The sequence below is a fragment of the Mustela lutreola genome, chromosome 1 (genome assembly GCF_030435805.1).
Source record: "Mustela lutreola isolate mMusLut2 chromosome 1, mMusLut2.pri, whole genome shotgun sequence".
NCBI classification, from domain to species: Eukaryota; Metazoa; Chordata; class Mammalia; order Carnivora; family Mustelidae; genus Mustela; species Mustela lutreola.
This window is the reverse complement of record NC_081290.1, coordinates 185,292,679-185,434,721: the sequence shown is the minus strand read 5'-3', so window position 1 is coordinate 185,434,721 and position 142,043 is coordinate 185,292,679. Positions and strand designations below refer to the sequence as shown.

General features: G+C 50.2%; 2 protein-coding genes and 1 long non-coding RNA gene across 5 annotated transcripts; 2 read left to right on the top strand and 1 right to left on the bottom strand.

Annotated features, from left to right (window-relative positions):
• Window positions 1-34,238: 34,238 nt before the first annotated feature.
• Window positions 34,239-38,267, top strand: LOC131820308 (uncharacterized). The gene is made up of 3 exons (XR_009349574.1): window positions 34,239-34,410; window positions 34,752-34,814; window positions 37,824-38,267. It is a non-coding gene; the product is annotated as an uncharacterized LOC131820308 (long non-coding RNA).
• A 17,294-nt stretch (window positions 38,268-55,561) lies between these two features.
• Window positions 55,562-122,305, top strand: DRD2 (dopamine receptor D2). 3 transcript variants are annotated; one of them, XM_059181066.1, is made up of 9 exons: window positions 55,562-55,705; window positions 57,086-57,270; window positions 112,711-113,017; window positions 113,980-114,089; window positions 115,121-115,257; window positions 116,364-116,554; window positions 117,429-117,515; window positions 119,063-119,390; window positions 121,062-122,305. In XM_059181066.1, the coding sequence occupies exons 3-9, from the start codon at window positions 112,733-112,735 to the stop codon at window positions 121,253-121,255; spliced, it is 1,332 nt and encodes a 443-aa protein (XP_059037049.1). In that variant the 5' UTR covers window positions 55,562-55,705; window positions 57,086-57,270; window positions 112,711-112,732; the 3' UTR covers window positions 121,256-122,305. The 3 variants fall into 3 exon arrangements, with proteins under 3 accessions (XP_059037049.1, XP_059037044.1, XP_059037058.1); XM_059181061.1 differs by lacking the exons at window positions 55,562-55,705; window positions 57,086-57,270 and adding an exon at window positions 66,503-66,633; XM_059181075.1 differs by lacking the exons at window positions 55,562-55,705; window positions 57,086-57,270; window positions 117,429-117,515 and adding an exon at window positions 66,503-66,633.
• A 2,246-nt stretch (window positions 122,306-124,551) lies between these two features.
• On the bottom strand, window positions 124,552-139,056 carry ANKK1 (ankyrin repeat and kinase domain containing 1). Its single transcript, XM_059170112.1, is given in 23 exon segments — window positions 124,552-124,650; window positions 127,514-127,580; window positions 128,678-128,878; window positions 128,880-128,928; window positions 128,931-128,994; window positions 128,996-129,036; window positions 129,039-129,116; window positions 129,119-129,191; window positions 129,193-129,311; window positions 129,314-129,427; window positions 129,430-129,655; window positions 129,657-129,922; window positions 129,925-129,951; window positions 130,914-130,949; window positions 131,574-131,654; window positions 132,344-132,393; window positions 132,395-132,438; window positions 132,756-132,870; window positions 133,106-133,257; window positions 134,576-134,796; window positions 134,799-134,875; window positions 138,858-138,883; window positions 138,886-139,056. Coding segments are annotated over 23 exon segments (2,397 nt in total).
• Window positions 139,057-142,043: the final 2,987 nt, after the last annotated feature.

The following is a 142,043-nucleotide window of genomic DNA, read 5'->3' as shown; positions in this document are numbered from 1 at the left end:
GGAGTTCCATAGTTCTCAGTGAACTTGGTCTTAGTTGGATGTTCTTGTTGATCTTCTGGGGGGAGGGGCCTGTTGCAATGATTCTCATATGTCTTTGCCCAAGGTGGAATTGCACTGCCCTTGCCAGGGATGAGGCTAAGTATCTGTGTGGTTTTGCTCTTGTAGCTTTTGTTCCCTGAACCTTTTCCATACAGCGTTGGAGGATGAGAATGAAGATGGTGGTCTCCCAGTCTCCAACCCCAGAGGAGTCAAGAGCTCGGGGCCCCACTCCTCACTGCACCCTCAGAGAAAAGCCATCAATCCTTCCCACTCCCTGGTCTCTGGCCACACTCTGAGCTCACCTGAGACTGAATATTTCTATCTTTGGCACACAGCCCCGTTTGGAGTCTCCAAACCCAGCAGTGCACTCCTGTGCCACTTCTCCCAGGGGAGAAAGGTGAGTCTTCCTGGATCTGCCACTTGTGGCATCCCTGCTTAAAGAATGTTGGCCCAACTGTCCCTTGGATCCTGGTTTAAGGTAACCCGGAGCTGAGAGCCCCTCCTTGGCTCCATCTCTGCAGCAGCTTCCCTGCTCCGATACCTGGGAGCTCTGCCACACTCAGACACCCCCAATGGTTCTGTGACCCTGAGCATCCTGAGACCACACTGTCCCTGCAAGGGCTCCATCCCCTGCTCAGCCTCTGGAGTGACCTCCATTAGTGGAGCAGATTTCTAAAAGTTCCAATTTTGTGCTCTGCTGCTCTACCACTTGCCAGGAGCCTTCCCCTCTCCCCTATGGCCTCTCCACCTCGGATTCACTTCTCCACATGTCCCACCTTCCAGAAAGGAGCTTTAGGTAATGTAAGTGAAGTGCAGGCTATGGTGCATAGGCATCCCAAATACATTTGGAGGTTCATCACCTTGGGTCATCCACACTCTGTTTCTGTGTTGACAAGGTTCAAACAATGTGAACGAAGTGTGCTTTAGGAGGGATTCGTGGCTGTGTTGAGTCTGTCAAAGATGGGAGCTTTTGGGATTGACTGGTAAACTGGAATAGGCGTGTGTAGTGCTCTAGTCTCAGACGTCCATCCAATCGATCATAGGAAGTTCTGTTTCAGGGAAACTCCTTCAGGTGGAATTTCATTTCATACAGTGTCTTTCCAGTGGAGGAAAGAAGAGAGAACAAGGACGGACAGAGGGAAGGTTGCATACTGTCAGTGAAGGGCAGGGTAAGGCACTAAGGCCTGTAAGACACATACTGGTAGTTCACCACCTGGGAAGTCCCACAGTGTCTACCTCTGCTCAAAACACTTCAAATGTCATGAGTTAACTGTGCTATCAGACATACCCACGATAGGGTTGTGTCTGTGGAAGGTTGGATTCTGTTGAAGCTCTCTGAGTTGAAATCATGAAGTGATGCATACAGGGCCCTTACAGGTGATTGCTAGGAAGGTATCTGTTCATGGAAAGTACTTCAGGGGGATACTCATTCACAACAATGTCTTCTCCTTTGAGGAATGAAGATAGAACAAGGATGGACTATAGGCACTTTAGGTACTGTGAGTGAAGTGCAGGCTATGGCGCTTAGGCATCCCAAACACATTTGGAGGTTCATCAACTGTGGTCATCCACACTCTGTTTCTGTGTCGAAAACACTTCAAACAAGGTGAAAGAACTGTGCTCTAGGAGGGATTTATGGTTCTGTTGAGTCTGTCAAAGAAGGAAGCTATTGGGAATAACTGTGTGGTAAAATGGAATAGGCGCGTGTAGTGCTCAAGTCTCAGACGTCCATCCACTCGAGCATAGGAAGTTCTGTGTCAGAGAAATTCCTTCAGGGGGAATCTCATTTCAGACATTGTCTTTCCAGTGGAGGAAAGAAGATAGAACAAGGACGGACAGAGGGCAGGTTGCATACTGTGAGTGAAATGTAGGGTAAGGCACTTAGGCCTCTAAGACACATACTGGTAATTCACCACCTGGGATGATCCAGAGTGTCTACCTCCGCTCAAAACACTTCTAACATCATGAGGGAACTGTGATATAGGGTGTATTCACGACAGGGTTGAGTCGGTGGAAGGTTGGATTCTTTTAAACCTCTCTGAGTTGCAATCATGAAGTGACGCATATAGGGTCCTTGCAGGTGATTCATAGGAAGGTATCTGTTCAGGGAAACTACTTCAGGGGGATACTCATTCACAACAGTGTCTTCTTTGAGGAATAAAGATAGAACAAGGACGGACTATGGGCACTTTAGGTACTGTGAGTGAAATGCAGGCTATGGCGCTTAGGCATCTCAAACACATTTGGATGTTCATCACCTGTGGTCATCCACACTCTGTTTCTGTGTCGAAAACGCTTCCAACAAGGTGAAAGAACTGTGCAATTGGAAGGATTAATGGCTCTGTTGAGTCTGTCAAAGAAGGAAGCTATTGGGACTAACTGTGTGGTAAAATGGAATAGGCGTGTGTAGTGCTCAAGTCTCAGATGTCCATACACTTGAGCATAGGAAGTTCTGTTTCAGGGAAACTCCTTCAGGTGTAGTCTAATATCAGACGTGTCTTTACAGTGGAGGAAAGAAGATAGAACAAGGATGGACAGAGGGAAGGTTGCATACTGTCAGTGAAGGGCAGTGTAAGGCACTTAGGCCTGTAAGACACATACTGGTAGTTCTCCACCTGGGAAGTACCACAGTGTCTACCTCTGCTCAAAAAATTCAAACGTCATGACGGAACTGTGCTATAGGACATACTCACGACAGTGTTGTGTCTATGGAAGGTAGGATTCTTTTGAACCTCTCTGAGTTGAAATCGCGAAGTGACGCATACAGGGCCCTTGCTGAAGATTCATAGGAAGTTATCTGTTCAGGGAAACTACTTCAGGGGGATACTCATTCACAACAGTTTCTTCTCTTTTGAGGAATGAAGATAAAACAAGGACGGACTAAGAGCACTTTAGGTACTGTGAGTGAAGTGCAGGCTATGGTGCTTAGGCATCCCAAACACATTGGGATGTTCCTCACCTGTGGTTATCCACACTCTGTTTCTGTGTTGAAAAAGCTTTGAAAAAGGTGAAAGAACTCTGCTATTGGAGGGATTCGTAGCTCTGTTGAATCTGTCAAAGAAGGAAGCTATTGGGACTGTGTGGTAAAATGGAATAGGCGGGTTTAGTGCTCAAGTCTCAGACGTCCATCCAATCGACCATAGGATGTCCTGTTTCAGGGAAACTCCGACAGGCAGAATCTCATTTCAGACAATGTCTTTCCAGTGGAAGAAAGAAGATAGAACAAGGAGGGACAGATGGAAGGTTGCATACTCTGAGTGAAAGGCAATGTAAGGCACATTGACCTGTAAGACACATACTGGTAGTTCACCACCTAGGAAGTTCCACAGTGTCTACCTCTGCTCAAAACACTTCAAACGTCGTGAGTGAGCTGTGCTATAGGAAATACTCATGACAGGGTTAGGTCTGTGGAAGGTTGGATTCTGTTGAAGCTCTCTGAGTTGAAATCGTGAAGTGACGCATACAGGGCACTTACAGGTGACTGATAGGAAGGTATCTGTTCAGGGAAACTACTTCAGGGGGATACTCATTCACAACAGTATCTTCTCCTTTGAGGAATGAAGATAGAACAAGGATGGACTATGGGCACTTTAGGTACTGTGAATGAAGTGCAGGCGATGGCAGTTAAGGCATGATAAACACATTGGGATGTTCATCACCAGTGGACATCCACACTCAGTTTCTGTGTGGAAAACGCTTCAAACAAGGTGAAAGAACTGGACTATTGGAGGGATTCATGGCTCTGTAGAGTCCGTCCGAAAAGAAAGCTATCAGGACTAACTGTGTGGTAAAATGGAATAGGCGCGTGTAGTGCTCAAGTCTGAGACGTCCATCCCCTCGACCACAGGAAGTTCTGTTACAGGGAAACTCCTTCGTGCCGAATATCATTTCAGTCAATGTTGTTCCAGTAGAGAAAAGAAGATAGAACAAGGACCGACAGAGGGAAGGTTGCATACTGTGAGTGAAGGACAGGGCAAGGCACTTGGGCCTGTAAGTCACATACAGGTTTTTCACCACCTGGGAAGTTCCACAGTGTCTACATCTGCTCAAATACTTCAAACGTCATGAGTTAACTGTGTTATAGGACATACTCACAATAGGGTTGAGTCTGTGGAAGGCTGGATTCTCTTGAAGCTCTCTGAGTTTAAATCGTGTTGTGACACATACAGAGCCCTTACAGGTGATTGATGGGAAGGTATCTGTTCAGGGAAACTACTTCAGGGGGATACTTATTCACAACAGTGTCTTCTCCTTGGAGTAATGAAGATAGAAGAAGGACGAACTATGGGCACTTTAGGTACCGTGAGTGAAGTGCAGGCTATTGCGCTTAGGCATCCCAAACCCATTAGGAGGTTCATCAACTGTCGTCATCCACACTCTGTTTCGTTTTGTAAACCCTTCCAACAAGGTGAATGAACTGTGCTATAGGAGGGATTCGTGGCTCTGTTGAGTCTGTCAAAGAAGGAAGCTATTGGGACTAACTGTGTGGTAAAATAGAATAGGCGCATGTAGTGCTCAAGTATCAGATGTCCATACACTCAAACATAGGAAGTTCTGTTTCTGGGAAACTCCTTCAGGCGGAATCTCATTGCCAACAGTGTCTTTCCAATGGAGGAAAGAAGATAGAAAAAGGACGGACAGAGGGCAGGTTGCATACTGTGAGAGAAAGGCAGGGTAAGGCACTTAGGCCTGTAAGACACATACTGGTAATTCACCACCTGGGATGTTCCAGAGTGTCTACCTCTGCTCAAAACACTTCTAACGTCGTGAGGGAACTGTGTTATTGGACGTACTCATGACAGGGTGGAGTCGTTGGAAGGTTGGATTCTGTTGAACCTCTCTGAGTTGCAATCGTGAAGTGACGCATACAGCGCCCATGCTGAAGATTCATAGGAAGATATCTGTTAAGGGAAACTACTTCAGGGGGATACTCATTCACAACAGTGTCTTCTCCTTTGAGGAATAAAGATAGAACAAGGTTGGACTATGGGTACTTTAGGTACTGTGAATGAAGTGCAGGCTATGGCACTTAGGCATCCCAAACTCATTTGGATGTTCATCACCTGTGGTTATCCACACTCTGTTTCTGTGTGAAAACGCTTCCAAGAAGGTGAAAGAACTGTGCTATAGGAGGGATTCATGGCTCTGTTGAGTCCGTCAAAGAAGGAAGCTATTGGGACTAACTGTGTGGTAAAATGGAATAGGCATGTGTAGTGCTCAAGTCTCAGACGTCCATCCACCCTACCATAGGAAGTTCTGTTTCCGGGAAACTCCTTCAGGCCGATTCTCATTTCAGACAGTGTCTTTCCAGTGGAGGAAAGAAGATAGAACAAGGACGGACAGAGGAAATGTTGCATACTGTCAGTGAAGGCAAGGTAAGGCACTAAGGCCTGTAAGACAAATACTGGTAGTTCACCACCTGGGAAGTTCCACAGTGTCTACCTCTGTTCAAAACACTTTAAACGTCATGAGTTATCTGTGCTGTAGGACAAACTCACGATAGGGTTGAGTCTTTGGAAGGTTGGATTCTGTTGAAGCTCTCTGAGTTGAAATCGTGAAGTGACACATACAGGGCCCTTACAGGTGATTGATGGAAAGGTTTCTGTTCAGGGAAACTACTTCAGGGGGATACTCATTCACAACAGTGTCTTCTCCTTTGAGGAATGAAGATAGAAAAAGGATGGACTATGGACACTTTAGGTACTGTGAGTGAAGTGCAGGCTATGGCGCTTAGGCATCCCAAACACATTTGGAGGTTTATCAACTGTGGTCATCCACACTCTGTTTTGTTTTGAAAACGCTTCCAACAAGGTGAAAGATCTGTGCTATAGGAGGGATTCGTGAAAGATCTGTGCTATAGGAGGGATTCGTGGCTCTGTTGAGTCTGTCAAAGAAGGAAGCTATTGGGACTAACAATTTGGTAAAATGGAATAGACGCGTGTAGTGCTCTAGTCTCAGACGTCCATCCAATCGACCGTAGGAAGTTCTGTTTCAGAGAAACTTCCTTCAGGCGGAATCTCATTCCAGACAATGTCTTTCCAGGATAGGAAAGAAGATAGAACAAGGACGGACAGAGGGAAGGTTGAATACTGTGAGTGAAGGACAATGTAAGGCACTTAGGCCTATAAGACACATACTGATAGTTCACCTGGGAAGTTCCACAGTGTCTACCTCTGCTCAAAAAACTTCAAATGTCTTGAGGGTACTATGCTATAGGACATACGACAGGGATGAGTCTGTGGAATGTGGCATTCTCTTGAGTCTCTCTGATTTGAAATCGTGAAGTGACGCATACAGGGCACTTACAGGTGATTGATAGTAACGGATCTGTACATGGAAACTACTTCCGGCGGATACTCATTCACAACAGTGTCTTCTCCTAAGAGGAATGAGGATAGAACAAGGATGCACTATGGGCACTTTAGGTACTGTGAGTGAAGTCCAGGCTATGGCGCTTAGGCATGCCAAACACATTGGGATGTTCATCACCTGTGGTCATCCACACTCTGTTTCTGTGTCGAAAACGCTTCAAACAAGGTGAAAAAACTGTGCAATTGGAGGTATTCATGGCTCTGTTGAGTCTGTAAAAGAAGGAAGCTATAGGGACTAACTGTGTGGTTAAATGGAATAGGCGCGTGTAGTGCTCAAGTCTCAGACGTCCATCCACTCGAGCATAGGAAGTTCTGTTTCAGAGAAACTCCTTCAGGCGGAATCTCATTTCAGACAGTGTCTTTCCATCTTTACGTGGAGGAAAGAATATAGAACAAGGATGGACAGAGGGAAGGTTGAATACTGTGAGTGAAGGGCAGGGTAAGGCACTAAGGCCTGTAAGACACATACTGGTAGTTCACCACCTGGGAAGTTCCACAGTGTCTACCTCTGCACAAAACACTTCAAATGCCATGTGGCAACTGTGCTATAGGACATACTCATGACAGGGATGAGTCTGTGGAAGGTTGGATTCTCTTGAGTCTCTCTGAGTTGAAATCGTGAAGTGATGCATACAGCGCTCTAACAGGTGATTGATAGGAAGGTATCTGTTCAAGGAAACTACTTCAGGCCGATACTCATTCACAACAGTGTCTTCTCCTTTGAGGAATGAAGATAGAACAAGGACGGACTATGGGCTCTTTAGGTACTGTGAGTGAAGTGCAGGCTATGGCACCTAGGCATGCCAAACACATTGGGATGTTCATCACCTGTGGTCATCCACACTCTGTTTCTATGTCGAAAATGCTTCAAACAAGGTGAGAAATCTGTGCAATTGGAGGGATTCGTGGCTCTGTTGAGTCTGTAAAAGAAGGAAGCTATTGGGACTAACTGTGTGGTTAAATGAAAAGGCGCGATGAGTGCTCTATTCTCAGACGTCCATCCACTCGAGCATAGGAAGTTCTGTCTCAGGGAAACTCGTTCAAGTGGAATTTCATTCCAGACAGTGTCTTTAGAGTGGAGGAAAGAAGATAGAACAAGGACGGACAGAGAACAGGTTGCATACTGTGAGTGAAGGCCAGGGCAAGGCTCTTAGGCCTGTAAGACACACCGTGGTAGTTCACAACCTGGGAAGTTGCACAGTGTCGACCTCTGCTCAAAACACTCAAATGTCATGAGTTAAGTGTGCTATAGGACCTACTCACATTAGGGTTGAGTCTGTGGAAGGTTGGATTCTGTTGAAGCTCTCTGAGTTGAAATCGTAAAGTGACGCATACAGGACCCTTACCGGTGATTGATAGGAAGGTATCTGTTCAGGGAAAGCACTTCAGGGGGATACTCATTCAAAACAGTGTCTTCTCCTTTGAGGAATGAAGATAGAACAAGGACGGACTATGAGCACTTTAGGTACTGTGAGTGAAGTGCAGCCTATGGCGCTTAGGCATCCCAAACACATTTGGTGTTCATCAACTGTGGCCATCCACACTCTGTTTCTGAGTCGAAAACGCTTCAAACAAGGTGAAAGAACTGTGCTATAGGAGGGATTCGTGGCTCTGTTGAGTCTGTCAATGAAAGAGTCTATTGGGACTGACTGTGTGGTAAAATGGAATAGATGCATGTACTGCTCTAGTCTCAGGGGTCCATCCACTCGAGCAAAGGAAGTTCTGTTTCAGGGAAACTCCTTCAGGCAGAATCTGATTTCAGACAGTGTCTTTCCAGTGGAGGAAAGAAGATAGAACAAGGACGGACAGAGGACAGGTTGCATACTGTGAGTGAAAGGCAGGGTAAGACACTTAGGCCTGTAAGACACATACTGGTAATTCACCACCTGGGATGTTCCAGAGTGTCTACCTCTGCTCTAAACAGTTCTAACGTCGTGAGGGAACTGTGCTACAGGACATACTCATGACAGGATTGATTCGGTGGAAGGTTGGATTCTTTTGAACCTCTCTGAGTTGCAATCGTGAAGTGATGCATACAGGGTCCTTGCATGTGATTCTTAGGAAGGTATCCTTTCAGGGTAACTCCTTCAGGGAGATACTCATTCACAACAGTGTCTTCTCCTTTGAGGAAAGAAGATAGAACATAGACGGACAGAGGGAAGGTTGCGTACTGTGAGTGAAGGGTAGGGTAAGGCACTTAGGCCTGTAAGACACATACTGGTAGTTCACCAACTGGGAAGTTCCACAGTGTATACCTCTGCTCAAAACACTTCAAACGTCATGAGGGAACTGTGCGATAGGACATTCTAAAGACAGGGTTGTGTCTGTGGTAGGTTGGATTCTGTTGAACCTCTCTGAGTTGCAATCATGAAGTGACGCATACAGGGCACTTGCTGAAGATTCATAGAAAGGTATCTGTTCAGGGAAACTACTTCAGGGGGATACTCATTCACCACAGTGTCTTCTCCTTGAAGGAATGAAGATAGAACAAGGACGTGATTGAAATGCAAGCTATGGCGCTTAGGCATCCCAAACATATTTGGAAGTTCATCACCTGTGGTCATCCACACTCTATGGGTCGAAAATGCTTCAAACAAGGTGAAAGAATTTTGCTATAAGAGGGACTCGTGGCTCTGTTGAGTCTTTTAAAAAAGGAAGCTATTGGGACTAACTGTGTTGTAAAATGGAATAGGCGTGTGTAGTGTTCAAGTCTCAGACGTCCATCCACTCGAGCATAGGAAGTTCTGTTTCAGGGACACTCCTTCAGGAGGAATTTCATTTCAGATAGTGTCTTTCCAAGGGAGGAAAGAAGATAGAACAAGGACTGACAGAGGGAAGGTTGCATACTGACACTGAAGGGGAGGGTAAGGCACCTAGGCCTGTAAGACACATACTGGTAGTTCACCACCTGGGAAGTTCCACAGTGTCTACCTCTGCTCAAACACTTCAAACGTCATGGGGGAATTGTGCTATAGGACATACACACGACAGGGTTGTGTCTGTGGAAGGATGGATTCTGTTGAACCTCTCTGAGTTGAAATCGTGAAGTTACGCATACAGGGCCCTTACTGGTGATTGACGGAAAGGTATCTGTTCAGGGAAACTACTTCAGGGGGATACTCATTCACAACAGTGTCTTCTCCTTTGAGGAATGAATATAGAAAAAGGACGGACTATGGGCACTTTAGGTACTGTGAGTGAAGTGCAGACTATGGCGCTTAGGCATCCCAAACACATTAGGAGGTTTATTAACTGTGGTCATCCACACTCTGTTTTGTTTTGAAAACGCTTCCAACAAGGTGAAAGATCTATGCTATAGGAGGGATTCGTGGCTCTGTTGAGTCTGTCAAAGAAGGAAGCTATTGCGACTAACTGTGTGGTAAAATGGAATAGGCGCGTGTAGTGCTCAAGTCTCAGACGTACATCCAATCGACAATAGGAAGTTCTGTTTCAGAGAAACTCCTTCAGGCGGAATCTCATTTCAGACAATGTCTTTCCAGTGGAGGAAAGAAGACAGAACAAGGACGAATAGATGGAAGGTTGCATACTGTGAGTGAAGGACAGGGTAAGGCACTGAGGCCTGTAAGACTCATTCTGGTAGTTCACTACCTGGGAAGTTCCATAGTGTCTACCTGTGCTCAAAACACTCAAACGTCATGAGGGAACTCTGCTATAGGACATACACAAGATAGGGTTGTGTCTGTGGAAGGTTGGATTCTGTTGAACCTCTCTGAGTTGAAATTGTGAAGGGACACATACAGTGCCCTAGAGGTGATTGATAGGAAGGTATCTGTTCAGGGAAACTACTTCATGCTGATACTCATTCACAACTGTGTCTTCTCCTTTGAGGAAAGAAGACAGAACAAGGACGGACTATGGGCACCTTAGGTACTGTGATTGAAGTGCAGGCTATTGCGCTTAGGCATGCCAAACACATTGGGATGTTCATCACCTGTGGTCATCCAAACTCTGTTTATGTGTTGAAAACGCTTCAAACAATGTGAAAAAACTGTGCTATTGGAGGGATCATGGCTCTGTTGAGTCTGTCAAAGAATGAAGCTATTGGAAATAACTGTGTGGTAAAATGGAATAGGCGCGTGTAGTTCTCAAGTGTTAGAAGTCCATGCACTCGAGCATAGGAATTTCTGTTTCAGGGAAACTCCTTAAGGTGGAATCTCATTTCAGACAATGTCTTTCCAGTGGAGGAAAGAAGATAGAACAAGGACGGACAGAGAGAAAGTTGCATACTGTGAGTGAAGTGAAGAGTAAGGCACTTAGGCCTGTAAGACACATACTGGTAGTTCACCACCTGGGAAGTTCCACATTGTCTACCTCTGCTCAAAACACTTCAAATGTCATGAGTTAACTGTCCTATAGGTCATACTCACGATAGGGTTGAGTCTGTGGAAGGTTGGATTCTGTAGAAGCTCTCTGAGTTGAAATCGTGAAGTGACACATATAGGGCCATTGCTGAAGATTCATAGTAAGGTATCTGTTCAGGGAAACTACTTCAGGAGGATACTCATTCACAACGGTGTCTTCTCCTTTGAGGAATGAAGATAGAACAAGGATGGACTATGGGCACTTTAGGTACTGTGAGTAACGTGCAGGCTATGGCGCTTAGGCATCCCAAACACATTTGGGTGTTCATCACCGGTAGTCATCCACACTCTGTTTCTGTGTCGAAAACGCTTCCAACAAGGTGAAAGAACTGTGCTATTGGGGGGATTCATGGCTCTGTTGAGTCTGTCAAAGAATGAAGCTATTGGTACTAACTGTGTGGTTAAATGGAATTGGTGCGTGTAGTGCTCAAGTCTCAGAAGTCCATCCTTTCGAGCATAGGAAGTTCTCTTTCAGGGAAACTCCGTCAGGCGGAATCTCATTTCAGAAAATGTCTTTCCAGTGGAGAAAAGAAGATAGAACAAGGACGGACAAATAGAAGGTTGCATACTGTGAGTGAAGGGCAGGGTAAGGCACTTAGGCCTGTAAGACACATACTGGTAGTTCACCACCTGGGAAGTTCCACATTGTCTACCTCTGCTCAAAACACTTCTAATGTCATGAGGGAACTGTGCTATAGGACATACTCACGACAGGGATGAGTCTGTGGAAGGTTGGATTCTCTTGAGTCTCTCTGAGTTGAAATCATGAAGTGAAGCATAAAGGGCCCTTACAGGTGATTGATAGGAAGGTATCTGCTCAGAGACACTACTTCAGGCGGATACTCATTCTCAACAGTGTCTTCTCCTTTGAGGAATGAAGATAGAACAAGGACGGACTATGGGCACTTTAGGTATTGTGGGTGAAGTTCAGGCTATGCCACTTAGGCATCCAAAAACATTTGGATGTTCATCACTGGTGGTCTGTTTCTGTGTTGAAAACGCTTCCAGCAAGGTGAAAGAACTGTGCTATAGGAGGGATTCGTGGCTCTGTTGAGTCCGTCAAAAAAGGAAGTTATTGGGACTAACTGTGTGGTAAAATGGAATAGGCGCGTGTAATGCTCAAGTCTCAGAAGTCCATCCACTCGAGCACAGCAAGTCCTGTTTCAGGGAAACTCCATCAGGCGGTATCTCATTTCAGACAATGTCTTTCCTGTAGAAGAAAGAAGATAGAACATGGACGGACAGATGGAAGTTTGCATACTGTGAGTGAAGGGCAGGGTAAGGCACATAGGCCTGTAAGACACATACCAGTCGTTCACCACCTGGGAAGTTCCACAGTGTCTACCTCTGCTCAAAAACTTCAAATGTCATGAGTTAACTGTGCTGTAGGACATACTCACACAGGGATGAGTCTGTGGAAGGTTGGATTCTGTTGAAGATCTCTGAGTTGAAATCGTGAAGTGATGCATACAGGGCCCTTACAGGTGACTGATAGGAAGGTTTCAGTTCAGAGAAAGTAATTCAGGGGGATACTCATTCACAACAGTGTCTTCGCCTTAGAGGAATGAAGATAAAAGAAGGACGGACTTGAGCACTTTAGGTACTGTGATTGAAGTGCAGGCTATGGCGCTTAAGCAACACAAACACATTGGGATGTTCATCATCTGTGGTTATCCACACTCTGTTTCTGTGTCGAAAACGCTTCAAACAAGGTGAAAGAACTGTGGTATTGGAGCGATTCATGGCTCTGTTGAGTCTGTCAAAGAAGGAAGCTTTTGGGACTAACTGTGTGGTAAAATGCAATAGGCGCGTGTAGTGCTCTATGTCAGACGTCCATCCCATCGACCTTAGGAAGTTGTGTTTCAGGGAAACTTCTTCAGGCAGAATCTCATTTCAGACAATGTCTTTTCAGTGGAGGAAAGAAGATAGAACAAGGACGGACAGAGGGAAGGTTGCATACTGTGAGTGAAGGGCAGGGTAAGGCACTTAGGCCTGTAAGACACATACTGGTAGTTCACCACCTGGGAAGTTCCACAGTGTCTCCCTATGCTCAAAACACTTCAAATGTCATGAGGGAACTGTGCTATAGGACATACTCACGGAAGGGATGAGTCTTTGGAATGTTGGATTCTGTTGAATCTCTGAGTGAAAAATATGAAGTGACGCATACAGGGCCGTACAGGTGATTGATAGGAAGATATCTGTTCAGGGAAACTACTTCAGGCGGATACTCATTCACAACAGTGTCTTCTCCTTTGAGGAATGAAGATAGAACAAGGACGGACTATGGGCACTTTAGGTACTGTGAGTGAAGTGCAGGCTATGGCGCTTAGGCATCCAAAACACATTTGGGTGTTCATCACCGGTAGTCATCCACACTCTGTTTCTGTGTCGAAAACGCTTCAAACAAGGTGAAAGAACTGTGCTATAGGAGGGATTCGTGGTTCTGTTGAGTCTGTCAAAGAAGGAAGATATTGGGACTAACTGTGTGGTAAAATGGAATAGACACGTGTACTGCTCTAGTCTCAGGCGTCCATCCACTTGAGCATAGGAAGTTCTGTTTCAGGGAAACTCCTTCAGGCGGAATCTCATTTCAGACAGTGTCTTTTCAGTGGAGGAAAGAAGATAGAACAAGGATGGACAGTGGGAAGGTTGCATACTGTCAGTGAAGGGCAGAGTAAGGCACTTGGGCCTGTAAGACACATACTGGTAGTTCTCCACCTGGGAAGTTCCACAGTATTTACCTCTGCTCAAAACACTTCAAACGTCATGAGGGAACTGTTCTATAAGACATACTCACGACAGGGTTGAGTTGTGAAAAGTAGGATTCTGTTGAAGCTCTCTGAGTCGAAATCGTGAAGTGACGCATACAGGAACCTTACAGGTCATTGATAGGAAGGTATCTGTTCAGGGAAACTACTTCAGGGGGATACTCATTCACAACAGTGTCTTCCCCTTAGAGGAATTAAGATAGAACAGGGAGGGTCTATGGGCACTTTAGGTACTGTGAATGAAGTACAGGCTATGGCGCTTAGGCATCCCAAACACATTTGGATATTCATCAACTGTGGTCATCCACACTCTGTTTCTGTGTCGAAAATGCTTCAAACAAGGTGAACGAAGTGTGCTTTAGGAGGGATTCGTGGCTGTGTTGTGTCTGTCAAAGAAGGAAGCTATTGGGACTGATTGGTAAACTGGAATAGGTACGTGTAGGGCTCTAGTCTCAGACTTCCTTCCCCTTGACCATAGGAAGTTCTGTTTCAGGGAAACTCCTTCTGACGGATTCTTGATTCTGACAGTGTCTTTCCAGTGAATGAATGAAGACAGAACAACGACGGACAGAGCGCAGGTTGCATACTGTGAGTGAGGGCAGGGTAAGGCACTTAGGCCTATAAGACACATACTGGTAGTTCACCACCTGGGAAGTTCCACAGTGTCTACCTCTGCTTGAAACACTTCAAATGTCGTGAGGGAACTGTGCTATAGGACATACTCACCACAGGGTTGAGTCTGTGGATGGTTGGATTCTGTTGAACCTCTCGGAGTTGCAATCGTGAAGTGACGCATACAGGGCCCTTGCAGGTGATTCATAGGAAGGTACCTGTTCAGGGAAACTACTTTAGGGGGATACTCAAGCAAAACAGTGTCTTCTCTTTTGAGGAATAAAGATAGAACAAGGACGGACTATGGGCACTTCAGGTACTGTGAGTGAAGTGCAGGCTATGGCGCTTAGGCATCCCAAACACATTTGGATGTTCATCACCTGTGGTCATCCACACTCTGTTTCTGTGTCAAAAATGCTTCAAACAAGGTGAACGAAGTGTGCTTTAGGAGGGATTCGTGGCTGTGTTGAGTCTGTCAAAGAAGGAAGCTATTGGGACTGTCTGGTAAACTGGAATAGGTACGTGTAGGGCTCTAGTCTCAGACATCCATCCTCTTGACCATAGGAAGTTCTGTTTCAGGAAAACTCCTTCAGATGGATTCTTGATTCTGACAGTGTCTTTCTAGCGGAGGAAAGAAGATAGAACAAGGACGGACAGAGGGCAGGTTGCATACTGTGAGTGAAGGGCAGGGTAAGGCACTTAGTTCTCTAAGACACATACTGGAAGTTCACCACCTGTGATGTTCCACAGTGTCGACCTCTGCTCAAAACACTCAATTGTCATGAGGCAACTGTGTCATAGGACGTACTCATGAGAGGGATGAGTCTGTGGAAAGTTGGAAGCTGTGGGACTTGTCTGTGTTGAAATCATGAAGTGTCACATAGTGGGCCCTTGCCGGTGAACATGGGAAGTTCTCTGCTCAGGGAAACTCCTTCAGGTAGATAGTAAATTATGACAGTATCTTCTCTGCTGAGGAACGAAGATAGAACAGGGACGTACACTGGGCAGTTTGCATACTGGGAGTGATGTGTGGGCTATGGCGCTTAGGCATCCAAAACACATTTGGATGTTCATCACCTGTGGTCATCAACACTCTGTTTCCGTGTCGAAATCGCTTCAAACATTGTGAAGTGTTTACATTATCTGCTGACATTATCCTGGAGGGTTTGTGTCACTCCTTTGTATTCATCCTGCACAAATGCATCTCTCCCCTTCAGAGTCATTTGCAATTGGATTGTTGGATTTTCATTTTTGAAAGTCATCCCTCCCGAGCTGTCTTCCCAGAGTGTGTGAAGTCATGGGACCAGCCTCTTTCCTGCAAAGGCTTTTGCAAGCTGCCTTCAAGTCTGAGTTACATGTCAGACCTTGCCCGGCTTTCCCCCCATGAAGAGTGTGACCCGTGAGGTGACCCAGCTAGCAAGGCTCAGGGTTTTCCCCCCTGTTCCTTCACCAAGTTGTTCCCCCACGCGCTGGAGCAGAATTAGGTTCAGAATAGATGCCATGCCCTGTCCGTATCCCTGGCTTCCCGAGGGGTGAAATTGCTGAGGCGAACCACGGATGTATTGAATGTTTGCTGCTTTTCCCTGCAAGGATATTTCCTACAATGAAACGCAGGTGTAAATAAGATTGATTAAGTGACTGAGAATGGGAAGTGATATTTCAGTGGGGATTTTCTGGGGGGCAGGAATTTGGATTTATCTGTATGACAGCTTGCAAGGGACCCACTCGGATCTCTACCTGTGCGTGCTTATATAATTCAAGCCTGCGTGGCTCTAAGAAGAACTATATTGGAGTTTATGTGCAATTTTACGTAAAATCATATAAAGGAAGGGTAAGCGCATTGGTTTTGGAGATAAACAGACATGGATTCCAGTGTTTCCTCAAGCCTTGATTAGCTCGATTAGAGTCTCGGCAAGCTCCCTACTTTAGCTGTGTTTTTCTTACCTATAAAGTGGTGGGATGGCATCTCCCAGGGTGTACGAGGACTAAATGAAATAATGCAGGTAAACGCTGCCCCCAGCACAGGACATGTAGTAAAAAGCCCCATTAACGTGGGATATTATTATTATGGGCACCTGCTTCTGCTCCTTACGGGAGACCGGTCTGGTTTGCATTCATGGGTGTGAATCTGAATGTGCAAATCCAGGTATGTGCTTTTGGCGGTGTTTGCATCTCACTGCTCCTGTGTGACTCAGACATTCAAGGGTGCACCAGTGTGTCCTGAGGGCAGGGACGAATAGGAGTGGGGTCCTTCCTCAGCAAGGACTTCAGAGCAGCGGGAGGAGGAGAGAGCATCTAAGTCAGAGAAGAGAGTGCAAGGTCAGAATGTGAAAGAGTCTCCCAGAGATGAGAAGGGTCTCAGTGGGGAGTTCTTGCATGTTTTCTCCAAAGCACAGGAGGAAAATGGATAGGTGAAGGTCGTTTTCCATTCAGAAAGAGGAAGAGGGTGCTCTGACCGCCCAGGCAGCTGTGGGACAGGCTTATCCCCCTGGAAGCATTCACATAGAGGCCGGGCCTCTCTCCCCCAGGATGGGGAGGCCAGGCCAGAAATCTCGGAGGAGGTGTTTTCCTCTCTGGGTTTCTGGGGAAAAAGCAGGGGTCTGCCTATGGGTATTTCCTCAACTGAAACTCCAACTTTTATTTCCAGGCAGCACAACATTTGTTTTTAGAAAAAGGAAAAAAAAAAAAAAAAAAAACCAGCCTGCTCAGAGGTGACAAGGGTGACAGAGCTACAATTATCACCAGCTTCTCAGCACCTAGAGTATCGTGGGAAAGGTACTGACAGCTCTGAACTCTCTTTGTGTGGGGAGCTGAAGCCCCCAACCTCTGCTCAGAACATTTGACACAGACAGACAGCTGGGCCCCGCGAGGGGGCGGGGCGGGGGTGGAGGGGGCTGTCACCTCCTCCCTTTCTCTTGATGCTGTGGGAGGGCCCTGAGAGGCCTTCCACGTGCTTCCATTCTTGGACAGATTTTTATAAGACTCAGCCAAGAGTTTTCTCCCAGTGCCAGACGTTGCACAGCAGAAAAGGAAAGCGACGGGTGTTCCTCTGAGCGAAACGGACCTCTGCGAGGGGGCAGGATGGAGGAGTGACCTCCAGAGGGCGCCAGAGGGATTCAGTGTTAAGTTTGCTGCTAAAGGCGACCTTTGTCATAGCGGCTTGGACACAAAGATGCAGGTTAAAAGCTGATTCTACCTGCAACGGATATAACCCTCTCAGTTAATGATACTTCAATTTAAAAAGTGGATAAGTAAAACATATATATACGTCGTCTGTATGTATGTATGCATGTACGCGTGTACACACACATACACACAGACACACCCCCAGATTCTGCTTATTTGACATGTGACCTTGGACAACTCGTTTCACCATTTAGAGCTTCAGCTTCCTCACCTGTAAAGTCGGGGCGGCAATACTTACTGTGAAGACTAGTTACGAAGACTAGATGGGATAAAGTAGGATTTAATGAGATCATAAAGTAGGATTTAATGAGATCATGCAGACCAGGGAGGGAGGGACGCGATGAAGTCACTGCCAAGGACTTGGTGTCCTGGGCACAGCGAGCCCATTGTCTCCCCATTGAACGAGCACTGCCGCTCACATGTGCTCAACCATTCCTCCCATGTCCATCGGTGCTCTTATCAGGCAAAAGCATCCTGAATGCAGGCAAAAGCATCCTGGACTGTCTGATAGGTCTGTGATGATTTCTTTAATCAACAGACACAAAGCAGCGGCGCTCTCCTGGGGAAGTCCGGAGGTCCGTGGGTGTGTCTGCTGTGAGATGAGAGTCCTCAGAGGCTTCCAGGAAGGTTGGGAAGCACGGGGATAATGCATGGAAAGTGCTTGCCCCCTTTCTCCTGAAGCCAGAAGAAAAGGCCCCCTTGGCCTGGGTAGGGCTCTGCTTTCTCTCCTCCCAGGCTGCTGGGTGACAAAGAATGTACCACACACCCACTGACAGGCCCCAGAAGGCTTGGCTGAGCTCCTTGAAAAGTCTGCGTGGTTCCCCTTCCTTTTCTACAATAGCCGCTCCCAGCTAGGGCATGACTTGGGGAGGATGCCCAATCCATTAGAATGATGTTAGGTGTTGGCCTCCAACTGCAATGATGGCTCTTCTCCACCTTCCTGTAGTACTGGGCCATGGAGTGGGCCCTCAGAGACTTGTAGCTGGGAAAATGTGCAAACTCCCCAAACTCCCCAGCAGAAGGCTCCCAGCTCCCTCCCACTCCCACCCCTGGGAAAGGAACTGCTCTGGGAGCTCTCTGCAGTTCAGCTGTTTGGCCTCTAGAGGGGCGCCCTAGAGTTACTCGAGTCAGGTCCCTCTACCCACTAGCCAGGGGAATGGGTTCCTCAGAGCAGCTACAACCATGGCCACCCCACTTCCAGTGACCACCCCCCTGTCCCATGGTCCTCTCTGTGCTCCTCCTGTAACTGGCGCTGTAGCCTCTTGCCTCTCAAAGTGTGCTCTCCCGATCAGTAGCATCCTGACATTGGAGTGCTTGCTAGAAATGCAGAATCTCACTCCTCCTCCCTCCACAGACATACTGAGTTAGAATCTGCTTTCTAACAAGATCCCCAGGGAATATGGATTCACATTAAGGTCCGAAACATACCTCTGCTTACCTATGGGCTCTCATCACGGCCCTGTGCCTTTCTGGTAAGGGTAACTCTCAAGATAACTTCTGGCTACTCAGCACCAGGGGTGGCGAACATGACACAGAGAGAAGGTCACGGGCACCTTGGCCTGAAGTCAGAGCCAGCCAGCATCGCTGAGCCCTGAGTGGGTGTCAGACATGTTTAGGCATCGTCTGACCTCAACCCAAACCCTCCCCACAAGGTAGGGTGCAAGTCCCCATACACAGAGGATCAGAGAGGCTTAGAACTAGCTCATCTCTCCAGAGCTCGCAAAAAAGCCAGATAGACAAGGAGAGAAAGGCAATTTCAGCACAAAAACAGCCAGCACAGAGGCACAGACACGGGAGACCCAGTCATCGGCCTCATGGTTAAGAATGCTCTATGCATGGCACTGGGCTGGGTAATTCATTTGTCCATTCACTCAACCCACAGCAGCTTACTGAGTACCTACTACACGCCATGCTGTGTGCGGGGCAAAGTAGTTACCGCTGGATTAAGACAGACATGATCTGTGCTCTCAAGGATCTTTCTATTGGGGAAGAAAGATGCAAGAAACATGATTTAACTGTAATTGAAATGAGAGCTACAAAACATACAAAAGGACTCTAGCTTGGTCTTGGAGGAGAAAATACTGTATACAAATCCATAGGAGATACCTTTTGCCTTCAAGCTCCCTGCTTCTCAGGACTCCCTGCTTTGCGGTCTTCTTTCTGGGTTGACTGTTCCATCTCCTTTTGCTCAGAAGCTGAAATCCTGGGTTTCTACACAGTCCTGGCACACAGAGATGCTGGACAGAGGGAGAAGGGGACCAGAGCCCAGGGCTCCCCTTGGGTCTCTGCACGGAGGGGGGTTGGTGTTGAACAACACTTTGTTTTTCTATCGAAAGCCCTGGAAGGCTGCAGTTTCATGCATTTCCACTGCCAGGCGTCCTTGTGGGGAAGTTCCAGAGGAAGGCCACGTCCAAGTGGGGCCGGATCCTTGGTTCTTCTCTGTGACAAAGGCTGTTCACACTCAGACACACCTGTAGTTCTTCCCCAGGTTTCTCTTGGGTGGTTGTGCTTTGATCCGGTGGCTCCAGTTCTCTCATGTGAGTCCTAGCAGCCTGCAAATGACACAGCAAATGGTTCCAGCAGATGACCTTGGCATAGAGGGCAGCAGTCGTGGCCGGCCAGGATTACCAGGGAGGCTGTGTTGCTCTTTCCCTGGAGTCAGGAGCTTTGGAGTTTCCATATGGTTCTGCTTCAGTTGTCTGCTGCTGCTTGAAAAATCGCCCCAATACTTTCAGAACAAGTTGTGGCTGAAATGAACAATAACTTCTTATTTCTTGATCCGTGTGTTGACTGGGCTTAGCAGGGAGGTTCTTCTCTCTTCTACAAGGTATAGCTGAGATCACTTATGAGGCTGCCTTCAGCTGGGAGCAGGATAGGGCTGGCATGTCCAAGATGACTTGTCATCCTTCATGTACAGGGTCTCTCATCTTTCAATAGTTTATTCCAAGCTCCTCTACAACATGGCAGGCAGCTTTCAAGAGGTCACGCCCCAGGGTATAAGCACTAACCCAGCCTCTGTGTGCATTGTGTTTCCTAATGTCCCACTGGCCAAAGCTAGTCACGTGACCGGGTCCAGCATCACTGGGGAGGGGGGCTGCACCAGCGGGTAACTATCAGAAAGTGTGGCACAGTGGGGACCACCAATGTCGTAGTCTACCATGTGGCCTTTGGAAGCCCAGTTGTCAGTAGCTGCTCAAAAAAGCAACACAGGGCTTGATGAGGCAAGTCTAGAAAATCCAAGGGGAGATAGAGCGTGTCAAGGCCTAGCAGTAAGAAATACCTTGACAGCACCAGAAAATAGGACTTAGTTCTTCTTCCACACATCTAGAAGGAAGAAATGAGCCAAGAAAACCTAGAACATGAAGGTTCATGTCCTTTATTAAGCCCTGATCCTCTGAAACCAAGGGAGTGCCTTAGAAATACATCTTTTTGCATAATGGCATTTAAATCATTTCCTGTAATAAAAACATTTACTTTTGTAGAATATGATACAAAGGGAAAAGCATTATTCTAGCTTCTACTCAGTGAATGGGAAGACTGGTACCAAAACACAGTTCGGATGTGATGGCAGCCTGACAGAGTCCACGGCAGGTGGAATGCAGAGCAAGGGAGACATCAGAGAGAGAAGCTTTGGAAGTCACAAATGTGAGATTTGGTGCAGGGGGAGTCGGAGGGCGAAAAAGGAGGAGATAAGGATTAATGCCTCCTCCTGTCCCCCCATTCATGCACCTGCCTACACAGGGCACAAAAGTGTACAACCAACCAGGGGACTTGCTTTGAAGTCCGGGTGCCTCGATAGAACATGTCTCTGAAAGGGAAGGACTTCTTGGAGAGGACAAGGTTGATCCTGGCTGGCGTATTCACACGCCGTCCACCTTGTAGGCAAGCACCCCACAAACAGATGTGGCCCAAACAGGATGTGTCTCTGAGTGGCGAACAGCTGGGGCTCCTGAGTTTCCCCAAGTAGAAATACTGATGTTCTGTCCTGGCTCAGGTACTGGGTGCATTCTAGCTCTGTGATCTTAGGTAAGCCATCGGAACTCTGTATGTCTCAGTCTCCTCATCTGTGGAAAGAAGGATAGGGTTATCACAAGAATGATACAAGAGGAATAATTATTAACAGTTTTAGTCTATTTATGGAACAGGCACAGCCTTCAAATGGTTCAAAAATCAGAACATATAAAATTATGGGTACAAGGAACCCCCCTCTTTTTTAAAGCCACTGCTTTCTAAGTAACTAGGTTTTCTCCTGGCAATGAACAATGTTATACTGGCTTCTTGGGGATTATTTAAGTGCTTATTATATAAGTGCAGATATATTTTCTAGTGCCATAATGCACTTCTATCCCGACTTTTTGTCTACAATTTTTCATGATTATAGAAGCCCATTCTTTAAAGTCCTTTCTAATGTCCTACTGTGCAGGCTCTTGTTGTCACACATTACTGTGTTCATGATGGGGTGGATAAGGAGACATTTCTGGAAGGAGAATTTCTGGATCAAAATGGTGCATGCATTTTTAATTTTGTTAGCTCTTGCTAAGTTCCAAAGAAGTTACACTAATTTACACTTCCACCAACAGCAAATAAGCCCTTCATACATCATTGGATGTAAATTGGGATAGCGTCTAAGAAAGTAATTTAGCAATAGCTAGCATTCTGGTGTTTGTCAATGTGATAGGTAAAAAGTGAATCTCCAGCCTTGTTTTATTTTGGAATTCTCTTACTGTTGGGGAGATAAGCACTTTTTTCCTTAGGTCTAAAACCCCTCTTTTAAGGCTTTTGAGATTCCCATCAATTTCAGGCCATTCAAAAAGTTCCATCATCTTTTCTTCTGGTATTACTAAGGTATTAGTTTTGCATTAAAAACTGTTACTCATTTGGAATTTCTTCTTATGTAGATATGGTAGGAATAAAATTTAATTTGTTTGGGGAGGTTCCATCCTATTTTCCCACCATCGTTTTTTTTTTTAATCCATTTATCCTTTCTGACTTGAGATATCTCCTTTATAAAGTATTGATTCCGTAAGTGATTTAGGTTTATTTCTGGTCTTTTCATTCTGTTCCAATGATCTGTCAGTCTATTCATATATCATATCACAATGCATTCATTTTTATAGCTTTTGATATATTTGAATATATAGAAAGACAATTGTCTTCATGATGTTCTGAACTTATTTGCTCGTTTTTCCATATGAACTTCAAAACATCTAGGTAGTGCTTTTTTACATCAATTTAAAATTCATAGATCGGGGAGAATTTATGTCTTTATAGTGTTGAGTGTTGCTAAGACCATACATAGCATGCTTTTCCATTTGTTCAAGGCTTCTTGTGTGTTTTTGTTTTCTTCATGACAATCTTGCATATTTATCATGGATTCTCATCACTTGGTATTTCATATTTCTTTGCATGTGTACTTTTTGGTGTTGTAAATGGAGTCTTGTCCGCTATTATGCCTTCAGATCGCTGTTTGCTTATATGAAGGCTTTGCATGCTAGTTTTATTTCCAGCCTACATAGTGAGTTCTCTTACTGCTCGCCTTAGTTTATTTTGTGTTTTTATTCCTTGTTGGATCTTTGGAATTCCCGTATGAAAATAGTACTAATTTTACCTCCTCCTTTCCAACATCTATACATCTATTTTCTTTCTATGTCTAATTGTATTGGCTAGTATTTCTAGAACGGTGTGCTAACTGGAGATAGTGCACATCTTTTCTGCATTCCTACTGTTAATGGAAATGCTTCTGATGTTTCCACATTAAACTCTGGGGTTCAGAGAGATATATTTTATCATGTTGAGGGAGTATTTGTGTATTCTTATTTAACCAAGATTTTTTCGTGAATGAATGGGTAAAGACATACACTGTATGATTCCATTTATGTGAAAGTTAATGAGTGGACAAGAACCGAATCAAAGGTAACAAAAGTGAGGACAATGGTTACTTTTGTGGAAGGATTATTGAACATGGAAGAAGAACATGAGGGAGTCTTCTGGAGGCCTGGAAATATTCTGTCTATATTTTAATGGTGATTATATAAATGTCTCTGTGTGTGTATATATATATATATATATATATATATATATATATATAACTGAACTGTACACTTAAGTTTTGTGCTCTTTACTGTATATATAGTATATATAAATTAAAAAGAAAAAGAGAAGAATGATTGTTGAATTCTATCATATGCCTTTTTGGCATCTGTAGAGATAATCATATCATTTTTCTCCTTCTAGCTATTAATACAGTGAATGTGTTAATGGATTTCCTAATAATGAATCTCTCTTACATTCCTGAAAAAATATTACTTGGTTTTGGTCTGTCATTTTCTTTAGAATTTTTACAAATGACATTTATAAGGGTGCTGGTCTGTAGTTGGGTTTTAGAATCAGTATTATGCTCATTTTATTTGAAATAATTTGGAATAATTTTCTGTACAAAAGATTAAGAGCTTTTGGAAATCTGTTTTTCTTTTTCTTCTTTTAAAAATGGCTTAAAATTACCTTACAAAAATTTCTGTCTTGTTAGTTTTATGAAGATAAAGTTTGCTAATGTTTTCTATTTGCTCTTTCATATTGAAAAGATTTTCTATCTTTCATAGAATCAATTCAGAAAATTACATGACCTGTGCAATTATTCATTCCTTCAAAATTTTCAAATGTATTTACATTGAATTGAATAAAGTAGTGATTTAATTTCCTTTAGAACCTAGGTCCCCACCCCTCCTATGTGTGCCTTATTTGTTTGACTTTTGCTTTCTCTCTCTTTTTTATTAATTAGATTAGTTACTTACTTATTCATGCTCCTAAAAGCCAGCTCTCAGATTTATTCTAACATTTTCCTTTTTAAATTAATATATTTATTTCTGCTCTTAGCTCCTAAATCCTCCCTTCTGCTTTCCTAAAAGTGGTTTTATTATTTTTATAGCTTCTAGAATTGAATGTTTAACTCATTTATTTTCTGTAACCTTGATTATTAGTACTATTTAATGAAATAAATTTCTCTGTTGATATTACTTTAGCTGTGTCTCATAGGATTTATATATATTGCCTTAATTATCATGGTCTAGCTATTCTGCCATATTTATTTGCATTTCTTTTTTGACTTAAGGGTTGTTTTTCAAAGACTTGAACATTTTCCCCCTCCCAGTGGCGAGGATTTTAAAAAAAATTTTTTTTAATTTTTTGGTTTTAGTGCAGTATGACCAGAGAATGAATTTTGTACTTTTTTTTTACTTTAGGTACATTGCAGATAAAAAGAAGTTTTCTCTGTTTAGAGGATAAGGAATTGGAAATACATAAATTAAATGTACTTGTTAAGCTATGTTATTTTTGTCTTTCATAAACTTAGTTTTTATGTACTTGATCTTTGATCTTGGAAAGTTGAATTACAACCTTTTAGTACTGATGTGCTTTTGCCTACTTCTCTTTGTATCTTCTTTTTTTAACTTCCTTTGTTAGTATTATTATGCTGTTTATGCATAGGTAGTCATAATGAATTTTACTTCGCTGACAGTTATCTCTTTTAGTACTGTAAAGTGTTATCCTTTGTCTGCTTCTTATCAGAATCCAACTTCTCTCTCATTTAGATCATGCCCTCTTTTATCTTTCTGTGCATGTATCTGGCATAGCACTGTTCATCCTTTTATTTTCAACCTTTTGGATCCCTTTGTTCGAGGCATGGCTTTTATGTGTTTTCTGATTTTTTTTGGGGGGGGGGGATCTTTCTCTGTGTGGACCCCCGTTGCCCTCCTAGTGTAATTTAGAAGGTTTGTATTTTTCTGGTGGTCACCTCCATAACCATGTCTTTATCTAATGCGTTTAAGCCTCCATTTCTTTAGACAGTATCTGTTAATTCTCTATATAATACATTCAATCTTCTATTTCTTTGGATAATAGGTAGTAATTTCTTTCATATCTTTGTTCAATGCTCTCGGTTCACCGAGATAATTGCCTCATTACTTTCTTTTTAAAAAATCATGTGAAATACTTAGTCAAAATTTATCCAGCCCTGTGAAAACATTTTCCTGTTGATTCTTCATTTACTACCTGTTTTTCCTCTTTCTTTCCTCCTTTTCTCTTGGGTTTTCGGTAGGAATCCTGGGCCGGTTCCTTACCGAATACTCACTCCGAAGGAGGGGAGTTTTCCCCTTACCAGCTCTTGGCCGTTGGCAATTGCAGAGTTTAAAGTTTTACATCTCAGGGAGGGCGTCTCACCTCCCGGAAATGTATTTTGCGAGTTCTTTCTGTAAGGAACAGAAATGAGCTCTGCTGCTGGGAGCCCTGGCTCCCCTTTTCCAACCGGATCTTCATTTCTGGGGTGCCATTTCCACAGTCTGTCCCGCTTCATGAAGATGGAGTTTGTGTTCCTGCTTCTCATTTGCTTCTTGCACTGAGGTGATTTCTGAGAAGAGCAGAAGGAAGTGCCAACTTTACGTTGCTCTAATGACACTGGGAGGTGGCCGTCCTAGCTGGTACTATGATCATCACAGCTGTGTTGTGGGGGGTGGGTCACAGTCGGGGGGTGGGGATTGCTGACTGGAGACAGGCCTGACTCGAATGGCTCCCAGGAGCCCTGCCAGATGTCAGGAGGGCCCTAGTCTTCAGGCTTCCGGAGATGGGAGACCAGGTGAGGATGAGAACAGTCTTATAAGTGGGTCCTCAGCTCCTGACCACCACGCACCAGGGGGAGAGGCGAGGGGAGCTGGGGGAGCAGTTGCAGTTCTGCCTCCAAACCACCCAGAGTCCTCTCTGCTCACGGCAAGGACTCCACGACCTTCAGTGTGCTTCATGCAGGGCGGAGCAAGAGTGTTCATCTCGTGTTTACAGATGGAGCAACCTAGAGGGGAAAGCAAATGAGCCCGCTGACTTTGAGCCATGAGCTCTCTCTCTTCTTGACCATTCTGCCTCACAAAACCATCCCAGAAGCCTTTGGTCTTAAGCACGAGCACTTAGGAAGAACACCAGCAGTGCCCGGAAGGTTCTCCACACCCTCAGCTTCTGGGTCTTGCCCTCTCTGCGCGTAGACGTCTCCCGCCAGCTCCTTCCCCGGCCCCTGCAGGGCTCAGCCCTCTCACGCATCCTTCAGAGACCAGCCCTCCTTAACCCTTCTCCATTCTCTCTTGCCCTCATCTAATTAACTTCACCTTGAGCTTCCTTTGGATCTCTTATTTAGCCCATTATTTTCGAAGATTCTGTACTTGTTCCTTTGCTCTTACTCTTCCTTACGCTTCAAACTCCCTTTCCCTCTATTTTCCATTATTTGTTCCCTCATTTTGCTTAGGTCTCTGCTCAAAAGTTATCTGCTCAGGGAGGCTATCCCTGGCCACCCTGTATAAAATAACACCCCCAGTTACCCTCTGACCAATTTACTTGCATCCATAGCATGTTATTTTATAGATGTTTTTGTTTGTTAATTGTCTACCTTCCCCACTGGCATACAAGCTGTGTTCTCGGCAACCGGAGAAGTGATGGTACGTAAGATAGACACATGTAAATATTATAGGAAGGAAGGAAGGAAGGAAGGAAGGAAGGAAGGATTGCTATAATCACATATCACACTGAACTAGCACTTATATATATTTTATTTGTCTGTTTCTCCCTTTAACTTGTCCTGTCTTTGAGGAGAGTTCATTCTAGTGTCTTGGACAGGGGCTACCTCTGCATAATAAAGGCTCAACATGTATTTATTGAGTTGAATCAAACACAGCATCTCTGCCCCCAAGTAAATCTCAGAAGTTTATCTGCAGAGAGCTTGGGGGGTAAGCTAATATCCGCTCTGAGACCCTCTATCATCCACCCCATCTCCCCCTCAGGTGGTCTTTATTTGCAAAAGCATCAGTTGTGATATGGACATGTTTTTGTAAGCACTAGATGCCATTTGATGAGGGACCAGAGTGCGTCTAAGAAGGCTAGCTGAGGCCCTACCCCTCCCCCCGCCTCACCTCCCATGGGTGGAGGTAGGGGATGGCTCTACCCATCAGCCCATCCTGATGACTCCCTGCTCTCCTCACATACTTACCAGCGGAGTGAAGAAAGAGAAGCTTCCAGCAATGGTGAGAGCTCTGGGGGTTCACTGACAGGAGGGGGCCGCTGACGGAAGGGACTCACTGAGTCCAGAGTGCCTTGTGTTTTCCACTCCTTAAGGGGGGTTGTTCAGTCGCTGTCCTCGTCCCTTCACTCAGCCCCTGGTTTCCAGAGAAAAATCCGTGCTTGGTAGCCATCATCTGACAGCGAGTCTACACAGAGGATCCATCTGGTCATGTCCAGTTGAAATCCCCTCTAGGGTCATTCAGGCTCTAATAATTGATGCAGTGTTTACTTCCAGTGGGAAGAATACGACATCACTTAACACTCCAAGTGATTTGCCAAAAGAGGAAGAAGGGCCCTCGGGACTGGGGAACCAGGTCCCATCCACAGTCCCCTGCGCTGTCCCCACACTAGAGCTGGGAACATAGGACATGCCCTCAAAAGTCATCTGGCCCTGAAGTCCCCATCCAGGGTGCCAGGACAGTGAATGTGTTACCAGTACTTGGAGTATGTGCTGCACACCCTTGGGGACAAACCACCAAGTAATAAAAATTGCAAGCGGTTTATTGCATTTTAAAAAACCATAAACAGTAGCAGATCTGAAGTTACAGTTTATGACTCCGTTGCATTCTGAGAGTCTTCTTGGCTGAATGAGAAAGGGCCTTGTGCCATCTTGAATATCTCCAATTAAGAGCATCAGCACAGAGGTCTCTGCAGAAAAAGGTCGAGAATCACTGCTCTGGTCTGAACTTCTTATCGATGATGGATACACATGCTTGACACCTAGTTCAGGCTGCCTCTGCCTGAAAACTGCTGGGGGGCGTCGGCGGGGGTGGGGGGCGTCCTTCACACCCTCCCGAGGCAGCTTCCTCAGACAGCTCTCATCCCAATAGAATGGTCTCTGGTTTCCACCCATTGCTCTGATTTTTCCCACCTAGAGAGAAGGGTTCTCTCCCACAGGCTTCCAGAGGCTGTGCCCATAACTCCTGGATACCTTCACTATTTGAAATACCAATTCTTGCCTCGTTATTGTTGGGCTATCAAAACCCACCTGCCCAAATGTGAGAAGTGAATTGGGAATTATCTTCCCAAGGGCAGTCCTTAACCAATGAGTGGCAGATGTATGGGCTCCTTGTCACCAAGCAGGGGACAAGTAATTCTGAGGCGTGTGTATTGCACTGTTTTCCAGATTTATCCTGCAGGATCCTGTTCGAGTCACCTATGGGGAAGCTGATTTATTAACATGCCATTTATTGGCTCCTTTTCTCCTTCATACCACTCCTCTCTGTATTTCTTGTACTTTTCATTAAACTGTTTACACTTGAACCCTTGGTTTGGAGACTGCTTCTGGGGGAACCCAAACCAATAAACCTCACTGTGAAAGTACGAGACCTTTCTGGAGAAGATCATATTCAAACAAACAAATGGAAAGATGCAACATATTCTTGAATGTGAAGGCTCAGAAATTGCCCTTTCTCCCCAGTTAATCTTTATGTTCGGTGCAGTTTTAATCAGACTCCCAGTAGACTATTTCAGAGATTTGAGAAAATGATTCCAGAAGTCACATGATAGATTCAAGGGCACAAACAACTAAAATAATTCTGAGAAAAAAGAACAAAGAAAGGAGGCTCATCTGCCCATGTATCAAGACAAAGTCAAAGCTATAGAAATAACAGCAGCATAGGGCTGCACAGAGCATGGGGAAGATGGTAGCCAGAGTTAGGGATGAAGGTTTGGGGCGGGTGGGTCAGAGAGGAAGTGTGAAACCTTGACATGGGGGGTGGGCACCTGGCTGTTGCCCATTTCTAGAGGCAGGAACAACAGAAATAGGTTTGAATTTCAGCAGAAGTGATGCAGTCTAGGTGTTTTTAGGTACAAGGTCAGGCATGAGGTGCAACCCAGGTACACAGTGTCATTTCTCATTGAAGAATTTCTCATTAAGAGAAAGCCCGGGCTTGCCCAACTCTCTGTGTCCCATGGTATGTTTCTTGGTTTGATGAACGTATAGCCCTGTTTTTTTCCAGTCAGTTGAGCCCCCTATGAGTGACCTATTACCACGGTGTGAGGGCTTTGACAGGACAGCACCCACTTCAGGCTTCTGTGGTCTCGCGAAGAGAGCCCTGCACACTTTTCTGGACAGTGATATGTCATTAGCTCTGGGAAAGTGGCAAGTGGAGTGGACAACAAGAAACAGATGCTCTTTTTCCTGGCCAGTGTGGAGAGAGCTATCTGCTCTCTGTCACCAGGATCTTGCCACACCCACTCCTTGACCCCAGACCCAGACACAGAAAGACACCCACCTCCCACGCACAGGGGTCTCTGTTAAGAGACACACAGTGCTGCGCAGGCATGGGAACACACTCAGGCTCCCTGGTCCAAACATAATCCTGTCAGACTTGCTGAGGGACATCGGGAAAGATCTGGTTTCTCCTAGCTAAGTGCCCCAGCAGGGGCTTTTCATGGTGCCAGGAGCTGGTATGGGTGTGGGAGACATGATGCCCTTAACCCCTCCCCCAAGCAACACACACACACACACACACACACACACACACACACACACACACACAATATGCACATGCTCCATGATATGGGGAATTTTGTATTTCAACTTTTGTATTTATCTTGGGCAGCCCAAGATATTTAGTTAAACATTATCTTGGGTGTCTCTGTGAGGGTAGGTTTGCAGGAGATGAACATTTAGATCAGTGGATTTTGAATAAAGCAGATTATCCTGCTTTACCAGCCAGTCAAAGGGTCAAACAGAACAAAAAGCCCAGTCTCTGATGAGCAAGAGAGAATTCTCTAGTAGACTGTCTTTGGGCTTCACCTACAATATCAGCTCTCCCTGGTTCTGCAGCGGGAGGCTTTCAGAACTGAACTGCAGTGTCAGCTCTGTGGGCTCCCCAGCCTGCTGGACCACCCTGCGGATCTTGGACTTGCTAGCTTCCACAGTCATGCACGCCATTCCTTATAATAAATCTTTTTAGATATACACACCATTCTATTAGTTTCTTTTCTCTGCAATGCATACACACACACACACACACACACACACACACACACACACACACACACACAATTTGCCCCTACGGTTGTGGTCCAGAATGGGATTTGACAGCATTACTATTTCTCCTTTCCTTCTCTCTCTCTCTCTCCTGCTTTCATTCCTCTGCCTCACACCTATCTACACAGTTCTTATGGAGCCTAAGAATGGATAGGGGGAGAGATGGATCCAGCATCCCAAGAGCAGAAGGGGATCCTCGGGCTGACCCTAAGAGACCCATGTGGGGGGTCTTGGTGCCCATTGCATACCTGGAGTTCCTTCCCCCTTACCCAGACCTTCTGGAATGTTCCTGGAGGGTACTGCTGAATTACCTCTGCTGCTTGGGCGACAACAGGGCCTTCAAAAGCTCTGATCCTCTCCTGTACTCTCCCTCCTTCCCTTCTCTCTTCTGCTCCCCATATGCCTAAGCAATGTAATCACTGCTGTTCTCAGATCCTGGGGAACAGACCTGTGGTTTCAGTGAGAGCAGGGAGCTATTTAAGAGAGGAACCCAGACTGGGGGTTGGAGACCAGATCCTGCAACTTATTTCACCACTCCCTAGTCCGATGGCCTTGTAGCTGTCACCAAATAGTGTCCTTTTCCTAGCCCGTGAGAGGGGGAGAGTACATAGATGGTCTTCAAGGGCAGGCTTTTGGGGAGCCTCTGCCCCTTTCCAGCTGGGGTGTAGAGGAGAGAACGCTGGGTGTGCCCTTCACTTGGGGGTGCACAATGAACATTTGCTGAACATTCTTGAATGACAGAATCACAGAAGACTAAATCAGAGACCCAGCGGTGTGACCTGTGATACATCACTAGCTTTCTCTAGATCTCAATTTCAGCAGAAAAAAGTGTCTCAAAAATGACCACCCTGGGAGGCCATACCTGTGAAAAGGACCGTTGCCTCTCAGGTGGTCTAAATGCCTACTTCAGATGTCATCCTACAAGAACTTACACATTCAAGGCTGGCTTTTATTAAGGATTTCCTGACATGGCCTGAGTGTCAGGCATTGTACTAGACTCACGGCTCCCACTTTCCATCAGCTCAGCAGTTCTGGGTGGGACACCTTGTGACCACTGTGTTCCGGAGGGGGTAAGGAGAGACTCAGATGGTGAAGTGACCCTCCCAAAGTCACAGAGCTGGAAAATGACTGAGTTGAGATCCAAACATTCATTCATTCACTCTTTCATTCATTCAGGATTCCTCCAGGCCCTGTGCTCAACACTGGGCACATGATGGTGAGTCAGGGCGATGGGAGCTTAGATCTCTGAGTGTGTCATGCCCCCCTTCCAACACATGGTCTCCAGGGTGCTATTGTCCCAACACTAGGTCTTAGGACAGCTCTGGTTCTAGGTCCCATGATGGCTCTTGGGCTGGTACAGCTGCCCTCTACCTTAGGTCAGGCTGGGGAACAAAGTGAGCCTGTGTCCCTGCAATATGCTTCCCTCCATGGGTCTTCCCCCTTCAAACGTTTGCCTAGCTGCCAGGCAGGCCAACTCCAGAAGCCCCGTGGTGCGGGATCCTGGCACCAACCGTCTAACCAGAGGCCAGGCCAGGCAGGTTGGAGGAGGAAAGATAGAAGGCCCCAAGACGAGGGGGGAGGCCGTCAGGGGTGCTGGGTGCCATGAAGAGAGACGGAGCAGATCTGACCTCATGACTCCCCTTCTCCATCCTTTCAGTGGCTCTCGTTGCTGGAAAGGTAAAGAACCAGCCACTAAAGTGACTTAACAAGGAATTCCAGAGAGCTCTCGGTCGTCTGTCACCCCCAGGTTAGGATAGGAGCCCATGCTTTGGGCAAGTCTATCCCTGCAGATTCTATCTGAAGTCTCTGATTATGAATCTGTCTCCAATAGTCACCAGTCTCTGCCCCCGCCCCCCCTCCCAGAGCACAGACCTCCAGGCCTTAGGGGCCTTGCACACAGTTGGTATGTAAGTATTTGTTGAATGAATGAGTGAATATAAAGCTGAGTGAACATTCCTCAGGGGGATGTGCTGGCTGGGCCCAGAGTAGCACTCACCTCACTTTTCAGATGGCCAGCTCGGGTGCACAGCTCCCAACACACTTTCAGGAGTTCATAATTAATGCGGCACCCTCAGTAATAAGCATGCACCTTGTAGGCTCCAATCTTTCTCATTAGGGCCTGAGGCAGATTGCTGGTTTTCTCTTCCTGGTGCTAATGAATGAGTCATGCTGCCCAGCAGATGGCCTCGTGCTGGGCTGGGGGGAAGGCACGCCCCTTCTTCTAGGGTCTGGGCCTGGAGGCCAATGCACAGCCCCCACATCGAATGGATGTAGACCCAGTGTTGGTGACTTTCAGTGGAAGGTGGTCCAGGTGGTACCCCAGCCCTAAAGGGTTTTATGATAAAACCTCAATCTTCAACCTAACATTCAAGTCTCTCTCAGGTTTGATCTTGGCTGGCATGCTGGGTTGGACATTTTGTGCTCTAAACCGTGCAGTGCATTCTTCCTTCTGCAGGAGTTCATTCATGCAGTTCCCCTTTATAGACTCCTCTTCCTTGTATGCTGCTCTGAGGCTCATTGTGAAAAAGCCTATAAAAGGGACACCTCCTCCAGGAAGGCTTCCCTGACCACCTTCCATGCAGAATTCCCATGTCCTCCTTTTATACTCTAAGTAGATTGTCTTCTAGCCCCAGCTCTTTTGCTCTCCCTACCTCTGTCTCGGATTCCTTATCTTTAAAGGAAAGAAATATGCCTTCAGAGATTTTTCATGCAATTTCAATGACCTTCCTTCATTGAACATTGACAAACATTTATTCTCTCTTTGGTTCAAAACACACAGGACTAAGTGCAGAGGACAAAAAATGAATAAAACTCAGCTTCACTGTCAAGGAGTTTGTAGTTCAGTAGAAAATCACCCAAATTATAATACTAACAATAGTTTCACGTTTGTGTTTTCCACAGCACGTGGTTAAATGCTTTACATATAGAAAAATATAAAGGGGGTTATAATGCCAAGTAATAAAGTGCTTTACAATGAGGCAAAGTTGCAAATAAATCGAAGATGTTTTTGCTGTCACTCCTCATCTTTTGACGCCTGTCTGTCCCAGCTCTCCGCATCGGCTGCGAGCTCCATGAATCAGAATGGGAGTCATCCTGCTTTGTGACTGCCATCGCACCCTCCCTCAGCAAAGCAGGTCTCAACCCATGACCAATGGCTGAAGGGTTCATCTCTTCCCAGGACCAGGAGGACCAGAGGAAGTGCTGCCAGGTCAGAGGTAGACACGCTGGATGCCCAGGGTCTTACAGAGGTCACCTTGTGCAGCCCCTGCGGCAGGCCAGGCCTAGTGGGGCAGGAGTTGGTACCCTCCTACTCCCCCACCAAAGGACTTCAGAGGACCCTTTGCTTTTCCTGATAGGTTCTGAGCTCTGACTCTTGTTCTCTGAATATTCTCTTGGGTAACGTTCTGTCCTAAACATCCTTCGATTATTGTGGTTAGTGGCCCGTGGGCAAGGCTGAGCAGAGACCAGCACAGTGGCCTTCACGCCCCTCCCAGTCAGCGGCACCTGCTTCCCCCCCCACACACAATGGACATCCAAGGCTTTCAGCCGCTCCCGTCCACCTGAAACTCATGCACCCGACGCTGTGGGAAAGGACTGAGTGTCAGGAAACCTGGCCGGGGTCTTGATTCTGGGGCTGCCCAACCTCTGGGCTCTGGTTCTGCCTCTGGAAGTATGAAGAGCATCTCCTGTCCTTCCCCACTGACAGGACCATTAGGGAATGATTAGGGAATCAAACAAGATGACATCATAATGGGACTTTCCACCTGGATCATGGGAAACCTAGCAGACAGGTCATTGTTACTGCATTTTACAGAGAACCTTTAGGTTTTGAGTTTAAAGTGATTTTATTAAATCTAATGATGGAAGTTCAGACCATGGGAAGGAGAGAAATCTGGGGACCCCAGGACTACCTAGGCCCCATCAAATGACACAGACGAGTAGGCACATGTCTTTGACAGGTCTGTCTACCTTCCCTGTCCCTCAGGGTCAGTGCTGCAGGAGTGGGGAAGGGGAAGCACAAACCTGTGTTGTGCTGGGCCAAGAGAGGCAGGTGGGGAGGTCGCCGCTGTGACTGGCTGGGGGCAGCATGTTCCTTGGAGCGCAGCCAACCTCTGGGTCACATCACAAAAGGTCACAGCACCTGCATAGAGAATTTTCCAGTTATTAACAAGGCCACAGAGGCAGTGCGTCGGTAAAGTTCAGCCTCTAATCCCCAATTAAGGCACTAGGTCTTAGCTGCGTCCGGCATCTGCTTGCCAATGGCTATGGTAATTGTTTTTTGCTCTCTCTCTCTTTCCAGTACAATTTCCAGTGGAAGGGGATCCTTCCTTCAGGTTCCCGACAAGCGAAACCTCTCTCCAAGGTGATGTTTCAGAGCATGGGTAGGGAAACTTCTGGGTTCACCCAGCTTTCAGTTCTCCCCACTTACCTGACCCCCTGGCCCCTCTTCTGATCCCTTTGGGGTCCCCACCCTGTGTCCCTTATGAACTTGGGCCATTTATTTAGAACCTGCTCTAGACAGGAACTTTGTAAATGCGATCATTTAATTTTCTAAACAAACTTTGGAGGCAGAATGGCTCCCCATCCCCCTTCATCAGAGGGGCAGCCAGGGGTCCTAGGAGGCCTGACGTGCTCCAGCGCCACTGATGGAAAAGGGCAGAGCAGACCGTTGCAGAGTCTGTGTGATCCCAGTCCTTCACCATGCCAGGCTGTGATGTGGTCCCTGCAGCGACCCGGGCTCGGGCAAGAAAGGGTGACCAGATGGCTGTCAAGCAGCTCATTACCATGATGACTGCTGAACTTTGGGGGCCAGTGACCCAGCGCTCAGTAGATGCCAGGTTTCAGGTTTCACACGAAAGGAGTGTGTTTGGGTACCATGTGGGCACATTACTAACCACCACCTTTAGCATCGCAACAGTCCTGCTAGGTAAATAGACTTGCCCCCATTCCACATATGAACAAACGCAGACCTAAAGAGGTTATGTTTATTTGTAGAGTGAAACACATGAAATTTCTGCTTCTGTAGGTGTAATATGGAAGAGTATCATGAACTTCCTATGGCTTTAATTAGAAAGCAGTCAGAATTTAAAGCCTGGTGCTTCTGAATTGCCAAATTCCTGCCTTCCCTTATGTAGAGTATAGCCTTTCTTTTGTAGTTTTCAAAGGATAGGACAAAACAAAAGGGAACCGGTTCTGGGCAGAACAGAATATGAACCCTTCTAACTTTCTCCCTCAACTTCGGAAGGCCCTTTTCCTATTATAAGGAGCACTGGCCTGGTGAGACTTTCTTGAACAGGTGCCATGTCTAAGGGCTGCTAGGCAAAAAGCACGTTGGCTAGAATTGGGGCTTGGAACAACCACAACCACATAGACAAATAACTAAGTAGAAATGCATAGGTAATGCCAGAGTAGATAGAGTTTCTCGCACAGCATTGCTTTTGAGATAGGGCAGACTGGAGACAGGGACCCCCGAGAACTAAAAGGGAATGGGGTGGGGTCTCAACACATCTCTACCCCAGGCTCTGTAGAGTGGCACACCTCTCATTGGGGCTCAGCCCCTGGTTGTAGATATGTCATTGGGATTTAGTTTGATTTCCAGAAATGGATGATGGTTGGGTCATCCTCATAACACCACAAAAGTATATACATTATTCACCAGCCACGAGAAAAATCAGCTTAGGAGGCAAAGAATGTGTTTCTATTCTAACCCTTCATCAGAGTGTCATAGAATAAGTTATGTTAGAGCCTCTCAGAAGTCAGAGATTTCCCCCCATTATGCCCTCCATTATGGGTAAAGTAACTGAGACCAAGTCCTTATCTTGCTCAAGACCATGCAATCACTGAAGACACTGGGACCAGGTCCCCAGTGTCTGACAGCACACCTGACTCACTGGAGATGCTCAGAAATGTTGGCAAAAACATGGACAAAAATGTGGACAAAGGAGTGAAAACTTCCCCTGGCCTTCCCACGGCCATTCCCCCCAGCCCTGGTGGCTTCTCCATGAGCACACACTGCCTTGCTTCTGATCAGATTTCATGTTGTTAATGGGGAAAGGCCACTGCAAGTTCAGGTTTGTGGTCTGACCAACTCGAGGGGCTGTGATAGGCTTCTTTCCTCTTTGGGACAGCGCTGAGATGTGTCCTTTGAATTCTGCCCTGGGTCAGTCCTGCCCATCTTCTCTGTCTTGATCACTGCCTGATGAAGGATACTAGAGATAATTAGCTGATTGGAGTGTATGCTGTCACTGTGTCCATCTGTAGGGTGGCTTTGTTGGCCCCCATACCCCAGACAAGGCTAAGTAAGAACCCCCTATCCTCCCCCAATCCATGCTTTCATAGAATTCTTTCACCCTAAGCCACAATAGTGGAATTACCTGAAATACTTTTCTCTTTATGAGCTCCATCGTCTCCCCATTACCCAACACAGTCCTTGGCATTCAGGGAATGTTTGTTGAATGAATAAAGGAAGGGGTGATGAAGGAATGGATGAACGTGGGGCTTCCTACCCAAGACTGAGCTGCAGAATAACGCAGGAACATTTTGCAAAACACAGGAGCCCAGGCCCAGCAGCCCCTCCACTCTCCATGTGCCTCCATCCCCATTCCTCACTGACTCAGACTCAGTTCTCCTGCCTATCATCTGCGCCGGTGTTCTTTGCAGCAGCTCTCCGGGTGATTCCTAGGTGCAGCTCTGGTTTAGAAAAAACGAGTGAGTAACCGAATCAGTGAAAACGTGCACAAGACATCTGAGCTAATAGGAAGAGTGTTAGTTGGGACCAAGAAACTGAAGCAGCAAAGACAGAGGAGCGTTCTCTATGGTTTAGGAAATTGGTGGGTATCGTCTTCTGCTAGGCTTGTCTTCTTTCACTTGAGTGGCAAAATAAACAGCACTTGCTGGGGAAGCAGGAGGCAGCACTTTCCTCCTTCCTGTACCTCCTCTCCTCCTTCTGGAGAAGCCAACAGCTGTGAGGGAACAGGAGTCTGGACTTTTCAGCTTCCAATTCGCAGGTGGCTACAGTTGCTGCCTTATTGTTAGCACACGTATTAGATTGGAAATCGAGGTCATGGTAAGGAAGGGGAAATGAGAAGGGGGGTGGAGGAATGAGCCGATTGGGAATTCAGCCATCAATCCCCAGTGCTCAGTTCCATTCAGCAGGACCCTGGAGCCTGAGACCTTGAAAGTATTTAACCTGTGGTCCCTGGGGACTTGGGGGAGTGACAGAGAAAATCAGGGATGACAGAGGAAAGAGACTAAGTGAGCCCCAGGGAAGGTGGAAGATGGCGGGAAGTCACCTCTTTTGTCTTGTCTGCTGCTCTGGAAGGAGTCCCAGCACGCACTCTGTAGGCACACTCAGCCTCTCCTTGACCCGCAGAGCCAGCTGGGGACATGGAGTGATGCCGTCCCCGAGTCCGGGGAGTTGCAGACCGCCAACAGCTGGGCTTACAACGATTTAGAAGAATCAGCAGAAATGGACAAGCATGCAAACAACAAAACTACCCGAGTGGACCTGAGGCCATCAGCACCCAGGGCTCCTCTCCGCAGCGATGGACATGTCCCATCCTCGGAGGGTGAGCAGCCGGGGAACTGAAGTTTACATTTTGTTTCCTGTGAATGAACTGAAATGAAAATAGCCACCATGGCGAGCGGCTCCTTTATGGGAGGGCACAGGTCTGTGCAGTGAGGTCCCCGGCGGGGGGTGGGCACAGACGATGTGGGCACAGATGTCAAGTTGTTGTTATGTGGGGAGCAGCACTTTATAAAACACTTTCCCTTGCAGTGAGAGCCAGGTTCTCGGAGCTTCTTGGGCTGGGCTGGGGCGGGGGAAGCGCTAAAACAGTCCTTGTTTTCGGGGCCCCTCCAGCGCCGCGAGGGGACGCTACCACCGAAGAATCCTGCTGCACTCAAAGGAGAAACGGTTCTGTTCCCGCATTGCCACGGCTCCCAAAACCCTTTCTAGATGGGCAATTCTAAAGGAACAGTCTCTCCTGCCGGGCAGAGGACAAGCTGGGACCGGAACCCAGGGCTGCCCAGCCTCTGAGCCCCTGACACTCAGCCCTGGGAAGCCACTCACACTGGCTGTCCAGACTTCCTGGGTCAGATTCCGTTCCTCACTTGCTAAGAGCTGTCAAAAACAAACAAACAAACAAACAAACAAAACCACTTAGTTTCTCTGAGCCTTATCTGTAAAATGAGGGGGTCCAAAGTCCCTGAGATGCCCAAGGGTTTTTTGTTTTTTGTTTTTTTCTGGCTCAAAAACACTTATTTTAAGGCATTGAAAATCCATCCCCCTCCCCCACTAGACACCAGATGAGGTCAAACGTGCTGCGGAATGGCTTCTCTTTCAGCCCTAATTCCCCCGTTTTATTTATTAGTATTATCATCACTATTAGAGCGGCTTCTGCTCTGGGCTGCTCAGGCTGGGTCACCTGCAGGAAAACCAGTGAGCAGGGGGCCGGAAGCTCCCACAGTCTGGCCCTGAAACCAATAGGGTCCCCATAGCAAGAAGCACTTGGTGTCACCTCTCTGCCCTTCTGCTGCCACACTTTATTATTCTCCCCTCTTCTCTTGTCCCGCCCCCCCACCCGCCTCACTTCTTCTTTCTAGTCTTCGTCTTCTCTCCCCTCCCTCATCCTGCCCGGGTCTCCACCCCACCACCCTCTCTGCCTTCTCTTACTCCAGTCCTGGAGCCCTGGCTGACCCACGTTTGTGTGTTCCCCAGCCTCGGCTTGAGCTACCCTGGGCAGGTGGGGGGAGCAAGTGCTGTCCAGAAAGGCCAGAAGCATGAGCTGTGGTGGTCTTCAGGTGGGTTTCCTTCTCCATGGGCAAGAATGGAGCTAGCTCCATGAAAGCAGCTCTGGTTACTCACAAAAAAATTAAAAAAGGAAAGGGAAAACCTTCCAGCCCATGATGGACTGAGCGTTTGTGTCCTCCCTGAATGTCCTTGTGGGGGAGCTCTGTCACCCAAGGAGATGGTAGGCTTGGGGCTTTGGGAGGTGGTTAGATGAGCTGAGGTCATAGGGTGGGGCCCTCGTGAACGGGTTCAGTGCCTTTAGAAGCATCTGGAGAACTTGCTTCCCCTCTCTCTCTGCCACGCGAAGACACGAGGAGAAATCAGCAGGCTGCGACCCAGAAGGGAGCTCTCGCCAGAACCGGACCAGACCAACACCATCTTGGGCCTGTAGCCTCCAGAATGGTGAGAAGGAATTTTCTATTGTTGAGAAGCCATCCTCTAGGGCTGGGAATTAAAGTGAGGGAGGTTATCCCCTGTCCTCCAGCTCAGAGAGGGGGTCCTGCTCCCCAAACTCAGGGAGCCTCACCTTACAGACAGAGGCAGGCAAAGGAAGGATACAGATGTGGGAGGCAGACTGCAACTTCACCAGGGGAGTCCCGAAGTTGCCCGCCTGCGACTCTAGGCTTCACGGTCTGGCTGCCTCACTGTCCGGATGACCTCAATAGGGCGGCTGCCCCTGGGCCTGGAGACCTATGAGCCTGCATTTCACCTGGGCCTCTATTCTTGCCAACCCCCTCCATACTGGATGGTGAGAGGAAAGCTCTAGCTTACAGAGACCATGTCCTCGCCGAGTTTTGGGGATGGCCTGCGAGCTGGGCTCAGTCATGCCTGCTTGTCACCCAGCCCCTGCCACCCTCCCTCTATGAGGAATAGGAACGCTGCTCCACAGAGATAAGACCTGGGACTCTGCTGGCCTTTGGAGCAAAGGCTCCCTTTTCAAGTCCTATTCCATCTCCAGGAGGAGATGAGAAGCAGGGGAGGGGAAGCTGACCTAGAAGGTATTTCTCCAAGTCTGCAGGGCCTGTCTGGAGGGTGAAACCAACCCTCAGTGTGGGTTCCTGGCCTGTGCCAGCACTTACTAACCTTGTATTCCTGCCAACCCTCATTGTTTTCATCTGTAAAATGGGAATGGAATACCTCCTTCGCTGGGGGGCTTATGAGGGTTGAAAGGATAACGGTGGTGCTTTCTTCTTAGACACTGGGCAGGGGTCTTGTCGGCCCAGAGGCTGGAGAATGGGCTCGATGAGCTCTTGAGGTTACTGTCTTGCTTGGGAATCTCCGACTCTAGACACTGAAGTGAGTCCGGAGAGGACAGTGCAATTGGCCAAGGTAGGTGAGGCTTAACAGCTCATTACTGGCGCAGCTCACAAAGCGACAGAGCCCTCGAGCAATTCTGAGACAGCCAAGGAAGGTGCCAGTAGTGGGCATCTCTTTAGCATCCGGAGCAAGAAGCTTCTCGGGCATCACGCATCAATTTTCCAGCAGGCGCCCGCTGATTTGGTTTTCACGGTGGTGTGGTGTGGAACGGCTGATGCTGATGCACTGGGAGGAGGAGAACAAAGGGAGCGTTGTCACATTTGAGTAATGTCGACACTCAGCCAGGAACAAAGGCGCTTGTTATGCAATAGACATGATGGGAAGGGCCAACCCGGGGCAGCAGCCTTGAATCGCACAGCCACGGACCAACGACCTCGCCAAGGGAAAGAAAACCAGACTAAGCTCAGCCTGCAGCCTTAGGTAACGGGGGGGAAGTGGCTATGTCGACAGAGGTTGGCCAGCCTTCGAGAAGAGGATTGTGTTCAAAGACCACCCAGCAGGCAAACAGACCTGACGATGACAGGCGACCTGAGGAGCAGACCTGAAGGCCATAGGCGACGGGACACAGGGCTGTCAAAGAAAGGTGGGCAAGAGGCCAGCAATAGGGTGTTCAAGAAGCCAGTTGAGATCAAGACCGAGGCCAATGGGGAAGCCAAGGGAGTCAGAGCCCCCATACTCCGATTCTGCAGCCAAAGCCATCTGTCCCCTTCTCTGTCATCTTGCAGTGTTAGTAGGATTGAAACATGCTGGGGGACTATGGGACAAGGCAGAGGCTGGCTCATGATAAGGGCAGAGTTGTGACGAATCCACTGAGATCTGGACATTGTCATGGAGGACAGGAAGGACCTGTCCATCCATGGGCCCACCATCCAGTGTGAGGCACTTTATTTGAAGAAGGGTGACTTCTGGTGTTCTGCTTCTATCAAGGAAGGAGTTTAGCGGGGCAGTAGAATTACCATTGAGATTGGCACAGCATGGCAGGAAGTCGGGGAGGGGTGCCCAGTGGTTTCCAGGCACAGGAGGCTTGCTTTCTGTCTGGGAGGCTTAGGAGTAGGTCGTCTTGTAGGTCAAGGAAGACCCAGAACGTCTGTCGCAGCCTCAGGTTCTCCAGGGTTCTGGTCCACCCCTGCGTTTCCTGCTGCCTCACCCCTCTAACCAGACTGCCTGTAGGGTAGCGGCACACCGCGCAGCAGCCTTGCAACTTCTTGGAGCAGAACACACTCACCTAAACACCCCCGGCACTGACCGGTGTGCACACGAGGCTCAGTACCTGCTGACTTTCATAAATAACATTTTGACTAACGTGATTTTGCCTCCTTCTTCATTCTGCTTTTGTATGAAATAAGCCAGCCGTCTTTCTCCCGTCTGTCTGTCTGTCTCTCTCTCACTTACACACACACACACACACACACACACACACACACAAACACACACACACGCTGCAATTGGAACCGAGCCCGGGACCACATACCTAACTTGGTCCCCAAATCTGACGTCTTCATGGGCAGCGTGCACACATGAGCTGTTGGCGTGAGTGTTCAAGACCGGTCAATACCAGGCCTCTGGTGCGGGGTGTTCCTCCCATGGCTTTCTGCCATCCGAGCTGGGCTGCATTCCTCAGCTGCCTGCTGGCAGGATAAAAGAGACAGAAGGAAGTTCTGGGCTGTGGAGCAGAGAGCAAGGTGGGCAGAAGCAGGATTCTCCCTCCTTCCGTCTCCAGAAGAGACTAGGGGAACACTGCAGGCATTCGACAGTGGTCCCCGTGGCTGGGCACCTGCTGTTGAGTGGCCGGGTGCACAGGATCCTAAGGACAGGATCGCGCCTGAGCATCTGGGGCACGTGTTTTATATACACCATGGCATCAACTCCTCTCACCAAACCAGGACGTAGATATCATTCTGATTTTACAAAAGACAAAATGGGACAAGGTGTCTCCTCAGTCTCTCCGGCAGCAGGACGGGCAGAATTGTCAGACTCAGACTATTCTGGTTCTAGAATCTTCCGACTTGTTTACCCATCTCCTGTTCCTTGTTCCACTGCCCTCTCCCCAAGACCTGGACTTTCAGTGAACAAATCCCAGCTTCTTCACCAGACCTGAAGCCCAACTCAGTGTCCACCGCCACTGTGCTCAGCTGGCAGGAGGAGCCCATTTTGTCCCCTCAGTTTAGCCTCCTGGGCTGACTGTCCGTGCTCCCTTGCTTCAACCACCTGACCTTAGGGGAAGCAGTCTCAGCCTGGCCTGGGGCCTCTCCTCCTCCTAAACAGCTGGGGGGTGCAGGAACATGTCTGGAGGGCAAGAGGCTCGGGAGAGGGGTGACGGGGTGACTTCTTTCATTTAAAAAAACATGTCTTTATTATAAAAGCAAAAATACTCTACAATACAGGTTGTGTCGAAACACAGTATAGAGCAGAGGCTAAGGGTGGGGAAAGCAAGATAGCTTTACCTCATTCAAATAACGGCAGCATACTATTCCACAGACAGCCCCCCGGCCCTCGCCCCCCTGCCGCGTCAGCCTTTCCCCTGCTGAGGGGGAGGTTTTGGTCACTAAAAACAATAGTGAAGCAAGCACATACTTAGATGCTGGTGTTTTTATTCTTACAAGAGAGTCTCCAAGGTAGAACTTCCAAGCCAACGTGCAGGGATGTGGGTTGTGGAGGTATGTGCATGTGTCTGTGTCTGTGTGCACATGCGCATGGACATGCTGTTACTGTGGCAATTGCTGTATCTGACACTCTTTGATCTGCTCTGTGGGGTTTCCTAGTCACGGGACTCCTAGGAATGGTACTACCATTTGTAAGGGAATTGACTGTTCTTGCTTCTAAGGGAACATTTTTGTAATGTGCTCCTTTTCCTTCTCACATTTAAAAATTTCAAACCTATGACTAAGTTGAAAGGATTTTACAGTGAACATCCGAGTGCTTCGCACCTGGAGTTTTCCTCTCATTAACTTTTTACTGTATTTGTTTTATTATATTCCTATCTCTGTCCAAACCTTTACCCATCCACCAGTCTCACTGCATTCATTCCCCAGGGTCGCTGCACCCAGCGCCACACACTGGCTGGCTTGAACAGAGAGGAACTCATTGTCTCACAGTGCTGAAGTCTGGGGATCTAAAATCAATGTCTTGGCCATGATGCTTTCTCCGAGGGAAGAATCTGTTCCAGACCTCTCTCCTTAGCTTATAGATGGCCGTCTCCTCTCTGGGTCTCTTCATGTCATCTTCCCTCAATGTCTGTTTCTGCGTCCAAATTTCCTTTTTTTTTTTTTTTTTAAGGATATTGGGTATGTTGGAGCAGGCCCCCACCCCCTTTTTAAAAAGATTTATTTATTTGAGAGAGAGTGCAGAGGGGGAGGGGGGAGGGAGTAAGAGTCCCAAGCAGGATATTCAGGATATTATCTCTTTTATATCATTCTAAATATTTTTCCTATATTATTTTCTTTTCATTTTTCTTATCATTTGTCATAAACCAAAATGAAAAATTTGTATAGACAGCCTATCTTTTTCTGTGTCTCTATATGACTATTTTGTTTTTAGTATTTTCTTTTAAAGATTCGGTGCTCTTATAAATCTTCCTCACCAATATTTTGCATGTTTTGTCCCTTTTGGGAATGGGACTTTTATTTCCACTTCTGATTTTGTTGAGTACAAAGAAAAGACATGGATTGTTTTTGTATTTGTCTTGTATCTAGTCTTCATACCAAGTTATCAATTATATAAGTTTGTTTTTTAAAAAATGAATTCCTTGGGCCTTTTAGCTATAAAAGCACTGCAATTGCAAATGTTTTTATGTAGGTTATTTAATTTAGGGGACATTAGCTAATTCTTCCAAATAATATTTAATAATCTTGATGACAGCCCTGTCTTGTTCCTGAGTTTAGTGGAAAGAGCTCAGAATTTCACTGTTTAATATGAAGTTCACTATTGTGTTAGATATTATCATGTAGAAAATAATACATAAAATATGTGACATATATGTAAATAATGAAAATTAATAATGAGTACCTCTGAACCCACCACCTACTTAAAAACTACCAGTTTTGTTTGCTCCTCTAGTTAGCCTAGCTCCTCCTACCCCAGCTCCAGGAAGATAACTGCTGATTTGCTGTTGTTTTCGGGAAAATATTCATCTACCATCAATGATTTTTTTTTATTCCTATTACACTTAGCATTTTAATTAAGAATAATGTGAATATTTATCAGTTGTTTTCTTCAGACTCTGTTGTTATAATGTCTTGGCTTTTCTCTTTTGATTAGTGGCAGCTATACATTAATAGATTTCTTTTTTTTTTTTAAAGATTTTATTTACTTGGCAGAGAGATCACAAGCAGGCAGAGAGGCAGACAGAGAGAGAGGGGGAAGCAGGCTCCCCGATGAGCAGAGAGCCCGATGCAGGGCTCGATCCCAGGACCCTGAGATCATGACCCGAGCCGAAAGCGGCGGCTTAACCCGCTGAGCCACCCAGGCGCCCCCATTAATAGATTTTTTGATGTCGAACCTATATATGACTATTTCTGGAAGAGTCCCTACTTGGTTGTGATGTACTGAGTCTTCTCATACCACTGAGAGGTTTTGGTTGTTATTATCACGTTTATAACATTTATATCGTTTTCCATAGGTGAAATTAGTCCAATATTTTAATGTCATGTTTTGGTATTAAGTTCAACTAAGCTTATTAGTCTTAAAATAAGTTATAAACTTTCCATTTTTTCGGGGCACCTGGGTGGCTCAGTGGGTTAAATCCTCTGCCTTCAGCTCAGGTCATGATCCCAGGGTCCTGGGATCGAGTCCCGCATCAGGCTCTCTGCTCAGCAGGGAGCCTGCGTCCTCCTCTCTCTGCCTGCTTCTCTGCCTGCTTGTGATCTCTGTCTGTCCAATGAATAAATAAAATATTTTTTAAAAAAAATAAAAAAAAATAAACTTTCCATTTTTTCAATGGTTTGGAATATTTAAAATAACATGGAATTGATCAGTGTTTTAAAGGTTAGATAGAACTTGCCTAGAAACACATCTGAATCTAGAATTGCTTTTAATGTTACATCTTTAGTTGTCATTCCAATTTCTTATATAGTTATTGTCTGTTCAGATTTCTTTTCTCTCTTTGGGCCAGTTTTGGATATTATATAAGACTAAAAAAAAATCCTCTGTTTCCTTTAACTTTCAGCTATGTTCCACATAATATTCATTTTTTATATGTATTGCATATCTGTAGTTACTTATATCCTTTTTACCTGTGTTTCATACACTGCTTTTTCTGGTTTGTCTTTAGTGAATGATGCAGAGATTGTCTTATTTCACAACCCATTTTTTTACTGTTTATTCATCTAAAATCTTACTGTTTTCCATTTCATTAATTTACTTGCTAGTAAATTAATTGGTATTGTTATTAATTTTTTCTAGACTGTTTTGGTTTATTTTGTTATCATATCCTCTATTTTTTTAAGTTGAATACTTACCTAATTTATTTCCAATTTCATTAATAGTAAAAAAAAAGGAAATTTCTGTAAGTAGATTCAGCTGGATACATTTTGATGTATAATATTTTTTCTATTATTTCCTAGTTATAATTTAAATGTAGTCATTATTTAAGAGATGTGTACCTTACTTTCAGTTAGTTGTTATATTGTTAGGGTTTTATTTTTCAAAGGAGAGTGAGTATTGTTTATTTTTGATTTTCAGATTTTTAAAGATTACGGTCAGAGAATATGACTTATTACAAGTCTTATGTTTTGTAATCAAGCTTTGCTTTGTCCCAAATACATGAGGAATTTTTGCAAATGTTCTGCTGATGTAATCTATATGGAAGTATTGAATCAAGTCTGTTGCTTGTTTTACTCATCATTTTCTAGATATTCTGTACCACCACAGGAAAACATCCTGGTGGAGAGTCCTGAGCTGCCCTCCCACCACCTGATGAGCTGCCGTCACCTGGGGAGAAGGCTCAGCCCCAGAGACCAGGATCAAAACCCCCCGCAGCAGGGAGACCCTGAAGATCAGCACCTGGAGAAGCAGCGGGGAGAGGGGTTCACCTCCCAGGGCCAGGAAAGGCATCCCAGCGAGGTCTGGGGTCAGTAAAAGAGCTCAATTAAGAAATGGATATGGTTTCATCAGCAGGATGGACAGTGAGGAAGACGTCCTAGTCCACACGTTGCTCCAGCTAGAAGAATCCCAGTGATGCCTCCATGGTGCAGGGGATGGAGAGAGCACGGTGTTTGATGCTGTTGAGGAGAACGTGCAGAGCCAAAGCTCGCTGGCCCCAGTGGGCTCCAGGACAAGGCAGTCAATACCCAACAGACCCTAATCATTGTAGCAGCCTCCACAGGGGAGGATCTCATGCTGGATTACAGTAGGATTGCCAGAATTATGGGTGGGAGCAGGGACAGAAGGAGGGATAGGGAATGTTCCCGAGGTGGGAGCCCGCAGCGCCAGCCCCACTGCAGACTCTGTTCCCACCTGCCGCACGTGGACACCTTGTGGGCTCAGACCGGGGTGGTCCAGCCTGCCTGTGCAGGGAGAGGGAATGGAAGGACTGACTGCCAAGGGCAGGAAGGACTGACTGCCAAGGGCAGGGAAGACCAGCGACACAACAGTGGCCTTAGAGGCCACCATTCCGCAGGACCCGTGGCCAAGACAGAGAGGATGGTAGTGAAGAAGGGCAGGAAAACCGAGGAGAGCAGGCCCAAGGTCAGCAGACAGCTCAGCATCCACACCCCTGCAGAAAACCCTAAACCACAGAATGGCAAGGAGACAAAAGCAGCTCATTTACCAGCTGAGAATCCATCTGCTCCCTTCCAAGGCTGAGCGGGGTGGGGTGAGTCATTGCCCGCCTCCCATGGCTACCATTGTCGGGTGTAGTCAAACAGGAAGAAGTGAATATGAAATTTCAGCCATAAGCAATGAACAAAAAGACTGGAGGCAAAGACCTTAGTGCTTGCTTTTTCCCTGTTGGCCAGATCACTAGAACTATCTGCAATCTCTGTGCAGCTTGGAGTTTTAATTATTTTTCTCTGAAGGCATCTCTTTTTGGTGACAGCATACGTGTTTTGTCATCTTTCTTTTAAGCCTGGTTTTTCTCAATACATCTTTAAAGGTTTTAACATCATTTCACATCTGGTTAAGATGAAGAAAGAGCATTTTTCATTTTAATAAAAGTTCCTAACTTGATTTTTTCAAAAAAGTCAACAAACGCAAACACCTGATACTAAAGGTCTTAAATAATAATTTATTCTTATTTCATTTTTCCACATAGTACATGATAAGATTTATCAAACACTGATTTTAAGGAAGGACAGTTTTGATGCTGAAGCAGAAAAACTTTTCTTATCTTGGATGCCGTTATAGAAATGACATTAAGTAGCAGGACAAGTAGCCATCAGCAATGACTTCTCCCAGGGGAACTATCTGGATCCCACTAGCTCTCTCGCCCAGAGGCAATCACCCGCAGACACCCACTTAAACCCACAGTTATCACTTGAGAAACCAGTTACTGACCATCTGTGATGAGTCAGGTGCTGGAGTAAGCAGGGGACCACAACTCTCTGACTTCAGAGCTTCTGACTAGAGAAGGAGACAAAACTTAGAGTCAATCCACCAATTAAAATAAACCACAATATGGGCAGTAGCACACAATCCTCTGGAGGAAATTATATTTGAGCGTAGACTTGAAAAAGGAGGTAGGAGCAAACCGGGAGGCAGCTCAAAATTTCTGAACCAGGGAAGAGAAGAGGCTGGTAGAGCACTTTGGAAGGTCTTAAATAATAATTTAAAAAGGAAGTATCCTCTCTATTTCTATTCAGTCAAGGGGTTCTTCCTTAAAACTATAAATGAGTGTTGCATTTTGTTGGATTTTTTCCATATCTGTTGTGATAGTCACATGAGTTTTCTCCTAATCCTATTAATAAGGTAAATTAGGTTGATTTTTTTTGACGGTTGAATCAGCCTTGTATTTTTGCTTTAAGCTATACTTATTCGTGATTTATATCTTTCAATAAATTGTTGAATTTGAAAATTTTTTGAAAATGTTTACACTTATGTTCAAGAGTGAGATTTGTTTATTATATTCCTTTTAATATATCTGTCAGGTTTGGATATCAAGGTTATACATGAGTTGGAAAGTGTTCCATTTTTTTATTCCTCGTAATTATATAAAAATTCAAGTGTTTCTTCCATAAATTGTTGGCAAACCAAATGATAAACCGTCTGGATGGGAAGTTTTACATGTAGAAATTTTTTTTTATGGCTAATTCAATTTTTTTCATTCTTATATAGAATTATTCAACTTTTCTTCATAATTTATTTAATTGAATTATATTGATGGGAAAGTTAATTGCTTTCAGTTTTCACTGAAAACTGAAATGGAGCATTTCACTATTACAAGGAATCCTGCAATGAACACATTTATACAAACATTTTGCAAATACATATATTTTTATAAGGTAAATTCTTCCAAGAGGAATTCCTGGATCACAAAGTATGAACATTTTTAGCTATGTTTGTTTTGATATCAGAGCTTCTCCTGAAGAAGCAGTACTGGGGAGAGACGTGCTCTCTGTATTAGTTATTTACTATAGATAACAAATTACTCTAAGATTTGATGGCTAAATATAATAAGAAGCATTTACTATCCTCACAGTTTCTGTGAGTCAGAAATTTGGGAATGGCTTAGTTGGGTGGTCCTAACTTGAGATTTCTTATGAGATGGTCATCAACATGTCCGCCTGGGCTGTGTCATCTGAAGGCTTGTCTGAGTGTGGAATATCCACTTCCAAGATGGTGCACGCACATGGACAGTGAATTTGTGCCAGTGTCTGACAGACGGCCTCAGTTTCTTCCCCCATGTAGGCTGCTTGAATACTGTCATAACATGGCAGTTGAGTTCCCCAGACAGACAGACAGAGGAGGAAGCAGCAATGCATTTTGAGCTAGCTTTGGAAATCACATACCATCTGCCACAGTCTGTTCTTTAGAAGCAAGTCACTGATTGATTCTGGCCCACGATGACGAGAAAGGGAATTAGACGCCACCTTTTGAATGAACCAGTGCCAAAGAAATTGTGAGCGTATTTTAAGACCATTAGAGCCTCTCTGTAAGCCTAGTTTAAGTGGATTGATCTCCTTGGCATGAGCCTTCCAAAAAAAAAAAATGTTTCTAAGATGAAGTTCTCAGCCCGCTGAAGTCATGGCAAATGGAATCAGCAGGTGTGAGTGTAGAACTGGGGCTACAAGCTGTCAGGCACCTGCTGTCCTTTGTGTCCAGTGTCCTTAGTGTCCTGGCGACTACCCAGGCTCAAGATTTATGTCTTAATTATGTAAATGGAGTGATTATGCCATCAGGGGCTCTGGTAAGCTAATTACTGAACAAGAAATCGATGCTGAAGTCAAGATGAATGAATCCCAGGGCTCCCAACACTCTGACTGTAACTGCAACACTGAGGAGCTCATTTCCACAAACCATGCCCGAGAACTCAGAGGGAAGAAGGCCTTTCTTACAGTGATTGATTCACTGAAACCCTGTCCAAGCTTCCTTCTCTCCTGAATGCTAGGGGCTAGAAACAATCCTTAGCCATGCCTTTCCCATCCTGTGGCCACCTTTGCACTTACCCAATCAGCCTGTAAGGGCTCAGTGTCCAGGAAGTGGCCGTGTGGCTCATTATGGCAGGAGGGGCTTTGGACAGGCCATCAGCTCAACTGGATGTGACATTTGCATTGGGAAGACTGAGGGAGGGTGAGAGGCTTTCACTGAGGCCCCTTTCTTTCCCATTCTCCTCTTCACATGAGATGTCTGATTGTCCCTGACAACAGATGAGACTGGACAGAGAGGTCCCCTGACCCAAAAGGCCCCTGGAGGCACAAGAGCGCCTACTCTTCTCTCTGTCCACGCTTTGCCCTCCCCCACTCCCACATCACAGGGCTCTGGACTCTGTCTCTCTTGTTCCATGTGGCCATTTCCCCTGTAATTCCCAATTGCCTGGTCTTGCCCTCAGCTTTTATCTAGTGCTACTACAAGAAGCAGCCATGTGCAATCTGGTTCTGCAATTACTGTAAAAATACTGTTGAGGTCCATGACTGGTGCGCCTGCAACAAGACGATGAGGGAGATTTGTCTGGTGTCCCAGAATTGTGGCTAAGGTCCAAACCAAAGCAGCAGACAAGAGACACTGAAGAGGGGCACCTAGGTGGCTCAGCAGGTTAAGCCTCTGCCTTCAGCTCAGGTCATGATCCCAGGGTCCTGGGATCGAGCTCCACATCAGGCTCTCTGCTCAGCAGGAAGCCTGCTTCCTCCCACTCTCTCTGCCTGCTTCTCTGCCTACTTGTGATCTCTGTCTGTTAAAAATAAATAATTAAAATCTTTAAAAAAAAAAAAAAAAAAAGAGAGAGAGACACTGAAGAACTTGCTTTCTCAAGATGGCTGCCCAGGAGCAGAGCCAACACATCTGGCAATAGGACAAAGTAGTTTGTAGCCACGGTTCTAGGAACCAGCCTGCCACCTTCAACCCATCCTGACCCCTATTCCTGAGCTCTTGCTTATACAGGGAGAGGACTGGGCAATGTGGGGAGGTAGCATCAGAGGCTCTAGCTTCACAGTGTCCATGGTGAGAGGAAATTCCCTTTTCTCTCCATTGGAAGACATACGTTATCACAGAGACCATCCGTTATTTCTGGGTTAGAGATTTTTATAAGAGGCCTATGGAGGTGGCCCATGCCAGAGAAGGAGAAGGGGCTCTAGAGGTCTTTAGAAGGAAGTACTTGAGGTACCCCTTTTCCACATTCCCTCAGCCCTTGGAGAATACAGATTAAGTCCGCAGCATTTTCTAAGGTTACAGCTAAAGGAGTGCAGAATAAGGAGAGTGAGGAGCTGTCGTCTGCTCAGATAACTGTCATAACAAGTGAGGACAGGCTTCATCCAGAAAGGGTTGAGGGCCATAGTCCCAGTTGAAGAGGGACTTTGGCACTTGCTCTCTGATGGGGTCCTTGTATGAGATGAGACCCATGTTGAGTTAAGCATTAATCCAAAATTAAGCCCCCACATGGAGAATGCCATTTCAGAAGGCCCACTAGTCTCACATGAGAATAGAACCAGGCCAAAATGGGAGACGTCTTCTCGCCACCACTGGTCCTCCACCATGCTGAGATGCCTCCCACCTCCCTATCTTCCCTGCCTGCCCCTAAGCCAAGAAAGCTAGACACAGAAGAGGGAGGAGAAGGGGCAGAGGTGTAGGAAGAGCCCACATTGCCCCCTCCATCTCCATGTCCCGAGAGCCTCAGTCCGTCTGGGAGATAGGAAGGAAGAGCTTTGAATCAGATATGGATTCGGACTTTTAAACTGACTCGACTGAGTTTTTAATAACTGGAAGTGACAGGAACGTTCACCCTCTGCCAAAAATATCATTAAGTGATGGGGAAAAGGGATTCGATAGAACACAGCAGAGAGCAGTGACTGGAAAAAATTAACTTTCGTGTTTATACCCTTCTGAGTTGAGACTTTTCAATAACCCAATGCACATCATTCCAGTCAGTGCTCCCTAAATAAAACGCTGTGCAGGGAAATTATTCTCAGAACTTTTTGCAACCCAGGGCATGAGGAAATGCACACACACACACACACACACACACACACACTGGAATAAAGGTAAACTGGGAAGGTCTTTGGAGGGAGCAATGGCAATATGTGTCATAAGCCTTGAAAAGTGCATGCCTTTGACCCAGCTGTGTTGTTCTTAGGGATAGTGTATTTCTTGTCCAGTGGATTTTTATGGAGTACCATAAAAATTTTTATGGGCACTGTTCAGGTGCACTGACCAAGACAGACTGGATTCCAGTCTCTATGGACATCACGAGCTGGTGAAGAGGGGAGATAAGGAAACAGGTCTGATTCCTGCTCTAGTAGAGTGACACCAAGTGGCGGTGGCCAGCGCACAAGGGACAGCTGACCCAGTCCGTGGCGGCAATGGGGATGACGTGGCATCAGGGAAATTTCACCTAAAGCAGTGATGTCTGCAAGATGGTTGGGGAATAGCTCCATGTGGGGTTTCAGGTGGAGGAAGAATGTTCTAGGCTGTAGGAAAACACAAGGGGCAGAGAGAGCACAGTGTGTGCAAGGAACCCAAAGAAGTTCAGTTTGGCCAGAAAGAGAAGCAGGAATGAGGAGCCAAAAAGCAGGGAGACTGGAAAGGGAGGTGAGAGGCCCTAAGGAAATAATAATACATAGACTCACTGAAGCATCAGCCAGGATTATGAGATCTGAGCTCTGATGTCAAACAAGAGCTTCGCAGTGACTCTAACAGCACAGGACGCTGCACAGCTATGAAAAGATGCTGTGGAGGAATATTTACTGGCACAAACAGATGTTCAACGGGATATCATCAAATAAAAAAATCAGGATATAAATTGTGTATGTAGTAGGCTCTTATTTTTATTTTAAAAATTATCCAAAGATTCTGGGAAAAGTATTTCTCCACAGGTGCTAAGATTGTGGGTGAATTTCATTCTTTCCTTTTTGCTCAGTTGTAGTTCCTCCTGCAGTTGATCTGCGTGCAGGAACCTCGCGTGCAGTAAAGGAGGGAAAATTATAAGAGGTAAAGTCACTGAAAACATTTAGTGCTGGGAAAATCCTAGTCTCCTTGTTAAGTATGAAGTTATTCAAAACTGAGCTGGGGAAGTTGGAGTAAATGCACCTGAAATGGGGTACTAATTTTAACCCTTAGGGGTTTCAACTAATTCTGCAGCCTCGTTCAGACTGTCCCCCGACATGCACGTGGCCATTCCCAGCCCCAGGCGGCACTGGCTTCTCACCAATGTCTCCAATTCTTACTCACCTTGCATAACTGAAGTTTTATACCCATTGGAGGATTTGCAAACAGTTAAGCTCAAAACTTTACACTGAATTTTATTCAAGGCCTTATGAACTCCAATGAGTCACACAGCTTTGCCTAGGAAACAGGCATCTTCTGCTGGTCCTACGAAGCTACCCCACTGGGTTATGTGTGCACAGACACATCTAGCATTGTGCACATCTGCCAGTGTCTTATGGAGCCTTGTGAGGTTGAGGGCAGAGAAGCTTGTGGTGTCCTCTCTCCCCTCTGATCGCAATCCTTGTTTTAGTTATGATGTTTCCTTCTTACCCTAGATGCTTGTGATCTACAACCATTTGATATGCAGTTATTAAAGCCAAAGAGTTGCCATTCAGAGTCAGCTCTTGGAGTCCAAGCTGACCCTTGGACAGGATGTTTCCCCAGCCATGGAACCACCTACAGCAGACCTTCTCTTTTCCGTCCCTTGAAAGCAGGATGCCATCCCCTTTCCATTCCTGTGTTCATGCTGGTCCTTTCCCCAAGAATTTCTTCTCCATACTGCTTTGAGTCTATCCAAATGTGACCCATCTGTCATAGCCCAGCTCAGGTGTTCCCTGTGTGGAGGCCAACCCCGCACTTCATTTACAGATGGACTCTATGGACTTCAGGGAAAGAGCACAGGATCTGCTGTCTGTTCAGCATTTTATTGCCATCAGGCTTGTAGTAGGACTTTGGCAATACCGAAGAGTTAATTACAAAATACGGAAGTGTTAACAAGACCTTCACAGGTGAAACATGAGAAGCATAGAATGGAATGTTACTTGATGAGTAACAGGGAAAGAGCACAAACTCTGCCCAACCCCCCCCCCCCTCCCCGGAGCCCTAAGATCCAAGTAGTAAGTAGTGACTTCACTACTTACGGGTTGACTGACCTCGGGAAATTTACTTAACCTTTAAGAAATTCAGGGTTTTGTTTTTTTTTTTTTTCTCCAATGAGATGTTGTAAGGATTATAAAATATTGTAATTTAAGTCCCTTAAGTTACCAAACCCTACATATATTCAACAAGCAGTTATGAAGCACCAACCATGCAGCTGATGTTAAATTAGACATTACCCAAAGGCTAGTTTTGTGATAACACTCAATTATCAATAATAGTCTTCTAGGGAACTCAGCAAGTAACATTCTGCTTTGTACTTCTCATGGTTCACTTGTGAATGTCTTATTAATTCCTCCATATCTTGTTTAGTTAATTTTTCTGTATTACCAAACATTTATCAAATTCCTACCACAAGCCCCCCCCCGGGGGGGGCGATAAAATGATGCACAGGAACCTGCCCTCTGGTTGTTGTCATCTGGTTTCTTGTCCCTGTACCCCAAGACCATGAGCTTCATGAGGCTGACAGAGCCCATCCCCACCTTTTCCTACTCGTGTCCCTGATGTCCAGCTGCAGCATGGGTAGCACTCAGTATTTGCTGAAAACAAAACAAAACAAAACAAAACAAAACAAAACAAGAACCCTGGGAAAGCAGATTCGGGGCAGTAGTGGGAGCAAGCCAGACCACAATAAGAAGAAGCAAGAACAAGAGGTAGGTCCTGGGACCAGTGCCAAGAGACACTTCTTTCGAGCACCTTGAGAAGAGTACAGCTGAGAAGGGCAATCACTAGAAGAAGACACACGGACTGGGGGTTTGTTCTGTTAGATGGGAGAGACTTCAGCGTGTTTAACCAAGGATGGAAAGGTCTGGACGTAAGGAAGCAGATTAAGATACAGGGGATAGGTTCCGTCCAGTATTGCTGCAATCACGGGGTATAATAAACAACACCAAATCTCAGCGGCTTATGGTGAGAACAAACATTTCTCAAACATTTGACTCACTCGTGTGTCTCGCTGTGCATCCCGCTGGAGGTGGGCATATTCGGGTCGGCTCCATGTGCCTCCCAGCTGCCTCGGGCCCGTCAGCTGGCCAGGGCGTGTTCTCCTCGTGCTGCTTGTCGGCAGAGGCTGAAGCGGAAGGAAACACGACCGCCTCTTAACGCCTTGGCTGGGAGCAGGCACGTCATCACTCCTGCCCACGGTCACTCCGGCCCACAGCAGTCGGCTTCTCGCCGTCCACGGGCGGGGGGCGTATCCTCTGCCCACAGTGCACCACGGCAGCCAGCGGGCCGGAAGCAGCTGCGAGCCAATCAGAGAGAGGCGTGCGCACCGCGGAGCATGCGGGCGTCATGGGTAAGGTGGGTAACCTGCGGCCTGGGGCTGACAGGGAATAAACTACCCGCCAGAGAGCAGCTCGGAGCAGACGCCGTGGAGTCCGGGCGAGACCGAGAAGGGGGCGGAGAGAGCGGAGGCTGACGCGGTGAGTATGCCGGCAACAAGACAGGTCGACAGGGCGGAGGCTGGGAAGGGGCCCAGCAGCGGAGGGACAGGCTAGAGCTGAGAAGGCCAAGTCCGACAGAGTGCTTGTGCGAGAGCCCTGCGAGCTGCTGACTAGATCCTGGCCGTAGCCGGGAGGGCTGCGGTTGAGAGGAGGCGGCAGACACCACCTACAGCCGAGGTGTCCCAGCCCTGGGAGGCAGGTGACCGGGAGCGCCCGGTGTCGCCGCAGAACTGGGGATGGAGGGGACTGTAAGGCCGGAAGTCGCCAGGGCCTGGAGACGACAGGGGGGCGACGGGGTAGGGACACAGGCTCCCGGAGGACAGGCTGTGCCAGGGAGCATGGAGAAGGCCATCCCCACCTGCTGACAGAGACGGTTCTGGGCTGTGATGGAGAAACCTGCAGGGAAGCAGCATTTGGGGCAAGAGCCAGGTTTCCATGAAGGCAATAGGCAAGTTTGTTTACGGGAGTGGGTTCTACAGGAAACCATGGGGATCCCTTTGCCACAGAGGAAGCCCAAGACAGGGGAGAGGGGAGACCCGCACAAGGCAAAGACAGCGTGGACGTGAGGCAAGGCCAATCTGCTGCGGACAGAAACTGCCAGCTGTTTCTGGAAAGAGGGCGTTCCAAGCCAGGAGAATTTATTTCCAGAACACTCACCATGTGGGAAAAACAATAAATATCCTTGGAGGATAGGCGGTCCTAACTCATAATAAACGCACAAGGCCCTTAAAAAATGCTTAATAAAAGGAATAAATGTAAAAAACAAAACCAACCAAACAAAAAAACCCGAAAGCGAACCAAACAAACAGTAACCCAGACTGGATCTATGAGCCACCATCTCCCCTATTAGAAAGGGCAATGGATCTAATCTTCTGGCCCATGCAAGGAAAAGTACTTTGCTATGCCATAGACGCTGACCCCTCTTGCTTCCAAAGCTTGGGAATTCTCTGCCCAGAAATGTCAAAACCTTTGGCTATGGGTTTTGATTTCTCATTAACCTTTATAGGACACACCTTGATAATTAATTAAATTACACAATTTTATTTACCAGGTCATTCTCTCCAATTAAGATGGTAATTAGCTCCCATGTTCTATCGGGCATTTACTAGCCTCTCTATGAAAACTTGATGGCTCTACGGAACTTGATGAAATAATCAGGACATGTAATCATAGTAACAAGGTGGGGAGCCCCAGGGAGGATTTGAAATGTCTGACAGTAGACTGGAAAGGAATGGGACTTCAGGGTAAACACAGACCCCGTGCTGACTGCCACAGAACCAGCGGCACTTGAAGGCAAGCGTGGGCCACCTGGGAGTTTTCAAAGACTTGGAGCAAACTGGGCATTTTTTATCTTGGCAGATAGTGGAACCAAGGAGCTCGTATGTGCACCCGTGTGGGCACTGCTGCTTGAGAGCATGATGGCCAACAGCAGTAGCAACTTCAACAACTAGTCCTCGCTGTCAGGGGCTTACTGTGCGGACGGCACTGTACTAGGGATTCACACGCATTAAGATAGCTGATGATTCCTGACGTCTTGGAAGTAAGTAAGTGTCATACTCCGCTAGATTTTACCGACAGCACAACTGGGGCTCAACAGGGTATAGTGACTTGCCTATAGTCCCAGGGCTGGTCAGGAGCAGAGCTGAGACTTGAAGCCCTGAGAAGAGACATGCTCGTCCATGTGGCATGAGATGTTTTGGCTACAGTGGCACCTGTCACAAAAATGGCTTGGATCAAGGGCAGCAGCTCGGTGACCTCTGCTTTGCGGTCACCCTCTCCAGTTCTCCCCACATCTCTCACTCCTCATGATCCTCTCTCCCATTGAGCGCAGACATGGCTTCATCCTCCTCACCGCATGCTCCAGGCAGCTCCAAAGTTGATCCGAGCTGGTATCGGAGACAAAGCCTCTTTGCCTTTCCTGGTGTAGATGGTCGGTAAGGACATGCATGAGCAAGCTCTGGGCGTGGGGTTTGAGGTCTTTGAATCCGGTTCTCTCTCTTCTGGCATTTCCAGAGCCCCTTTCACCATGTGGGGGATCTGAGTGTTGGGAGGATGAAGTGAAATGCCATTGTGTGCACCACAGGGCCAGCCGCAGGGCAAGTCCCCGGGAGGTGTTTGCTTCCTTCTTTCCCAAATGGTGACTGGCACATTTAGACTTGGATCTGGGGCAAGGATGGGTTTCTCATAGTCTTAGATAACTCCCTGGTGGAGAAAGATAAGGACAGAATAGCCTGGATCCCAGGGAATACATGAGGAATCTCAGGGTCTAGTGGCAAGTCTCCACTCTCTCCAGTGACAGGAGTGACAGGTGTGGTGAAGAACAGCCCAGTCACGTTTGGTGAGGCCCCATAGAATAGAGAGGCAAGGAAGCCAATTCTAGAAGCCACTGAGAGCCCGGGGCGAGGGTGACCCTGGAGATATTTCCAAGCCTGTATGGGCCAAGGTGACCCAAGGTGAGCCTTCAATAACCCTGGGATGAAGCCTGTGTGCTCGACAAACAGGATGTGTCTTGCTTGGCCTTTTCATTATTTTCCATTTGGTCTGTGTTTGGTTTTCTTCCAGTTTTTTTAAAGTTGCAAAATACCAACTTATTCTGAGTTGATTTGAGAGGAGAGGGGACTGGAATGTCTACATCAAAAAGGAAGGCAGTGGTGGGGGGAGATTAGAGTGGCCTGGAGGCCAAAAGCCCCAAGGATGATGAGCATGATGGGGGAGATTGGCAGTGAGCCATGGAGCTGGGGAAACCAGAGAGGGGATGTCTTAGGGACGGAGGTGAGGTGACTGGGAAAGAGTCAGTGGTAGACTCCAAGGGTCTCTCCTGTCTTGGCTTTCACACTTGGCTTGGGAGGTTAATGCAGCCAAAGAAAGGAAACTGGGAGTCACCTGGCATGAGCCATTGGGCTGTGGATTATCATGGGCTGGTATAGGAGCGTGAAGACTCCTGTTGAGGCCAGCCTTATTTCTGCTCAGAGCATCCCGTCTGAGGCCTTTTAGGGAGCTCTAGGCTAGTCACATGTGAGGGTCCTTGATGTAGTCAATAGAAATGTGTCCTGGCTAGCTTCAGCAGGTTAGGAAATTGAGTAGAGGAGAATGGTGGGCTCTCAGAACAAAGACCTCAACTCAGAAGATGGGCAGTCACCAAGGCAGCTGTGATGAGAGGAAGGAAGGAGACATGGTAACCTTTAGCAGGAGCTGTCTATCTAAGGCATCCAAGCAGTCACTGCGGGACACCCCAGCTACCCCACGAAGAACTTGTAGAGATTTTTCACTGTAGAGTAAGGGCTCCAGGGTCAGAGTGGAGATGAGAGCATGCAACTGGCTGAACCCAGGTCCCATGTCAATGCCCTGCCTGCCAGGAGGTGGGGAGAGGAAAGATCCCTCCTCTCCTGTAGGCTATGGGTGAGACCCTATGGCTGGTAATCCCATGGAAGAGTCTCTCAAAGGGGGAGCAGGATTGGATGGTGGACACCAAAGGTAGAGTCAAATTCTTTGACAGCCTTGAAGATGCTCTCTACTTAAATTAGTTTGAACTGTTTTCTCCTCTACTGAGCTTTCCAGAACCTGCAGCATTGTTTAGTCCCATGGGGGTCTGCCCTTGGTTCTCATTCCTGACTATGATGGGGTTCCCGTACCTTGTCTTGCTCTCCACAGCCCCTGTCCTGAACCCTGGGTTTTTACTTCAGGTGTTCTACTAGTCTGAGTCTTGGCAGGAGACAGATCACATGCTCAAATGGGGTAATTCAAGAAGAGTTTGGTAAAGAAGACTGTTAGGAAAGTGGAGCTGGAGTGTAGAGAAACCAGAAAGGATAATGTAGCCTCTCAGGACTTGTGATAATGGGGCTCCGTTATCACTGGAGGGGCCTGGAGGGACCAAGGGTTGGAGGGGAGCGATTAGCAGGAGGGAAACAGAGACAAAGGTAGAGGCAGAAGCAGAGAGAAGCCAGACCAGAGCACAACTGGCTGAGCAGGGCCTGGAAAGACCAGCAAGGGGGTAGGGCAGGTCTGTGGGTCAGGCATTACAGATGAAGGGAGCCCTGTGGGCATGACCCTAGACTTGAACCAGGAACATGCATCTAGAACACAATGGGCAATTCTGATGTGTGAGGACGATGTTTCTGCCTGAAAAAGGCATTTCTTTAAGTCCATCTCTCAGTGTGTTCCTGCAGCAGGAGGACCTCAGGTCTATATTGCTTCTCCTCCCTCTTCTGATGCTTCCCTCACTGGAAGAAGGGGCCAGGTGCTGTTTTGGCTTTCTCCAGTCTTTACAGGCTTGTCTTAAATCACTGGCCTGCAGCCTAGCTCCCCCCACCAGCTCCCCAAATCTGTGGGCAGACCCACCTGCCATCAGATTTGTCAGAGCCCAGGTGGCAGACCTGGAGACCCTCTATGGGACCTCACAGAAGCCCCTCTGTCTTTCCCAATGGCCCCTTTCCCTTCTTCCCAGGTGGACCCCAAACACTTGGTTTCTATAACTGTAATAATAGTCCTCTCTCTGAATAACTTACCCTCTCTTCATGCCTAATTACCATGTGGCACAGTAATGATACATATAACACTAAATGTGTCAGGGTAACTCTGCTACGAGTCTTGTTTCATTATAACAACAAACTGGCTTTCCTTAGTGTCTCACCTGTCTAGGCCTCAGCCCCCACATGTACAAAAGGAGGGATTTGGATTAAGTTAATGTCTCCCCACCTGGTTGGTGTTTTAGAGATATGGACCCCTAGCCCCTACCCCCTAAATTCTGACCTAGTAGGTCAAATCTGTATTTTTTTTCTCTTCATTTCCCAGATCTTTCTATGGTGTCCAATTTAAGGACTGACATTTGTGAAACTCTGGAGCAGATCATCTCTGTGACACTTTCCCCAACTCATGTTTTCACTCAGTGATCATATACTTCAGAGGGGATGCTAGCAGAGATGAGGCTGGGACAGAGGTAAGGGACAGATACGGCAGACTTCGAATGCACTTTAAGAGAATTAGAATTCATCTCAAAGACAATGGGCTTTGGGGGTTTTAAGCAAGGACGACAGGATCAGATCTATGTGTTAGAACAGCCTTCTTGTGCAGTGTGGAAAATGGGTTGGAGCTGGGAGGTGGGGAGAAGGCTTTGGTCATAATCTGCCTGAGAGAATGGTGGGGACCTGGATTGGAGTGGTGGTAGCGAGTGTGGAGAGGGGACAGTTCTCTGTGGCATTTGGAAACTGGGATGGATACAGGACTCTGGTTTCTTTCTTCCTTTGATCTGGGATGTGGGGATGACTGTTGCTTGGTTCGGCAAGCCTTTGTCTTTTGCTAAGTTAGAGGACCACCTGCTGTGTGGTTCTTGGTTGGTTCATGACAGGCAGATGCCCCAGATTTTGACTCAAGAGCCAGTGACTCAGAGAAGCAGGGAGAGGGGAACATCCTTTCCGGAGGCTGCACCAGTAGCCACAACTTTCAATTTCCAGAAGCAGTGTAATAGAGGGCCAGGGGGACGCCAGGGTGTGCTGCCAGCCGCCATGGCCCGGCCGGCTGGTGAGCTGTGTTTACTTGTGCTAACTGAGCTCTCCCACTGGACTGCAGCGTGGGCTCCATTTCAGGTGAAGACCTTATAGCATCTAGCTCTTTTGTTCCTGGCTGTTTTAGAACCTTGGTTCTCTAATTTCCCCTGTGATTCTGTGAGCTATGATGATATTTTCGCTGAAATTCCTTTTCTGCTTAAATAGCCCAAATTATTTGTTCCTGCCAGATACCCCGACTGCCTCAGAGGCTGGGAGTATGTGAGCAGCCAGTTCCGTCCTCAGCCACAGCGAACCCAAGCAGGAGAGCAGCTCGTGAAGAAGAGAATCCCAAATGCTGCCATTTGGCTTAGAGACTAAAAATACCTTGGCTCCTGATTGGCTCACCCTCTATGCGGAAAGCCTGGATTGAGCTTTTCTTCACTATGTAGAGCTTTCCCTGAGCTGCACCACTCCATTCAAAACCTGAATGGTGGAATGGTCCTTGCATTTCAAACTATTGGAAAAGTGTCATCCAAATTCCATGGTCTGCTCCCATCTTCTGGAAGCTGGGAACTTTAAGAACCCTCTCAGGGCTCTCCGAAATTAGTGATCTTCTAGAAATCACAAGGCTACTGGGAGGTAAATGAGACCACTGATGAGATAGTGCTTTAATAGCTACAGAAAAGGCTGAAGGAATCCAAGGCTGTACCAATTATGTTTCTGCAAATACAGCTTCAGAAGTTCTATACAGATGGGTTGTTTTCTAAGTTCAGTCACTTTCCCACCTATCTACCATTTCAAGATGTTTTGTTTGTTTTCACACAAAGCAACTATAGTGGCCACTGAAACACTAGGTTTCTGTATTTTTTATTGCAGTAAAATATGCACCACAAAATTTACCATTTTAACTGTTATTAAGTGTGTAGGTCAATGGCATCATGTACATTCACCTTGTTGTGTGCCCATCCATCACTATCCACCCATGGAACTTTTTTGTTTCCTCAGTCTGAAACTCTGTACCTTTAAAAAAAAGAAAGAAACAAACAAACAAACAAAAAGATTTATTTTTTTATTTATTTGACAGAGAGAGAGAGCACGCAAGCACACACACACGCGCAAAAGCAAGGGGAACAGCAGAGGGAAAGGGAGAAGCAGACTCCCTGCTGAGAAAGGAGCCCAATGCGGGACTCGATCCCAGTACTTTGGGATCATGACCTGAGCCAAAGGCAGACCCTTAACCATCTGAACCATCCAGGTACCCCAAAACTCTGTTGCTTTTAAATACAAACTCCCTATTTACCTTTCCCTCCAGCCCCTGGCAACAGGCACCCCACTCTGACTTCTTTAGGTACCCTACATAAGTGGAATCATACAGTATTTGTCCTTTTGTGAATGGACAGTTTTACTTAGACAATGCCCTCAGGATTCATGCACCTTGTTGCAAATGAAAGGATTGTTCTTACTCCTTTTGCAACGCCTCTGAAAATGATAAGGTGGCAGTCCTTCTGGCTCAGAGGAGGTGGCCGGGGGAAAAGGAAATAAACACACCCTTCTGATACTTCCTGATTTCTCTCCAAGTGCTGAAAACCTGCACTTTGTAGCCAGGGTATTTCATTGTACGCACAGACCACATTTGGTCATCTACTCACCGTTCAGTGCACACTTGGGTTGCTTCTACCTTTTGGCACCTGTGAATAATGCACACTCTGAATATGAGTGTGCAAATAAGTGTGTATTTTTATGACCTATTCCCATCAAGCAATTAAGTTTATAAGATGGACATTTACACTTTCTCTATTTTGTAATTCTGAAGAATTTTAGAATAGACTTTCTTAAAGTGGGTCACACCTGTGTTCTTTACTCTTCCCAAATAGGAGGATGCAAAGATTGTCTACACATGTCCACTTCGCATGGATGTGGACAAACCCAGTATGTCTTCCAGTGAGGCCGTCATCCTCTAAGGGTGACTACACAGGCAGAGGTCAACACTCTCAAGTAACTCCCTCTGCTCTCCGGCCTTGATCAGAGACAGTTACCTGAACCTCTCTCCTCTTTAGAGGATCCTGTCCTTCCTCACCCTTCCTCAGGTACCCTAGCCTCTCTCACTGGATCACTCACATGTGGGCCTGGGGCTCTCAGCAGAATCGGTGACTGAGACCCCTGCCCCTTGAGTTTATTTTCTTTTTGCTCAACACCTCCTCTGATCCAGAAGGACTGCCACTTTATTGTTCTCAGAGTTATTTGCAAATGGCTTAAAAATTAAGTGACAAAAGAGGGGAGGATGAGAGAAGAAGAAATTGCTGGGAGTTCAGGGTTCATCTGTGAGCTAAGTTAGGAAATCTAGAATTGGAACACCTCATAGAGGGTGTCTGCATTCCCTTCAGTGCTTCTCTAGCTCAAGTTTTCTGTAAGATGGGAAAATGGGCAACATGGATGAAGCATCAGGATGTACTCGTTGTCATCCCCACTTAATCTTCATGCTAACACTGCAATATGGCTCTCTAGCCCCATTTTACAGCTGAGCAAACTAAGGCTCAGAGCTATTCAGAGCTTCTGCAAGATACGGGAGTTTGGACGTGAACAAAGTCCCATGTGACTCCAGTTCTGTTCTGCTTCTGACCCCCCCCCCCACCCCATTATGGCATTCCCCTTGCTTTCTGTGGAATGTTTTTCAGAAGGGTGACTGTGCCAAGGTGTGGGCACATCAGAGTTTGACAGAGGCTGGCAAGATACTCTCCTTCCAAGCTCCAGCCAGATCTTATTGTCTACCTCAGAGGTAGCTCTTAGAGCATTTGGGAAAGATCTAGATCTCCCTCATTCTCTGTTGACTCTGGCCTTTGTTTTCTCATTACCATGGGCCAGCAAAACCACTGCCTGCCTGAACCCATCTTCTACCCCTAACGCCCATTAGTAACCACTGGCTGAGCACCTTCAACAATAAAAACGTATAAAGATTTACGGAGCGCATCAGGAAGAATTTCTTGACCGAGGTTCAGGGACATACAGATGAGAATGTCAAAAAGACTCATGTGTCCCCTTTTCCAGGAAGGCTGGAAGGAAAAGGGCCACCCTGCCCCTGCCTGGCCTACTTGGACTGGGTACAGTTCTGCCTGGAGGCAGGGGAGGTGGCAAATGACCTCCAGAGGGCCTTGGCAGCCTGGAAAGTGGGAGCCTACAGGAAGCTGCCTGCCGCTTGGCCGCAGATGCTCCCTGTCATCAATCACTCAGTGCATCTGTTTGCTGTGCCGCTTGTTTAAAGAGCGAGGCGTTTGCTAATTGAAAACTGAAAGATCCATCCGTCTCACTCACAGCCAGCATGAAATCCACTCAGCCATGCAAGACTGGGGTAAAAGCAGGAGTAGGGAGCTAGGGTGCCCTTGGGTTGGCACACCCCATGGAGGTCATGTTCTCTCCTTCTGCCTCCCAAGGGAGCAAGGCTATTCTACCCCCCATCCACACCCCACCCATGAACAGCCAGGGGGTGCCCAGATTACAGTTTGTCTAACACTTCCTCATCTATTATCCTCAATGCTGCCCAGAGAGAATTGCCTTCTTAGCCCCAATGTAAAGATGGAGAAAGTGAGACTCAGGGATGGTAAGCTACTTGTTAGCCAAGGTCACAAAACTGCTATGGGACAGAGGCAGGACATCAGTCTGGGTCCTTTGACTAGTCAGGAGAAGGGTGGCTGTCTGCTGGATAGCTTCCCTGAATAGAAAGGTGCTGAGCTAGAAGGGACCATGTCCTTCTTTAGGTGGATTAAACCTGGAAACAAATGGCCTAGGGGTAGCCAAGGGGAAACACCGAAATTTCAAGAATATCTGCAATGTTTCATTGTTTTAAATGCAAATAGAGCAAAATACTGGTAATCCTGATTGCTAGAATTTCTCCCTATCAACCCTGCATGGATGGGAGCCAGGCCAGATCCACAGGAGAGTGCAAAGGCAAGGAGCAGGGGAAGAGGTGCCAGGCGTCCACTTATAGCTCCTGCCTTTCCCCAGTTGCCTCCAGAGATGGCTGTATTTGGGGAAAGTGCTGATGGGCACGTTGTACATGGGAGACTGGCCCAGCTCTGGATCTCTGTGGAATCTGGAAAGGCACTCCAGTTCTCTGCGACTCAGTTTCCCCTTCTAGAGTGATGAGGGTGGGGAGTTAGAGGAGTGCACAGTCCCTTCTGTGATCAAACCTAATCTTTGTGGCTCAGAGTGGCTTGACTCCAGCAGGGATGGACTGACATCCTGCTATGCCCAGTTCTTTCCCCATGCTGTTCCCTCTGCCTGGAAAGCAGTGCCGCCTTCTCCCTCTGACCCCCGTGGGAAAGGGTATTGCTTTATCAGCTCCAGTTCCCATGAGGTCTCCTTGCTTGTGCCCCCTAGCACCTAGCACCGCAGGTGCTGTGGTGCTGTGGTATGTTTCCTGGAGGTCTCCTCTGCATGAGAGCAGGGACCTGGTTTTATTCCTCTCTGTGACCCGGGGCTCTGACACAGCGCTTGGCAAAGGAAGGACAGTCAAAAACTGATTGCTGAAGACTCCACCTCCCTTTGGAGTCAGGGGTGAGCTGGAACCCTAGAGGCCCTTTTTTGAATTTTCACTTCAGGTCAACTCCAAGCAGGCTTTCCCCTGAAAGAGTCAAGCAACAAACAGAACTGACCCCAGGGGTTCCAAGACCGGAAGTCTGTAAACCAACACTGACTGCTCCTCCTTACACTACTCCCTGGATGGGCGGTACCTCCCCCAACCATTATCCTCTGACTTCTCAGAGGGAAATGACAAGCCACGATGAGGATGCTTGGTCACCGGCAGCCCTAAATTTACAGGGTCTCACTTTGGGGATAAGGGGCGAGCGCAATGGGCAGTGACCAATCAGTTTCCGCCTAGGCTCCCATCTGCTTCGAAGCCAGGGCTGACTCCATCCCCTGCCTGCCCGCTGCTCCCCGCAGGCCCGGCGTACAGAGCCCACACACCCGTGTGCAGTGGGGTGGGGCGGGGCCTGGCCCAGGGGCGGGGCCCAGGGGCGGGGTCCAGGGGCGGGGCCCAGGGGCGCCCCGTGGCCAGGCGGCCCCGCCCCTCCTCCCTCGCTAGGTGCTCCGGCCCAGCGAAGCTGTCCAGCCTCAGTGCGGTAACCCGCCGCCTCCCGCGCGCACCGCGCCGCCTCCGCTCCTCGTCCCTGCGCCGCACGGCCGCCCCGTGCCCGGCCCCGCCCCGCCCCGCCGCGGCCGGTCCACTGCTCTCCGCGGGCAGGAGCCGGCCAAGCGCCTGCCCGCCGGGGCTCTGAACCGCGCGGCGGGGCCGGGAGTCAGCGACCCGCCGAGGAGAGCGGCGGCCGGGACGGCTGCCAGAGGGGCGGCCGCGCGTGGATGAGGCGGGAGCTGGAAGCCTCGAGCAGCCGGCGCCGTCTCTGCCCCCGGGCGCCCTATGGCTTGAAGGTAAGCGCGTGCAGGACAGAGCGACAGGCGGCCAGGACCGAGGCAGTCGCAGGGAGAGGAGGAGGGAGCTCGGAGGGTGGCGCAACTGGGAGCAGAAGTTTGTCCGGCCACTCTGTTGCCGCCTGCCGGGGACCTACCCGGTTCTCCACAGAGAACCTCTCCATTGGACCACGGAGAGGGGGCGACAGGAACACAGCACTGCCATGCCCTCTGCCTCCCTCTTGGCGTCCCTTGCGCGGCCCGGGCGGGAATCCTCGCTCCAGGCATGGGCGGGCGGTGCCGGGACAGCTTCCTCGCGGAGCGCCTAGAGCCAGCCCTGCCGAGCTGAGGCTTCACAGGGCGGCCCGTTCCCGATGGTCTCGGGAGGGCACTTTCCACCCGGGACCCCAGGGCGCGCGGCCAGAGTTTCTGATTGCCTCGGAGGGAGAAGGGTTGTTCTTGGCAAGTCTACATTTGCGGGACCTTTGACTTTTTTCGTTTCTGAGGACAGACCCAAGGGAAGAGGCCGATTCTGCCTGTACTCTCATACTCCCGGTGTGCCGCTGTCCTTGGTACTGAATATACGTTCTACTTCGCCGTCTCTCCGAGATCCTGTAGAGTGGGGAGGCTGGGGTTTCGGACCCATCTCGGCCTTGGAATGGGGGTGACGTTTGGGGCAGTAGCGGAGGGTGACTGCTTAATTGTGGAATGGACCAAGAGCTTCGAGAGGGTCATGTGCGGAGACAAGAGGCAGCTCTAAGAGCCAGAGGGAGCGCGTCCCCATCCCTGTCTGCACAGGCGCCCTGTGAGTGGGTTCCTCTTGAAGAACAGAGGTAAGAGAGTGCGTGTGCGTCTACACAACAGGCTTCGCCATGGACACAAGTCACAGCGCCGCAGCTCACAGCTCCGTAGGGACAGGCCCTTCTCTCAGCCACAGGGAAGCTATCTGAGCGAGTGATGCTGCCCCACCTGGCACCCCACTACTTTTTTGTGCTGGGGGCTCCTGAGGTTGGGGAGGTACAAGGCACTTTGAGGATCCCTCTCCAGTTCCTTTGGCAGATCGGATCATTTCTGGATTTTTGACCAGGATGTAAACCTTTCAGGTTAATCCTGGCTCCTTCCCAGGAAGTAGGTGATCAGTGATTCTTCCCCTTGGGATGCAAATATTCAGCCTGTCCCTGATTCATCCCGCAGCATTAGGACCACTTGAAAAGGAATTCATTCTTCTCATGTTTCCCCTGTTGCTGCTGTTTGAGGAGGGTGGGCAGAAAGAGAGGCCTTGGTGAATGTGACCATTTGCAAGAGAACTTAGTGGGCTGATTTGCTGGGTCCCTGCATTTGACTTCTTTGCTTGATGTTCAGGATTCCTGGCATATCTGATAGGGACATGGGTGGTGGTAGGTATCTCTGAAATTGGGTATCTGACAGGGAAGACGTTTGAGAGGGTTAGACCTAGAGCTGAGGCAGGGCAATGGTAACCCCAGCCTTGGTCTCTCTTGAAAAACATTCTCAGTTCCTGCTACCTTCTCTGCACAGCTTGGGGATAAAAGGTACTGGGAAATGGAAGATTCTGATTTGTTATATGGGTCCAGAGCAGGATTTCTCTAATGGTTGTTTCATTTTAATGAACTCCCTATCTTTGAATCACCTGGGAAGCTGGATAAAAATGGAGTCTCAAGCTGAGACCCGGAATGTATATTTTAACAATATTTCTGGGTGATTCATGTATACGCTGGTTAAGAAATCATTGCTCATGAAAGTTCATACTTTGACTACAGGGAGCATGATTCAGGCCTTTATAACTGACTCTTGCCTCCTGCTGCTTATCATGTTAAGTTCTTCAGGCGTGGGGCTGTTGATGGAGGGACCACCCCCGGATTCAGTCCCTTTGCTGAAATAAAGTGTGTAGCCTGATCTCCTCTCCTCCAAGATCCTCCTGGTATTTTCTTATTTCTAAATCAGATTTTTAGGCTCTAGGAATCACCAATATGGCATTATGTTGACCTGTGTAAATAGTAACTGCCCTCCCCTGGGGGCCAACCCATTGTGTTCCTCTTGCCCACCCCTTCTGGGGGAATTACTGTCTTTCATTATATATGTACTGTGGTCTGCTAACCCAACTGCTCCTGAAATGCCAAGGAGTGATTAGTTCAGCTTAGTAGCACGTCATGTTCCCCAAGGCTGGTAGCTACTTGTGCTCTGCTCGCTGTGACATATTGGCTGTATTGATTTGGCTCTTTAAGCTAGCAAGCTTGTAGGGGTGAATAAGGCCAGGGATGATGCTCGTGGGCTAGTCAGTTTTCCAACTTTACTCACAAGGTTGGATTATCTCTATCTAGAACATGCAATGATATAGGAGAATTTGAACTTGAGAGAAACCCTGTGTTCCTCCTTCAACCAGAGGAAAGAAAGGGAACTCAGGGTCTCATAAAAAATGTAGTCTCATATTCACCTGGGATTGACGTGCTGAAGCTAGACTGGTCTGAGGTCTCTATTGTATAAGGGGAAATGTATGTATAAGGGATGTATATGTATAAGGGGAAAGACGTGTGGATTTGGCCTGGAAAGAGCTGTCTTTATCTTCCCTGCAAGTGAAAGTTGTATTTTGGTGTTGAGGAAGAAGCATGGCTGTGAAAATAGCAGAGTTTGTGAGAGGTTTGGCAGTGGGGGGAGAGGAGAAGAATAATGAGACTTCCTTGAGCCAACGCTGCCCCTTCTAGTGACTCATGTTTTCTGGTCTGCCAACCCCCCATGTCTCCCTCCCTTGTAGCTGAATACGTATGACTCTCCAGCAGTGAAGGTGTTTTGGCCCCTCAGAAACGACAGGCGAACCGATGTTGAGGTTTTATAAAGTCAGAACCCCAAAATGAATCTCCCAGAGTTAGGCTGCATATCACAGGTCACAGTAACCTAAGATTTGAGGTCTTGAAAAGAACTTAGCATGGCTACCTAGTCAGTCCCATATCCCCCTGGACATTGTAACTGGGATGTTAAATCCTTAGATTATTTGGGCTCCTCAGAGGTCATTCTGGATTCTCCTCACCCCTAAACAGGGTAGCTTTTCTCTTAGTCTAGAATACGGTGATCTCTCTTTTGTTACCAAAGTACTCCGAAAAAGGAGTGGTGTAAGCTTTCCAGTCCCAAGCCACCAGGACTGGGTTTGGCAGCCAAAGCTTCTCCATCTTGCTGGGAGCTCTGCTTAGCAGGAGAGCATCCTGCATCTAGCAAATGCTTGGAAGCCGCAGGCAGCTGGAAGGGCACAGCTTGGTGTGAGCTGAACCAGGCTCCTCGGTAGGTAACCTTTAGCTGTATATGGGCTCTCAGCTGAACCAGCACTGTGTTTCCCTTTCCTTGCCCCCATAGGGCTCTTATGACCCTGAGACGACTTGGCTTTGGGGTTCTGCCTAAGCTCTGCAGCTCTCCAGGACACTACATGGAGCCACCCAGGCCGTGCAAGTTGCTTATTTCCCGGTTTGGGGTGGTAGGCTGATACTCTCTCCAGCCTTTTAAATTACCGTAATTGTGTTAGAAACCAACATTAATACATCCCTGCCTCTCAACTGTCCCTATCACCATTGTAATTGAAGATTGCTTTCTTATTTTTTTTAAACAATAGAATCATATTATTTAAATGCATAGGTGTGGAAAATAGCTTGATTATAGTGTCAGTCCGTGTGGGAGGAGGAGTAAAACTACAAGATTCAGCCACAGGGTTTGTTCTAGTCTGGGTCCAGAGAAAGGGGAGAAACTTGCTATACATTTCCCCTCTTCTTGTCCCTTTCACTTCCACCTGATAAATGGGTTTATCATACAATCAACACATTTGGCAGCTGGGATGTCCCCTGGGGAGGCACAGCCTCTTCTCTCCCTAGGAGATATGGGAACGCTTCTCTGCAGAGAAGAGGCTCCCACTGGCTCTAGCATTCAGGGAGGAGCAAGAGATGATGCACTGGGGCCTGGGGACTCCCCTCTCCCCTAGGTGGAAGAAGCTGTGTTGCTGCAGTGCCCCAGACTCAGGGGCCCGAGAGTGTGAGGGGCAGTATATGGGGATGGGAGCTAATGAGAAGCCATCTCTTTGGGGGTTCCTGGAAAAGGCGGATGTTAAATACGTATGTATAAGACATCAGTTTGAAGCAGTTTGGGCAATTTTCTTTTATCTGATGTTCACAATTTCCAAGAGGAGATGGGGATTCTTTGCTGTCTACAGTGATGGGTAGGGGAAGGGGGGAGGACCTCTGGCTCTCCCTGGAGCACTCTAAGTGATGTCAACCTGCTCCCAGACAGAGGATGAGAGGTGAAGTCAAGCAGACTCATTCCCCCAGGGCACATGAATAGGCCCATAGCCAGCCTGGGTAGCCGGGCATTCCGGGGAGCTGTGGCTTAGCACAGAGCAGCAGCCATAGCCCCAAAGACTCTCCCCTGCAGATGTCTGTGAGCCAAAGTGAGTCCTGGGGCCTGTCCACACATCACTGGGCTCCTTCAGAACGTGCCTGCCCTGCTCATTTCCACCCCTGCCTTGTTGTCATTGTTTGGATTCTAAGTGGCTCAGCAGGAGAAAGGCATTAGAAATGAAATTATTTTCGTTACACGCTGTATAATTGCCTTCTCTCCTTCCTATTACCCCAGGGAGCAACATCACTAGCAGTTCCCCAGGAACCCTTGGTCTGGGAAAGTGGCTTCGTCTCAAGCTTCCTTAGAAGGACAATTGGCCGGGCTTACCAATCCTTCTACTGCTGCCCTAATCATCCTAGCAGCTAATGTTTACTGTGCACTTGCTGTGTGCAGGGTGCTGTTCCAAGCGCTTGCTGTGTGTTTTTTATATCAACTCTTGGTCTGGCAACAATGCTACAAAGTAGGCACTGTTGTTATCCCTCTTTCCCCAGAGCTGCCTCTGTGTGGAGGTGGGTGTGGAGAGGTAAGTGGCTTGCACAAGGTCACAGGGCCAATATGCAGGGGGAGACTTAAAGCCAGACTGTCCCATGCTAAAGCAATTGCCCTCTCTGACCTACCTAACAGAAGAATAAGAAAGGGTGGAGAATAGGACTAACAAGGCACTTTCTTGGGTAAACTGAAATAACAGCAAGCTTTCCACATGAGCCCAGGAAAGGAGGAGATAGCAGAGGGAGAAGAATGGGTGCAATAAATTCTTGGGATTCTTAATGTCAAGGACCACCTAAGAATTTGTTCTGTGCCTGGATCTCACTCCTTTGGGTACAGTGCACTGGGAATGAACCTTAGCAAGCAATGAGAACAGAGGAAAAGGGGGCGGGAGCAGAAGGAGGCAGAGTCACCTGAGTCTCGCTAGTTTGAGGGAGGGCAGGAGAAGGTGTGGATTCACAGAAGGGCTGGCTTCCTTGGGGAAGGTTCATCTCTTTGAGGTAAACCGAACTGTTGCAGAGGATGTAACTCAGACTTCTGCCCACCTTGTGGTCTTTTGGTGTTGCTTTCTCACTGCCACAGGATGGAAACTTGTCATATCTCCAGGACAAAGGGGCTGGATTTCAGGGCAAGCAGAGAGGATCTCCTCCCCGGGATCTTGCAGAGATGCGGGAGTAAGTCAGGCCTCTCCTAAGAACTAGCTGCTTGGTGCTTTTCTGCTGGACAGAGGCAGTAGAGGCCTGGGTATCCCTGGGCCAGGCCTTTGACCTGTGTATCAGGTTCTTTGGGTACAAAACAAAAGAACTTTTATCTGCTGCCCACTATCTTGGAATTTCAAGATTCCAAGTGCTGTTGGATTCAACAGCACTTAGGCTCTACTGATAATGGGGCTCACCTCCCAATAGGCTGGATAACTTCTAGCCCGTTGGTAAACCTCACCATGAATTTTATGAATGCCACTTAACAGCATTTAGTCCCTTTCTTAAGCCCTTAAAATACAACATAGTTAAGCCTGAGCGCTTAGGAGCAAGCCTGCAGGATTTGAATCCAGACTGTGTACCTACTAGCTATGTTAACTTAGGCCAATTGGCTGACCTCTATCGCCTGGGGTTCTCATCTCTAAGTGGAGACATGAATACCGAGATACTGGGTTGTGATGGTTACTTGTGGCAATAGATACAAGATGTTTTAGAGTCCCTGGCAAAAGTAAGCATTCCCTAAATCTTAACTGTAGTAATTGTTATTATTATTATTAAGGAACTCGAGGGGGAGCATTTATAGCTGCTTTCCTTTTGAATTCACTCAACACCTGATTTTACATCTCTGAAATTAAGCACATTTTTAAAACTTTCACAAAATTCAAGCTTACTTTCTTTCTTATGCTCTCCACTTATCTGCACTGCTGTCTTGGGCGCTTCCCACCCAGAAGCTCTTACACATTTTCGGCAAGAGGAAGGAGCTTTAGTCACTGGTCCATACGTTATGCTGGGCTCACCACAAGCGTAGCGGCCTTCTTGTCATCATACAACACTATTACAATACTGTTGACCATAATCCCTCTGCAGTACCCTTTATCTCCATGACTTACTCATCCCATTACTGGAAGCCCATATCTCCCACTCCCCTTCACCCATTCTGACCATCCTCCACCCTCACCCTTCTGGCACCCATCATTTTGTTCAGGTGGAGCCTTACTGATTGGCATTGTAACATGACATGATGCCTTCTGGCATAGGCCACTTTTTATTGAAAATCCCAAATAAGGAGAAAGTAGCAGTGCATAAGGACAAGGAAACTTTCCTTTCTTCTACCGTGGTTGAAAAGCCCAAAGAACCTCACGTTAAGATCCTCAGAACAAACATGTGCTCTTCATCTTTTGGGGTCATTAATGACAGAGGCAGGTGCCATCCGTGTTTTGGGTGAAGGATGGTCTTGCTTAAGATAGGGATGTAACATTATAGTTTCTGGCCCTAGGACTCTCCAATCCTGAAAGCTGTTCCCTTTCTTTGGCTCTTCTCCTTTTCTTTGAATCCTTCACTGGTGAAGACTCTTTCCTAATTGATGCATCTCTTTCTGGACAATTATGAAGCTTTACTGTTTAGGGAAGATAGAAGATTTCCAAGGGCGTGGCAGGTGTTCCCCTCCCTGGTCTTCTTCCTCAGGTTGAGTAGTCACTCCTCCTTTCTTGGATTCTGATTTGTTCTTATGTTCATTTATGGCAGATCAACAAGAGAATTGTGTTGACAAGCAGAGTCTAACAGCTAAGGTTCCAAGCCGAGGATGTCAGCCCCCCACAAAGGAGCAAAGATATTTCCATACACACCTTTCTTTGGAGAGTGTGTATAACTGAAGGCTTAGATTTCTCTCGATGACCAATTGCACAAAGTCTGCCTTTTGGACAGTCTTCTCTGGTGAGCTAGAGGAAGGTGGTAAGAGGTGACGACTGCTTTCCCTAGATTGGTGCTGCCATCCACACATTCTGAATCCTTCCTTAGTTACAATCTGTGGCAGCCAACTTCCAAGATGACCCCCAATACTCCCTACCTCCTGGTATTCATACTTTTATGTTAGCTCCTTCTACATGAAATAGGGAAGACCTGTGTACCAGCTGGACAATGCCTAAATGACAGATCGGGACTTCTGAGGATCGGTCAGAAAAGGTGCATGACTTCCACCTTATTCTTTCTTGGGTTGCTCATTCTGGGGAATGCCATCTGCCATGTCAGGACACTCAGGCAGCCCTATGGAAAGGTCTGCATGGCAAGGAGTTGAAGCCTCCTGCCAAGAGCCATGCGAATGGGCCGTCTTGGAAGCAGATCTTTCCTCCCCAGCAAGCCTTCAAATAACTGACCACTTCAAGGACTTAGTTTTAGCCTTGTGAGAGACCTGGGCCAGAACCACTCAACTGAGCTGCCTGAGTTCCTGACCCACAGAAATTCATTCAGATAATGCGATTTTGTTGTGCTAAGTCTGAGTTTGGGGATAATTTATTACTTAATAGTAGAAAATGAATACACACTCTGAGATTACTCTCCATGAAATCATTCACCCATTCCTGCCCCAGTGACATGGGAGTCACTTCACTGTCTGAGCAGAAGCTGGATTCCTCTGACTGGACTCAAGCTGTCTCTAGTGAGCTTCAAGGCGCACCTCTGATTTTGTTCCGAGATTTCAAAGTGCTTGTGTTTCACACATGATGGTCACGCACCTCTCAGCCCTCGTCCTACCCGACAGGCTGCCGACATCTGTACTCTGTATTCTGTCTTCCCGCACTCACTCCTCCCTGAATGTCTTCAGCCGTGGCTGCCATTCTGCATGTACCTCACTTTCTGTCCTTGCACGGAACCCAAATTACCGAGCTAGATACTAGGCACTCATTTTGGTCGCAAACCCACTAATGAAGAAAAAAACAAAACAAAACACAAAGATCCCCGCCCTCCTGGAACTTGCGTTGAGGAGACAGATGGTGTGCAATAAATATAAAACGTATGTGACTGAGTGTGCAAGAAGGCAGTAAGTAGTTGAGAAGAGAGAAAATTGATTAGGGCTTTGGGATAAGGCACACTTTGGGCTGGGAGGAGTGGGAAGTTTGCCTTGTTAAATATGGTGGTCAGGGTGGATGTCACTGAGAAAGTAACACCTAAGAAGAGATTTAAAGGATGTAGGGGAGTGGATTTTGCAGCTAGCAGAGGGAGAGCATCCAAGGCAGGGGGATCATGAGGTCTTCTTGCATTTTAAAACACTTTTAGTAATTTGAGTTGCTCCCTGTGGAGCAGTAGTAATACTCTGCCTTTTTAATTTTCAAAGCTCCTGAGGCCTTAGCAATCTCTTGCATTTGTAAATCACTTTCTCTGGCCCTACCCGGACTGATTGTTATGGCAAGCCATGGAGGTAGCTGTTACAACCTCTATCTTGCAGATGAGGCCACTGAGGCTCAGAGAGGCCTCGTGAAACTACTCAGGCTCACGGAGCTAGGAAGGACTAGAGTTATGGCCTCGGGGAAACTCTAGTGCTCCCTTCGTATATTGCTGTCTGAATGCTCAGTGCTAATCTTTCGATTGTGCATTTCTTGTCTTCCCTATGGAACTGATAGCTCCCTGAAGCAGAGCCTGTTTCATGTGTCTCCAGAACCTTTAGAGCAGAAAGGAATGCTGAGCACTTGGTAGCCACTTACTTAAATTGTGGCATGGGCGAGTATGAGTGAGTGGGTGGGCGATGGCTTATTTCCCCTCAGCCACACTGACTTGAAGCCCAGCAAGAGTGTCTGGCAGGGTTGGTGGTCAGCAGGATGCTTCTTACCTTCTTTCTTTCATCCTCACCTAGCATTCTCTGATTACCTGCAGCCACAAGTTACATTATACTGTGGCTGAAAATTGTTCACAGTTGTTGCAGGGCGTGGAATTCGGATGTTATTGCATATGGAAACCTGCTTCGATCAGACATACACATGGGGAAGAAGGTGCTGGGTGAGCTGTCAAGGAAACACTTAGAGATGTGTTGGTCTGGGTCTGTCTGGGGACTTGAGGACAAGCAGGATGGAATAGTCATTGGGGTTTCTCCTTGGAGCTCTGGATGGTTTGCTCTGAAGCTGGGATTTAGGGTTTTGGGAACAGGAATGATCCTTAGCTTAAAAGGTACAGAACAGACCTGTACCCCTGGGGATAAAAATATATGTTTATAAAAAATAAAAAAAGTATTAAAAAAAAAAAAAAAGGTACAGATAAGCATAATTTACCTGACACCCTTTGAAAGCAGTAACAATTGGAGCCAACCTTTCCCAAAATCACTTCTTAAAAAATGAGATACCCACCCTCTGCCCATCTAGCTACTCAGTATAACAAAGTGATTCAGATGATGAACTTGGAAGCCAGACCGACAGAGTTTCAGAGCTGTGTTCTGCCAGTAACCAGAAATGTGACCTCAGTCAGGCTACTAGAACCCTTTGAGATTCAGGTTTTTCTCCCATGAAATAGGGGTGACCATGACACTTACTTCATAGGGCTGGTGGAAAGTAAATAAATTGTGCATAGAAAGTGCTTAGCCTGGTACCTGACACATGGTAAGCTCTCAATAAATAGTCATTTCATAATTCTCATTGTAGTTAGTAGGGGCATTGATATGTCCACAGGATCCTTCCCAGTCTATGCTCTAAATTCCATCTCTCCTCTGGAGGGAAGAAAGACATCACTGCAAGAAGAGGAAAACAGACAAGGTGGGACCTGACACCAAGAATGTTATTTTTGGAAGAACCCAATGTCCTACAGCAAGACAGAATGGTAGAGCCCCACGTCCCTTTGGGCCATACCCTGTTGTCATCAACTTCAGTTCAGAGCATGCAGTAGTCAAGGAACCCAAAAAACTAAGAGCTGAAGCCTGGAGTTTGAGTTGGGGACGGTACAGGCTGAGGTCCAAGGGAGCAGGGCCAGACTGTAAACTCCAGAGCCTTGTGAAGACTTCATCCTGAGGGCAAGAAGCCGTTATGAAAGTTGGGTTTTAATCCAGAGAAGATCTCAACTGATTTCATTTGCATTAAAAAGAAATCATAGAGGCTGCCCTCTGGGAGAGCTGGTATGACAGAAGCAAGATTGAAAGAAGGGTGACTAGCAGGATTTTTGGTTGTCAAGATAGTGATGCTGGAGGCCTGGAATGAGGTGGGGCAGTGGAGATAGAAAGATGGGAGTGATTTGCAAAGTTAATTAAAATTCAATAAAATTTGGTGAGTGATGAGCTGTGGAGACGAAGGGAGGGAGAAGCCAAAGATGATTTAAGGATCATGAAGCAAGGCAACAAAGAATATTGGTATAAAGTATCTGAATATTGGGCCACAAACCTGAGTCTAGTAGAGAGGGCAGTGGATATTGGAGGATGGGGCACAAGGGACTGGAAGCAGTGACCCGGTAGTACTGATGAGAGACCTAGTATACTTGGAGGGACCGAGAGCATGAGCTAGAACACGGAGGCAGCTGTGGTCACAGAGCAGGGATAACTCCACTTCTGATTATGAGAGGAGCAGAGCAGTCCTGGGTGATGACAAGGTCCAGGGTGCAACCATGAGAACAGGTGACCGAAAGGGAGGGTGTCCTTGGAGATGAGGGCATCAAGGAGCTGAGAGGCCAAGTTCCAGACATGGATTCTGCCCAAGTCCATGGCAGGACTGGGGCTGGAGTGCAGGCTAGGGAACTAGGTGCCAGAGTCGTCGAGAAGCTGGGAAATGGCCCTGACAGGGACAGATGGTGAGGTTATAGATGGGTGGCATGCACCGTGAAGGAACAGGGATTTCACGGGAGGGCAGAGAAAGGCTAAAGAAGACAGGGAGGCTGTAGTTGCGGTGTTAGCAGAGGAGGCTGACACGGGACACACCTTTCCAGTCTCCCCACACTGGTGGTGTTCTCTTCTGCTCCCTCACTAGCTCCAAACTCACTAGATGACATTCCTCTCCTCATCTGCAGAGAATGAAGGAGAAAGAGAACAGAGGGTGATGAGTGGGTGTAAACTCTGGATGAGAGGTGGAAGAGGGGGCAGTTATAAGGAAGAGAAAAGCAAATGGATCTATTGACATTTGTCGGTCCTCTGTGCTCACTGTACCATATCCAGCCTTGGAGGATGCTTTCTCTGCCTAAATGCTCCAGCCCTTGGCCTTAGAAGCTAACTTCTAGTCGTCAGCCTTTAAAACTGAGCACAGACATCACCTCTTCCAGGGAGCCCCCCCCCCCCCCCACGATCCCACCAGCCTGGGCTAGGGACCTCTCTTCTATATTTCCATAACATGAAGTGTAAGATCTATCACACCATATTGTAATGTTTATAATTGCTTGTTGACTCTCTTTCCCCAGTCAATGACAAATTCCTTGAGGAAGGGGAATTACGTTTTTACCTCTCCAGGCTTGGATACCAGCCCATTGCACTGCACATGGTGGGACCGTGATCAGGGGAATCCTTTGCCCCTGACTACACAGTAATAACAGAAGAGGACACACTGTCTTCTGCTCATCCTTAAAATTCCGAGTCGGGCTAGAAAATTTCTCCAGTGGGACACCTGGGTGGCTCAGTTGTTTAAGCATCTGCCTTCATCTCAGGTCATGATCCTGGAGTCCCAGGACCAATTTCTGTATCAGGCTCCCTGCTCGGTGGGGGGTCTGCTTCTCCTTCTGATATTTCCCCCTCTTGTGCTTTCTTTCTCTCTTAAATAAATAAATAAAATCTTAAAAAAAAAAAAAAAAGAAAGAAAGAAAAGAAAAGAAAGAGAGAAAAGAAAGTCTCTCCAGCAATTAACATAGACTGAAGAGACCCCCAGCACGTCAAGAATCTTAGGGACCCAGACTAACTCTTGATTCATGGGTGAGAAATCTGTGCTCCCAGAGTGTCGTGGCTATTTCTCTGCAGACCACAAACCAAGGGCCTGCCAGGGACCCTGCTGATGTCCCACCACACCCAGCCAGTGTCCCGCGCTGTGCCCAATGGCTGGGCCTCTGGTCGCCTCATCGAAAATTCCCTCAGTTTTACCCATTGTCCTTTCTTCCCATTTCTGGGTCTCAAAAGGCTGAGCTGGTGATCCTTTGTACTTAGCTCTACTCCAAAGCTTGAGAAAAACAGATGAGTGAAGCAAACCGAGCTGGTACGTCTATATTTTGAGGGACTCACAGCTTTGAGGGACAGAGCTGCGAACTGTCAACATCTTCCTTGCTTACTGAGAAGCAGATTGTAAGCAGGTGGGGGCTCAGTGTATCAAATGACATGCAAAAGCTGTTAGAACATGACGTTATTGTCATTAATAATAACAGAATAGGGTGGACTGATGGCCCCTTTGTCATTGAACAGTCAGGAGGGGCAGGGGCAGGGGTGCTTCCCATGCTCTGTGCTGAGCACATGCTTCTGGGGAGAAGCGGTCAGTAGATCATGGTTGCATGTGTGGACGTACGCAGGAGTGAACGAATGAATACTGTTCTCTTGCATGGCAGGCTGAGATTGGCTGGAAAACTTAAACATCGCATCCTGAAGGGCCTGGAGAAAAAATGAGGCAGGTAGCTTGGAGAAATCAATGTCCACGACCTTTCTTTTTAAGGACTTTTGTTTGGTTCCCAAATGCACTAAGAAAAGCTCACGGTGTAGGATGGCTGCAAGCCTGTGTGGGCTCCCTGGGCCCCACACAGGGAGAGGGTCTCTAGAGGGAGGCGGAAGGTGGGCAGACCTCTGCAAAGTTCGCCAACCATTTGCCTTGAACATTGTAGGGCCCAGGGAACCTGGGGAATGTATTCATTTCCTCAGTAACAAAGTACCACACACAGGTCATCTCAAACAACAGGAAGGTATTCTCTCCTAGTTTTGGAGGCTGGAAGTCTGCAATCAAGGTGCCTGCAGGGCCATGTTCCCTCTGAAGGCTCTAAGATCCCTGGCCTCTTCTAGCTTCTCACAGCTCATGGTGTCCCCTGGTTTTAATCTCCACCTCCGTCTTCACATCATCTGTGTCTCTCCATGTCGCTCTCTGTCCTTGCCTCTTCTCATAAGGATACCAGCTATTGGATTTAGGTCCACCCCCGCCGCCAATCTGTTAGAATCCCGTCGAGATCCTTAACTAGTTACCTTTGCTAAGGCCCTGTTTCCAAATAAGGCCAGAATCTGTGGCGCTGGGTAGACATGAATTTGGGGGGACACCATTCATCCCATTGTAGGGAGCTCCCTGACTTGCTGGTTCCTGGTCCTGGAGGCATTCTTTGCCTCTTCCTTTTTTTTTTTTTTTTAAAACATTTCATTTATTTGAGAGAGAGTGAGCACAAGAGAGAGAACACAAGCAGGGGGAGAGGGAGAAGCAGAATCTCCCCCAAGCTGGGAGCCCAATATGGAGCTTGATCCAGGACACTGGGACATGACCTGAGCAAAAGGCAGATAGATGCTTAACCAACTGAGGCACCCAGGCACCCCATTTCCCTTCTAGTTACCTGTTGTTGGGACAGCTGCCCATTTACCCAAATGAAGCGTCATCTCCCATGTTGGAAGGCAAGTAAGGACAAGAAAGAAAGCAATTAGTACAGCGGGAACTTGGGGATTAACTGGGATTCATTGGCCTCCTGGCACAGTGGGTAGTAAGATGGGGAGGTAAAGGGAGTTTGGAGAAGAAAAGGGAGGAAGGGGGTCCCTTCAGAGTTCCAGAGAGGGGAGGCCCTATAGCTGTGGGCTCAGGACCAAGAAGGTGGTTGCTGGGGGCACATACTAAGTGCCGTGTATAGACCATAAGGAACTCAAGGATTTGTGGTTGTTCACTCACATTCATCCTGCAGGCATTTACTAAGGCCTCCTGTGTGTTGATGTTCTCATTTCATAAGTGAGAGTAATGAGGATCCAGAAGGCCAAGAGCATTCTTCAAGGTTTCTTGAGGGCAGAGCAGAACCAAAATCCAAGTCTTTTTACTCTCTGAGTGTACCTCCCACAAAGTAATGTCTGTTTGCCATGGGAGTCCCTGATCTCTGCCAGCCAGTAGGAATAAAGTCATCAACCCTTGCATCTGGCCAGAGTTTGATCATGCACAGAGTGTGTCCCCAAAAGCTCCCTGATGTGGTGGGGGTGGAGCCCCTGAGTTCAGCTTTGTGGGGGTGGAGGGAGAGAGCTGTGGGAGCTCCCTGCAGAGGAGAGCTGGGATCTCCCAGACAGAGGCTAGTGGAGACTCGCTCTGCACTACCAGCCAGAGCCTCCCAGGAAACCCCAGTATTAGGTGTGTCCAGCTGGCCAGTCCTTACAGACATGGAAATGATGACGATGGTAGGGAGTTTTCCAGGCCCCTCATAAATATTACATGTCTGCAAATATGGACCCTGAAGCCTTGCAGATTTACCTTCTTGTGATGAATTCACCTTCCTGGCTTCCTGAGAAGAGAGTGTGACAATACTTGAAACTGCTGTAACATATCCCAGTGGGACCAGACTCCCAAAGCTTGCCCTTCTGGGCTTTCCAATCTGGATGTTGGTCAGCAGTAATGATCAGGTTCACTCTAGATGCTCAGCAATTATGTAAGCCCTGAAAGAAAAGTGAATCCCCTCACTGTGACAGGTTGTGGTGGGGGTTAGGGAAGAAGGTACAGCTATCCCCTCACGGCTGCTCAGCATCGTGAAGCTCTCCCACAGGCCAGGGTCATGGCCTTCACTTTCTTTTTTCTTTTTTTTAGAAAATATTTTATTTATTTATTTATCAGAATGAGAGAGAGAGGGAGAGAGTGAGCACAAGTAGGGAGAACAGCAGGCAGAGGGAGAAGCAGGCTCCTTGCCAAACAGGGAGCCTGACATGGACTCAAGCCAGGGACTCCAGGATTATGACCTGGGCCGAAGGCAGACGCTTAACCGACTGAACCACCAGGAGTTTCCTGGCCTTCACTTTCATCACAGAGTTTAGTGAGACAAAATACAACCGAGTACATTTTATTTGCTTTTTAATTTTTTAAAGATTTTATATATTTATTGAATGGGAGAGAATGTGCACACAAGTAGGGAGAGGAGCAGAGACAGACAGACAGAATCTCAAGCAGACTCCACGCTGAATGTGGAGCCTGATGCAGGCCTCGATCTCACCACCCTGAGATCATGACCTGAGGGAAAATCAAGAGTCAGTCAGTTAAGTGATTGAGCTGCCCAGGTGCCCCTCAACAGAGTACACTTCAAAGATCTTACTGACTTTATTCAATGATTCATGCATGGGGCAGCATCCCATCAAGCAGATGGAAAGGGGCTCCAAGGAGTTGTATGAAATGAAAGATGTTTATAGGCAAAAAGGAGTGGGACAAGGAAGTTTTACTGGCAAAGACCAGTAAAACCAGTAAACCAGTAAAAAAGACCAATGATCCGTGGTGGCAAGGTTACTCTCCCACAGGGAATGACACAGGTCCTTCAGGCAGATACCTCACTGGGGAAACGAGGTGATCTCTGATTGAGCCGTTTAAGATTCCATTTCTTGGGGAGAAGCCAAAACTGTAACTGAGTCTAGGTTTCCTCCTTCTTCCCTTTCTTTTTTTAAAATTCTATTTATTATTTTTGAGAGAGAGAGAGAGAGAACAAGCCAGAGGGAGGGAGAAGCAGGCTACCTGCTGAGCAGGGAGCCCGATGTGAGGCTTGATCCCAGAACCCTGAGATCATGACCTGAGCCAAAGGCAGATGCTCTACTGTCCATGCCACCCAGACACCCCTGAGTCTAGATTCCATGACATGGGCCTTAACTTCAGTGATACCATTGGATCCTCTTGTCTTGCTTTTAACAGTGCAAACCACTGTGTGTTATCAGGACTTCCTCCGCATCCCCTGATCCCCAGCTTGTGAGATCAGCTAGAGCATCTTCCTGTCCTTCACACAGGAGACCCTGAGCTTCAGTAAGTGCTAATGCATATGCATAGGGATATGCACAGGGATACGAATGCACACACGAATAATCAGGGCTTGTTTGCGGCCATACACACACAGCATAGGTTTTGATGGACCAGGCTTTTTTTTTTTCTTTTTTTTTTTGAGGATCACCATGGATACATGTCCTTCCAAATAAGTTAGTGAGTGCATTTTGGCTGACACATTTGGAGGAAGCAGCAAGTGTGTGTGCTAACACAAGGGGGATCCCTGTGTTTTCTCCAGCAAAAACCATAATGGGTCGTGTTTCCCTGTCAGCAAACATCAAGAAGCAGGAAACACAAACCTTTTCTCGTTTTTTTCCAGGTGATATTTGTAGGCCTGCACCTGGCCCTTAGTGTCACCCTCGTGGCCAGAGATCACAGACTCGGGAAGAAGGAGAGCGAGACAGGGAATGGGGGAATTAGTGAGAGAAACATGTATCAAAATCTGAGGGCCGGAAAATCATTTTATAATTAAAAAAAAAAAAAAAGTGACATGTGTGTTTTACAAGGATATGTGTGTTTGTGCATGAGAATTGCTAAATACTCGGGCGACACTCAGTTTAACCAGCTGAGCTATGGCTCAGGCAGTTGTTTTTCTAATTGCAGGTCTGGGCTATATCACCAGCTGGGAGTCCCACAGGGAGGCTAAGGAAGCCTTGTTTTGCCCTTTTAATCTCTTTCAGGCAGTCTCCAGTTCCTCACTGTCAGCTCCTGCTGCCACTTCCAGGCTGGGGGTGCTCAGGGCCTCAGTGGCCTTCCTCCTCCGGGGCTAGTTCTGGCCCGCACGCCCCAGCCCAGTGAGCAGCCCCAGAACACAAAGCTGCTATTGGGTTCAGCCTCCACGACTGAGCCAGAAATTGGCCCTGGCTCTTATGAGGCAGAGCCAGGGGACACAGCCCGTCAGCTGCATGGAACTGCTCGCTTCGTAGTGACCAGGAGCAGTCTCAAATCATCAGCCTGGGGAGTGGCCATCGGGCCAGCACATAATTTCCAGATTAGGTGCTTTTGAGACTGGGCTTTCATGGTGCAGACTGAGCTCAGAGGCAGTGCTGGCAGAAGCTGCAGAAAGCAGAAAAATGCTAGCTTTACAGGGCAAGTGATTTCATTCATAGTCAATACCCCAAGCATCCCTCTCCCTCAGGTCCCTTGTCATTAAGATGCAAATGGAGCTTTTGTCCCAGGGATGTCCCCCTGTGGCTGTGGTCCTTGTGCTAGGGGGTGGTGGGGATGGAGGGCATGGTAGGGATTCCAGAGGGGCCTTGGGGACCTGGTTATTGAGCCTGGAGGAGGGGCAGGAGCCTTTTGGAGTCAGGGAAGCCAGAGCCTACTGAGAGCTGGTTCTAATGGTGGCAGTGAAAATTCTTTCAATCCTATAGCTTAATCCTCACATTTCCTCCCCGGAAACATACAGAAACACCCCATCCACCGAGAAGCGTTATACAGGAGAACGGGTTTTTTGTGTTTTTTTTGTTTTTTTTTTTTAAGGGAGAATGCTCCTTCTTTCTGTTGCCTGGTGGCTTTTTATGATCCAGTGAATGCTCATCAAATAAAGCCACCCACTGTGGTAGGCTCAGGTCCTTCCACAATCCAGACCCACCAGGGAAGAGTCCATCTCCATTCCGGAGGGGACGGTGCAGCCGAGCCTCCCAGAGGTGGAGGAATGGGTCCAAGCAAGTGGCCCAGCCAGGATGCAAAAGAAGCTCCCTTTGACCTTTCCCACAGCTTCAGAGTACTGTCTGCTGCTCCTACTCACATACAAGCTTCGGGGGTTGGGGGGACCGGGGAAGGAGACAGCTAGCTTTAGATCACCCCACAGGGTGTGCTTTGCACATAGTAGGCACAGATGTGTATTTGTTAGATCAAATGAGTGCACTCATTTTTAGAATTCTTATAAAACTAGTTACCTCCATCCTACTTAGTTCTGGAGACTGGTACAAATTACTGACAGTCTCAGTTTCTTCATGGGAGGATCTTGGACGATGGTCACCTCCAGAGCTGGTTAGATCACAGGAGGTCAACCTCCTGGCCCAGCAGCTTGCACAGAGGCAGTTGCCTCTCAGGGGCTCAGGGGCTCAGGGGATGCCCGTGAAGGCCCACAGTGAGCCCCAGGTTCTGTCTCTTCTTTTCATGGAGAGAAGGAGGTAAACTCTTTGGGAAGCCAACCTTAATTTCCTTTCCTTTTTTTTTTTTTTTATCATGGTAAGAAACACATAATAAAATGTGCTATCTTAACCATTTTTTCCCTTTTCATAAATTTAAATTCAATTGATTAGGGGCTCCTGGGTGGCTCAGTGGGTTAAGCCTCTGCCTTCCGCTCAGGTCATGATCTCAGGGTCCTGGGATGGAGTCCCACATCGGGCTCTCTGCTCGGCAGGGAGACTGCTTCCTCCTCTCTCTCTCTGCCTGCCTCTCTGCCTACTTGTGATCTCTCTTTGTCAAATAAATAAATAAAATCTTTAAAAAAAATAAATTCAATTGATTAACATATAATGTATTATTGGTTTCAGAGGTCAGTGATTCATCTGTCTTATATATCAGTGCTCATTGCATCACATGCCCTCCTTAATGCCCATCACCCAGTTACTCCATCCCACCTCCCTCCCCTTCAGCAACCCTCAGTTTATTTCCTAGGATTAAGAGTCTTTTACAGTTTGTCTCCCTCTCAGATTTCATCTTGTTTTATTTTTTCCTCTCTTCCCCAATGATCCTCTCTTTGGTTTCTTAAATTCCACATATCAGTGAGATCATATGATAATTGTCTTTCTCTGACTTATTTTGTTTAGCATAATGCCTTCTAGTTCCAGCTACATTGTTGCAAATGGCAAGATTTCAGTTTTTTGGTAGCTCTATAGGGTAGCTCTATTTTCAACATTTTGAGGAACCTCCATGCAGTTTTCCAGAGTGGCTGCACTAGCTTGCATTCCCACCAACAATGTACGTGTTTCTCCGCATCCTCGCCAACATCAGTTGTTTCCTGACTTATTAATTTTAGTCATTCTGACTGGTGTGAGGTAGTATCTCATTGTAGTTAACAATTTTTTGTTAACTCCAGCATGGAGCCCAGGGTGGAGCTTGAACTCACCACCCTGAGATCAAGACCTGAGCTGAGGTCAAGAGTTTGTCACTCAACCAACTGAGCCAACTAGCCAACTAGGCACACCCTCACCTTGACCATTTTCTAAGTGTACAGTTCAGTAGTATGAAGTATATTCACATTGTTGTGAACTTTCTCCTTTTGCAACACTGAAACTCTATGCTGATTAAACTCTCATACTCTGCTTCCGCACCCGCCCCCCAACCCCTAGCCCTGGCAGCCACCATCCCACTTCCTGTTTCTGTGAGTCTGACCACTTGATACACCTCACATAAGTGAATTATACAGTGCTTTTCTTTTGGGGATTGACTGATTTCATTTCACATAATGTCCTCAAGATTCATCAGAATTTCCTGCCTTTTTAAGGCTGAATTATATCCCATTGTATGTATAGGTCACATTTGAAAAAATTATTCACACATTTGATGGATACCTGAGTTGCTATGAACACGAGTGTGCAAATACCTCCAAGATCTGCTTTTCATTCTTTTGGTTATAAACCCAGAAGTTGTACTGCGGAATCATATGGTGGTTCTAGTCTTGATTTGTTTAGGAACCTCCATATTTTTCCACAGTGGTTCCATCCTTTAACATTCCCAGCAGCAGCACACAGGTTTCCATTTCTCCAAGTCCTTGTCAACACTTGTTACTTTCTGGGACGCCTGGGTGGCTCAGTTGGTTAAGCGGCTGCCTTCGGCTCAGGTCATGATCCCGGTGTCCTGGGATCGAGTCCCACATCGGGCTCCTTGCTCAGCAGGGAGCCTGCTTCTCCCTCTACCTCTACCTGCCATTCTGTCTGCCTGTGCTCACTCTCTCCCCCTCTCTCTCTCTGATAAATAAATAAAATCTTTAAAAAAAAAAAATTAAAAAAAAAATAAAACACTTGTTACTTTCTATTTTTAAAAGGCTCTCCTCATGGTGGGAGGTGATATCTTATTGATTTGCATTTCTTTTTTTTTTTTTTTTAAGATTTCATTTATTTATTCAACAGAGAGTGAGAGCGCACACACAAGAAGGGGGAGGAGCAGAGAGAGAGGGAGAAGCAGACTCCCAGCTGAGCAGGGAGCCCAGTTCGGGCCTCAATTCCAGGACCCTGGGATCATGAACTGAACTGAAGGCAGATGCTTAACTGACTGAGCCACCCAGGCACCCATGATTTGCATTTTTAATGACTAGTGACTTTGAGCGTCTTTCCATAGGTTCATTCATTCCTGGTGGAGCTGAACAAGGGGGCCCCCAGCAGCTAATAAACAGGGCAGATATTGTGCGGTTCCTACGGAACACAGCCTGGATCTAGGGAGTCCTGATTATTTCCGAGGAGATTGAGTAGACAGTGAAGCTCTTCTGCTGTCCCCTCTAGCCGGGACAAGATACAGAGGATGTGCTAATCTGCTCCTGATCAAGCCTGCTAGGGTCTGACAGAAAGGAGGCAACCATAAGTAACAGAGGGAAAGTCCAGAGCTTTGGAGTGAGACACATTCAAATCCTAAGTCTAGCTTCTAGGTGTGACTTGCAACTAATTGCTTCACCTTTCTGAACCCTCATTTCTTCATCAGTAAGGTAGATTTTTGTGAGAGATCCATACGGTTGTATGCTGGTAAATATTCTAACAACCAGGTCACCAAGGAAAAAATGATACCCTGTTGGGTAGCATTTGCCAATTTCTTTGTATAAATACTGCAACGGAGGCTGTTCTCTAGTTGCTAATCCAACATTGAAGGCAGCGTCGGGAAGAGAGGTCTATACAACCAGTCTGAGCATGTCACTGGCCCCTGTGTAGATGCCCTGCCTGGTGTTGGGGCTGTGTCAGCTTCTGCTGTGATAATATTGCTTGCCTTCCTCTCCTCGCCCCACCAGAGGGACTCTGGGTGACCTAGGTGATAGAGAGAGGTTAGTCAATTCTCCATGTTTATTCACCAAATATATATTGAGCTTCTAGTCTACATAAAACCCTGAGTTGGAAACAGAGGATAAGGGCCTGGAAGAACAGGGAGGGGATTTTTTAAAGCATGTGTCCTAGAGGCTTGCCTTTGGAGGCTCCAGCTTGGTTAGGCAACCTTCTCCTGTGCTGTTAGCTCTATCATGTGACATTTTAATCACCTCTGTGCCTGTCTCTCTCACTGAGCTCTGATCTCTGGGAAGGTAATGACTACGTCCTCCCTATTTCAGTGTCTACATTTCATCCCGTGGAAGGTATTCAGTGAGTATTTGTGAACTGATGCCATGAGTTTGACACTTACCCGAGGAGGTAAAAGTAACACATCTGAAATATTCAGAAGATAATATAATAGTCGATCATAATGATAAAACTCCTCATTTGATAAGCATCCTGCAGCCTAAGGCATTTTCAGTTCAATTGGCCTTTATTGAGTGCTTCTGTTATGCCAGGCATCAAAATAATCACTCAGCACAGTATCTCACTTAATCTTTGCAACAATCCAGTGGGGTAGGTGCTGTTATTAGCATCATCCTCTTTCAAATAGGAGTAGAAGAAGCAAGAGGAATTAAGTAGATTTCCCAATGTCTCTCCTTATTGATATCATACGTGCAGAGGCAGGATACGAACCTAGGATCTGATCCTTACTGTCCCATGAAGTAGAGAAAGCAGTTCATAGGTGAGAAAACTGGCTTTAGAGAATGAGAAGTTAAGTGATGCCCAAGGTCACACAGCTAACAGGAGGCAGCGCCAGAATGAAGACCCAGGCCTCCTGATGCCTGATAGAGTAAGCAGCATGATCAAGTGTGGCCTGAGGTACCGTGCACAACAAGGGCTCTTTCAGAGAAGGGCAGCTACCGGGATGCCACATGGTCAGGGGAGCCTTCCAGAAGAAGTGCAGCTTGAGTTGAACCCTGGGGAGCCAAGGTTGACCTGGCTCAGCCCATGCCATACCTCCCACCCTATCCTCCAAGACACACACACACATAACTTTCACACCAGTGGCCCTGCCCCCTGCTCCCCGTTGGACAAGCTCATTTCATCTCATGGAGAGCCCAGGAGAGGGGCTTGGCAGCTGCTGCCATTTCTCCCGTTTGTTTTTGAAGTTATTTACCTAAAGGATCTGCTGGCCCCTAGGCTGCCCGGATGGCATGGGCGATTCCCCTGGTCTTCCTCTCTGACTTCTGGAGAGGATGTCAAGCTTTGCATTACTTGGAAAGTGCCCATCTCCCACATAGGGTCTGGAATCAGCCGTCTGGCACAGTGAGGGCCGTGGTGCAGCCACAGCAGCCCAGACTGAGCCATGAGTCACCATTAGAGGAGGAAGTGTGTAGACTGTCCTCCGGATGGGCTGAGCAGGAGCCACGTGCGTGGTCTGGCCGGGAGCTGAATGTGGGGAGAAGCCATGAGCCAACAGAGTTCACTCGGCCTCTTGACCCATCCCCCCGCCATGGCTGAATTTCCCTGTGGGGGGTTACTTTTTGAGCACTGTTAAAGTAATAATTTTCAAAAGGTTAAAAACATCTTTCTCAAACCATTACATGTCAAAGATTTATTTAAGTCATTAGTGAGGGAACCAGAGAGATGACAAAGTCAGGTTCAAAAGAGGATACGAGAAATAGATATCAGTGGAAGGAAGAAAGCAGCTAGAATAAGATTGCCAATCGAGACGAAGCTTATGAATGTCTTACAGGGCAATGAAGTCATAAAGTTTGGGATTCTCTTCCCTACTGGGTGGAAGTCATTGTGTATTACCAATTTTCTCTCTGTAGCGTCTCTCACAGGGCTGGGTTCCTTACGGGTAGTAAACAGTAAATAAAAGACTGTCCCCTAGAGAGTCAGATGGGCCTTAGGTACCCCCATGCGTTATTTTCAGGTTTGGATATATTCTCTGAGCAGCTCAAAGGGATCCAGCTGGTCCTTTGCTGTGTGTGTGTGTGTGGGGGGGGGGGGTTGCCAGTTGCTGAGGACGCCTGGTCCAACTGTGCATTCTGGAACTCACAGGAGGGGTTCAGGGACCATTGGACCCATTGTGAGCTCAAAACCACATTGACCATGTGACGTCCACGGCCCCTACCAGCCCCGGTGGGGCTAGGGTGATGGAATCAATTCAGTTCAGGTCCAGTGTCTGCTAATCCCTGAAAAGTCTGATTATTTCCCATTCTCCCATGCAGAATCATCCTGGTGAAAGGCTGTTGATCCTTTGGGGGAAGGCTGAGAGAAAGACGAACAGTATGATATTTTGGCAGTGTTGCAAGGTTCTTCCTCAAGGGGACCCAGCCTCCACGTCCTTCAAGGTGTCTGGGTCTATAAATTGGCTCACGTCTTGGAACTGACAATAGGGTTATGAATCCCTGTTCTGGTGATTGAAGTTCGACTTCTAAGGCCTCCCGAGAAAACTCGTCCATTTGTGCAGCTTGGGGAGCAATCTAGTTGATGCTTGTCTGTTTTACTTCTAGGGACACTGTGACAAGCTAGCTGATGTCAGGGTCCCTGTGTATCTGACTGTTATGATGGCCGCTTTGATTCTACTGTCCATTAGGGCCTGGAGGTGGGGGTATAGGGAAAGAGCCTGTGAGAATGTGTTGAGATGTGAGCTCTGATCTCACCTCAGCTGTTAAGTAGCTGATTGACCTTGGGAAAATTAGTAAGCCTCTCTGGGCCTGGTTTTTCAGCACTTAAAGAGGTGGTAATAACTCCTGTCCCCTTGGTCAGAGGGCTGTTTTGAGATGTTTGAAAACCCCAACATGTCTTTAAATGGTGACTGTTTGTTTAGCTTTGGCATCTTAGATGATGTGTGGGTAGGACGCAAGCTGGGTCTGAACCATCCAGCTGCTTTGGCTCAAACAATGATGGTGATATATTCGTTGCCCACATTTTAAAATAAGGGGAGTACAAATAAAAGTTCAGATTTTAGTCTTGTTTTGATACACTGGAAGTTCTGGGACATTCTCTTATGGCCACAATAGACCAAGGGGCCTCCTTTCAGTGGGATATGTTCTCCCCAGTTTTCCAGCCCCACCCAGCCCATCACCCACAAGCACTGTATTTATTAAGGGTGCCCCAGGGGCCGGGGTGGTGCTAGAGGCTGGGGGATAGAAGTACACCTGAAAATATGAACCTTTCTTTAACCGTGGAGTGTGTAAAGTACAACCAATGGACCTGTGCCAGTCTGAGCATAAGCTCGGGGCACGGCTGCTCCCCTTGCACAGGAATGCACCTCTGCTCGCTAACACAGACCGAGCCACTGAGCTCCGACTGTGGGGCGGCTTTTCACTTCTCTCACAGCCCCTCTGGCTTCGGTTTTTGGAAGACCCATCTGGCTTGTCTGAGTACATTCACTTGCCAGACATTACGGCTCATTCTGCTTTTTCTTCAGCTCCTGCTCCAGCTTCCGATCTCAACCTAGCCTTCTGGGAGGGACCCCTGCTGACACCGTCAGTTCCATGTCACAGTGTCACTTGCCAGCACAACATGTATTCATTCGGCCAGTTTTGCTGAGCACTTACTACTGGTGGGCGCTCAGTGGGAGAAACACGATGCTTTTCCATACCCGCCTTGAGCACACTGTGCTCTGGGTCTCTTGGAGGGACACCTGCAACCTTCAGTTCACAGCTCATTTGCATAGCCCAGGTGCCCACACCCAGTGAAGGTGGAACACTTCCTTTCTCACCTGTCCACCTTTCCTGGGGATCTCCGAGGCTCCTCAGCTCTATAATGAACACCAGCTACAGACATCAACTTGTTAAACTCTGGTAGTGCAGAGGGAAGAGATCCCACGAGCTCCTGCAGTAAGGGAAGCCTTCTTCTAGGAGGTAGGATTTGCCCCGTGAAGGGTTGGTAGGATTTGGACAGCTGAGAAAGAGGGCAGGTGGGGAAAAGGTGACATTCAAAGATGAGGAAATAGAGAGGATGAGGCAGAGGGAAAAGGTGGGGGGAAAGCCACAGGACAGATCAGCTCTAGCTGGAGTATAGGCTCTCCACAAAAGAGCAGCAGGGGTCATTTAGGAAGGTCAAAGGGAAGGGGCAAAAGGCTTAGACTATATACTTCAGGGAAGTTGTTGAAGGGAGTTCTGGACAAGACCATGAGAGGAGCCTGGGGCTGTGGCTTTGGGAGGCAGGCTTGGAAGGCAAGTGCAGACTGGTCAGGAAGGGGCAGAGAGGACGGTAGGAGGAGAGAAGCCTGGGTTCCAGGCCTGCGGGACTGTGTCATGGCCCAGGCCGAGCTCAGCACAGCTCCTCTGCAGGGGCCAGGGAGAGCTACCAGCCTCTGGTCAACATTCCTCATGGCAGGAGAACCAGAAAGAAGAGAGCCCAGGCCTCTCCAGGAAGCATGACTGGGCTGGAGGAAGGCACAGGGCAGCGGCATTGCCCTTGCCCTTAGGTGGAGACAGTCAGCAATGCCAGCCCACCCTGGTTCTGCCTGCCCCTGGTTCCTTCTCCCTTGGCTGGGGCTGGGACTCGGGGCGTGATTGCTGCTGCTGCCAAGAGAGCATCCCACTCATTTACAGAGACAGCAGCTCCTTCTGAGGAGAAAATGTTGTGGCAGGGACTCCTGGGCTTATTAGAGTGGGGAGCAGCTCTGAGCGGGGTGCCAGGAGTCCCTGTGCTTCCAAAAATAGCCAGGGAGATCCCTGGAGCGTCGGGCACAGTTTCCAGCCTCAGCTCTTCGGGGTTGGGGTGGGAACTGGAAGCCAGCTGCCTCCAAGGCTGGGCTGCCCCAGATGGAAGCTAGACCTCCTTCCCCATGGCTCTGGGCTTCCCTTGGGGGTTAAGTGCGTGGCTAGTCTCATCAGGGCTTGGAAACGGTGTCAGAAAGTGTCTGAGTCTTCCTGTCTCAAAGCTCGTTATCCCTGGTGACTCACCCACCAACTTTGTCTCCCGGCTCCATCTCACAGAGTGACGGTGGCTTCCCATCCCGGAGGTCCTCTGAGCATGTACTCCATTGCTAGGCCCAATCTCCTGAGACCCCTTGGGATCCTTTAGTGGGGTCCTACCCTCTTCACAACCGTGAATATCTGCTTTAACATGTCGTAGCTGCAGCAGACAGTTGTCCCCAGCCTGACTGGGGAGGATTCCTTGAGTGGCAGGAGCAGAGCACCGGATTTCCACCCTTGGCCCCTCAGGGCTGGCAGCTGGTGGCGGGGTGTTGCAAAACCTGTGGCGTATTCATTAGAAAAAGGAAACCAAGGTCCCGAGGTGGAAGTAACCTGTTGGGAGGTCACCCAGCCATGAATGTGGGGCAGAGCTGGGCCAGAGCTCTTTCCCTGCACGTCTCTGTGTCTCTGCATCTTGTCGTGGGGTCATGCTCAACCCCAGAGCTCTGCCTGCGTCCCTGTTGCCCATGGAGCCCACATGCCCTTGCTGGCTGCCCGGCCCCATGCCCTCTGAGTGCTGGGACGAGGCATGCTGTTGTTTCTCAGCCTTTTTTCTCAGATGATGAAACAGAAGCATGGTCACATGCTGAAGTTTGCTTTCTCTTGTTCTCCCAGCCATGTACCTCCCCCCACAGCAGGCATTCTGCGCAATAGGGATGGGCCAGGAATCATGAACACCATAGGCAACCTGAGGGCACAGGCCCTAGAAAGGCACAGGAGTGGAGGGGATTTTATGGTTTTAAAAAACAGCATCCCAGAGCCTGGGTAGCTGCCAGTGTGGCAGTGGTGGGACAGTAGGGGACAGTGGGGAGCAGAATGCTGCTGAGCGAGGCAGTGGGTCTCACCCCCTCTCAGCTCATGCCTCAGCCCAGGCCCAGGGTTTGTGGCTGCTGCTCTCTTTATATCTCTTGGTTGGAGCAGGACTGGGAAATGCTGCAGGATCCGTTTGCATGTGCTCTGAGGGCTCCTGTGTTCACTCAGCATTTGAGCCTCGGCTGGCTTCCTGGGCCAGCCCCAGCCCCGCTCAAGTAATAACTACAGTGGTGAGCAGAGGTGGCCGGTTAGGGCTTCTGTGACACCAGCCCGTCTGCATAGAGCAGGCAGGGCAGGCAGACGGGGACATGTGCTTGGTTTCCTATGAACTTCCACTTTGGAAACAAGAGGAAATGTCTGGCCTCGGGGGGCAGAGTCACTGTCATTGCTGCAAACACCAGGTTCCTAAATGGTCCCTGCACAATTCCACATCTCGGTAGGGCTCCTTCCAGACTGATGGGACATTACCAGTGGTGCCTACCTTTGGAGGTGGCAGAAGGAGGAGGGCTGGGGAAAGCCAGAGCGGCCCAGATCTGCCGTTGACTAGTTGTGTTCTTGGAGATTTGCAGCAGAACTACAGGTGGGAACGTGTGGCCCTTTATTCAAGGACAGGCAGCACGACATCTGCACACATTAGCATGATATACACGACGGGCTCTTCCTGTTTTCACAACTCCTTGTGTCAACCTGCATTGCACAATGGGGTTACTGTACTGCCGTGAGGCTTGGCAGTGATGCAGGAAGAAAGTCTAAGGCTGTCATGCGTGTGGGGGTCTCGCAGCCCCGTGGGAAGGAGTGGCTCTGCGAGTGGACATACTCAAGCTTTGTGGTCCGCGTATCTGCAACCCCACTAAGATAGGAACTGCACTCAGCCTCACCTCTGTCTGCAATGAGGGCTCCCTTAGCAATGCTCCCGTTTTACAGCTGTGTTCAAAATTGGCAAGGAGCCGTGTGAAGTGTACGGCAGTGTCCAGTATGCAGTGACTCATCAGTGAGCAGTAGCTACTACAACTATTACTATTTTTGTTATTGCAGCACTGGCTCTGGGGACTGGCAGCGTTTGGCTGGAGTCCTGCTTCTGCTACTATGAGCTGGGTCCCTCTCTAGCCCTCAGAGAAATGGGGATGCCATCAGAATAAAGGAGGACCCCTACATAAGGAGTGTCACTGTGCTCAGGACACAGTGGGTGACTAAAATGACCAACACTAAACACTAAATCATGGGGCAGATCCGACTCAGCCCTTCCTTCTGCACCTCCTGCCCTTGTTTCAGGAGTTTGACACATACCTGATGCTCGGCCTGTGCTCCATCTCTGGAGGACAGAGGAGCCAGGGGAACCTCCTCTTTGCCTGGGAGGAGGAGTTCCAGCATCTTCACCCGAAGACGGGAGCTGTAGCCCAGCCCCTTCACTTAGACACCTGTGGACGGGAGGTGCCTCCTACCTGACCACACCTGGTGCCTGTTGGAGATACTCTTAGACTTACAGAAGATGTGCTGAAGTTGTTCAGAGAGTCCTGTCTGCCCTTCACTAGCTGCCCCTGATGCTAACTTTTTACCTAACCAGAGTATAACTCTCAAAACTTGGAAAGTAGCATTGCTTCTGTATTAACGAAAGAAGAGGATTGAGTTGCATTTTGCCAGTTCTTCTACAAATGCCCTTTTTTAGGTTCGGGATCTAGGATCCTGTGTTGCGTTTAGTTGTCCTGTGTCTTTAGTCCCCTCCGATCTGGGATGCTTCTTCAGTGTCTGCTTGTTTTTCACGACATGGAGACTTTGGAAGACTACTGGCCAGGTATTTGTTGAATGTGTGGCACCTGTTTTCAGCATTAGTCGTGGAGTGGGCAGCACTGGGTTGTACAGCCTTGCTTTCAAATATTTCCACTTTGTTACGTTTCCCTAGATGTCCAGAGCCTTTGCTTCTGCACAAAATTCTGCTTAGTGGGATGAAAGATCTCATTCAGGTACAAAAGTGGCTGGCAGCTCATATGTCCCGTGGGTCACATTAGTCTTGTCACCTCCCCTCTGAAGAAGCGTCCTCTTTCTGTCTCACACTATCCAGCTCGTGCTCACGTCTGAGCCTTAGCTGTGGGGCCAGTCACTCCATCTAGCTGGTAGACTGCCCGAGAACGAGGGGGTGTCCCCTGTTTAATGCTGTACCCCCATTCTCAATTGGCACCATATCTGCAAGGGGCTCAGCAAGCATGCTGAATGATGCAGCAGTCTCCATCGGTCCCCGTTTGCAGGTGGCCCTTGGAGTGCGAAGGGTAGCCATGCGGGTTATGGATGTCCAAGTCCAAGTATCATTTTCTCAGGGGCCATGTAGGGAGGCTAAAAAGAGACACACAAAGCTAACACACTGGTCAGACCATACAGCAGAGGCTTTCTTGTCCAGCACGGTTGAGTGACCAGTGAAAGTAACTCATTTAAGAGAGGATACATTTTAAAATGATACTTCAGACATTTAATTTCCTTAAAACATTCGTGTTCATCCATTTACCAAACTTTTGTGTGTATCTTCGGTCTTTTCTTTGAGTAGAGCCGTCTGATGGGAGTCTGGCCCCACTTATTTGCTATAACGACCTCTGGTGTTTTCACTTCTACTTTATAAAGTAGAGCAGAGATGGAAACTTGTTTCCCAAGTTTTCAGATTTTCAGAACTTTTAGAGATCTCATTTACATAGAACTAGGCAGGATTTTTTTTTCTAGTCATTTTCCTTTATAAAAAAATTTCCCGGGGGTGCCTGGGTGGCTCAGTGGGTTAAGCCTCTGCCTTCAGCTCAGGTCATGATCTCAGGGTCCTGGGATCGAGCCCCGCATCGGGTTCTCTGCTCAGCAGGGAGCCTGCTTCCCCCTCTCTCTTTGCCTGTCTCTCTGCCTACTGTGATCTCTCTCTCTGTCAAATAAAATCTTTAAAAAAAAAAAAAATTCCCCAATGCATTCCACCATCATTATGCAATCACTATTTTGATTTCTATTTCTTTTTAAGATTCTAGTTATTTATTTGGTGGGGGGAGAAAGTGAGCACAAGCAGGAGGAGCAGGAGAGGGAGTAGACTCCCTGCTGGGCAGGGAGCAGGACATGGGTCATGATCCTGACGTCCTAGGATGTCAGGATCATGACCCAAGCTGAAGACAGCTGCTCAGTTGACTGAGGCCCCCAGGTGCCCCACTGATTTTGCATTCATATTTCATTGTTCCTGAAATGGTGGATGAGATGAATGGCAGTTAGAAGAGCAGCTAGCATGAGCAGACCTGGCAGCTGGTTTAACTGCCCGGTACGTGGCTCTCCAGGTGTGCCGGGAGAGGAGGCCAAGCCCAGCTTCATGGATCAAGCATGCTGTGTGCTATGGACATCAGCGAAGGCCCTTCCTGATAAGAGCATTGGAGGGTGATGGTTCATTCTATGTGCCAGCAGAGTGGAGGACATTGGAGAGCTTTTCAGGTGCATGATCTTTGATTTCCACCTAGTTGTCATTTCCTAAGCTCCCACACAACACCTGGCGAGTACCAGTTGCTGGAGCAGCAAAAGAGAAAGACGACGCAGACTTTGCCATAAAAGAGCACAGAGTGGGGAAGAGACAGATGTACCAGAAGCACCAGGAAGAGCAATCTGTGTGCCCTGAGACTGAAGAGGAATAAACAACTTAGAAGAAGATCCTGGAAGATTTCTTGGAGGAGGTGGCCTTGGAGATGATGAATGAGAAGGGAATTTGGAAGAGGCAGAGACCACTGAGCATTATCCTCTTGAAGGACTCAAGATGCTATTCTCTGAAATGGAAGCTGAAGGAACCTGAGGCAGCAGGGTCCACCTCTTCAGTGTCACCACCATCCATTCTGGAGGGGCAGGATCCTTGGGCCTCCCCTCCATCAAGTCAACCTTGGAGTGTTTGTTAGAATAATAGATTAGGAAGGAAGGTAGGGAGCTGGTCTTCCAGAGTAAGGAAGGCAGCCAAGACCAGCAGGCCACCTCTCCCAGGTCCCCAGCGGCTCTGCCTCTCAGACTGGTGCATGCAGAAAATTCCAGACCCCGCTTTATCTCTCATGCCAGGAAGATGGGATGTTTTGTTTCAACCTGTGGCAAACACTCTGGTTGTTGAAGAGATTAGTACTTCCTGGACCACAAATATAATTAGAGGATCAATCATAGAAAGGCTAGAGCGAAGGCAACCTTTGGGGAGAGATATTTGTTTTTACTGTGTCACTTTGAACATCAGCTGGCAGAAAGGCTCCTAAGAGAGGCTGTGCTTCAGAAACAGTAGGACCGCAGCCTCAGGAGAGAGGGCTAAAGTCTCCAGGCATGGCTTGGGAGGGTTAGAGAAAATTTTGCTTTGCTCATAACTTACCTGTGTTTCCAGAAGCCTTTCCAAGCTCTGAGTGCCCATCTTCCTGCCACCACCAGCCTTGACGGTGAGCATTGAATTCAGTAAGAGGGTACTAGAGCATCGTTCAGACTCAGCCTTTGTAGTTCAGCAGTATATCAGCAGCTCTGCTACCCTGGATTCTGTTATGGGACTCAAATATGTTCTGGGGCCTGTTATGGGACTCAAATATGTTCTGGGGCCTGGCAGGAAATATAAACAGTGAAACCCACTGAGCGTGGGCTCTAAGGATTAGTGGGGACGGTGGCAAACTTGAGAACATTTGAGAACTTGAGCCAGCCCGAGCTGGCTGAGGCTGGACATAGCGACAGGGGACAGGGACTTCTGCCAGAGGTGTGGGGCTTTGCCCCTTGTGTGCTCGGGCACCTGGGGAGAACGTAGAGGATGGGAAGCCCAGGGTGGAGGTTAGCTCCTTTTACTTCTTTCCTTCCATTCTTGGAGTATAGACACAGCCCCTTCCCCTTAAGCTGGGCCCTCCTCTAATTGGGGAGGGCCTCGGCCTTCTTCACTCAATGCGTGCATGCCCTGTTTTAAGGGGGCTGTCTCTACTTGACCCAGCCTGCTGTTGCCTCGTAAGAATGCAAACCTGCTATTTCCAAAATCTCGTGATTCCTTTTATAAGAGAAGCTAGAGATCTATTTTAATTTAAGATCTCCAAATTAGAAATATTAGTAATAAACTGCAATTTTTCAACAGTGTTCTCTTTATGAGCCCAACGAAACGAATCTGCAAGTTCCATGTGGCTCACAGGCTGCCAGTTCACCACTTCTGATAGGAAGGGATTAGCTGAGCAGTACCGCGTCTCTGCGGCTGGGCTGGCGGGGGCTTTAGTGGCAGGCAGCCTTGCCCACGAGGTTTTCACCGCCTGCTGCCCTTGTCAGCCTCCACTTCTCCTGTGCAACAAAATGCCATCGGTTCCAAGTTCTGACCTACCCCAAGTTGCTACTGGTTTGAGGGTTACGGTGTGTCGTTCTTTGTAGGAAGGTAGCCAACATACCAGCTTACACTTCTCAGATGGTGACTGTGTGTGTGTGTGTGTGTGTGTGTGTGTGTGTGTGTGTATGTATGTAGCACGGGATTTGTGGGGGGAGTGGGAAGCCGAGGTGCCCCAGCATCGGTGGGTTATTTGCACAAACCTGGCAGCTCGAGCTGAGCTGATCCTTGCGAGGAGCTCCCCCCACCCTCCTGCCTCAGTCATCACAGCTCCCCGTCAGCCTGTGCCTCAGGGAGCTGTCACAGCCTCATTACTCCTAATTCATCTTCACTTAGTGCATCAAAAGGCTGATTTATCAAATTGGGTGGGCGCACAGGAAGTTTGATTAGCGACATTATGTTGTTTGCCATGACGGGCTCTGAAAACTTAGCTCATCTGTGTCCCAGGAGTCCCAGGAAAAGACTGAAGTGTTTATGTTCTGCCTCAGAAGTTCTCTGGATTGGAAGCCAGGTTGAGAGCTCCAGCCAGAGGCATTTCCTTAGTGATGCTCCCAACAGCCACCTTCTCCAGTGGGGCTCACCTTTCCTCCTCTCCCCACTCCCCCACACCCACAGGGGTTCTCTGGGTCAGAGGTATCCAGAGATGGCCTGAGGTGAGCAGGTCCCCGGGCCCATCCACCTGCCTTTGGCTGAGCAGCAATCCTGCCAGCTTGGCATGGAGTGGGACTGTCCTGGGTGTGGGTAATTGGCCTCTGCTCTTGTTTCCATCACTGCCGCCACCAGGCTGCAGAGCCACAAACCCAGATGCTCAGTCCTTTCCCCAGGTTCCTGGAGAAGAAGGGGACGGACGCCTCCCAGAAACATGGTTTTGGGAAGCAGCAGCCCATGAAGAGACCTAGCAGGTACAGGGCTACTCCCTGCATGTGGCGGCCATCCACGACTTTGTACCCTGCTCTGTGCACAGCCTCACCGATATCCAAAGGAATGCAAGTATCAGGCTTGGAAGGCAGCCCTTGGAAGGACTGATGGCACATGTCCATCTCTGAGCAGGATGGGGTGGGAGAGATGTGTGTACACAAGTTGGATGATGTCGGGGTGGGGTGGGAGGACTCAGGAGAGATACCCACGGAGCCCCCAGAATTGTCCTTCTTGAGCTGACTTCCTATCTTTGAAGATGTGGCTGCTGAGGACATGATAATGACCACAGGGGAAGCTAAACCTGCCCTCATTGGGTCAGGTCCGCCAGCCAGGGGGAGAGCGTAGAGAGCTGTGTAAAGTGTGGGGTGCTGCCTAGAAACCTTGACCGCCATCTTGGTAGTGAAAGCAACTGGCTCTGGGAACTTGGATGGTTCCTTTCACTTTTCTGCATCTTAGTTTTTTATTCTGTAAAGTGAAAGATTAGATTGAAGGTTTCTTCCAGGAGTGGAATTCAATTCTCTACATTTTTCCAGGTCAGTTATCAAGAGAATAGAAATAATGGCATCATCTCTGGGCCAGAGACGATGCTAAGGGCTTGATATACCTCATTTAACCTTCATAGTAACCCCAGGGGGAAAGTAGTCTTCCCCTGTTTAGAGCTGTTCATAGCAGCATGGCTGTGTCAATGCCCACCCGCGCCGCAGATGCTCATTAACTCCAGCTAAGCTGGTAGGCTTCCCAGAAGTTGCTGAGGATGTACACAGGATTAAGACACCTTTTGCCCATCAGGCCTCATGGACACTCAGAGAGATGGGGCAGACACTGAGCAAAGCAGGTACCAAGGAACATATGCAAACAGCAATCAGATGGTAGCAAGCACCAAGGCTTTTTAATGAGAATGTAGGTATGATCAGTTTCCAGATAACCAGAGAAAGGTCTCCGTGGAGGTGATCATAATACACTAACATTTTCATAAGACTTTAGAGTTTGCAAGACACTTTGAAACACACCATTTTATGCAGTTCTCCTACCTCTCGCTGAAATTGGGGATGTCTGCTCTCGTTATTAAATTATTGTTAATTATTAAATTGAGGATTGGAGAAGTGGCTCAGCCGAGGGAACTTGATTATCCTTCTGCAGGTCGGACGTCTGCACATTTAAGACAAGATGATCCAGGGTTGATGGCTGCTCGGGAACCTCAGAGAGTCTGCCAGGTCTCTCTGCGTGCCTGGCCCACCCCCACCTTTAGGAACAGAGGCATCTCGTGGCTGGGGCAGACTCAGAGTTGACTAGGAAGGCTACAGGCCAAGTAGGGTTTCTCTTTCTCAAAGAGTCAGAGGGAAGGGTCAAGTTTGCTGTAAATCCACATAGCACAGGCTGAGAAGACTTTACCCAAAGTCACCTGCCAGGCACCCACAACATCTCGAGGCTGGTTGGTGGGAACTTCATGTGTTATATGGCTGGAGTTTCTCTGTATTGTTCAGAGAGAGGCCACAGAGGAATTGGGGTCTCCTGCCCCTAGCACCCCTCATCACAGCCCTGGTGTATTGCCTGGACCCTGTCCCACGGCTCAACCCCACCTCTCTGGTGGCCCTAGCATCTGTCATCAGCATATTAACTGCCATTTATTGGGCATTTGCCACCTACTGGTCCCTTCGTTTGCATTTTCTGAGCTAATTTCCCAGCCACTCCAGTGAGGAGGGAGTTTTGTCCGTTTTACAGGTGAGAAGATTGAGGCCCAGAGTGATTGCGTTGTCAAGACTGCACCTCTAGCAAGTGTTGGGGGTGAGATTAAAAGCCAGATCTGTCTATCTGATTAAAAAAAAAAAAAAAAAAACTAACAGGCTGCATTGACTCTTTTCAATTCCCGGGTTGGAAAGAAGCTATTCCTCTTTGGATTCTGGTCACTGCTGCTTGGGAAAGCCTCATATGTGGGGGTCAGGGATGGGATGGGGAAAGGGAGCGCGGTGCTGGTGGGCACAGAGCAGGCCATGAGGACTCTGCGCATCGCTGTGGCTGCCTTCCTGCCTTCTTCCATTGTGTGGGAGAGGAAATTGGGCTCTGTCCATGACCCCAGCCTGCCCTGGACTGGCCTGAAGCGGTGAGCCCAGAGACAGCCCCTGGGATGACCTCTGTTCTTGGCCACACTCTCTGCTGCTCTTACCTGAAATCCAGCCTGTCCTGTCCTTTTAGGAGCTTACTGGGGCCGAGAAGCCCAATGCCCTAGAGACTCCCGAGGTGGTGTTTTCTGGAAAACATTGGTAGTCTGAGGGCACTTGGAACTCTGAGTAAAGTTCCGTGTGGCCCGGACCGCCATGTCCCTCTTTGTAAGGTTGTGAGCCGTTCCTCTGGGGCCCTGCAGACACAGTCTGAGACCCAACAGCTTGTTGGGGTGAGAGCCTGGCCATGCCCTTGAAGGAACCATGTCTGTAGGTTCTGCAGGCAGAGGGATCTGTATCTCTAACCTGCTTGGCTGAACTCGGGCCAGTTTCTCCCCTCTCTCTTCCTCTTTCTTCGTCTGAGGACCAGAAACCATGTTGTGTCTCACAGGGTTGTGGTGCGGACGAAGGGAAACGGTCTGTGCACAGCGCTTCACACAGTGACAAGCTCGGAGTAGGAGCTTGGCAGGTATTCCCTTTGTCCCTTATCACCTTAGATCTTGCTAGCTGAGCCACCATCCTCTGGGAAAGGGAGGACCCAAGGCTAGGACATCACCCAGCTTCTACCACGACCAGCGTGTGGCCCATTTTGAGTCATCCATAAACTCATTGTGTTCGTTTCAAAGAGACCCCAGACATCAAAGAATTTCGTCTGTAAATACTTGGCTGTGTATCGCAACCCGATCTGGGCCCTACAAAAATGAGCCAGAACACCACTGCCACACTCTAGAACCCTTCCCAGGGATTCCTTCCTGGCATCGGAATCCACCCTTCAGATTGTCAGTGGTCTGGTGAAACATCAGGGATCTTTAAAAAGCTGATTTCTCTGAATTGGGATTCAAGTAAGTTCCCCACATTACATTGGCCGATTCGGCATTCAAGTTTCTCTTATTATATTTTTCCACAATCTGGATCTTATTGACTGCGTCCTGGCCGTGAGGTTTTACCTTCAGTTGGTCTTTGGGCAGGAGTCATAAAGTTAGACCTTGCTGCCTCCTTTCCCTCACCCTGCATCGGGGAAAGAGCTCCATTCTCCTTCCTGCAAAAGTAGTGTCCCCACAGTCCCCAGTGCCAGCCTGCGGCAGTGAAGGGTTGGTGGGGGGCAGGCATGGGACCCCAGGGCTCCCAGTGGCGGGATGGTGGGTGCTGGCTCTTATTCGGACTCACCCGCCGCTTGTTTTCACGAACAGGGGTGTCTTTTCATAAAGCGAAGCCATTTTCTGCCAAATAGCAAGGACTGTTTTTCCTCCTTCCAGAGCAATAAGGTTCAGGATTTGTCTCCCTCTTGGCTTTCAAGAGCATGTTTTCTCAATTCTTTCCTGAAATTAAAGTAAAGGTCAAGGAGGCTGGTCTGAGACTCGCCCTCCCTCCTCTCCGGGCTCCTGCTGGTGAGTCTGGCTAAGTGTACCTGCCTCCTGGGCTCCGTGACCCAGTGCTCAGGGCAAACCCAGCTCAACTTCCCAATTCTTGTCATCCTGAGGGGGAAGGGGGAGCTGCAAAGGGGAAAAAAGAGAAAGGAAGGGGGGAAAACCCAGTGCCAGCCTGTGGGCTCCTTTCTGAATTTAGATCTGAGCAATTTGTAGAGGCCTCCTTCTCCCCACTGTGTTTCCTTCCTTGGGGAGGGGGCCCCGGGCCCCACGCCCTCCACCCTGCTTCCCACCTGCCAATTTTCTGCTCTGCACGTGAGCTGCCCCAGCTATCTGCCCTGTCCCTTGCGCGGGGTTGAGTTGCGAGGATTTTTAATCAGCAGGCAGCACACGCACGGGGAGAATAGCACCACCAGCCCGCTTAGCTGAGTGGTACTGGAGCCTTGGCTCCCCGCCCCCTCCCCACACTGAGTCACTCCCAGCTAACAGTTAATTAATTTGTGACACTTTGACAGTTCGTGAAGAGACATTTTTACGGAGCCTTCAAAATGCACAGGGATGGGGCTGTCAGGCAGACTCCTTTCTTGCATTATCTGGGTCTCCAGACCCTGCCTCACTCTACCTTAGAAGAGGGAGAGGGGGCCAGCCCTGAGCTAGCCCTGCAGCCCTCCTTGGTCCTGGCCTCTTGGGACACTTCATACTCCCAGGGACCCCTGGGCAGGGCCTGGGCACCTGGCCATGTTGGAAAGAGGGGGAAACATGGCAGCATGAGGGCTGGGAAGGCCCCAATCATGCTCTGCTCTCATCTCTTGGGACCCACCCTGTCTCCGCGACATTCAGGCCGCTGCTTGGTGCTGTGTGAGAAACAGCTCCAGCTGCCTTGGCCTGCTGGGATGTCACTCCCTCCGTGGGGTCCTCATCTAGACACTGTGAACTGCTGCCCCCCCCCAGGCCTTCTGGGAGCCCAGAAGCCATCCCCACAGGCTCTCTGCACCTTTTCCCACAGAACTGACGTCTCCCCACCTCCCCACATGCCTATATTCAATCCCCTTCACATATGTGCGTTCTCTCTTTCAGTGGCTTGCAACTCTGTGCGCCCCACTGGAAAATTCCCTCTATGGACCCCAAACAGTTGGGTATCCAACTCTGTGACCCAGGCCCAGAGGGCCAGAGAGAGATCTTGGGGGAGGCTACTGGTACCCCTCCAGAAGGATCTGGGGGAGGAATAACAACCAGGGCAGAAGAAGACCCTGGGCCTGGCTCCTCTCGACCTGAGTGAGGTTCTGGCTCCCATGAGTGCCTCCTTGACATTTACTCACCATGGCCACCACCATGCTGGAAATTGAGAAGGCCAGGAAAATAAAAGACAACATAAGTGTTATCCTTACACTGGTGTAGCTCCCAGGTTGGCAAGAAGAACCGACACTAAACAAATAATTAGACAAGTGACTTAATTACGCTCTGATGAGGGCCACTAAGGAGCACAGGTGCTGTGAACGTAGTCCGCCAGACGATGGCTCAGGGCTGGAGCCTCGGGAAGGCTTCCCTGGAGAAGGGCTTGTCCTGGAGGTTCCCAGGAGGACGAGGTCAGCTGGGACAATGGGAACGTGAGCCTCCGTGGAAGGATTGGGCCTGGTTAGGGGTAGAGACTTGGGAACCCAGGAGGGGAGAGCAGCAAGTGGTACTTAGGCTGGTGGCTTTGTGGCTCTGGGAACAGGAAGTTGAGTGAGTGCCCGAGGGCAGCTCCTCTCTGCTGTGAGGCAGGAGGCAAGGGGCAGCCTGGCCAGGTTTAGCTCCAGGGAGCAGTGAGGAAGCTTGGAGCAGGTGCCTGCCACCCCTGGTTCTTAGGACCACACCCCCCCCTCCTTCCCCACTAGCCTAGGTCTCTTTAAATAGTCCAAACCTGATCCCCCACAGCTGCCCAGAGGCTCTGGGTGGAGAAAAGCAAGAACAATGGAGGGAGTCCAGGAGGTAACAGATACCCCCCTCCATGCCTGAGCCCTAGGAATTTGTAGGTCCAGGACCTTACCTGGGCCCTTTCCCACCCCTGGGCAAAAGCAAGTGTTTCTTCCCCTAAGAATGACCACTGTCACCTGGGCCAGACTCAGGGCCTCACCACCTGGCTCACCCTTCCTGTTTGGGCCTGGGAGGCCAAGGAAGAGTCAGGGGTGAGGAAAGGGTCAGCCTGGAGATGATAGCATCCATCTCTCCTTCCAGGGCATTAGTTAAAGACTTCGGGTTTCCCTTTGTTGTAGGAAGGATTGGAGGCTCCTTCCCGCCCCCTCCTTCGGATCCCACTCTTGCTGGAGCTGCAGGAGGCACGGGAGGTGCCCACCCCCAAATTTGGACCCCTCTGTGGAGGAGCAGGGGCAGCAGGAATTCCTGGGCCTTGAGGAGGAGCCCCTTGCGCACTCCCTCCCCAGTCCCCGCCCGTGCCAGCACTCCACAAGCTGCTTTTGAGATGCAAATGCAAAGTACTCCCCTCCCCACCCCTTCTTCTTCATTGAAATGCTTCAAGTTTCAGAAAAAAAGGGAAAATGATGTGTTTAAGACAGCAGTGTCTCAGCAGCAATGGAACCTGAGAAGAGATTGTTAAATTTTAATTAGACAATTTGATTCCTTCAAATGCCAAACTTTCTGGGGAGGCAGCACCAGGAGCACCAGGGGAACCAGGCTGCTGGAGTTTCTACTGTGCCAAGGGTTCCTCCCGCCCCACCTCTGGGCCCTGTGTCCCCAAGTTTTGCTGGTGGATGGAATCAAACTAGAGAGGGAACATAACCCCACCCCTCCCAACAGCTTTGCTCCTGGGTCCCAGGCTTTCCTAAGGGATTGACCCCTCTGGCCCCATCCCACCAGTCTGGGGATCAAGGGCCACTGTACCCACCAAGTTTGGGGTATCAGCCTCAAACTGGAATTTTGAAGTTGTTTTTTTTTTTTTTTTTCCTTCCAAGTACTTGTGAAAGGCTGTTTGTGTTTGCAGGCTGTGGGGACTGCAGGCTGCTGTGGTGTGCTGGAGAGCTTCCTGCCTCCTTCAGCCAGCCTCCGCCTTCCCCTCCTCCCCTCCCTGCCCCAGCTCTGGCAGGTGGTGTGAGAGGTGCACTGCAGGGGCAGCCTCCGTGGGCCAGCTCTGCCCCAGCTCTCCGTCTGGGCCCCCTGTCTTCCTCACCTGGACAGCCTGCTCATTTTCAAATGAGAGCACAAACAGGAAATGGTCACACACGGGAAAGCCCAAAGGGTAAGTGGCGGAAGGCCAGGAAGCTAGAAAAGCCCCCTCCACTGTCCACTTGCACTGAACTAACCCACACACCTCGATTCACTCCAGACGCCATGTTGGGAAGCTTTGCTGTGGGCTCTGAGGGCAGCAACCAGCAGAACGGGTGGGAACAAGGCTGGATGTTAAGGAGAGCTGGATGGAAGGGGAAGAGACCAACAAGTGGATGATTCTGGAAGGTCTTTCAGGTGATGGTTGCCCTTCTGAACTGAGTACTGGAGACAGATGAGGGTCAGGGGGGTCTCTGGCACTAAGATGGCCCGAGGCTTGTGGGGGGTGGGGTGCACCATGGAGCTCCCAAAGCTCTTTCCCCTGCACCAGGGCAGCTGAGAAGTCATCTAGGAGGCCACAGCGCACCTGAGGACTTCCTCTGCCAACATCTGCTGGTGGAGCAGCAGAGGCCCTGCTTCGCCGCACATGGAAGAGGAGGGTGATATTTTGGGAGAGAAACAGCAGCTCTTCCCACTGGGGTCTCTGTCAGCTCGGGCTGCTTTAACAAAGTACCCTAGATGGGGGGCTTCAACTACAGAAATTAACTTCCTCACAGTCCTGGAGGCTGGGAGTCTGAGGTCAAGGGGCCTGCATGCTTGGGTTCTGGTGAGTGCTGCTTTCCAGGCTTGCAGATGGCTGCCTTCTCTTGACGCTGTCCTCAAGTCATCCAGACCTCAGCTCCCCATACCATCCCCTTGGGGGGATGACTTCCCCAAGGCACACATTGAGAGGCACACATTTCAATCTTTAGCAACAAGGTTAGCTCATCCATCCCTGTTCTAGGAGCAGGACTAAGTTGCTGACCATGGCAGTGACCATGTATGTATCTGGCCCTCACTAAATGCTCATTGATCGGGACTGGTTAGGAGTTTGACACGTGAGCCACTAGCCTAGCCGCCTGGAGGAGAATGGAGGTGGCGTCTGGAGGTTGGTGAGCAAGGTGACCCTATTTTCATAACCCCAAATCGGGATTCTTGTTCTGATGACAGAAAGTTTTAAAAATAATATGAAATTTATTTATCTGAAATTTCCTTTGAGGGTAATTTGCCTTGGGTCATACATGTAGCCGTCTCCTTTTTGAAAAAGAATAAGAAATGTGGACCATCCTGGTACACGCAGGGTGCCAACTGCTCTCCAGTGTGGCCATTGTCAGCTCCAGAGGCTGTGAGCAGGCCCTGACCTCACGTGGCTTCTCTGAGGCTTGGACCAGCCAGAATAACCTGGAGCCCCCTCCCTCGACCCCCAACAGAAGCTCTGACAGGGATGGAGAGGCTGGAGGGCCCAAGCAAGAACAGGCATCTGAGGGGCCCTCCTGGAGCCCCTGGAGTGAGAAAGACCATAGCTTTGTGGGACAGACCCTTCTGGGACACCTCCTGGAGCCCTGGGCTGGAAGCAAAGAGGAAGGGATGTGGCTGGAGCAGGGATGTGCCGAGTGGGTACTAAGGTGTCCCGAATAAAAGCCGGCAAAGAAATTGCCAGAAGACTGCTATATTTTAAGCATTCTAGGGTGCACACCTCCCCCACCTCCACATACACACATTTTAATGTCTCTGAAATCAGAATGCATTGTACAGTGGAGCCCATCTTAGAGCTGTATTGCAGGTTGATAGCGTTTTTTCTTTCCTAGTGGTGCATTAAACAATGGTCCATCTCACATTCAGCTCTATCTTGGAGCCTAGGAAACATGGCAGTTGGTATTGCCTGGCTCAGGCATAGACCTTGCCTTTATTCTTTCCTTCCTCCCAGGGGTGGTTTGCCGTGTCTTGGGCCCCTTCTCCCCTTATCTAGACCCCCGCTTTCCAAGGCCAAGCCGGAGGAGGCAGCATGGTATAACAGCGGGTCCCCAGGGCAACCCCTGACCCCAGGGGACTGCATTTGGACAGTCTAGTCACTTCACCTCCAGGAGCTTCAGGCTTGTGGTCCGAGTGCTTGTTTCTTTTAGTTCTTTTGCTTGGTTTGATTTGTAAAGTTCACAGTCCTTGAGAGCTTACCTGGGCAGCCACACAAGCATCATCTTACTCTCTCCTCATGACAGTAATTTTTATCCCCATTTTGCAAGTGGGAAAACTGAGGCTCAGTGAAGCCAAGTAGTCTGGCCAAGATCCCCAGAGCGAATAAAGGTGGAGTTAGGATTGGGACCCAGGTTTCTCAGTCCTCAGTCCTATCTTACATTGATACCTCTCATGCCAGAGTACCTCCTCTGTGGGGCTGAATTTGCTGAATTCCTGCTCTGCTTGGTGTGACTTGAGAGCTAGCCAGAGGGCCCCTGCTTGTGAGCCATGTTGGCCCCAGGTGGAAAGGTGCTACGGACACGCTAGGGACAGGGGCTGGCTCTGGGGGTTGGAGGAAAATCCTGCACCAAGATATTAATAGAGTCTACAGGCATTTAGGACTAACTTGGTTTCCCCATTCTTTCTGTAATGTTAATTGATTACATTTGTATCAGAAAAAAAAAAATATCTAGAATAGATACTGAATTAGAAAATTAAATGCATGAGGCCTTTCCAGCCTTGGGTGAAGGGACTCGTTCTTCACTCTTGTCCTGCAGAAAGGCTGACAAGCAGAGGAATGAGAGCTTCACCCCCATCCCTGCCCTGACTGGCAATGCTCAATTCGCTATCTCACTGGACCCATGATTATAAATTCTCGTTGAAGCTCTTGCCCCTCCAGGAAGCCCTCCATGAGCACCCCAGCCATGGACCTGTGCGTTTCCTCTCTGATCTCTGCCCACGGGTGGCAGAGTGAGCCCCAGACCCCTGCAGGACCAACATGTCTTCCCCCCCGCTCCCCGCCCCAACTACTGGGCCTGCTGACAGCTGACATTTCAGGACGGGTCTACCCTCTTGGGGCACCCACTTAAAGAAAGATGCCTCTCTCAAAGTCACATCCTTTCCCTGGGACAGCCCACACCCTGTGATCATTATGAGAAGGGACACCTCTGTAGGTTCTCTGAGGAGCTCACCTGAGGCGGCCTTTGATGGGACTGCAAAGCAACTCAGCCTCTCCTCGGCCCAGTCCCGCTCCCTGCCCTTCTCTGCAAGCCTCCATCCTACGAAAGTTCCCCAGTAAATTCCCTACGCGCTAACTTCCTCCCCAGAGTCTTCTTTCTGGGGATCCAACATGCAACACCTGTGGTACTTTGGGGCTGCCTTTCTCTTCTGTCTCTTGCTCATCGGGTGGCCTAGCTGTGTACCCACATTCCAAGGCGGAGGGCTTTTCTTCCCAGTTGGACTCACAGAGCCTCCCAGTGAGTTCAGCAAACAACTTATTACCTGCAGATCCCAGAAAACAAGAGCATATGCTCTTTAATTTGTTTATTCCATGAAGACGACGAGGCATGAGCAAGACGTGGTATAACTCTTAAGATGCTTACAATCCATTGTGGGGGGAAAAAACAACCAGATACACAGAGGGGGTATGTTCCAGAATGGAACTCAGGGATGATGCTCTGGGACCCCCCAAGGAGAGAGGGAGATGGTCCAGCTGAGAGTGCTTGAGATGGACTCCAGGGAAGGAGGCTCCTGTGCAAGCCTTGCATTGAAGGATGGGTTGGGGCTAGGCTAGCAGGGGAAAGGAAGGAATGTTTTCCAAAGACCTTTCTCATTTGTAGTGTGGGGATAAATTATAAGCCATAGAGGTTGTTTTGAGGGTAAATGAGGTAATACATATATTGCGTGATATATATGTATTGGAGCCAACTATCAAACCCTCTGTAGGTGTATGAAGCGATGTCGTAGGCTGGTTCTGGATTTTGAGCAGAAGCACGAGTCTGGTTGGGTGTTGAGAGGGCGTGGGGTGGGCTAGAAAGGAAGCCACAGAGTCTCCATCAGAGGCCACTGGCCCCGTGGAGGCAGAAAGAATGTTCAGGAGCCTCTGTGTCTCCAGGCCCCCTTCAGTGCCTGGCACATTGCTCTACGGCTAGCGGGCTTGAGAGGTGCTGAGTGAGAACAGGAGGGAGCAGGAGGAGCCCCTGTTGCCTGATGGGTATGTGCTGTGTGCTCCAAGTGGGAAGACGGGCCATGGGTCTGCAGAGGGCAGCACCGCTGCGACACTGGGTTTCTCCACCCTAGAGTGGGAAGATGAGTTGCACGGGGGTCATTTCATGCCATCCCATGTGGAGTTAGGCGTTGTGACCTCCCCAGAGACTCCAGACTGGTGGTGCTGGGTAGGACACCTTCCACGCTCGCGCTGAGAAGTTGCAGAGCAGGTGTGTCAGACGAGGATGAGGGCGGAAGGTGGAAGAAGGTGGGCAGACCCTTCTTCAGAGTCCCCTCTCTGACCTCTTGTAGCTGGTGTACTTCCCCCCCTGATTTGGACCTGGAACCATGTTCATCCCAAATGGCATAAAGTAGTGGATTTCCAATCCCTTGGGGGTAGCAAAGCCCCTGGAAAGCATAGTGCTTTGTGTGGAATGCCTTGAATTCCTGATAAGCTGCCTCCCATCATGTAAACTAGGGACACTTTCGTTAGCAGGAAAGTGAGCTGTATTTTATGTGTGTTATGTTCCAATCACAACCCAAACACAGGCTGTCAGGCTCACCGGTGCCCGATGCAGCTCAGGTCTGCTGCTCCGGCTCTCTTGCCTCCTGCTCTTTCTTCTTCCAGAGCCCAAGGCAGAAATGCAGTTTTCCTCTACACCTTCTCTCCTCGTGTGCTCCGGCCCCTCTCCCATCCCACATCTACACAATGAGCAATTTCCGGGATACTGACTTACAAGTTAGATACCGATGCTAAACACCTCTCCATTCTCATTGCTGCCACCGTCATTCAGACGACCACCCTCTCTTACCTGAATTACAGCCACAGCCTCGCCTCCTCCAAGGGGTCCTCTACACTGCAGCGGCCACTTTTCTAAAACACCAGCCCAGTGATCTTTCCTCGGTGCCCAACCTCTCAGTGGGCTCCCAAGCTTATGAGACCCACTCTGAGCCATGAATTGCCCTCCGGTTTCATTCCCCACCCCACCACCATGCCTTACATTTTTAGCCAAATAGAGTTGTTGTCTGGGACTGTGTTGTATTCCCCCTAGCTGCAATGTCTCCCAGTCTCTGTTGTCTGGCTAATTCCTCTTTTTACTGTATCACATGACACCTCCTTCAGGAATTTCTCAGGGCTCTCTTGTAGAAACTCATCATCTCTTCCTCGGGTTCCTCTAGCCTCCCAGCTGCTGTCCTGCCACCTGCTTAGCACACCCTTCCATCCTCTATAGAGTGGTCAGGAACCTTCTGTCTGGGAGCCATATCTGATCATGTGGTTCCCGCTGCCCTCTGAGTCAAATCTAGCAGCCCTTGTAAAGCCTTCCAGGGCCTTGCTGTGGCAGCCTCCTCAGTTCCACTCATGCCGAATCCCTCTGGGTTTCAGCTGACCCAAATGAATCTCCTCCTAGCTTTCCACTGGGCACCTGCTCTTTCGCTCTGTCATTTGCTTATGATGCTTCTTGTGTTGAGACCCTTCCCTGGGCTTCCAGCTCTTCCCCTGCTCAATTCCTACACACCTTTGGGTGTCTGTCAAACGTCACTTCCTTGGGAAGTCTTCTTTCTATCCTTAAACTAGGTTAGGTGTCTCTCCTGCATTCCATTTCCTAGTGCCCACTGCTTAGAGATTAAATTGCTTGATTCACTAGCTGTTGTTTCTTTTAGAACGTGCGCCGGAGAACCATGTGTATTTTGTACCTGCCCTGTTTCCAGCACTCCATAGAACAGTGCTCACTACATATTTATAGAATCAAGAATGAATGAAGGCACACTCCTCTTCCTGCCCCTGAAAGCTGGACCTTCTCGCTACCTTGTCTCAAGTGTGGGGTGCCTGGGACGTGCTTACTGTTTGTGGAATAGACGAATGAACGACCAGCTCTTTTCAAGCTCATTTACTCTATTATACTTAAAAAAAAAAAAATCACACTTGCTCATTTGTTTTGCCATCGGCAAGGACTTGCCAGCAGCGTAGTGGCAGCGGGCCCCAATGTTGTAAGAAAATTGGTAGATTCAGAGCTGACAATCTCAAAGCTGGAGACTGCTGCTAACTTCCCGGGGTTGGCTTTAGCCCTGGAGCCTTCCCGGGGGAGGCGGCACACTTGGGGAGGTCCTCCTGCTCACTCCCTGTGTCCGTCTTTCCTGGCCAGAGCCCGGCCACCCGCTGCCCTGATGGATCCCCTGAACCTGTCCTGGTACGATGATGATCCGGAAAGCCGCAACTGGAGCCGGCCCTTCAACGGGTCGGAAGGCAAGGTGGGCAAGCCCCACTATAACTACTACGCCATGCTGCTCACCCTGCTCATCTTCGTCATCGTCTTCGGCAACGTGTTGGTGTGCATGGCCGTGTCCCGCGAGAAGGCGCTACAGACCACCACCAACTACCTGATCGTCAGCCTTGCGGTGGCCGACCTCCTGGTGGCCACGCTCGTCATGCCCTGGGTCGTCTACCTGGAGGTAGGTCCTCCCTGGCTCCCACCAACAAGTTGCCTGGTGCCTTCTCCGCTGGCCTGGCCTCTTCCTCCACTCTGGGCTCAGTTTTTCTCCGGATAAAATGGGCTGTTTGTTCCTTAGCCATCCAATGCTCCATTTGAGAGTGCTTACTAAGGGCCGTGCCTCGTGTCCCGTCCTCCATGCGCCACGTCTCCCATGTGGCCCTCAGAGCAGCCCTGCAAGGTCACTGCACCACGGACACCGGTTCATGGGAGGTGAGCTGGGCGGTCCGAGAAATCACTCAGCTGATGGGTCCCAGCTGGAGCTCTGTCGGGCCCCAGGTTGGCTCATTTGATCATGCCGGCCATGACAGTCATTGAGTCATTGAGTAGGGTCCTTAAGGAAGGGGATGTTCATGCTTCCAGGCTGGAAGCTTCCGGCTCTCAGTTCAGAGCCATGGTCCTCACTGTCATCTTTAACAGACACTCTTTGCGCCCTGATTCTGTGCTCTGCACGGTGCTGCTCTGAAGGCACTGCTGCGCCCCCTTCCACCCCCCACCCCGGCCCCAGGAACCTGGGCCCAGGCAGGATCAGAAGCTGAGCCGACCAGCCTTGGGCAAGTCACTGCCCATTTCTGAGGCTCAGTTTCCCCATCAGTGGAATGGGATTGCAAGCTCATCACATGGCTGTATTGCAAAATGAAGGCTTGAAGTAGTGGCACTTGGTAGAAAGTTGCTCATCTTTCTTCTAGCCTGGTTCTTGGCACCAAGGGACCTTATGTATCTAGAAGGAGAGGGGACTAGGGACAAGGGCCTCAGGCTCCCCCTTGCTGCCCCACTTCTCCCCCAGAACCCAGCTGGAGCCTCACAAGACCCCCGTAACTGCCCTCTGAGCCTGCGGCCTGATCTGCCCCAGGAGAGGCGAGCTATGGGGCCGAAGCCTATCTCCTCGTCTGCTGCCCACCCCTTCTGGTGCTTTGTCCCCAGGTGGTGGGCGAGTGGAAATTCAGCAGGATTCACTGTGACATCTTTGTCACTCTGGACGTCATGATGTGCACGGCAAGCATCCTGAACCTGTGTGCTATCAGCATCGACAGGTGAGCCCAGCCAGCGGGGAGGGGGACCCAGGCCGGTCACATGTTGGGCTTCCCCAGCTCTCCTGCAGGGTCAGGCTCTGCCTGTGAGGCTGCACGGCTTTGCCTGCGGGCCTGTATGTTTGTGCATGCTGTGTGTGTGTGTGCACATGTGTACACGCACACATGTGCAGGGGCCCGTGTGTCTGGCTAGAGGAGTACAGGCCGTCCAACAGACAGTGAGGCTACCAAGGATACCCAAACAGCAACTGCTAAAGACAAGAAAGCTCTTAGTTCTGGCTGCAGCCCTAGCTCTGTCACTTCCTACGGACATGACCTTGGGCAGAGTGTGCAAGTCCTCACAGCCCTGCTTTGTCCAGAAATCAAGGATGATGACACCTGTCCGGGCGGGGCTGCAGCATCTGGGTGAATTTCACATCCAGCACCGGCCTGAGGGGGCCCAGGCCATGCTCAGCTTGCCAAACCATAGCCTTGGAACCTTTCACTGATTTGCACACACAGGCCACGCAGGCTCCCTGAGGCCCTGGCTCTACTCCCCTCGTGGGGTTCTTGGAACATGGGATGAGCTACCCTTCGAGAGATGCTGGGTAGAGGAGTATGAGGGACCATAAACAATTACTACTGTGCTTCTCTTCTACCCAATGGGGCTTCACTCTTGCTCTGAGGCGCCTGGCTCCCAATCCATCAGCAAACACTTCCACCTTCTGGGAGCCCAGCCCAGGTGTGGTTTCAGAGGTGCAAAGACCCAGAGCCTGGCCCCTCAGACACCCTACAATCCAAGCTGGGAGACTGGAGTAATAGATAAGAGGGCCCAGGAGTAAACGGTAGCTGGTCAGCCATGAGGCTCCAAAGGCTGTGTGGGCAGGGTCAGGAGAAAGGAGTGATGTAGGGTATCTACATCCGGGTAGGCTTCATGGAGGTGACAACTCTCAGTCCCCAAGGTGCAGGGCATCTCTGGTGTGTACCTGCTGTGGAACAAGGGGTCCCTGGGCCTGCAGCCCAGACTCAGGGTCCCCTGGCCCACACCCTCGCAGGTACACGGCCGTGGCCATGCCCATGCTCTACAACACTCGCTACAGCTCCAAACGCCGCGTCACCGTCATGATTGCCATCGTCTGGGTCCTGTCCTTTACCATCTCCTGCCCGCTGCTCTTTGGACTCAACAACACAGGTGAGGCTCGCCTCGGTCTGTCTGGGGCTCCGCTGGCCTCCAGCTCAGGACTGCCAGGGAGCTGAACCCCTGGTGCAGACACAGGACGGAGGCCAGGCTGGGTCTCCCGGGCCAAGCCTGGCTCTGAACTGTACCTGGATGGGCCAGGGAGAAGCAGTAGCTCAGGGCAGGATGGGGTTGGGTGGGGTGGGGGGTCTGGTCATTTTCAGCTTTATTAAGTTGAAGCAAGTCAGACAGCTGCACAAACTATGTGTGTATGCATGTATGTGTGTGTGCATGCACTGGGGGTGAGCCCTGGGCTCCCCCACCCTCAGCGATGGTATCCGTGTAAGGAGGCTGCAGCCCTGGGGCTGGCCAAGCCCCGTATAGCCTGAGGCACCTGGGACAGGGAAGGTAGGAACCAGCAGCAGCTAGTGTGGCGCGCCTGTCCCTACCTCTGATGCCAAGCAGGTCCTGGGCCTGCCTGCCAGCCCGGCTCAATGTAATGCTTTCTCTCACGGGGGAGGCCCTGGGGGTGTGGAGCACCTCTGCAGACCGTCAGGGGGCAGGATACAGGGAAGCCTTGCCATCCAAGTCTTGTGGGAATTCCAAGAAGCTGGACTAGGGCTTGATATGCTCAGCTCAATCTGGAAAGGCCCTGAGTTAGAGGACGGACAGGAAGGGAACTTGGAAGCACGCTGGAGCCCAGGCGGGTTCAGCACACAGAACCAAGTTTCCCTGTCCTAGGTGGCAGACCTCCCACAAGTAGACGGGAAGGGCGCAAAGAAGGGATTACTCTTTTAAAAGAATTTCCTTCTGTTATTTTTTCCCAACACTCCTGCTCCACGTGGGTGTTCACGGATGGCGAAAGGAATAATGAACTAAGGAGGGAGCATTAATGGAAAAGCTTGGAAGCAGCTTAGCTTTTTTGCTCAAGGTTGTTTTTCAGTCTTTGGTCTACACCACGTGCTGGTGTCCATCCAGCATTTCCAGGCGCCTGCAGATGCCCCGGCGTACTCTCTGTCCCCTTGCTGCGCTCTGTCCCACAGAGGACAGAAAGGTCTCTGGTGGCAGCGCTGTGGCCCCCGGAGCTGCTGACACCCCCTCCTCCGCTCTCCTCCCCCCAGACCAGAACGAGTGCATAATCGCCAACCCCGCGTTCGTGGTGTACTCCTCTGTCGTGTCCTTCTATGTGCCCTTCATCGTCACGCTGCTGGTCTACATCAAGATCTACATCGTCCTCCGCAGGCGTCGCAAGCGGGTCAACACGAAGCGGAGCAGCCGGGCTTTCAGGGCCAACCTGAAGGCCCCGCTCAAGGTCCTCAGACACCCCCTCCCCTCCAGGGCCCACCCCCCACCATCACCCACGGGGCTGGCCCATGCTCAGCTGGGGGCCGGGGACACAGGGACACCACGACAGACTGCGGTCTAGGCTGGAGGGTTTCCCAGCACCTGGGTAGGGCTGAGTCCACAGGTGGTGACCTCCAGGAGCTGCCTGGGAGAAGTCTTTGCTTGGAGATCTGGGTCTGAATGTACCTTCCTTGGCTCTTCTTCTTTTCCCATCACTTGTCCTTTCCTCACTCTGGCCCCTCTCCCTGTCCGCGATCTGTGCTTCCCTCCCTCTCCTTTACCTTCCATGGTCCCTGTCCGCCCCTCCATGCACGCCTCCCTCCTCCTCCCCAGCTTTTTCCCCCTCCTCCCCTCCCCCTTTTTTTTCATTCGTTCCCACCCCTTACATCTCTTGATTTCTCCCCTCTGCTCGGCCCTCCCTGAGGAAGGCAGTGTGAGGGCATCAAAGGAGCCAGAGTTTGGGGTTAGACGTATCAGTTTCAAGGCCTGGCACTCCCACCTTTTTGCTGAGTGACCTTGGGCAAGTTGCTTCACTTCTCTGAGCCTCAGTTTTCTCATCTGTTAAATGGGAATCATAATGCCAACCTCTCAGCGTGGTCTTGAGGATTCACTGTGAAGGATTATGACTACGCCTAGCATGTGCCCACAAAACCAGGGCCTGTTTGTCCCTCATCCTGCCCATCATCTTTCCTTGTAGTACCAGCCTTCAGTCTTACCTTCTCAGGCCTCTACCCTCCAACTCTGCCTTTCTGGGAGCCCCTGTTTCCAGCCTGACTAGCCCACACTGGGTGTCTGTCCCCAGCCCCTGCCTATCATGACCAGTGTACTGGCTCACTCCACAGGGCAACTACACCCACCCCGAGGACATGAAACTCTGCACCGTTATCATGAAGTCCAATGGCAGTTTCCCAGTGAACAGGCGGAGAGTGGTAAGTGCTCAGGTCAGGGACCCAGAGCCAAGTCTTTCCGCCCCGAGGGAAACCCACCTGCCAAGATTCTCGGAGATCTTACCAGCTGGTCAAAGGAGCACCTCCCAGGCTCCCCAACGTTGCTTCCGCGGGGGCCAGACTCCCCACGCACACCTCCCAGGCAGGCATGCAGCGAGACGGCTGGGTTCTTGCAGGCACAAATAGGCATCCCCAGCCCAAGACGGTCGGGAGGGAGGACTTAGCCATAACATAATAAAAATAAGAAGCATGGCTCTTACCATTCATTGAACACCCACCGTGTTCCTAGTAGCTCATCAAATCCTCACAGCGACCCTGAGAGTTAGGTCTTATTCGGCTTACTGATTTTAATTTTACAGAAGAGGAAACAGAGGCTCGCAGAGGGAAGGTAACTCACCCAAGGCAAAGCTTTTAGGTAGTGAGATCGTGCATATTTGAGCCCAGGCCTATGAGACCCCAGAATCCACACGCCGCCGTTCTGCCATTCTTCCCACCTGCCTGTACTGCATTCCTATGGGCAGGTTCTGGGGCTGGAGGCTGAGCATGGGAGTGGAAGGGGGAGCGGACGGAGCAGAACAGGCTCAGGGCTGGTGGGGAAGTGCAGCCTGTGCGTGGAGCCTAGAGATGCAGAGCAGACCCCGGGCTCTGTCCAGTGATGACTGTGGCACCAGGGTCCAAGCAGCAGGTGTCCCCTCCCCAGCTGGGCCGTGGAACCCGCACAGGGCCCACACGAAGTCCAGGGAAGGTGTCTTTGGGAGGCAGGGCCCCCACCATTCACCTGCATGGCAAGGACGGGACGCCAGGGAGTCACTGGATGGGATGGGTGCCCAACAGGGACTCAGGACCGGGCCTGGGACAGCAGCACAGATAAACCACCCAGGTGCAGGGCCAGGCGACACTTCAGAAGTTCAGACTGAGACCCCAAGGCAGGGAAGAGCCTGGAAAGCCATGAGTGGACCCCCAGCAGGGCCTCCAGGTCAGCCCGGCAGGAAAGATGCGGGGGACCCGGGGTGAGCCCTTTGGTATCCAGGTCCATCTAAAAGGAACATGTGGAACCCACGTGTGAGTGTCAGTGCAGGTGCCTCGGGCCACCCTGGCAATGAGAACAGGCGGCCCTCTCTGCACTTAGAACGCGGGCTCCCGGAGGCAGGCACTGAGCGTCAAGCAGGAACGGAGTCCCGGTAGCCAGCTCAGTGCCTGGCACATGGCACTCAGTGCATGGGGCTCAGTCAGTAAGAGAGAATTGCTGGGGTAGTAGGCTCCCACACATGGTTGTGGGGTTATTAAGGTTCCTTAAAGATTGCTGGGCATGACCCTAGAGGCAGGGACTGCTGTGGATCCTGGGTCCTATACCCAGACCCTTCCTGCCTCCCAGTGATTGTGTTCATTGCCTTTCCAGCAGAGTGACCCTGGGGTGTTGGCAGGAGTCTAAAGGAGTATAGGGAAGGGCGAGGGGGTCCCGGTGAGTCTGGGTGCCGAACGCCTGAGAACTGGCCTGCCGTTACCCGGAGCTCTCTACCTCTGCGCAGGAGGCTGCCCGCCGAGCCCAGGAGCTGGAGATGGAGATGCTGTCCAGCACCAGCCCCCCTGAGAGGACCCGGTACAGTCCCATACCGCCCAGCCACCACCAGCTGACCCTCCCCGACCCGTCCCACCACGGCCTCCACAGCACTGCCAACAGTCCCGTCAAACCAGAGAAGAATGGGCATGCCAAAGACCACCCCAAGATTGCCAAGATCTTTGAGATCCAGTCCATGCCCAATGGCAAAACCCGGACCTCTCTCAAGACCATGAGCCGCAGGAAGCTGTCCCAGCAGAAGGAGAAGAAAGCCACCCAGATGCTCGCCATTGTTCTTGGTGAGTCAGGCCAGCCCAGCTCTGTCCAGCCATTACTGAGGAAAGGAGCCATCACGGTGGCTTCCATTCCATGGCATCCCCCCTTCCTGACCATGGCTGGCGGATCATGGGACTGGCCCTTGCTCGGGTGCAGGCCACACCCAATGACATACCCTGTTAAGTAGATTCTAAAATTACACTCATTTTACAGACGGGAAAACTGAAGTTTGGAGTAGGTGTATGATGTGACCAGGGAAGACCTATGATTTGAACTCAGGGAGTCTGATTTCAGAGTCTGTGAGCTTGACCAGTCTACCATAGTGACCCCCAGAATCTCCAGATCCTAGACACGTCCTTTTTCTCTCTGGAGTCCCCTCAGCAAGAGATAACCTCTCAGGGTTGTGGTGATGGTCACAAGGTAGACAAAGGTGGAAACATTTTGTAAAGTGCAAAGCAGGGCACACGGGTTAGGGGTTAGCAGTACGGTTCTGGGAATGTTGTTCTTGTTGAGGAATTGGGAAATTCAGTTCACTTCAGCTCACCCAAGACCAGAGCTGTGAACAGAGAAAGGGGACCTGGGTGAGGGGCGAGGCCCATCTGAATGAGGATGTGGCTGTCAGCCAGGCAAGGCTCTTGAATAAAGGTCTCCTAGAAAATCAGAGTCAAAAACAAGGCTGGACTGATGTAGTGGTTGGGGGTAGGAGGGGCTGCTGTGACTCAGCCTTTTCCCTGCGGCACCCAGGGCAGCACGGGACACCTTTCCACATTCACCTTCCCCTTGGACCTCGACAGTCCTGTGACACGAGTGGGACAGGTGTTACCTCCCCAGCTTTTGTGAATGTGTGCATTCATTAAGGGATTGACTCTTGATCACCTGGCTGGGGGTGACAGAGGAAGGTCGGAGTTGGAGGGGTCTCGCTGCCGTGCTGGGTTCCTGTGGGACATGGTGTGCTCACAGTACTGCCACACTGAGCAGCACGTCCAGAGTCAGACAAAGCCAACAGGTGGGAGCTCAATCTGGGTCAGAGTGTCCCCAAGCAGGAAGTAGCAAGAGGTGTCCCCCAAGGGCTGGGGGAAGGCACAGCAAGAAACTGGCCATTGGGGGACCTCAACGGACTGGAGTTCAGGTCTCGGCTTCGTCACTTGTGAGTGAGTCAGCCTTGCATACCTCACAGAGCCTCTGGAGCCTTAGCTCCCTGTGTCTACTCCACAGGGACACAGAACCTGAGCAATATAGGGATCTAACTCTCCCTTTTGTCCCTCGGGCTCAAACTGTTCGTCCCCCACAGCAATGACCAAATGCTCCACTTCCAACTGCTGAGGAAGGCTTGTTCTCAGAGATGACCAGAAAGTAGAGTAGATCTTTCCATTTCTACTGATTTGGGTCTGAATGTTAGCTTGGTCTGAATGTCAACCTGGTGGATTTGTTTTCAAGCCATTCTCCTTCCCTGTGGGGCAGGTCTTATTATACCCATTTGACAGATGAGGAAGGTAAGACTGAGGGAAGTAAAGTTACCTTCACTGGCAACGGGTGTCTGTGACAGCCCTAGAATCTGAGACTGGGACTCCTCCTGCAGTGCTCCTGGGCCCTGGGCCTGCAGCTCCCAATCTGGATGCCCACGGAGCGCAGGCCTGCCCTGCCCAACCTCCCCCGGGCCTGGAGGCCAGCCTGACCACCGCGCTCTCCCCTAGGCGTGTTCATCATCTGCTGGCTGCCCTTCTTCATCACCCACATCCTGAACATCCACTGTGACTGCAACATCCCGCCTGTCCTCTACAGCGCCTTCACATGGCTGGGCTATGTCAACAGCGCCGTGAACCCCATCATCTACACCACCTTCAACGTCGAGTTCCGCAAGGCCTTCATGAAGATCCTGCACTGCTGACCTGCGGCCACCTGCACGGCAGCCTGCTTCCCGCCTCTCTGCCTGACCGGCCGGCTCGCACTTCCGGGGAGCTGCGGGCAGGGTGGGCGGGGCCGGGCGGACTGGGCCTTCTCTTTGCTTGGCTCCACGCCCCTCTGTGCCCGCACGCCCACACTCTGCTGGGGTAGTGCTTGGGAGCCAGGCACTGTGCCGGCCTGCGGGCTGGACCCCTGGCTCGGGGGCAGCTCACAGAGCCCCCCTCCCACCTCGAGGCCCCCTCTCCTTGGCACCAAAGACGCAGCCGCCTTCTCTGACCTTTCTCTGGGGTCCTGGGTTGCCAGGGCCAGAGGCACGGCTCAGAGACCATGCTTTCTGTTGGGTCTGGCTCGGTCTTCACAGGCCGATGCTGGGGTGGGCCGTGGGGAGGGATGATCCCACTCCACAGGCCATGCCCGGGAAGCCAGAGCTCCTGCCAAGGCCCCAGGCAACTGTAGTCCTGGGAGCCCCTTGTAAATACCAGACCACAGGGTGAACCCCAGAGGAGCCCAAGCCAAAAATCTTTGCTCGCTCCCTGTCCTGCCCCACAGGAGCGTCCGTTTCCCCAGCGTGGGGCCCGCCCTGCCCCAGCCCGCTCCAGCACCCACATGGTTTCTGTACCTGCTAAGGGCAGGAACCTGGGTCATGGAGGGCCCCTAGGAACGTGTGTGGGGAGGGGGACCTCCCCCAAGCCCACTTTGCCACCTCCTGACAGACTCGGTTTGTCCCTTCTTGTAGCAACTTTGGGGCTGGCCTGCAAGCAGGCAGGGAAGGTGGGCTTGGGACCACATCTGGGCTGGGGTGCTGGAGTCCCCAGGGGGCTGCCTCCTGCCACACTCTGCCACAAACCACCTCTCCTTTCCCTCTTTTCTCTCCTGTTGCCTTTCCCTTCCGCTATCTCTACCTTAGAGAAGCCCGTGGCAAGGGGACTGCGGAGTGCCACTTGGCCTGGGCTGGCCCTGCCCTGAGGGAGGAGGGGAGGCTGCAGCTTGGGGAGCCCCTGGGCCCAGACTCTGTAACATCACTACACATGCTCCAAACGAATAAAACTCTGACAAGAGTCACACGCGAGGCCCCCCGCCTGCCTTCGTCCTCCACGGCAGGTGTACCGAAGAGACACCCAACCCGTGTCTGGGCTGGGGTCAGAGTCGGGGAGGCCTTCTGCAGCCCCCTCCGGAAAAGGGTGACCCTGACCACGGCCACCAGGCTGAACACTAGGGGAAAGGAAGAAAGGAGCTGCTCCAAGGCGGACCAAGGAGAAGATGTGAGTGCCTGCGTTCCCCCCTCACCCTGTCCTCGCCTCCTGAGCAGACAGGAACCAGCCCAACCCCCCGGGTGGTCCCAAACCTCAACTGCCAACCAACACAGGAGCGGAGGACGTTCCCCGTGGGAATCCCGCAGTGTACCCAGGGCTCCCCTGATCCCTGTGGTGGGGAAAACAGGTGGTCCCTGCGCACCACCTCCTCCTTTCCTCCTTTCTTCCTTAGCCTCTGTGGCCCACCAGCGCAGTGAAGGCTCCACAGAAAAGGTAGACTCCCCGGTGCTGGCTGTGTCTGTGTTTGCCCCTTGCCCTGACTTTGGTCACACAGCAGGACCCCCTTCCTCTGGAGCAGGCTGCGGGGGCACGGAAGCCCGGGGCGACATAGCCCGGGGCGGGGTCCTCCCTTCCCTCGGCCTCCATCACAGTCCTATCTCCAAGCTTTCCAGAGCCACAAACTGGCACTGCCCTGAAAACAGAAATTTGGCTTTAAAAAATGAAATATAAGTCAACCCGGCGAAGGAGGAATATTCTCAGTACCTTGAGAATAAGAGCGCTGATGACAAACAAGGTGCCGGCACCCACGGGCTCAGGCTCTGGGGAGCTGTCAGGGCATAATTTGCATGCTAAATACAATATTTTTAGCACCAAAGTTTGGAGCACTTAACTTGCCCTGAACACTTAATTATGGACTTTGATCTTCTCCGTGAACCTGCACATAGTGCTAAGCCCCGGGAGAGGCCCCTGTCCCCGGGAGCACCCAGATCCTGGAGGCTGGGCAAGGCAGGCCCCTGGTCCAGCTCAGGAGGCATCCGTACAACCCAGCGGCTGCCTCCTGCGGAAGGCAGCAGACCCTTGGGGGGCGAGAAACCCCAAGGACTTCTCGGCTGCTGATGCACACCCCATAGCCAACACACACCCAGCTCTGCACACAGACACACACCACACACTCAGCCTACGGAAGATCTCGCCTTGGACGGAAGCTAAAACGCTCATCTCATCATCGGAAATCTTACGAGGTCACACGGGTTTCTCAGCTGCGGGGTTGGAAGACATACTAAGGAGAGAGAAGATGGAAGAATAGAGGAAGGAGGGAGGGAAGGAAGGAAAGATGGAGGCAAGAAGGAAGGAGGGAGGCCGGGAGCGAGGAAGGATGGAGGAAGGAAAGAAGAGGGCGGGCTGATGGCAGGCAGACAGGCAGAGACTGGAGGGGGAGGCAGGCCTGGAGCAGTTTGGGAAGGTGCTGACTTTGGGAAGGTGCTGACTTTGGGAAGGTGCTGAGGGGAGGAGAGGGGAAGAGGGCAGGCAGGGGCGGGAGGCGGGGCAGGGGAAGGTTGCCCACAGCTGTCACGAAGCCTCAAGGCTTTCTGCCAGACAGCAGAGTGACAGCTAGAGGGGGCCGGGGGAGGGCCGGCTCCACCCCCTCCCCCCTCAACTCTTCAAGGGGCAGAGGGATAGGTGGGGGCCCCCCGGGAACTCTGCGGGGGGAGGGGGCAACCCAGGCTCCACTCTCTCCCACGAGGCCACCTGACGAGGGCCCTGTTTTGCTCCCCGCCTTCCCCGTGCTTCTGCCCTGAAGCCCATCTTTCTCCCAAGAATGACTTTTAATTGGTAAATGATCTGCCTTTATGGCCTGTGGCGTCTAACAGCCATCTCCCTCCCCACCGTTCCCCCAGTGCGGGGTCAGGCACAGCTGGCACTTGGCACATGTCCTCGTGCATGTCGCTGAGTGACTGCAAGTCTTCAAGGCTTCAGGCCCTTGCTCTTCTCCTAGTGCCTCCTTCTGGAGGAGTCCCCACGGGCCACCAGCCAGGGAGACGTCCTGGGCACTGGGCAGGCGGGTGATGCAGGAGACACTGCATTTCCTCCCTCCACCCACCGCTGGGGTCCTCGGTGGCAATTTCTGGGGCAACCATTGTGCTCCGGGCCCTGAGCAAGGTGCTAGTGGTGAAACAGGAACGGGGGACGTGACCATGGTATTTGCAGAGCTCCCCGCCCGGAGGGCGCTAATCCAACAATCTCACTACAGCTGCACAAACTGCACATTCTCCATAGCAGAGCCCTGGCTGGGGGTTGGGACACTGGTCACGTAGGTGACGACAATGACGTGGCACGCCTTGGTCTGGAATTGGTGAGGGCAAGAGGCTGGTGGCACAGAGGACAGCCTGAATGGTGGGGCAGGAGGCCCCTGAAAGAAGTGACTGCCTGTCCTACTTCCCCAGGGGTCTCAGAACAGGGACGGTCAGTCATCTGCAAGGAGTGACACTGAGGACTGGCCAGCCTTGGGGAGCAGCGTGTCCACCTATCTGGGATCCCTTCCCACCCCATCCCTGTCCCACAGACTGCGTGACCCAGCCTTGTGTCCCCCTACCTCATCGCCCTCCCAGGCCCCAGGACACAAGCATCTGTGGCCATTAGCTCCCATCCTATGCCTTGCCCCCGTGATACTGCCCTCTGCGTACCCCTGGCATCCGTCCACAGGGTCCCCTGTTACAGAAGAAGCTTCTCTCACGGGGAGGCCGACTGCCTGGACGGCAGGCTGGCCCCTGAGCCCAGGGCTCCAAATCTCCATCTTGCACTGTGCACTCTGTCTCCTGACCAGCGCTGAGCACGGCTGGAGGAGGCTAGCGTGCTGAGCGCATGTCTACCAAGGTGGGGAGACAGAAAGAGAAAACATCTGGGACCAGACTTTTGGGTCCCTCGAGTACCTGTGAATAGCCTGACAGCCATTTGGGCTGCAGAGCAAATGAGTTGGGGGACAGGTGTGCAGAGAGGGGAGTCATTTCTAGAGGGGTTTTAGTGGCAGATCAGAGTCTGGGCGTACCCTCCTGCCAACCAGATGCCCCTCACTCTGCTTCTGGAGAAGCCGGGGGGGGGGGGCAGTGGCACCAAGAGACCAGAGCATCTCTGGAAGGGACGGTTTCCACCCTGGCTTTGGGGGGCCTGGTGGCGCAGGGACAAGAGGGTACCTGGTCCCTCTGTGCCATCCAAGCTCTGCGACCTGGCAAAGGCAGCAGGTTGAGTGCTGCTGGGGAGAAGCCCGATGGAGAAGGCAGCTGGAGAGGCTTTTTCCTTCTGCTTGGAGGCCTGGCAGCTCTGAGCCCATGCTGTGGCCCGACTCCTTCCTGAGACCTGGGCATGTGCAAGAGGCCAGAGAGAGGGAGGTGGGCTGGTGCCAGGGGAGAGGCTGGTACCACTTGGGGGTGGGTGGGGCAGGCGACTTGGCACAGAGTTCGGGCAGCCGCATGCGGGTTTTCCCGAGTGGCCCCAGCCGCAGACACTGTGTGGTCACATGAGAGTAGGGTCTTCCCTCACTAGAGCATCCCTTCCTCACCCTGCGCCCAGCTGGAGGGTCTTGGGAGCGCACAGTTCATTCGGATTTTACTCTGCTCACAAAGTGACAGCAGTTCCCCACTGCCCCTTCCATTGAGTCCGAGGTCCAAGCTCTGGAACCAAGATGGACATCAGGGTCTCCCCGCGCCATCAGCTCTCCAGCTGCCTGCACCCCCAGCCTACTTGCTCGTCCACATTCCCTGGCCTCTGGGGTCCCTGGCCCCGGCCCCTCATCTAGTCCCGGCCCTGCCTGCCACCTGCGGTGTCCTTGTCCTCCTTCCACGCATGCATCTTCCAGAAAGCCCTTCCTGTCAGACCCGCTGCGCCTGGGAGCTGATGAGATGAGGACAGGTCAGGGAGCTTAGAGACCGTGTGGTCTACCAGTGCATGTGGCTACTTAAGCTTGTTAAGCCACACTGGCCACGTCAGGTGCTCGGTAACACATGGGGCCGGCGGCTATCCTCTGGAACAGCCACGGACAGAGCAGGCTTCCACCTTCCCAGGACAACACTGGTCTAGAATGACAACTGGGTGAGCAGTTCAGGTGTCTTTCAACTACAGTGAGGGAGAGAGGGTAATGGACAGACTTGTGGAGGGGGAGGGAACGTTCAGGTGGGACCTTTTGAGTTTAAGGGGCCTGTAGGGTCTCCAAGTAGAGATGCCCAGAAGGAAACGAGGGAGTTCCTATTTTCAGTCTCCCCAAACTCCTCTAAACAGGGTTTGAAATTGAACTGGAGACCCTCACCTTGGGAACTACAAGGGCCTCAATGAAATCCAATTTTGAACGTGCCTTGGAAATCTCTAGAAGGGGGCTGTGTTGCAGTGGGATTCAGGGTAGACGCTGTGTGTCTGTGTCTGGCTCGGGTTGGTTTGAAAAGGGAGAAGAAGGTGCCGGTAGGCGATGCTAGGGCTGTTGGCCAGAGCTGGCCTGAAGCCCTCCGCTACCTCTTGGAAGAAGCGGGTAGAGAAAGCAACGGTCTGGGAATCTCAGCCTGGTCCCTGGGATCATCAGGTTAGTGAGCTGAAATGATTCCCATGGGTAGTTCTGGCCCCATTATAGGACAACAGGCACACAAGAATCGTTTATCTTTCCTAGATCCTTTCTGCAAGGTCCTTCCTCAAATTTCCTCAAATTTCCAAGAGGATAGCCCAGACACCACTGTCCCCTGGTGCCTCACTCCTGGCCGTCCCCATGGATTGATCTGAGCCCACTCGGCTTTGTACACATAGCCCCACACCCGCCCTCTGGCTCGTGCGGAAGAATCCTATACTGGGAGCCAGCGTGCAAGGATCACGGATGGCACGGAGCCCTCTCCCCCTCCCCCTTCCTGCTCTAACACGTTCTAGGGAAGACAGAACTCCCAGGGGGACTTTCAGCTACGAGTCTTGCTCTGGCAAGGAAGCCCAGGCCCAGGAAGAACATGGAGAATGGACTGGGCGGCCAGCGGAGTAGGAGGATGGAACATTCTGCTGAGTGTCACCTGCAGAGGTCCTCAGGAGTCCCTGCTCATCCAGGCAGGAGAGGAAAACCTGGGCTCCCTGGGGCTGCTGGCCAGTGATTGCCGTCATGGTGGTGCTAAGGAAGGAAGCAGGGAGAAGCTATGAGACATCAGCCTGCTCAACCCAGGGAGATTCTCGGCTCCACCTCTCACCCCATGCGGACAGGAGGCCCTAGTCCAGCCCAGCAGGACCACATGTGGAGGTGGGCCCACCACGTGGCTGGGGGGGAACGGGACAGTAGCTGGGGCAGAAGGTTCCTTTTCTCTGACAATCAAAGAGTCGGAGGGGCTGCTCCAGCAGTGCAGAGAGGTGGAGAGGTGCGGGGTGGGATTTTAGGGCACCCATCCTGCCCCCACTCGAACCTTCCACCCTGACCCGAGGTCAGCCATTCCCGGCAGAGCCAGGGCGGAAGCAGAAGCTGGTCAGTGTGTACAGCCCAGCCTTGCCCCCAGCCTGCCCCACAGCCGGGAGGACGGCCAGGCTGGCAGCCGGGGACCAGGGAGTGGCCCCAGGGAAGAGCGCCCGGAGCAACAGCTGTCTGGAGGGACATCCCTGTCCTGGGGCTCCACACTGGGCCCCAGGAAGCCATCCCTCACCCTCCTCAGCCCCTCACTCCCCACAGCTGCCCCTGCCTCCTCCTGCTGCGTGAACTTGCACACACACCACATCCCACAGTAACACTACTGGCCCCAGAGGTCAGCCCATCTCCAAAGGGAAGACTCAGATCCAGACCTCAGGGTTGAAAACTTAGCCCTGTACCGAGGCACAGTGAAGGGGTGGGGAAGGGAGGATGGAGCACCCCACGGAGCACTCGTGGGCGGCTGGAGCACAGCCTTCCTTCCCCTGCCGAAACCACATGGGAGACCCAGTCACCGGAGCCAGGGCAACCAGAAGGTGTGGTCTCTGTGGCAACAGTGGGCTGGCTGGGGCTTTCAACAGTGGCAGAAATTTCCTCCCAAAAGTGAGCTCCTGCCCCTTTTGAAAAGCCTGGCTGGTCAGGCCTGGCTTGAGATGGGGACCAAGTCACACAGGGACCAAGAGGGAGGGTGTATGTCCCTCTTCTCTGTGGTTCCCTGTGAGCTCAGGGGTGAATGACAGGTGGCAGGAGTCTTGGGGAGGAGGAGGGCTTGGGTCCCAGTACAGGAGGAGGAAGAGGGAGCCCCTGGCTCCCACCCAGCTCCCACCTCACCACCGGTTTCCCCCTCCCTCCAGGGGGAGATCACATTTCGGCTTCCACTCAAGGTCCAAGGGGCAGGTGGCAAGGACAGGGAAGGGGCCCTGCCAGCAGCCCAGAGTCACTTTCCCAGGCCCCCTACCTCCCAGGAAGCCCCCCCCCCCCCGTTGTCTGGCTTTCTGCCTGGGCTCCTGGCTCACCATCACCCAGAAGGGCCAGTGAGGAGGGCTCCTTGCCCACCAGGAGGGTGATTGTGCTCTGCTTTTGGCTCCGGAGGGCCAGCTGTGGGGGTGCACAGCTCGCCCTGTCCCGGATGCCCAGCCAGGCACCAGCGAGAGCAGCCCTTTGGGGATGGCCATGTGCCCTTGAGGGCTTTTAGGTGGGCTGGCATCAGCCCACCTTGCTGCGGGCAGGGGTATCTGCGTGGTGCTCCAGGAGGCTGAGGATGCTCAGGAAGACGACCCCTCTGGATGGCCAGGTGGAGAGGTGTCCAGCTCCCCACTTGGCCGCACTGGGGTCAGCGTCACACCACAGCAGCGCCCACGCCACCAGCTCCTCCCCGTGGTGGGCAGCTAGGTGCAGGGTGTCCCCTTCATGCCTCTGGGAGCTCCCACGTTCACCTGCCTCTCTACCAGTAGGTGGACAACCTCCAAGGGGGCCCTTGTAGGCCGCGAGGTGCAGGGGGGTCCAGCCCTGCCGCCCTAGTAGCTCGAAGCCGGTCCCGTCCCTGAGCAGCACCTCCCAGGCCAGGCACTTACCCCTGGTGGCTGCTGTCTGCTCCGGTCAAGGGCATCAGGAGCTGCCCCACTTTTCAGCAGGAGCCGGATGGCCCTCACTTCGCCTCGCTCCACCGCCAGGGGCAGAGGCATCCTCAGGTTTCTCTGCTGGGCTCCAGCTCGGCCCCCTGGCCCCTCGGCAGCTTGACCAGGCTGGCGTGGCCGAAGTAGGCAGCCACGTGCAGAGGGGTCCTACCCTCGGCCTCATGCAGGTTGGGGTCAGCTTGACGGGAGGCCAGAAGCCGTGCCACATTCTCAGAGGTGTTCTGTGTGGCCAGGTGGGGCAGGGTCCACCCTCGTGCTCCTGGGCACCCACATGGGCCCCCGTGGTCCGGGGGGTGGGAGGGCAGAGCTGTCACCACTGCTCTGGGCTACAAAGGGCAGCGGCACCCAGCTGTCCTCCTCTGCCAGCTTGGCGTCCGCCCCGTGCTGCAGGAGCAGGGCACAGAGGTTGGGCTGCTGGTCCTGCGTGGCGATGAGGAGGAGCGTGTAGCCGCAGGTGCTCGGGCCGTCCATGTGGACCTCATGAGCTAGCAGCAGCCTCACCTGTGCCCCGCACCACTGGGAAGTGAGGGGAGTGACTGTTCTCACAGCCATGCTGCTCCTCGTCCCAGGACGCGCTTCAAGTAGTCTCCAGAGTCTGTTTTGGGGAAGATGGGGTTGGAAGGAGGACCTCTGGCCTGGCCGCAGGTCATCTCGTCCAGCCCCCTGCCTCCTGCAAGTGCCAACCAGGAACAGAGACTCTGGGAGTGGGGGGAGCCTCTCCTGCTATCACAGATCCCTGCACAGCCTCCCATGTCCTGGAGGTCAGACTCTGGCAGCCCACCCCGTGCAGAGGGGGCAGAAGAAGGCCTGGGAGCAAACCCATGCTTCGCACCGCCGGACCTTAGCCAATTCCCTGCCCTCCCTGAGCCTCCAGATCCTGATCCATAAAGGGGCCACCAACAATGCTCACATCGTGCCACCGTTGCAAGAACAGCCTGGGTAGCCAAGAGCTTTCAGGGGCGTGCTTGGCACAAAGTCAATGCCAGCTGAAAACAGGCTCTATGATCTGAGCTTTGGCTGCTAAGGCTTCCTCCTGCTCTACCAAAAGTGTATCTGGACCAAAAGCAACAATTTCCAAAACAAACAAACAAACAAACAACAACAACAAATATCCCTGCCCAGGCCAATTACTGCCCCAACCCTAACCCCCCAACCCCGCCCCCAAGATTCTGATTTAATCACTCTAGGTGGACTCTAGGTGGCCCAGGCATGAGGCAGCTTTCATCCCCTAGGTCATTCAACAATGCAGCCAGGCTTGCATGCCAATGCCTGCGACCGTCCCCCACCCCACCCCACCCGAAAGCCAGGACAGGAGTCAGGCCTTCTAGAAAACACAAGCCTGGAGGGGAAGCAGAGCCTGACCCCTGAAGGCATGTGCATTTCTGGAACCTGGAGCCAGTGTCTGGAAAGGGACATACCAACTTCTGACTTGGGATGAGCAAGGCAGAGGGTTGGGTCAAAGGTGGTGGGCAGGGGAGAGGTGGAAAGGGTGCAGCTTGAGTCCACTTTCTCCTCCCTGGGAATTCTCCAGTTCCAGCCGTGGCTCTGTGGACTCACCCCTGTCTGTTAGCTCTTGGCTGACCTCAACACTGACTTGCGCAAAGGGAATCAGAAGACAATGGGGCAGATTAGACCAGTGAGGCAGTTCTGGTCTCTGCCCTCCACTCCTCTCTCCAGCACCTGTCCTGGGAAGCCCCTCCCGTGCCATTCCTGCCGACAGCTGGGTCTGCAGGAAAGTCCTGAGCAGCGGAGAGCCTGCAAGAAGAGGTGGTCTGGGGCCTTGACTGCCCTTGGACCCTGTGGAGTACAGGGTGGCTGGCCCCGTGATTTGGCTAGGAGTCCCTGCTACCCCACGGCTGGTTCCGGTGTTAGGGAGCGAGGACGCTGGGGACACCGATGCCGGCATGAAAGCCTGCAGGCAGGACTCTGATGAGTCCTTCTCAGGGACTCTGAGCCACAGCCACCACTGTGCAAGTTAGGAACGGCTGTCCCCAAGTGGGCTGCCTGGCACGGCCAGCAGTGTGGGCCGAGCTGGCTCTCAGTCCCCATCTGCTCTCTCAGCCAGGGGACCTTGAGAAGGACAAGCCCATGCATCATGATTGTGGTCCCCCCGCCTCCCCCACCCCGGAGGTCTTACCCTTATGGGAGATGACCACCGCCCACCCACATACACACACATGCACCTCCCCAGGCTGGGGGAGACAGCTGGCAGGGCACCGTCCTGGACAGCCTTGCTCTCGGGGTCTGCCATAGGACCCTGGAACAGGGGCAGCAGTATGTCTGTCTCAACTGTGATGTCTGCTCCATGAAGGAGAAAGACAGAGAAGGAAGCAACAGGCTGGCCACCAGTTTGTTCCCCATTTTAGATACTCTAACGGTCCCTGTGTTCCCCCCCACCCCAAAATCCATTCCTGGATTCACATCTACCCACACATGCACCCTGGGACAGCTGGATCCCAGCTGTGGCTCAGCAAGCCCACATTTAGCAAGTCCCTGGCCCTCTGAGGGTCAGTCCTTTCCCATGAATGAGGGGACAGGACTAGGTGGGTGATCTCTGAGGGCTCACAGTCACACAGGTGTGTGTCTCCACAGTCGCTAAAGAGGTCCATCCATGCCCGTGATCTCACAGTCTGGGAACATTTCACAAATGAGGGTGCTGTGGCCCCGGACAGAGCCCGGCTAACCGGAGGACTCAGAAGCAGGAGAGCCGGGCCCAGACCCTGCCGGTTTGGGTCTTCTCCTTGACCTCCCACGAGGGTGCACAGTGACCCAGAGAGATGGGCGGCAGCCTTCAGCTGCCCCCTCCCCCGCTGCCCTCCTCCAGCACCAAGATGCGGACCATGCCCCAGGGCCACACAGAGCCCTCAGGAGTGGCCCAGGTTTCAGCCACCACCTCTCCTGCCCCCTCGAACCTCGGCCCTTGCTCGCATGCACTCCAGCCGCAGCCAGTTCCCAAGCTCCTACGGCGTATCAGGCCAGACAAGAACCTGGGGAGCAGAGCCTCTTCTTGGGGTCCCAATCCCACAGCATCTCCTCAGTTTATTGTCTTCTGGGCCCCACCTGGCCACTCGTCTGAGACAGGCTGTGGGGAGAGATGACAACGGTCACCATGCTGAAGGGGAGGCCCAGGCTGTGTGCTTTCAGGGCGCCAGGGCCAGAGCAGCGGGCTGGGCAGGGTGGTGGGTGGCTCTGGGGATTTCCCACAGGGGTGCACACAGCAGGGGCAACATAAATGCACCATGAATAAACAGCTAGGTTACAGACTGAGATTCCAGCAGAGGAGGGAAGAAGGAGGGGGCATGGGAATCCTTAAAGCATATGCCGCTTCCCAACCCAAAGCCGCCTCTTATCCCGCCCCTGCAAGCCCTTAGCCTCTCTCAGTGCCTTCCGGGACCCCACCCGAGGCTGCCACACCATCTCCTGCCTGAATACGGTTTCTTCTGAGTGAGGCTCTGCTCCCCAGGTTCTTGTCTGGCCTGATGCGCCGTAGGATTCCCAGATGAGGATCCCAAAGCTGCAGACAGGACAGAGCGCCCCCTGAGTCACCTTCTCAGATACCCATGGTCACTCCACCCAGGAGGCCCCATGGGCCACACCCTCCTGGGCAAAAGCCTCTCCAGCCAGAGTGCCCCTTCGTCCTTCCTCCTCCCTGTCCCGTCATGCCCTTGGGACGGGGGGTGTCAGGCCGGGTGCTGATAACCAGCTCCCCCAACCCCGGAAATGTGGCATGGAGCCCAGCCGCCTCTCACCTGCACACATCGTACTTAGGTCCTACGGCCTTGTTACCTTCCAGGGACATCTCAGGGGGGCTGTAGCTGATGGTGCCCCACAGCGCTGACCCCTCCGTGTACTGCATCTGGATGGACTGTTCCATCCACTTGGACAGGCCAAAGTCCGAAATCTGGGAGGAAGCCACCAGCAGGGGTAAGGGAGCAAGAGTCTTGCCTCCAAAAACCTGCCTTGATCCCTCCCTGTCCCGCAGCCTCCCTTTTCCAGGGCAGTGGTGTGGTTAAGGGCCAAGGCCTCTCCCAGCTCTGCCACATGTGACCTCGGCATGATCTCAGACATGTTACTGATCTCCTCAGACCCTCACCTTCCCCATCTATAAACTGGAAATAACAAGAACACTTAGCTCATAGTGCTGGTATAAGCATGAAATGGGGGATAAGCAAAAAGCGTCTAGAACAGAGCCAGGCACACAGTAAGTACTTAACAGGTGTTGCCATTAGCCAGAGGGGTGTGGATAAAGTTGCCATCTTTTTTTTTTTTAAGATTTTATTTATTTATTTGACAGAGAGAGATCACAAGTAGGCAGCGAGGCAGGCAGAGAGAGAGAGGAGGAAGCAGGCTCCCCGCTGAGCAGAGAGCCCGATGTGGGGTTTGATCCCAGGACCCTGGGATCGTGACCTGAGCCAAAGGCAGAGGCTTTAACCCACTGAGCCACCCAGGCACCCCTAAAGTCACCATCTTTGATGAGCTTCTGTTCGTCCACTTCTAAGGGCCCTGAATACACCATGTGTGTTTATCCCCCACTTTGCCTCTATCCACGGACTCATTCACAGGTCAGCTAGGCTGGGCGCTGAGAATTAGGCAGCAGATTAAGAAAGATGAGACCCCAACACCCATTACTCTCCCAAGTGCTCACTCCAATAGGGGGTATAGTCACTAATGAAATAGTTTCACAAATGACTGTAGACTTAACGAGTGCGGTTAGCAGTCTGAGGAGTCAGAGGTACTGTGAGGACATACAACAGGGGGCTGTTGGGGTAGACCAGGGAAAACCTCCCCAAGAGGATAGTGTTAAGCAGAGCACTGAAAGATGAGCATGACTCGCTAGATAAAGAAGGCAGTAAGGGAATACTGTTCCTGGCACTAGGGCTAGAATGTGCAAAGGTCCTGGGGCAAAAGAAGGTGGCACATTTTAGGAACTGAAGGCCATCATAACTTTTCTTGGGAATCATCTCATTTACACACATCCCCACCCAAAGAAAGCAAGGGGAGGGATGGGGAATATTCTACCCACAGTAGAAACAGAAGCCTGAGGTCCAGGGGAGTCATTGCAGGCATCCTGATATCCAGATTCAAGCATCAGACTCCACTACTCATCTCTTCGCCTTCAGTACTTGTCCATGAAGGGAGCTATTTTAAACTCTCAGCAGGCCAGGCGGGCTGGCTCACCGGCGGAGAGTCTGGTGTGGAAAGGGGGCAGGGAGGCCAACCGGGCCTTTACCTTACATGTTGCTATCTGGAAGGAGGTTGCCTGGCTTGAGGTCCCGGTAGAACAGGGGTGGCTTGATGCTATGGAGAAACCTCAAGGTCAGGCTGGTCTCAGGGGTGATGTGGAACTTGGGCTGCCGGGAGAGGCTGTGTGTGGGCACCATCTTCTCCAGGGAGCCGCTGGCCATGAACTCCATCACCATGTCCAGGGGCTCCCCGCACACCCGTAGATGGACATGATGTGCAGAAATTTGATCTTCTCCATTTCGGCTGCTTCTTCAATGAGAAGCTCCACATGGCAGCTGTGGGGAGGTGGGACACTGGTCGGGGAAGGAGATGACCGGTTCATTCCAACAGCGGTTAGCAGAGCAACAAACGAGGCTTCGTGCCAGGCTCTGGAGACCCCGAGAAGCCTCGGGGGCCGGCAAGGCAGTGCAGGAAGAGGGAGAGCCCTAGAAGGAGGCCCAGCAAGATGCCCTCAGTGGGGCCTGGATGGCCGAAAGCGACAGGACAGGAAGGGAAGGTGTCTGCTGGCTCAGGACAAAGCCCATTCCACAGAGGCGGCCATGAAAAGCCCCCCCCCCACCCCATTTATTCTGGCAGTTGTCCATGTTTGCCTCCCCCAGGAGATCACAAGCCCCCAGAGTTACCAACATCACACCCCATGCTTGTGTTTTAAAGGCTCGCCTATTGCCGTTTGGATTATGAAAGTAATATAGATCCTTGTAGAAAATCAAGGGCATATGGGGAGCTTTATAGAAGAAAATTAAACCATCAGCAATCCAACCTGCCAGAGCTGGCCTCTGCTCATATTTTAGTATCTTCTTTTATACATACACGTGCAAGGAAGGGATCTCTCTCCTTTGCGCTCCTTCCTCCCCTCCCCCCTCTGCAGGCTGCTTTGCAATCTGCTCTTCCAGTGTGAGTGGCACGGGGCTTGCTCACACGGCCATTCTCCCGAAGTGAGGTCTGCAGTGATTGCACGTACTCCGTCTTATGGATGGACCGCAATCACCCCTCTGGCTTCCCGCCCCAGCCCATTGCGTGCACAGCACAATACATCGTTGTTGAACGGAACAGAAGTCAAGACTTAAGGGAAGGCCTTACAGCATAAGCGTTTGCAGACTCTCGTTAGGTTCACTGTTTGTGCCCACTGACCAGTAGATATGCAAATTGTTGAGATTGTTTGGGGATTGCGGGGATGGGGATTAAGGAGAAATGACATTTTTAAAAGCACAGCATTTGCAAAGCTGCTGCGTGGGCCCTGCAGTCGGAGGCTGCCGGGAATGCGCGTGCAGGGTGCCAGGGGAAGCCAGCCAGAGACTGCCGACCTCCAGAGAAAGCACCTGCTGTCCCTCACCTCCGGACAGGGTCGTTTTAGGTGCCCCTTGCTCCCGCCTCTACCTCTGCGGACTTTCCTATCTGTCTCCTCCTGTCCTTTCCAGTCCCAGGAACTGAGACACCTGTCATGGAGGGGGAAAGCCAGGGATCTGCCCTGATTTCAAACCCACTTATGCTCTGCATGACCCCAGGCCAGTAAACTCTCTGGGCCTCAGTTTCTTCTCTGTAAAATGGGAACGCCAGTTGCTTGCCCCAGCACCCAGACTCCTTGCCTCCGTGTCCCGTGTCTGCTTCTCATCCCTCCCACCAGCCCCCGTCATGGGGTGTCTGGTCTCGATGTTTCTCTGAGAAGCTGTTGTTAAGGTGTGCAAAGACCACCCCCCCCACCCAGCCCCCAGGGCTACAGCCTAGGAAAGTTTTCAGGTCTCGGTACATCAGCCAGTCCTGGGCCGGTCCTTGCCTTCTTACTCGGCACTGTCTCTTACCACCGCAGTATCTGTCGTGGTCCTGGACACCTAAGTTAATATTTCCAGATCAACTGTTTTCTTGGAAGATCAGATTGTTCAACTTTCTTTCGGTATTTTCATCAAGAACATGTCAGGAGACTGTCAGTGTTATAGATAAAAATGATTTATTTCTGTATTATTTACTTATTTCCTGTCTTCCTCTAGATTCCTTCCTTCCTTAAACTATAAAACTTCATGAGGTTGGGACTTTGTTTCGCTTACTTTGTGCCTACAGTGAATGCGTTTCATTCCTGCCCTAGCGGTAATTAGGACTTAGAACAAATGACTCACAAATTTTCATATTGTTAGCTCAGACCTTCACCTGAAATCTATTTGACAATTCTTTTCGGCTGTTTAAAAGGCACCTTACACTCAACCTGTACGAAACCGAGCTCTAGAATTTCTTCTCCCAACCTGCACATCCTTTCATGTTCCCTTTATTAATTGTCATCACTCGGGAACAGACATTGTACGAGCCTTTGTTCCTCTGGGCAAGCCAACCTTCATGTTAACCTTGACACTCCTCTTCCTCATCATACCCCCCAGACAGCCCAGCACCAAGTCAAGTGAATGCTTATGTCCTAAATACTGCATAATGCATTCCTTTCCTTCTATCACTACGTAGAAGCTGGATGGCGATCATCTCTTCCCTGAATAATGACAACCCTTAATTGTGGACCAGCAGCCACTCAACCCTTCCAATTCATCTTCCATCCTGCAAATTTGATCAACTCCTTTTTGTCACACCCCCCTAACGTGGTTGCAAACTCTCTAGTGGCTTTCCACTGCTCCCTCTCTCTCAACTCCAGCCCCAACAGCCTCTTCCTACCCTTTCACTTACTATATCCCTCCTACCACAGGCCCTTTGCACTTTCTGCTGCCTCTTCCTGGAAAGTTTTCTCCACTTCAACGACTTTACTCACACTCATCCTTCACTCTTCAGTTGAGCTGTAATCTTGGGGAAGCCTTTTCTGATCCTGGTCAAACTCTATGAATAAGCTCTCACAGAACCATCAATCTCCTTTGTTGCTCTTCTCACAGCAGCGCATTTGACATCTCCACATGGAGTTACCTGATGAGTGCCTCTGCCCCCCAGGCTGCCAGCTCCAGGAGAACAGGGCTGTATCTGTTTGTACTCTTTATATTTCAGAGTCCAGCACAGCGGGCGACACAAACCATTCATCCAGTGAAGGAATGAAGGAAGAGGTAGAGAGAGTCCAGTGAACACACTTAAAGCTGCCAGTGTAGTCACTCCCACTCAGCAGACATCCATCATCATTAAGTCCCTTGGCCCGTTCCCCCAGAGGCTTCCCAGAGCTTGGGATGGGAAAGTTGTTGTCAGTGCCCAACAATACAGTCTCGTCAATGCCATCTGTGTCCTTTCAACCTTCACTTCAAAGTCTCAATGATGTGGACAAACCCTAGAAAAACCCGACTGTACCCCAAGGCCAGCATGAGCGTGTTGAAGGAGGAAGAGGGTCAAGTTGGGGCTGTCTCGAGTGTGTGGGACCTGAGGCTCTGTCTTGGGGACTTGCATGGTGACCGAAGAGAACATGACATCCATAGAAGGTGCCAATAGGAGATGCCCCTCACCGGGCTCTTTGATTGATGGCCTGGGAGTCTTGGGAGAATGACACAATTCTCACATTCAGACTTCACGTCCTAAGTGTCTCCTTCAGGGCTGCACGGGGGTAAGCACAAGGCCACTCCAAGCAAATTGGATGGGAAGGAGACTTCCCATCTCAGTGGGAAGGAAGAGACAGGCGCACGCAGTGAGAAAGCGGCAGCCATGAGAGAAAGGAGGCATACCCAGGGTGGGCCATACTGCACCTGATGGAGGGGGCTGCGAGGGTGGGGGGGGTGGGGGAGGGGTGGGGGTCGGGTGGGGCTGGAAACAAAAGCAAGGACAGAGCCACGCATCCCCAGCTTGACTTGCGGGCAGGACCTACCCGAGCTCCGGCACACGGCCTGGGCAGGCTCTCAGGCCGGCAGGCTGGGCAGTCTCCAGTCCCCACACCTCCCCTGGCCTGCACTGGCTGGGCTGGGGCCAAGCCCACGGCCACAGGACAGAGAGGGAGTGCATGCTCCTCCACAGGTCACTGAGAGTCGCTGGGCCAAGTGCCACAGACTCTGGGCAACCCCAGCCGGGCCTGGCGGAGAACCTGGGGCCACGCAGAGGGCCATCAAGGGCACACTGACACCCAGGATGAAGGGAGCCGGCCAGTCTGGGCAGTCAGATGGGCCGAATTGTTTCTGGAGAGTAGTTCCCTCCCCCCTCTCTGGCCCTCCGTGCGCTCCACAGAGGGGAACTGGGACCCCACCGCGTTTCAGGCGGGGACACAAGCTGCCGGGGCCGTGCCGGGGTCAAGCCCCGCACCCCTCCAAGGGGAGCTCCGGCTGTGCCCTCCGGACCGAGCGGGGCAGCGCAGGCAGGTACCTGGCGGCGTCAGGCTTAAGGCATGGGTGGGGGCCTTGACTGCGGACTCGCTGCACCTGGAGCGCAGGCCGAAGCCGCCGCGAGCCACAAGGCGCCAGGCGCCCTCGAAGTCGTCGCGGGTGAAGATGGCGAGGCTGCCCAGCCGCTGCCCCAGGGGGCCATGGGGTCGGAGGCGGCCCGGCCCCTCCAGGCCCCGCATCCTCCATCCACCCCGCCCCAGGTGCAGGCGAGGCTCAAGGCTGGGCTCCTGGAGGCTTCCTGCCTTCCTGCCGCTCCGCCCACGGGGTGGGTAAGGGGAGGTGCCGGCCTTCCCGCCTTCCCGCGAGGAGGGGCGGAGCCTGCCCTGCAAGGGGGCGGGGACACCCACACCTGAGCCCTGGGCCCCAGCAGCCATGGGGCCCAGGGCTGAGCCTGGGAGGAGGGTCCGTTCCCTCTGGAGACACCCCCCCCCCCCAGCTCACTTCCTCAGTCTCAGCCTTCCGTTGGTACCCCACCTGCCACCCTTGGGGCTACAGGAGGTGCTTGGGGAGGAAGGTGTCCTGAACGGGAGCCCAGAGAAGACCCTCCCCCCCCACCAATTTCCACCCAGGCATAAGTTGGGAAGTTGATTTATTTATTCTTGCTCACATGTACCAAGGGTTTCTGAAGGGTTGAGGACTGTGCTAGGGGTCTCTCTGCTGGGTCTGGGGACGGGAATGCACCCCTCCCCCTCCACTGGAGAATGGAATAAAAAAGTTGCAATGGGGATTTTCTGGTCTGAATTTTTTGACTTGACTGGCCTAATGTTACCTTTATTGTTGGGGTTTTTGTTTTGTCTCTGTCAACCAGTCTTGGTGTGCTGAAGGTCACCAAGAAGAAGGTCACCAAGAAGGTCAGCAGGGACAGTAGGGTGAGAGGCTGGGTGCCTGTCTGCAGGGAGCTCCCCTTCCTGACATTGCTCTCTGTCCCACCCTTAGAGGGACTGGCACCTCATTTGGGTTTGGCCATGGGGGAGGTGGACTCCTTGGCCCAGTTATGGGGTGGCTTGTTGCCAGGGACCAGGGATGAGGCTCAGACTTGTCATTTACTGAGTCTTCACTTTGTGCCCACTCTATCCACAGTGATCAGCCCACACTATCTCATTTAATTTATGCCCTGAGCTAAGTACTATGGCTATTCCCATTTTTACAAGCTTACAGGAGCTAAGTAACTTGCCTGTGGTCGTGCAGTTGGTAATTAGATGCCCCAGGGCTTGGATCTGGCTTGTCCTTGGCCAAGGCAAAAAGGCTCTTAATGCTGTTAAGATGGCCTTAAGAGCTTTGATCAAATCAAACAAGAACCCTCAGACTTGAGGCTCATTCTGGTGTGGTGCTGGGGTCATGGGCCCCGAGGCCAGGTTTGAGTAAGAGGGACCCCCTGCAGCAGAAATGAGCACTTGGTTTTCTGTGTCGGTCCATTTTCCATCAACCCTCAGTTGCGCGTGAGTGTAGGTGGAGCCCCACACTGAAGACAGAGCTTTGACTAACATCTCGCTGTCAGGACTTTGCCTGAGGCTAAAAGATATCTTTGGAAGCTGTGCTGGTAGAAAGGTCTGCATTCACTCTAACAATTTCCGCTTCTGGAGAAACTTATGGGTTATTTAGTCACAGTGGAAATGAATCTTTGTCTCTGGCTTTTTTTTGGCAGGAAAAAAGGCAATGTGTCCCTAGGACTGTTGAAAGACTTTTCCACCAGTTAGAGCAGACTACACACGTGCCCGCACATTTGCATCTGAGTATGGAAACTTGGCACATAGGGTGCTGCAGAAGGGACTTCAGGCCAAGAAAGGGGAGCCTTTTGGCTTTCATCCAGCCCTGAGCTAGCCTTTCTCTCCTGGAAGAGTTACCCAGGCGTGTCCCAGAAAAGAAGGAGTGATGGATGCTCCAGGGAGCACTCAGGAGGAATTTGGAATGGAGGATGTCCCCTTTCCAGGCATCCAATGGTGATGGTGGTGAGGAGAGCCAGGGCTGGCTTTTCATAGAAACAAAAACTGGTTTAACAGACAACAGCCTATGGATATTTCCAGAATGATGATGATGTGGGAGCAGATGGCCAAAGGAGGTTGAGTCTTTTATGCCTTAAAACACAAGGGTAAAAGACTCCCAACTACTTGGCCTTGTAAGGGAGAACGTGGTCGGGAAGCAGAGACTAGGTAAGGGACTAATGGAGCTGGCTGCAGGACAGCTGGACAAGGGAAGGAGGGAATCAGATCACATTTTCCTGCCCCAGCCTTTGGTGTGGTCTGAGTGTCCTTCATTTCTCCCCGACTCCTCTCCCTGCTCAATCCATGCCCATCCCTGCCAAGTCCTCCTTCCAGCTTAGGAAGCACACAGCTCAGGAGGCACCCCTTCCAGGGACAAGTCTCTGACCCCTGTGGCCTTTGCTAGACTAAGAGTCCTCGCTCTGTATGGCAAACGTCACACTAGCTCCAAAGGCATGTGATTTTGTGTGTGTTCACCCCCTTTCTCTTGAGCAGACCCCCGTTGAGAGAAGAGACTCTGTGGGTCTGTCTTCTGCATGTGCCCGGCACTTACCCGCCTAGCATGTGGTGGGCACTTGACAATGGAAGCCACTGTTCATTATAATATTTTAGTCCAAACCATTACCACCAGTGGGAGGTGGAAGGGGGGGCATGGAGAGTTTAAAACCAGACTTCACACCAAGCTGGCCCTTGTGCAAGTCCCCTAATGACTTTCCCTGCTAAATGTTAGCATTCAAACAAGTGCTTATTGAGCACCTGTCCCGCACTGACACTTTTCTAGGTTCTTGGTCACATCAGGGCTGGGAACTAACAAGAACTACGGAGTTCACATTTCGGTGGGAAGAGAGGTGGAGGGCAAGCAGTAAACAGTATGTTCTTATAAGCAAACGATAGAGCATGTTAGAATAATATGTGTCTGTATTAAATTGTGGAAAGAAATGGGGCAGGACAACTCAACATTTAAAGTGATGCGTTCAGGGTAAATAGAACTCAGGCAGGATGAAAGGGACTAGGGGACAGACAAGGGCCCCTTTGGTAACAATGACAACTCAACTTGGCGGAAGCAGAAAGGGGGATTTATTATCTCCCATAACTGGGAAGCCAGTGATAGCCGCCTTGGACACAGCAGGATCTGGAGGCTCAAAATAATGATGTCAGGACTCTCAGCTCTTGGGCTGCTTTCTTCT

Coding starts and splice junctions, on each gene's coding strand:
- DRD2 (XM_059181066.1), top strand. CDS start 112,733: ATGGATCCCCTGAACCTGTCCTGGTACGATGATGATCCGGAAAGCCGC. Junction 114,090..115,120: donor TGTGCTATCAGCATCGACAG/GTGAGCCCAGCC, acceptor ACACCCTCGCAG/GTACACGGCCGTGGCCATGC. Junction 116,555..117,428: donor ACCTGAAGGCCCCGCTCAAG/GTCCTCAGACAC, acceptor CTCACTCCACAG/GGCAACTACACCCACCCCGA.